Raw genomic sequence first — 144,179 nt, 5'->3', positions numbered from 1 at the left:
TCGCGTGGCCGAACTCACTTTTTGCGAGGTTCACTGTCAGGTTGGCTTCAGACAGCCATTTAAACAGTTCATCTACTGCCAGAATGTGCTCCTCCCACATGTCACTCCAGAACACTAAATCATCAATATACGCTTGTGTTCTTTAACCCTTTTATCACTGAATTAATCATCCTTTGGAAGGTCCCTGGGGCATTCTTCATGCCAAAAGGTAAAACATTTTACTCATATAACCCAGATGGAGTGACAAATGCTGAGATTTCTCTAGCCCGGTCGGTTAAAGGAACGCACCAGTACCCTTTTAGCAAATCGATCTTTGTGATGTACTTAGCTCTCCCCACTTTATCGATGCAATCGTCTACCCTTGGGATGGGGTAAGCATCAGTTTTTGTGATGGCGTTCACTTTTCTGTAATCCGTACAGAATCATATGCTCCCATCGACTTTCGGGACAACCACACAGGGAGACGCCCATTCCGATTTGGATGGCCTAATAATATCTGTGGCTAGCATGTGTTCAATTTCTTTCTCCACTAGCTTACCCTTCTCCAAGTTCATCCTTTAGGGGTGTTGCTTAATTGGCTGGCCTGAGGTGACAACAACATCATGTACCGTCCCTTTGCATCGCCTTGGGACATCCAGACACACATCGGCATGCCAGTTAATTAGCTTTATCAGTGGCTTGCTCTGTTTGGGGGTTAAGTGAGAGACCTTATCAGCAAAGTTCGCCAAAACAATAGAGTTCTCCAATCTGGTCGGCACCATACTTACCTTTTCAAGATGGGTTTTCCCCTTATCATTTGGCACCCCAGCCTCATTAATTTTCGTGATAACACCGAGTAGGTCTGCTTTCTTATCGTGGTAAGCTGTTAACATATTAATAGGCTCTAACTGTATCCGCTCATGTCTAAAATACTCAATAATGTTCTTCCTCATGTGCGGCCAGTAAAACTCTTTCATAATTCTATCGACTGTTTTCCTCACCCCGAAATGTCCACTGAGGGGTATCTTGTGGACCAGGTTAAAAATCTCATCCCTATAAATTTTCAACACTACCACCTGGTGTACCACCCACCACTCCTCATCTGCAAGCACGGTACTTGGTCTCCACTTCCTCATCAGTACTCACTCCTTCAAATAATAGCCCAATGGTTCCCTTTTTATTTCTGCTTCGGAGAGAGCTGTCTCCGTCAAAACCATCAGCTCCTCGTCTCGTTCCTGTGCCTGTATAAATTCTTTCCTCGCTAATGATAAATCTACCTCAACTCCCTCACTTCCTTCTGCTCCACTATGCTCCTTCTTCTCACTTTCTAACCCCTCCTGGTACAAGGCTGGCAAAAACGTCTCAGCTAAATCTACATTCGCTTCGGCAGCCTTTCTGGACATGCGTCGAGTCACTGCGCAAACGGGATAAACCTGCGAGTCCATGGGTGGGTCCTCAATCCTGGCAGGTTTGCTTGTCAGTTTTACTTTTGGGTACACATCTCCGCCTGCAAGGCCATTGTCAGTCATTGATCTTAAGGAGGGCGTTAGACTTTAGTTCAGAGACGGAGACTGGGGTCTTCCATCGGTAATTCGGGCCTCACCCCTATCATGACCGGTCCGGAGACCAGATCCGCACTGGAACTGGGTTGAACCCCTCCTTCACTGACACCAATCTGGCCGAAATAAACTTCTCACGCCCTTCCTGAACTCTATCAGACCTCTTCTCCCCTAGCGGTTTGTTTGCCGGCTCAATACAGCCAGTCAGAGTGGTCGTTTTTTCTTTCCCCGTCTCCTTCTTTGGGGCAAAACACCTGGACGCAATGTGACCGGCTTTCCCACAATTATAGCATACGACCCCAGGAGACTTCCTACTAAACTGCTTCCTGTCTTCCTTATCCTTCTCACTAGTCCCTGGCTTACTTTCTGGCTTTTCCAGCAGACTTTCTCCACCCTCTCGACTACCCTTCTGGTAGCTCTTACTCGGGGTAAACTTTGTGTGTTAACGCGTACTCAGCCACTAACTTAGCAGTCGCGGCTAAGGTTTCTGCCTCTTTCTCATCTAGATAGGGCCTCATACCTTCAGGGACACAACCTTTAAACTGCTCAATCAGTATTAGCTGTTGCAGTTTGTCATAATTCCCAGTGACTCCTTTCGAGGCGCACCAACGCTCACAATACATCTGCATCTCACGGGCAAACTCTAAATACGTGCGGCCCCACTGCTTCCTCACATTCCGGAACCTTTGCCGGTATGCCTCCGGGACCAACTCATAAATCCTGAGTATAGCCTCTTTCACCATATCATACCTCTGGGCATCTTCTGCGGACAATGCCGAGTAAGCTTGCTGAGCCTTCCCCTTAAGTACGCTCTGAAGCAAAACAGCCCACTTATCCCTCGGCCAGTCCTGATTTGCAGCGACTTTTTCAAAATGCAGAAAGTACGGATCAACATCGGCCTCCTTAAATGGGGGAACCAACCTAAACTCCTGGGTCGCCCTGAACCGTCCACCTTGGTTCAGCATGTGGCCCCTCTCTAGCGTCATCCTTAACTTCTCCAGCTCAAACTCTCTTTCCTTCTCTCTCTCTTCTCGTTCTAACTGCCTTACTCTCTCCTCCCATTCTAACTGCTTCTCTTCTTGTTCTAATTGCTTGACTGGGAACTTGTGCTCGAGTCTCAATTTTTCCATCTGCAGCTGCACTGCTTCTCCACCAGGTTTGCTCATAGGCACCACCTCCAGCTCCCCGTGGGGAAACACAACTTTAGATACATAATGCTCAATGACAGCTCTGTGCATCACCGCTCTCCTCATTGTCGGCTTCCCCTTAAAACAATTCAAACGTTTTGCAACAGTCGCCAATTCTGATTTCCTGGCATCCTCCAATGCCTCCAAGATTGGCGCCTTTAGAAATTCCTCAATCTCCATTTCTGCTGTTTGCCCTTTCTTTCTTTCAGGAATTTTAACCCAATCAATTTACCCAGTCCCAAATTTGGTGTTCAAAATCCCGGACGAGATCCCTACTTATGTTACGTACCCCGTAACTGGGTTGCCAAACCAGCAGAAATGGAAGGCTCGTTGGAGTCTGGATTACTAGGAACTAATAACGATTTATTAAAGAAATAAGTAATACAGTACACTAATCGCAAGGATATAAATGTAACAGGTTAGCAATGATAATACACACATATACACAGAACCAGGGTAATAGGAATCAACCAAGATCTATCGCAGTCTAGAGGTAAAATGATCAGTCTTAAGTGAAGCAGAGTTCAGTTCAGTTTAGTGCAGTTCACAGTAATCGCTGTTGTCGTACCGTTGGAGAGAGAGAGAGAGAGAGAGAGAGAGAGAGAGAGAGAGTGAGAGATGCAATTTAATTCAGGCAGACCTTTTGGATGTCTTCGCAGTTGGTTTCGGGCAGACCCTTTGATGTCTCCTATCCCGCTGTGGTCACCGACTGTGACCCCTCCGTTCCGGATATGATCGTTCTTCCGCTGTGAACCCGGCACCCAGCCAAGGGCAGACACACACCCCAGGTTCCCACCGATCATACCTTTACACCCTGTGAGCCTCTGGTCAGTTCTCGCGAACTGGACCTCCAAACTCCCACCACTTGTGGGGGCACACCGCTCTTCCCAGGGTCTCGTGGTGTCACGTGCCTTAGCAAACCTGCTCCTTTTATCCCCCTTCTGGGGTATCATCTGTCCATCAAACTTCAAACAGTTCAGGTTCAAAGCAACCGGTCTGTCAATAGCTGAATTGTGTTCCTTTCCCGTTAATCCCTCTCTTTTCCCTTATTAGCATTTTGAATGTTTCTCCATTGTCTTTCATATCTCTTTCATTAGCATCATCAGTCCGGTACCTCTGCTGGGCGTCACACATGCACACATGACAGCTTCAAAGACCAACATAGTCCGAGATGTCTGTGTACAGCCTGCCAGGTGTTGCCACGCTTCTAACACCAACAATGCAAGCCCACAACTCACTAACCCTAACCTGTATGTCTTTGGAACCAGAGAACCCAGAAGAAACGCACATGGTCACAGGAAGAACATACAAACACCTTATGGGAGTTTGAACTCTAGTCTTTTAGCTGGTGTTGTAAGGTGTTTCCACTATCTGCTACACTACCCTGACATTCTTAGTTTGGACTAAAGAATGCACAGGAATATATTAACAAATAACAGTACAAGTAACATTGTCACCATGTTGCTTAAACCACAAAAATCTGTGCTATGCAAAAAGGAAGAGGAAATGGGATTTTAAAAATTGAAATTAAAAACCAAGAAAGGATCACTCTCAATACTGCATTCATACTATAGACGGACAATGAAAGGGAGGTGGATTTGATTGAGCACAGGAGTTAAGACATTATGTTACAGCTGTACAAGAGGTTGGTAAATGCACATTTGGAGTATGCCATGCAGTTCTGGTTACCTTGCTATAGGAAGGATGTTATTAAACTGAAGAGGGTGCAAACAGGATTTACGACCATGTTACTGGGACTGCACAGTTTGTGTTATAAGGTGAGGTGGGATAGGCTGATCTTTCTCCCCTGGAGTAGAGTAGACGGAGGGTTGAACTTAATGAGGTTCATATAACCATGAGGGGCATAAATAAAGTGAATTTTAAAAGTAATTTTCCCCAGAGTGAGGGAGAGAGAACCAAGCAGGCATGGGTTTAAAGCGAGAAAGTGAGAGGGGAGGAATTTTAAATGGAGTGGAAAGGCAATTTCTTCTTGCGGGCAGGGTAGGGTGTGGGGGTAGGGGGTAGATGTGTGAAACATGCTGCCCGAGGAGTGGTTAAAGTGAGTACAAATATTGCTTTAAGAAGGCCATTGGACAATTTTTTTAAGAGGTACAGCATGGAACAGGCCCTCAAGGTCCAACGAGAGGCACCGCCCAGCAACCCACCCATTTAACCCTAGTCTAATCACAGGACACCTACAAGAGAAAATCTGCAGGTGCTGGAGATCCAAAGCAACACTCACAAAATGCTGGAGGAACTCAGCAGGACAATTTACAATGATTAGTGAACCTAGTAGCCAGTTTGTCTTTGGACTGTGGGAGAAACCTGCAGCACCCGGGGGAAACCCACACGGTTCACGGGAAGAATGACCAAACTCCTCAGAGATGTTGCTGGAATTGAACTCTGATCTCCAGAACACCCTGAGCTGAGACAGCATCACACTAACTGCTACACTACCGTGGCATGAATAGGAAAGACTTAGAAGGATATCGACCAAACGGAATGAAGCAGCACCGACAAATTGGACTGAGGGATCTGTTTCTGTGTTGTGTAACTCGATATCTCTAATTAGGTAAGCAAGCAGAGAGCTTGAGAAATTTCTGCAATTTAAATCAAAGAAAATAAGATATTGTCTAAGTACATAAAGTGTACAGAGATTATTTTTAAAAATGTAGCACTAATTTAGGAAGGAGTTTTGTCATGTAAGTCTACACTTTACAGAAGGAGAATACGTTTCAAATTCTGTAAAATATATAGCAAAATTCTACCTCTCCAAAACATCCTGGTGACATTCCCCACCACCATCACAGAGAGCATCCTCTCATCAGCCATTACTGTCTGGTTTGGTACAGCATCCTCTCACAAAATACAAAAACCACGGTGAACAGTCCGGTCAGCAGAAAAGTGATCAGCTGCAGTCTACTGTCAGTACAGGACTTACGTTACAGACACGACCCATTCTGCAAATTACCTTTTCCAGAAGCTCCCTTCTGGAAAGCACAATAGGGCTGCTGAAACAAAAAACTTCACGCCATCTTAAAGGTTTCTTCCCCCGGGCATTTGATCTGATCAACCATTCCAGTTGCCCCTCCCTCATCCCCTCTATCTATTACCCCATCACTGCACTGTAAACCACTTTATATGATGTTGTTTACATTGTAAATACATACAGCTATTGATATATTTATGCACATTTTATTCCATATCCATCCTTTAGCCTCTATTTTATATAAATTCTTTATTCTATATAATTGTTGAATGGTGTTGTTTTCTGTTGTGTGTCATGCCAAAATACTACAACAAATTCCTAATGCATGCAAATATATATGACAGATAAAGTTGATCCTTGATCCTTGATGTATACACTATTTCATAAGAAATTCGCAGTTAATGAGGGAGTTGCAAGTAGTTTAGCATTTTTGAAAGGAGATAAAATCAGAAGGTGTCTGTTCTGTTTTGTAACTTCAAAACATTAAACTAATTCAAAGGAAGACACGGGAGTCCGAAATATAAGTCTAACGTCGGGTTTACTTTAAGTGCGATGTGCACGTGGTTGTGTGACGATGTATGCAATTTGTGTATTTTTACACATAACTCGTAATTAATTAAACAGCTCATAATCAATTAATCAAAGCTTAATCAACCAAGGTTACTCAAATATTAAATAGACAACAGTGTGGATGATGTATATTTTAGAGTTTAAAGAAACAAGAAAAGATGTTGCAGAGGCTGTAGTCACCATTTCGCTCATGTCTTTGGTGGCAGACAAACACCAGAGGATTAAGGCCTGTAATTGTTGGACCGTCCTTTGAAGAGAGGAAGGGATAAAACCAACAAAGCCCAAATGATAGGCCAAATATTTAACCTTCTTATAGTGCGAGAATCATTGAAACTATTTGCAGGAACACAATAAACTTTTATTAAGAAACTGATTGGTCAGCATGGACTTGCTCAGGGGTGGTTGTGTCTGACTAACAATTAATTTTTTTTGACGGGGTAACACAGATGTTTAATGAGGGAAGCGCATATAATATCCTCTGTGCATATTTTTGCAAAGTTTTTAAAAATGCCTCACCTGTGAGTAAAGTGAAAGGTCCTGGGATCCTTGGAAAGGTATAAAATTGGATCCAAAATGGGCTCAGTGGCTGGACACAAAGTCTGATGGCTGTGCTGGAGACCGGAAGACAACTACTGACAGGGATTCGGAAACCTTGGTTCCCTTGCTCAATGTAAAGTGCATATTGGATTTTGATCTAAATGCAGGGGGCATGGTAAAGAAGGACAAGTTTTTGGGAAAAAAAGATCAACTACATACAGTGGCATGCAAAAGTTTGGGCACCCTGCATGGCAGTACTTAGTAATACCCCCCTTTGCAAGTATCAGAGCTTGTAAACGCTTTTTGTAGCCAGCTAAGAGTCTTTCAATTCTCGTTTGGGGGATTTCCGCCCATTCTTCCTTGCAAAATGCTTCTAGTTCTGTGAGATTCTTGTGCCGTCTTGCATGCACTGCTCTTTTGAGGTCTATTCAGAATCAGAATCAGAATCCTTTATTATCGCCAAGTATGTGGACACATACAGGGAATTTGATGCCGATTTCCCTGAGCTCTCGCTGTACAGAATCAAAAAGCAAACAAAACAATAGTGCAAATAACCGTGAACTATGTACAATGAGGTACACCTGTGTATGTACAGGTGGACTTGGTTTATAATAGACGAAAATTCAAGTGTTCATAAGACTGACGGCATATGGAAAGAAACTGTTCTTGTACCTATTTGTCCTGGCGTACAGTGATCTAAAGCGCCTACCAGAAGGAAGGAGTTGGAACAGGTGATGTCCAGGGTGTGATGGGTCTACAATGATGCTGCTTGCTCGCTTCCTGACTCTAGATGTATATAAGTCCTGGATCGAGGGCAGCTTCACACCAATAATCCTTTCTGCAGCCCTGACGGTTCTTTGGAGTCTATTCTTGTCTTGTTTGGTAGTTGATCCAAACCAGACAGTGATGGACAAAGAGAGAACAGACTGGATTATTCCTGAATAGAATTGAATCCGCAGCTCCTGAGGCAGGTTGTACTTCCTTAGTTGACATAGGAAATACAACCTCTGCTGAGCCTCTGCTGAATTCACAGATTCTCGATGATGTTTATCATCTAAAAAATTCTATTCAAAAGGTTCAAAGGAACATCTAAACAAGCCTGATGCATTTTGGAAACATGTCCTGTGGACTGATGAAGTCAAAATAGAACTTAGTGGCTGCAATGAGGAAAAGTATGTTTGGAGAAAAAAGGGTGCAGAATTTCATGAAAAGAACCGCTCTCCAACTGTTAAGCACGGGGGTGGATCGATCATGCTTTGGGCTTGTGTTGCAGCCAGTGGCAGGGGGAACATTTACTGGTAAGGGAAGAATGAATTCAATTAAATACCAGCAAATTCTGGAAGTAAACATCACACCGTCTGTAAAAAAGCCGAAGATGAAAAGAGGATGGCTTCTACAACAGGATAATGATCCTAAACACACCTCAAAATCCACAATGGACTACCTCAAGAGGTGCAAGCTGAAGGTTTTGCCATGGCCCTCACAGTCCCCCAACCTAAACATCATCGAAAATCTGTGGATAGACCTCAAAAGAGCAGTGCATGCAAGACGGCCCAAGAATCTCACAGAACTAGAAGCCTTTTGCAAGGAAGAATGGTTGAAAATCCCCCAAACAAGAATTGAAAGACTCTTAGATGGCTACAGAAAGCGTTTACAAGCTGTGATACTTGCCAAAGGGGGTGTTACTAAGTACTGACCATACAGGGTGCCCAAACTTTTGCTTCTGGCCCCTTTCCTTTTTTGTTATTTTGAAACTGTAAAAGATGGAAATAAAAAAGTTTTCTTGCTTAAAATATTAAAGAAATGTGTCATCTTTAACTTTCTGCCTTTTGGAAATCAGTTCATCTTTTACTCACTTAGCTATTCACAGTAACAGAAACTTTGACCGGGGTGCCCAAACCTTCTGCATGCCACTGCAATAGTGGGGAGGAATAGGAACAGGAAACACTGAAGCATTTCAACTGTAGTTAAATTGTATTGCTGCTTTTGAGTTTAAAAAGTATAAAAATATCACAACAAACAGACATTCTCTTGGAAATCCCCTAATGGAATTTCCTCAAACATATGGTACATTAAGTTTTATTATCTTAAGAACCAAGATATAATGTAATATCTACCAGTGCCTTGCTTACTCCAATATGTTGTGTATGACAAATGGTTCCAACAGATTCTGCATTTACAATGGCATCATTACAGTGAAACTGACAGGCGTCCCTGCATCTATAGACACCTTTGCAGGGGCAATGTAGCTCACATGGATGGTCCAAAAGATTTGTTTGCAAGTCAAGCAAAATTGGATCCAATTAGATTAGCTGTATTTGTCACATTGAAACATATAGCTTGTGTCAAGACCAACACAGTCCAAGGACATGCTGTGGGCAGCCTGCAAATGTCACCACGTTTCCGACGCCAATGTAGCATGCCCACAACTCACTAACACGAACCCGTACATCTTTTTCGGAATATGGGAAGAAACCCACATGGTCACGAGAGAACATACAAAGTCCTTACAGACAGTGGTGGGTATCGAACCTGGATTACTGGGACAGATTCTAACTGCCACAGTAGCTTATCTAGTCTCCTCTGATCAGGGATATTCTCTCTCTCCTACCCATATTTTAGGAATTTTCTGTGGTGTGTTGGTCAGGTTGAGATGAGCAGCAAAAAATAATTATAAAGAATAATGTAATATATAAAAGTAGGTTAGCTCGCCTCCATTCCAGCACAGTTTGAAGTTCAATTCCAGTGACATATGTAAGGAGGTTGTTGGTTCTGCTGTAATGACCTGGGTTTCCTTCCATTGTCCAAAGGCATACTGTTTTGACAATTATTTGGTCATTGTAAATTGTCCTGTACTTAGGCTAGGGTTAAATGGATGGGTTGCTGCACAGTGTAGCTAATTGGGCCAAAAGGGCCCATTCGAGTCATAGGAAACTCCAGCTCTGAACAAGCCCTTCAGCCCATCTAGTCCAGCCAAACCATCTAACCTGCCTAGTCCCATTGACCTGCCTACCCAGACCACGTTCTGTGCTGTATCTCCAAATAAATAAATAGGTCAGAGGTTAAAATACGGATATGGAATAAAATGTGCATAAATACATAAATACCAGCATGAATTTACAATATAAACAGCATTATAAAAGTGGTTGAATGTGCCCACAGTATTGTGCAGTGACTGAGGTAATAGATAGACAGTATAGTGGTTAAACCAAACCTTACCACTGATAGACAGAGCCAGGGTGATCGACACCGTGTGATGTGCTTCCAAATAACAAATTTCCAAATCAAAAAAGGATGGTTCAATCCTTTATTACGAAATCAGCAAAGACAAACGATCCTGTAGTGATAAAAAGCTAACAAAACTGAAGTAGTGATATAATGGTCTAAATTGTAGTCTAATAGCTATATTGGAGTTTGAGTAGCATAAGTAAGCGTTCTATTAGCATTCTAATTAGTGATCTAGTTAGCATTCCAATAACGTCTCGATTAGTGGTCAACAAAAAATATCATTTCCCCAACTCACTCCCCCATCTAGACTGACTAAGGGTGAATGCGTAACTATGCCCATTTGCTTCTGCCATGCCACAACTCTCGTGACAGATTACCATAATAATTGCACCACAAAATACAATACAGACGGAAAACAAATACAAATAGCGGGGGTGGGGGAGGCTAACTAGAATAGTTGATCAGATTAACTACCTGGGGGATGAAACTTTTACGATGGCGTGAAGGTTTTGTTTTAATAGTCCTCTAGCATTTTCTGAAGACTAACCTGTTTTCTCTCTTTCCCAGCTCTGATGTAAGGTCTCAACCCTGAAACATACACTCAGTGGCCACTTTGTTACATACCTCTTGTTCTGAATAAAATGGGCATTGAATGTATGTTTGTGAGTCTTCTGCTGCTGTAACCCATCCACTTCAAGGGTTCGAGATGTTGTGCATTCAGAGATGCTCTTCTGCACAACACTTGTGTAACAGGTGGTTATTTGAGTTACTGTTGTCTTCCTGTCAGCTTGAACCAGTCTGGCCATTCTCGTCTGAACTGTCCCATTAAGAAAGCATTTTTGCCCACAGAACTGGTGTACACCGGATGTTCAAAGTTCATCATGAATTTATTATTGAAGTACACATATGTCACCATATACAACCCTGAGATTCATTTTTACAGGCATACAGAGTAAATCCAAGAAACATAGTAGAATAAATGAAAAGCTGCACCCAATTGGATGGACAAACAAAATGGACTCTTAGCTCCATCCCTCCCCCTCCTGCCTTCTCCTATCATTCTGGATCTCCCCCTCCCCCTCCCACTTTCAAATCTCTTACTATCTCTTCTTTCAGTTAGTCCTGACGAAGGGTCTCGGCCCGAAACGTCGACTGTACCTCTTCCTAGAGATGCTGCCTGGCCTGCTGTATTCACCAGCAACTTTTATGTGTGTTGCTTGAATTTCCAGCATCTGCAGATTTCCTCGTATTTGTGAGACAAACAATGTTGTTTGTTTTACACATTATTCTCTGTAAATTCTAGAAGATCCCAAGAGATCAGCAGTTTCTGAGATACCCCATCTAGCACCAACAATCATTTCACAGTCACTTAGGTCATATTTCTTCCCCATTCTGATCTGTGGACTGAACAACAACTGAACCTGTTGACCATATCTGCATGCTTTTATGAGAACATTTGCTGCCACATGATTGGCTGATGAGATATCTATGTTATGAGAAGATGTATGGGTGTACCTGATAAAGTGGCTGCTGAGTGTAAACTCTGCTCTCTCTCGTCTCCTCAGATGCTCAGAAAAAAAATCCCAGCATTTTTTACTTCAGATTTCCAACACCTGCAAATTTTTCATGAAGCATGGAGGAAAGCTGGCAGATCACGGGAAGATACATGGATGGTCCAGTCAGTTGGCAGAAAAGTGGCAAATGGAGCTAAATCCAAAGATGTGTAAGGTGGTGCATTTTGTGGTAGAACGAGGCCATACAGCAGACAGTCTGCAGTAGGAACTCAGCAAGTCGAGAAAGGAAGGAAATGTACTGTCAAGAGATTCAGGAGTTTCAGGAGTTTCAAGATTGTTTAATGTAATTTCCATTACACAAGTGTAACAGACAATGAAACAACTGTTATTCTGCATCCGATGCAGCACAAAAAAACACTACAAGGTAAAGAGCACAATAATAATAGAGGGTGGAGGTGTTGATCAGCCTTACCGCTTGTGGAAAGTAACTGTTTTTGAGTCCAGTGGTCCTGGAGTGGGTGTTACGTAGCCTTCTCCCTGATGGGAGTGGGACAAGCAGTCCATGAGAAGGGTGGGTGGGACCTTCCATGATGTTACTGATGTTGATACTTCAGGTCGAGACCCTGCATCAGGACATTGGGTTCCGATCCAATGTTTTAATCCAAACCTTTGTCAATTCTTTTCCAGTCCTCTACCCAGAGATGCTGCTCGAGCAGCTGAGGTCCTCAAATGGACCGCTTGTTGCTCTGAATTCCAGCAGCTGTGGTCTCTTGTGTCTCCAAGGGAAGATGCAGTGAGTGAGAGGGTGGTGAGGAGTGTGTGGGATTCTTCTCTGAGGATCGTCACCTTGTCGTGGTGGAGAGGCTAGAGGGGATCCGGGAGAACTCTGTGTGTGTGTGCACAGATCCATAAAGGTGAAAGATTCCCTGTACATGTAGATCGAAACATACAGTGAAATGTGATGTTTGCGCAGGTTGGGGTGGGGGAAGAGGAAAGTGGCTTTTTCGCTGTTTGTGTTGATCTGTTGTATTGTGGGCATGCAATGGTGGCACTGAAATATATGTCGAGATGTGTGGGCTGCCCCCAGCACGTCCTTAGATTAACAGAAATTATGTATTTTACATTTCTGTATGTTTCGATGCACATGTGCCTAATAAATAAATACATCTGAAATGAATCTGAAACCTCTGTCTGAGGGACACACACAAAATCCTGGAGGAACTCAGCAGGCCAGGCAACATCTATGGAAAAGAATACAGTTGACATTTCGGGCCCAGACCCTTCATCAGGACTGGAGAAAAAAAGGTGAGGAGTTAGAGTTAGTAGGTGGGGGGAGGGGAGAGAGAACCACAAGGTGGTAGATGAAACCAGGAGGGGGAGGGACGAAGTTGGGAAGTCAATTGGTGAAAGGGCTATAAGGCTGGAGAAGGGGGAATTTGATAGGAGAGGACAGAAGGCCATGGAAGAATGAAAAAGGGGGAGGAACACCAGAGAGAGGTGATGGTCAGGCAAGGTGAGAGGGGGAAAAGGGAATGGGGAATGGTGGAGGAAGGGCATTACCAGAAATTTGAGAAAGCATTGTCTATGCCATCAGGCTGGAGCCTACCCAGACAGAATATAAGGTGTTGTTCCTACAACCTGAGTGTGGCCTCATCACGACTGTAGAGGAGGCCATGGATGGACATGTCAGAATGGGAATGGGAAGTGGCATTAAAAGGATGGCTCCTGGGAGATCCCATTTTTTCTGGCGGACGGAGCATAGGAGTTATGCAAAGCAGTCCCCAATCTACATAGGGTAGACTATTTGTCTGAGGGAGACTACTTTCATCAAGAGATTGCTTGGTATCCTGAAAGCACGTACTGCCAGAGGGAGTGATAGAAGCAGAATTAATGGCATCATTTAATTGGCATCTGGACAAGGACTTGAAATGCCTAGGTGTTGAAGGCTGGAGGAGGCTGAATAAATATTGAATTTAGAAGCAAGAGGCTTTATAAGATATTAGTCAGATCACACTTGGAGTATTGTGAGCAGTTTTGGGCCCTTTTCTAAGACAGCTTGCGCTGGCTTTGGAGAGGGTCCAGAGGATGTTCACAAGAATGATCCTGGGAAAGAAAGGGTTAATGTATGAGCAACACACATCAAAGTTGCTGGTGAACGCAGCAGGCCAGGCAGCATCTCTAGGAAGAGGTACAGTCGACGTTTCGGGCCGAGACCCTTCATCAGGACTAACTGAAGGAAGAGTGTTACGTACCCCGTAACTGGGCTGCCAAACCAGCAGAAATGGATCACTCAGTCGGAGTCTGGATTACTAGAACTAAGAAAGTTTTATTAAAGAAAGAAGCAACACAGTAATCGAAAGGATAATAAATGCAACAGTTCAGCAATGATAAACACACATGTGCACAGAATTAAGATAACAGGATCAATCAAGCTCTATCGTTGTCTAGGGGTAAATGACCAATTTCAAAGTGACGCAAAGTTCAGTCCAATTTCGTTCAGTTCGCAGTAATTGTTGCCGTGGCGATGGACAATGTGGGGGGAAGGAGAGAGAGAACAAGAACGAATGATCATTCAAAACGGCTTCCACACACAGACCTGCGATATTGCTCACAAGCAGCTTTCGGGCGAGTCCTTTGTGATGTCACCTGGGGTCACCGACTGTGACCCCTCCTCCAGATGCGGTCGATCCTCTGCAGTGAACCCGGCACCCAAACGAGGGTGGACACACAGCGGATTCCCGCTGATCGTACCTTTCCACCCTGTGCATCTATGGCTTGGTCTGCCACCAGCCTTCCAAACGACTCCCGCCGACTTGCGGGGGGGCACCACTTCCAGGGTCTCGTTACCTCGTGGTGTCGTGTGTCTTGCCTTAGTGAACCTGTCCCTTTTTATCCCCCTGCTGGGGTATCGCCTGTCCATCACACTTCAAACAGTTCAGAGTTCAAAGGGGGAGCCGCTCTAGTCAGCTCTCTCTCCCGTCCCTTCATTACACATCTCCAGATCGCCTGTCCATCACACTTCAAACAGTTCAGGGTTCAAAGGGGGAGCCGATCTTGACAACACCCAGACTGATGGCTCCTTCATTAACATCTCCAAATGCTGTTTCATTGTGTTCCTTATCTCTCCCTCCCCTGAGGACAGGTGACAGACCAACTGCTGATGCCACTGGTGCTAGCCCAGGCCAGCAAACATCTTAATTTATGTGTATTCTCGTCACACTTCCCCCCTTTAAGGACTTTTACCGGGGTAAAAATTACAAACATGAGTACATTATTTGATACACACAAATATACATCTTTATCAGCTATTTGGCTAATACAGAGAATTTGAAGTTGTCGACACCTGACAGACAGTCAGCCATCACATTTTCTGTTCCTTTTATATGTGTTATTGATAATCCCTTAGACCAGGCTCCAATTTAGCAAACTTCACAGTGGCCAAAAACACTGATGAATTGCGATCAATGTAACCTCTCATTGGGTTTCGTCCCGGACCACAATAACAAGGGTCGTCGCATTCCGACTTAGCTTTCTCTCGCAAGGGCTTAGTAGGAGGGGGAGGGGTAGTGACCGCAGAGTTATTGCAAAACTTCCTACAGTATCCCACCACCTCCAAGAGCCTTCTGAGGGCCCTCTTGTCTGTCGGGGTTGGGAGGTCAGCGATAGCCTGCACTGTAGCTTGCATCGCTGCCAGCTGCCCCTGTGTCACCACAATTCCCAGTTAAGTGACCTTCGTGTGTCTGAACTCATTTTTTTCAAGGTTCACCATCAAGCTGGCTTCAGACAGCTGTATTAAATTGCCAATACACACCTCTGTGTTCGTCAGCCCTTTAGTCACTGAATTACTCATTCTATATAGATGTTGCTCACTAGGCTGACCTATTGTAACATACACCACCCAACGTCCCAGTTCTTTGCATCGCCTTGGGACAATCAAACGGGTGCGAGTCGTTTAATTATTTCTCCTAAAGAGTCGCTTTGTTCGGGGATTAAGGGAGAGACCTTATCAGCGGACCTCGCCAAAACAATAGCCTTCTCCCATCTGGTCGATACCATACTCATCTTTTCAAAATGGTTTTTTTCTCTTATCAGGGGGCCCCTAGCTTCATTGATTTCCGTGCTAACCCCGACTAGGTTTATTAGCATATCAAAAGCCTGTGACCGTCTCAGTTCGCGTTGGTCATAATCAATAACATCCTTCCCCCTGGGCAGCCGGTATACCTCTTTCATGATTCCACCAACTGTTCCCTCCAGTACTGCAAAATGTCCACTGGGGGGTACCTTGTGGTCCAGGTTAAAAACCTCATCCCCACAACTCTTTTGCACCACCCCCCATTCCTCATCTGCGGGCATGGCACTTGGTCTCCCTTGCTTCCTTAGCACTTCCTCCTCCACACAATAGCCTACTAGTTCCCTTGTCAAGTCTGTGTCAGAGAGAGCTGTCTCTGCCAAAACCATCAGCCCCTCGTCTCGCTCCTGCGTCTGCACAAATTCTTTCCTGGCTACTGCTAAGTCTGTCTCAACTCCCTCACTACCTCTTGTCTCACTACACTCCTTCTTTTCATTTTCTACCCCCTTCTCGTACAAGGCTGGCAGAAACGTCTCAGCTAAATTTACTACCGCAGCCCCAGGATGAACCTGTGAGTCCATGGGCGGGGCCTCACTGCTGGCAGGCTGACCTGTCAATCTCACGGCTGGGAACACGATTCCCCCGGCGACGTCATTACCGAGCAAGACTTCCACGCCTTTCATCGGTAATTCGGACCTCACCCCGATCGTGACTAGTCCAGAGACCAGGTTGCTTTGTAAGTGTATCTGGTGCAAAGGGACTGTCTCTGTCCCTTCTCCAATACCTTTGACCTTGACTTCCCCAGTCTGGGTCTCTGAGCTAAACTCTAATACACTATTCAGTATTAGTGACTGACACGCTCCCGTGTCTCTCCAGATCCGCACTGGAACTGGTTTTAACCCCTCCTTCACTGACACCAATCCGGCCGAGATAAACTTCTCGCGCCCTTCCTGAACTTTGACAGACCTGTCCTTCCCTAACGGTTCGTTTACCAGCTCGATACAGCCAGTCAAAATCGCTGTTTTCCCTTTTCCTGTCTTCTTCTTTGGGGCAAAGCACCTGGACACAAAGTGTCCGACTTTCCCGCAATTATAACAGACGACCCCAGGAGACTTCCTACCAGACTGCTCCTGGTCTACCTTATCCTTCTCACTAGTCCCCAGCTTACTTTCTGACTTTTCCGGCAGACTCTCCCCGCTGTCCTGACTACCCTTCTGGTAGCCTTTACTCGGGGCAAACTTCATTTTATGCATCAACGCATACTCATCTGCTAACTTAGCAGTTGCGGCTAACGTGGCTTCTCTTTCTCAGCTAGGTTGGGTCTCATACCCTCAGGGACACAACCTTTAAACTGCTCAATCAGGATCAGCTGCAGCAGTCTGTCATAATCCCCCTCTACCCCCTTCGAGGCGCACCAACGCTCACAATATGTCTGCATCTCACGGGCAAACTCTAAATACGTGTGGTCCCACTGCTTCCTCGCATTCCGGAACCTCTGCCGGTATGCCTCTGGGACCAATTCATAAATCCTGAGGATGGCCTCTTTCACCACCTCATACCTCTGGGCATCTTCCGTGGACAAAGCGTTGTAAGCTTGTTGGGCTTTCCCTTTCAGTACACTCTGAAGCAAAACAACCCACTTATCCCTCAGCCAGTCCTGACTTATAGCCACTTTTTCGAAATAGAGAAAGTACCGATCCACATCGGTATCGTCAAATGGGGGAACCAGCCTAACCTCCTGGGTCCCCCTGAACCCCTCACCTTGGTTCGGCATGGGCCCCTGCGCTGCCGCCATCTTTAACTTCTCCAGCTCAAATTCCCTTTCCCTCTGCCTCTCTCTCTCTTCTCGCTCCCACTGTCTCTCTCTCTCCCGTCTTTCTAACTCTTTCTCCTCTCGCTCCAACTGTCGTACCCGGAACTCGTGCTCGAGTCTCAGTTTTTCAAGCTGCACCTGTACCGCGTCTCCAGCAGGTTTTTCAAAAGACACCACCCCCAGCTCGCCTTGGGGAAACACACCTTTAGATACATAGTGCTCTACGATAGCTCTGTGTATCTCCTCTCTCCTCATTGTCAACTTCCCCTTAGCAAGATTCAACTGTTTGACCACAGCTACCAATTCCGATTTCCTGGCATCCTCTAATGCCTCCAAGGTCGGCGCCTTTATAAATTCCTCAGCCATTTCTGCTGTTTGTCTTTTCTTTCTTTCGGGAATTTTGACCCAATCAATTTACTCCGTTCCAAATTTAGCGTTCAAAATCGCGGTCAAGAACCCCACTTATGTTACGTACCCCGTAACTGGGTTGCCAAACCAGCAGAAATGGATCACTCAGTTGGAGTCTGGATTACTAGAACTAAGAAAGTTTTATTAAAGAAAGAAGCAACACAGTAATCGAAAGGATAATAAATGCAACAGTTCAGCAATGATAAACACACGTGCACAGAATTAAGATAACAGGATCAATCAAGCTCTATCGTTGTCTAGGGGTAAATGACCAATTTCAAAGTTCAGTCCAATTTAGTTCAGTTCGCAGTAATCGTTGCCGTGGCGATGGACAATGTGGGGGGAAGGAGAGAGAGAACAAGAACGAATGATCATTCAAAACGGCTTCCACTCACAGACCTGGGATATTGCTCACAAGCAGCTTTCGGGCGAGTCCTTTGTGATGTCACCTGAGGTCACTGACTGTGACCCCTCCTCCAGATGCGGTCGATCCTCTGCAGTGAACCTGGCACCCAAGCAAGGGTGGACACACACTGGGTTCCCGCTGATCATACCTTTCCACCCTGTGCGTCTATGGCTTAGTTCTGCCACCAGCCTTCCAAACGACTCCCGCCAACTTGCGGGGGGGCACCACTTCCAGGGTCTCGTTACCTCGTGGTGTCGCGTGTCTTGCCTTAGCGAACCTGTCCCTTTTTATCCCCCTGCTGGGGTATTGCCTGTCCATCACACTTCAAACAGTTCAGGGTTCAAAGGGGGAGCCGATCTTGACAATACCCAGACTGATGGCTCCTTCATTAACATCTCCAAATGCTGCCTCATTGTGTTCCTTATCTCTCCCTCCCCTGAGGACAGGTGACAGACCAACTGCTGATGCCACTGGTGCTAGCCCAGGCCAGCAAACATCTTAATTTATGTGTATTCTCGTCACAAGAGTTAGTAAGAGAATTGAAAGTGGGAGGGGGAGGGGGAGATCCAAAATGATAGGAGAAGACAGGAGGGGGAGGGATGGAGCCAAGAGCTGGACAGTTGATTGGCAAAAGAGATATGAGAGGATCATGGGACAGGAGGTCCGGGGAGAAAGACAAGTGGGGGGGAACCAGAGGATGGGCAAGGGGTATAGTCAGAGGGACAGAGGGAGAAAAAAGAGAGTGAGAGAAAGAACCTCCCCCTCGTACTCCATCCATTATTTATTTTTATACACATATTTTTTCTCTCACTCTCCTTTTTCTCCCTCTGTCATTCTGACTATACCCCTTGCCCATCCTCTGGTTCCCCCCCACCCCTTGTCTTTCTCCCTGGGCCTCCTGTCCCATGATCCTCTCATATCCCCTTTGCCAATCAACTGTCCAGCTCTTGGCTCCATCCCTCCCCCTCCTGTCTTCTCCTATCATTTTGGATCTCCCCCTCCCCCTCCCACTTTCAAATCTCTCACTAGCTCTTCTTTCAGTTAGTCCTGACCAAGGGTCTCAGCCTGAAACATCGACTGTACCTCTTCCTAGAGATGCTGCCTGGCCTGCTGCATTCACCAGCAACTTTGATGTGTGTTGCTTGAATTTCCAGCATCTGCAGAATTCCTGTTGTTTGTGGTTAATGTCTGAGGAGTGTTTAATGGCCCTGGGCCTGTACTTGCTGGAGTTTAGAAGAATGAAGGGGGGTGTCATTAGAAATGCATGGAATATTGAAAGGTCTGGATAGAGTAGATGTGGAGAGTCTAGGAGCAGAGGGCACAGCGTCAGAATAGAAGGATATCCCATTAAAACAGAGTTGAGGAGGAATTTCTTTAGCCAGGTGATCATGAATCTGTGGAATTCATTGTCATGGATAGCTGTGGAGGCCAAGTCATTGGGTATATTTAAAGCAGAGGATAATACGTTCTCAATTAATAAGGGCATCAAAGATTACGGGAAAAAAGCAGGAGAATGGGGTTGAGAGGGATAATAAATCAGACGTGATGGAATGGAGGAGCAGACTTAATGGGCTGAATGGCCGAATTCAGCTCCCTTACCTTATGGTTAAATATAGATTGTCACTGATTTTCATGATGATCAGCATTGTTCTGTTGCTGGAGGTACATCCTTCTGTTAAATGAATGAAACTTTCAGGGTGTTAAACTGAGATTCCATCTGGATTCACAGCTAAAAAAGAGCAATGGGGAAACTGTCCTTGGTGTTTCTTACCACATTACTTTAAGAGCTTATTCAGTTATCATCTCATTTCTATGTTGGTTGTTTGCTGTGTGCGATTAGCATGTGGTATTTCCTAGATCCAATAATGTTGGCACTTTAAAAGCACCACCTGTAATATGTTGTTCAGACACCCCAGAGAAGCCCAGCTAATGCACTACTAAAATGACAGTCTCTTTCAGAATCAGGTTTAATATCACTGGCAGATGTTGTGAAGTTTGCTTTTGGCAGCAGTACAATGCAATACAAACCACCCTGACTAAAGAAATTTCTCCGCAGCTCTGTTTTAGATGGACACCTGTCTATTGTGAGGTTGTTCCCTTTTGTCCTGAACACCTCCACCATGGGAAACATCTGTTCCACATTTACCAATACTAGGTCTTTCAACATTCGCAAGGTTTCAATAAGATTCCCCCCTGATAAAATCCAGCGAGTACATACCCAGAGCTATAAAACGTTCCTTGTATGATAACCCTTTCATTCCTGGAATCATCCTTGTGAACCTCCTCTGAGCACTCTCCAATCTTCTCTTAGACGAAGAGCCAAAACTGTTCACGATACTCAAGGTGAAGCCTCACCAGTGCCTTATAAAGCCTCAGCATCACATCCCTGCTCTTGCATTCTAGACCTCTTGAAATAAATGCTAACATTGCTTTGCCTTCCTCACCAGTGACTCAACCTGGAGGTTAACCTTTAGGGTGTTTTGTACAAGAACTCCCAAGTCCCTTTGCATTTCAGATTCTTTGATTTCTCCCCATTTAAAAAATTGTCTGCACATTTATTTTTGATACCAAAGTGCATACCATGCATTTTCTAACATTGTATTTCATTTGCCATTCTTGCCCATTCTCCTAATCTGTCTAGTCCTTTTGTTTCCTCAACACTACCTGCCCCTCCACCAATCTTCGTATCATCTGCAAACTTGGCAACACGGCCATTCACTCCATCATCTAAATCATTGATATACGGCATAAAAAGAAGCTGTCCCAGCTCCGACCCCTACGGAACACCACCGCTTACTGGCAGCTAACCAGAAAAGGATCCCTTTAATCCCACTGGCTGGGACATTGAGGAACAGGTATGTAATCACATGATGGAATGTGTAAAAATACTAGGCTTGTTGTCATGGGGGATTTCCATTTCCTGAATAGAAACTGACACCTTCTTAGTGTACGCAGCAGACCAGGCAGCATCTCTAGGAAGAGGTACAGTCGACGTTTCAGGCCGAGACCCTTCGTCAGTCCTGACGAAGGGTCTCGGCCTGAAACGTCGACTGTACCTCTTCCTAGAGATGCTGCCTGGCCTGCTGCGTTCACCAGCAACTTTTATGTGTGTTGCTTGAATTTCCAGCATCCGCAGAATTCCTGTTGTTTACCTTCTTAGTGTAAGGGGTTTCAATGGGGCAGTATTTGTTCAGTGTATACAGGAAAGTTTCTTAAATCAATATGTGGATGCTCCATTGAGAAAGCGGCTGCACTGGAAATGTTGTTGGGTAGTGAGCCTGGCCAAGTGACTGAGCTTTCACTAGCTGAAAAGTTATGGAACAGTGACCACAACTCCTTATCTTTCAGGATAACTATAGATAAAGATAGGTTTGGTCCTTTTGGAATAATTTTAAAGTTGGAGTGGGGCAAATTAGGACAATAACGAGGACATTAGGCAAGAACGGAGAAGTGCCAATTGGGAACACCATTCTTCTGGCAGGTTCACATCAGACATAAGGAGGGTGTTGAAAGATCAATTACACAGAGTACAGGGAAGGTACAGTATGTTCCTGTTAGAAGGAAGGGTAAGGATAGAAAGATAAAGAAAAGGTGGATGTCCAGAGAGGTGATGAGAGGAAAAGTATGTAAAGCTTTGGATCAAACAAAGCACACAGGGTTTGTAAAGAAACCAGAAAAGAACCAGGGAAAGGAATTAGGAAAGCGGGGTGGGGGGGCGGGGTTCTATGACATGGGAAAGCCAGGAGGGGCCAAGAAATGGGAAAGTGAGGGGGATCTATGAAATGAGAAAGCCAAGGGGGGGAAGGGTCTATGAAATGAGAAGGCCAGGAGGGGGCGTCTATGAAATGAGAGAACCGTGGGGTTTATGAAATGGGAAAGCCGGGGGAGGGGGGTGCCATGAAATGAGAAGGACAGGAGGGGCCATGAAATGGGAAAGCCGGGGGGGGGGGAGGTTACTTGGCAAGTAAGATTAAGGTGAATCCCAAGGCATTCTATACAAACATCAAGAGCAAAAGATAACTAGAGAGATGGTGGGACCACTCAAGGATAAAGGGGAGAATATCTGCTTTGATGCAGAGAATGTGAGTGAGATACTTAACTAGTATGGTGCTTCAGTATTTGCCAATTAAATGGAGGAACAGGAGATCAGTGTTGAGTGTATAAATATGTTAGGGTGTTTAGTGGTCAATGAGGAGCAAGTGTTAGGGGTCCTAACGAATGTAAGGTGGATAAGACCCCAGGGCTTGATGGACTTACCCCAAGTTATTGAAGGAGGCAAGAGAAGAGATTGCTGGGCCCTTACTAGCCATAGGCCTTCATCAATCATGGGATTGAGTTTAGGAGCCGAGAGGTAATGTTGCAGTTATATAGGACCCTGGTTAGACCCCACTTGGAGTACTGTGCTCAGTTCTGGTCACCTCCCCACAGGAAGGATGTGGAAACCATAGAAAGGGTGCAGAGGAGATTTACAAGGATGTTGTCTGGATTGGGGAGCATGCCTTATGAGAATAGGTTGAGTGAACTCGGCCTTTTCTCCTTGGAGTGTTGGAGGATGAGAGGTGACCTGATATAGGTGTATAAGATGATGAGAGGCATTGATCGTGTGGATGGTCAGAGGCTTTTTCCCAGGGCTGAAATGGCTAACACAAGAGGGCCCAGTTTTAAGGTGCTTGGAGGTAGGTACAGAGGAGATGTCAGGGAAGTTTTTTATGCAGAGTGTGGTGAGTACATGGAATGGGCTGCCAGCGATGGTGAGGCGGATACGATAGGGTCTTTTAAGAGACTCCTGGATAGGTACATGGAGCTTAGAAAAACAGAGGGCTATGGATAACCCTCAGTAATTTCTAAGGTAAGGACATGTTCGGCACAGCTTTGTGGGCCGAAGGGCCTGTATTGTGCTGTAGGTTTTCTATGTTTCTATAATAATAAAAACTATAAATTATGGTAAGTATATATTAAAAAAAAATAAATTAAAAAAGTATAGCAAAGGGAAAGCCAGGAACACTGAGGTAGTGTTCGTGGGTTCATTTCCCATTCAGAAATATGATGTTGGAAGGAAGAGGCTGTGTCTGAATCGTTGAGCGTATCTTCAGGCTTTTGTACCTCCTCCTTGATGGTAGCAATGGTAAGAAGGCATATCCTGGGTGTTGGGGCCCTTTATGATGGATGCTGTGTTTTTGAGGGCTTGCGTTTAGAAAGTGCCCTGGATGCTGAGCTGGCTAGTACCCATGATGGAGCAAGCTGAGCTGCCAACATTCTGCAGCTTTCTCCAGTCCTGTGCAGTGGCCTCTCTATACCAGACAGTGATGCAACCGGTTACAATGCCCTCAACAGTACATCTGTCAAAATCTGCGAGTGCTTTTGGTGGCATACCAAATCTCCTCAAAATTGTGATGAAACAAGGCCGCAGTCGTGCCTTCTATGTAATTGCACCAATATGTAGTGCCCAGGATGGACCTTCAGAAATGTTGACACCCGGGAACTTGAAACTGCTCACACTTTCCACTGGTGACCATGCTAACATCCTTCAAGATGTGTATGAGCCTTTAGTTTAATCATTTCAGTTTTGGTAGCTGTTTCCTTGGCCACAGAGACTAAGTTCTGGAATTCCCTTTCTAAATCTTGCTGTTTATGTTTTGTTTTCTTCTACAACGCACACAAATGGTGACAAATCAGCATATAGGAGGGAGATTGAGAATCTGGCTGAGTGGTGCCATAACACCAACCTCTCACTCAATGCCAGCAAGACCAAGGAGCCGATTATTGACTTCAGGAGGAGGAAACCAGAGGTCCTTAGGCCAGTTCTCATTGGATCAGAGGTGGACAGGGTTAGCAACATGAAATTCCTCCGTGTTATCATTGCAGAGAATGAGTCCTGGGCCCAGCCCATAAGTGCAATTATGGAGAAAGCATGTCAGTGCCTCTACTTCCTTAGGAGCTTACGAAGATTCTATAACTTTGATCAACGTCTATAGCTGTGAGTTGGAGACTATACTGACTGGCTGGAACAGAAGCACCAATGCTCTTGAATGGAAAATCCCACAAAAGTAGTGGATATGGCCCAGTCTATCATGGGTAAAGCCCTCCCAATCATTGAGCACAGCTGCACAGAGCACTGTTGCAGGAAAGCAGCATCCATCATCAGGGATTCCCACCACCCAAGTCATGCTCGTTTCTTACTGCTGCCTTCAGGAAGGAGGTACAGGAGCCTCAGGATTCACACCACCAGGTTCAGAAACCTCAATCATCAGGATCTCGAACCAGAGGGAATAACTTCATTTAACTTCACTTGCCCCATCATTGAAATGTTCCCACAATGGGCTCACTTTCTAAGACACTTAATCTCATGTTCTCGATATTAATTGCTTATCTATCTATCTATCTATTTATTTATTTATTATTTCTTTCTTTCTTTTTGTATTTGCACAGTTCGTTGTCTTTTGCACATTGGTTGAACACCCAAGTGGTCTTTCATTAATTCTATTATGGCTGTTAGTGTATTACGGATTTATTGAATACGTCTGCAGGAAAATGACTCTCAGGGTGGTATATGGAGACATGTATGTACTTTGATAATAAATTTACTTTGGACTTTGAAAGTGCTGGAGAAACTCTGCAGGTCAGGCTGCATCTAAAGAGGAGATTTTGGTCTAAGATCCTTCATCAAGACTGGTAAGTAAGGGGAAGATACCACAATAAAGAGGCGGAGGGGTGGGGGAGTACAATGTGGCAGGTGATAGGTGGGATCAGCTGACTGTTTATTTCCCTCCACAGAAGCTGCCTGATTTACTGAGTTCCTCCAGCATTTAGTGTGTCCTGTTGAACATTTCCAGCATCAGCAGAATCTCTTGTGTTTATTGTTTTTTTTAAGATGTTCCTTAAACCTGTCTTTTTGACAATAGTATTATCTACATGCCTTACATAAAACATAAGAAATAGAAGCAGGAGTAGGCCATCTGGCTCATTGAGTCTGTTCTGCCATTCAATAAGATCATGGCTGATCTGGCCATGGACTCATCTCCACCTACCTGACTTTTCCCCATAACCTTTAATTCCCCTACGATGCAAAAATCTATCCAACCTTGTCTTAAATATTTTTACTGAGGTAGCTTCCACCGCTTCATTGGGCAGAGAATTCCACAGATTCACCACCCTCTGGGAAAAGCAGTTCCTCCTCATCTCCATCCTAAATCCACTCCCCAAATCTTGAGGCTATATCCCCTGGTTCTAGTCCCACCTACCAGTGGAAACAATTTTTCTGCTTCTATCTTATCTATCCCTTTCATACTTTTATATGTTTCTATAAGATCTCTTATTCTTCTGAATTCCAGTGAGTACAGTCCCAGGTGACTCAATCTCTCCTCATAGTCTAACCCCCTCATCTCTGGAATCAACCTGGTGAACCTTCTCTGCACTGTCTCCAAAGCCAGTATATCCTTCCTCAAGTTACGAGACCTGAACTGCACACGGTACTCCAGGTGCGGCCTCACCAGTACCCCTGTACAGATGCAGCATAACCTCCCTGTTCGTGTTTGCGTTAATATCCCATCTACCTTCTTGACAGCCTGCTGCACCTGCAAACTAACCTTTTGTGATTCATGCACAAGCACAACCAACTCCCTCGGCACAGCAGCATGCTGTATTTAAATAGTAATCTGCTTTTTCACTTTTTCTTCTAAAGTGGATGACCTCATATTCATCAACATTGTACTCCATCTGCCAGACCCTTGCCCACTCACTTCACCTATCTATATCTCTCTGCAGACTCTCCACATCTTCTGCACACTCAATTTAGTATAATCAGCAAACTTAGATACACTACACTCAGTCCCTCTTCCAGATCGTTAACGTATACCGTAAGCTGTTGCTAGCCCCTGCGGCACACCGCTCACCACTGATTGCCAACCAGAGTAGCACCCATGTATCCCAACTCTCTGCTTTCTTTTAGTTAACCAATTCTCTATCCATGCTAATACATCACCCAACTCTCTGCCTCTTTATGGATAAGTCTTTCATGTGGCACCTTAAATAATGACCATCTGTTCCCCTCTATCCACTCATTATATTCTCAAAGTTGTTCAAACAAGACCTGCCTTTGCTGAATCCCTGCTGTGTCTGTCTGATGGATCCATTTCTTTCCAGATGCCTCACTATTTCTTCTTTAATGATAGCTTCAAGCATTTTCCCAACTACAGATGTTAAACTAACTGACCTGTGGTTACCTGCCTTTTGCCTACATCCATATTTGAACAGTGGCGTGACATTCACTGGCTTCTAACTCACCAGGACTTGCCCAGAGTCCGGAGAATTTTGGTAAATCATCACCAAAGCCTCTACTATAACTTCTACCATTTGTTTCTATATCCTGGGATGAATTCCATCAGGACCAGGGGACTTGTCTATCTTCAGACCCACACATTTGCTCAGCACCACCTCTTTAGTGATATTTATTGTATCGAGGTCCTCACCTCCTACCGCATCCATAACATCTCTCTTTGGCATGTTAGATGTGTCCTCCACTGTGAAGACTGACAAAAAGTAGTCATTCAAAGCCTCTGCCATTTCCTCATTACCCAACATCAATTCCTCCTTCTCATTCTCCAAGGGACCTACATTCACTTGAAGAACCCATTTCCGCTTTATATAATTATAAAAACTCTTACTATCTGTTTTTATATTTTCTGTTAGTTTATTTTCATAATCTAGCTTCCTTTTTTATTGCTTGCTTAGTGGTACTTTGTTGATTTTTAAAATTTTCCCAATCTTCCAGTTTCCCACTACTCTTGGCGACTTTGTACACATGAGCTTTTAGTTTGATGCCTTCCTTTATGTCCTTAGTTATCCAAGGCTGGCTCTCCCCATCCTTACTGCCTTTGCTTTTAACTGGAATATACTTTTTTTGAGCACCATGAAAAATCTCTTTGAAAATCTTCCACTGTTCCTCATCTGTCCCATCATATAGCCTGTGTTCCCTGTCTACACTAACCAAATCCTCCCTCATCTCATTGTAGTCTCCATTGTTAAGGCATAATACACTGGTTTCAGATCGTAGTATTGCTCCCTCCATTTGTATGAGAAATTCAATCTTACTGTGATCACTCTTTCCAAGAGGATCCCTAACTACAACATCACTAATTTTACCTGTCTCATTGTTCAGGACCTAAGATAGCATGTTCCCTTATAGGCTCAGTAACGTGCTGTTCAGGAAAGCCATCACGGATGCATTCTATGAAGTCCTCCTCAAGACTGCCTTGGCCAACTTGATTCACCCAATCTATGTGCAAGTTAAATTCCCCCATGATAACTGCTGTTCCATTCTTACATGCCTCAGATATTTCCCTGTTTATTGCCCGTGTCACTGTAGTGTTATTAGTCGGTGGCTGATAGACAACTCCCACCAGTGATTTTTTTCCCTTTACTATTCCTATTCTCTACCCACATGGATTCAACATTCTGCTCCTTAGATCTTATATTGTCTCTCACGATCACCCTGATCTCGTCATTAATTAAGAGCGCTACCCCGCCTCCCTTACTTTCTTGCCTATCCTTCTGTATTACTTGATATCCTTGGATATTTAATTCCCAATCCTCTCCACCCTGCATCCAGGTCTCTGTAATGGCCACTAAATCATACCACTTTGTACTGATTTGAGTCACAAGTTCACTGACCTTGTTTCGAATAGTACAGGCATTCTAATAAAGTGCCCTTGCACTCATTATGCCTTTAAAATCTAGTAATCTTTGTCTCTTTTGCACTTGACTTTTCTGCACCCCACCCTTACTTTTCTCTTTTTTAATCTTTTGTTTTTTCTTTATCTTTATCCACATTTTTCTCTTTTACTTTTTCCATACTTCTCCAATCTGTTGAACCCACCCCCCCACTATTTAGTTTAAAGCCCTATCCACAGCCCTAGTTATGCAATTCGCCAGGATCCAGGTCCCATCACAGTTCAGGTGGAGCCTGTCCCAATGGAATAGCTCCCTTCTTCCCCAATACTGGTGTCAATTTCCCATGAATTCAAACCCATTTCTCCCATACCACTCCATGCATTTAACTCTGTAAATATTCTTGACCCTTTGCCAATTTGCATGTGGTTCAGGTTTGTGTTCGTCCATTGTCAACGTCGATGAGGACCTCGACACCATTATGATGGTGTCGAGACTAGCGCATGATTTGGATTTAAGTGAGGGAGAGTTGCGCAGCGTAAGCCTCACTCTCTCTTCCCAATTTCCATCTGGATCCAGCGGCAAGACAGAGTCGAGACGGCTGGAGATGGGACTAGGCGCAGTGGATGACCAGGGCGTCTTCTGTGTCTTGTCCTGGTCTACATGTTCCACGACGCTTGCAGAGACCACCTTTGTGACCATTGGTCTTGTCCGCTCAATCCGCTGGAGTCTGTCTTCACATGCTGGGATAGACAACTCCCTATTTCACCGAGGGTTTGAGACCCGTCGGCTACCCTCACCTGGTTTAGCCGGCTTGTCGAAGCCGTTGCCCGGGGTGTGGCTGCTGTCGCATGCAAACAGCTGCGGGGAGACACAGGTGAGAGCTGAGTGCCAGGTGGGGACCAAAGGTGGACTAACTGCCTTGAAAAGGACGCGACATGTTCCTTCACCGGAGGTGCTACCTCTCCCTGACACCCCATACACCCCAATTTGCCAATTTGCATGTGGTTCAGGTAGTAATCCAGAGATTACCACCTTTTTAGTTCTGCTTTTTAATTTAGTCCCCAGCTGTCCAAGTTCCTTCAGCAGAACCTCTTTCCTCATTCTACCTATGTTGTTGAACCATGACAAGCGGCTCTTTCCCCTCCCACTGCAAATTCTTCTGAAGTCAAAGAATTGTTACAATACAAGATGGGGCCATTCTATTATTGTGTCAATGGCAGCTCGAGGTAACCATTGGTCAGTTTTTACTGAAATCATTTCGCAAATCTGTGCAATCTTTCTCAGTTTGATACGTCAACATTATTGTCATTATGTGCCTTGTCGTATGATGTGAGTGATGATAGTCTTTCTATCACCATGATTGTTCTTGGAAAATTTTTCTGAGAAATCATTTGCCATTGTCTCCTTCTGGGCAGTGTCTTTACAAGACCAATGACCCCTGCCATTATCAATATTCCTAACAGATTGTCTGCCTGGCATCAGTGGTCACATAACCAGGACTTGTGATATGCACCAGTTGCTCATATGACCACCCACCACCTGTTCCCGTGGCTTCACGTGACCCTGACTGGGAGGGCTAAATAGGTGCTACACCTTGTCCAAGGGTGACCTGTATGGCAGCAAAGGGAAGGAGCACGTTATATCTCCTTTGGTAGAGACATATCTCCATGCCACCACCCGAAAGTTTGATTATTGCTTTGTAATTCATTCTACTTCCATTATCCTTACAGTAAGTTCCGAATCTTAACAATGATGCAAGATGGCATTGTCAGGACAGGTGTGTTGAAGATGACCTAGAGTACAGCAGAGAATATTCCTGCTCCTTGTATTAATTCCCCAACCGCAGCCCAGGTTATTATTAATAAGCGCAATTACAAAGAAGTTACGACAGCGGCTAGTAGGAATTTGAGGAGACTTGGTACGTCACCAGTGACTTTCGTAACTTTCTACAGATGTACTCTGGAGAGCATTCTAACTGGTTGCATCGCTGTCTGGTACGGACAGGCCACGGCATGGGATTTGAAGAAGCTGCAGAAAGTTGTGAACTCTTCTAGCTCCACCATGGGCACTACCCCCCAACCTCCCAAGCATTCAGGACACCTTCAAAAGGTGATGACTCAAAAAGGCAGCATCCATCATTCGGACATCCAACACCCAGGATATGCCCTCTTCTCATTGTTACCATCAAGGAGAAGGTACAGGAGCCTGAAGACCCACATTCAACGTTTCAGGAGCAGTGTTTTCCTCTCTGCCATCAGATTTCGAATGGACAATGAACCCATAATCCTCACTATTGTTTTTTTCTCTCTTTTTGTACGATTTATTTTTAATATACTCTTATTGTAATATATAGTTTATTGCAATGTGCTGCTCTCGCAAAACAACACATTGTACGACGTTTGCCAGTGATATTCAGATTTAGCGTTTATTCACTCCTGAAATATAGAAGAGCAACTACACTATTACATCCCCGCATGCGTTATAACATTTAGGTTTGGCACATGCGCAGCAGTAGTCTGAACTGCCGAGGAAAGATGATGCAATGGTAGTGGATCCCGCATGATGGCTGTCGCCTACATGACGTAATTTGGCTGGCAAAGCAGTTAACCAATAGAAACGGAAGAGTCGGTAAAACTGGCCAATGGTGGAGCATGACGGGGCAAGAGGGTGGGGCGAAGAGGTTGGCTGTTGGGCTGCGGGTGTTGCACTCCTTCTCTAGTGGTGACAGGACTCGGGCAGCGAACGGGAGGCTTTTTAAACCAGAGGCGCCGTCATGTCTGGAGATGAGGTAGGGTCTGATGTGGCGGCGCTGCCGGGAGGTATGGATGGATAGGGAGAGGGCTACTAGCTCCTTGCGCTGAGCGGGTGTGTGAGGCGGGCCTGAGGCCTACCCGGGCCGCGTGCCGCCCGACACCACGCCCGGTGTGTGTGGCCCGGACGATGGGTGATGGTACCGTGACAGAGGCCCAGGAAAGTGGTTAGCCCAATGGAGAGCTTTCCTCGTGGACTGGGATTTGGAGGTGCCTCTATGTAGCGGGAGAATCCTGCGGGGAGGTGCCTCCGTGGTGAGGGAGGGCCCCTTTGAGGACGTTGGGGTTTATCTGCGGAGAGTGGGAGGTGCCCCTGGGTAGTAGGAGCATTCTGTGGGTAGGTGCCCCTGGTGAGGATGTTGGGGGAGAGGGAGAACCCTACGGGGAGATGCCCCTGGAAGTGGGGGATCTTTGTGGGGAGGTGCTCCCGCGGTGAGAGAGGGCTTTGGGTGGTAGGGAGCCCCGCCAGGAAGTGCCCCCATGATAAGGGGGGGGGTCTGGTGAGCTTGTTGTGGGGGGTAAGATCTGGGGGAGGAGCCTCAGGGAGCTGCCCTGGGTAGTGAGAAACCCTGTTGGGAGTGAGAGGGGGAGGTGCTCCTGGGTAGTGGGGGACCCAACATGGAGCTGCTACTAGTGTGGCTTTAGAGGGATGATCTGGGGGAGGAGCATCAAGTTGGAGGGGTGGTCCTTTGGGTAGTGTGTCTCAATGCCAGGTTTGGATTTCAGATCACTTCACTCTGTTCCCTCTCCTCCACTATCACCTCTTGCAACTTCTCCCTCACTACCTTTCCTTCTGCCTGCCTACCGCCTGCCATTTTTCTCAGTGTGAACCCATGAATACTAACTCACTTTTGTTTTGCTCTCCTTGCACTATTTTATTTTTATGTATATACTAATTGTAATTTATTGTTTTATTATGTATTGTTATGTTATGCTACTGCAAAACACCAAATTTCATGGCACGTGCCAGTAATAGTAAATCTTGATTCTGATTCCTGCCTCTGCTTGCCATCTCCTTTCTACTCTCCAGTCTTGGTTCCCCAAAACCCTTCCCACACTGCCAACCGAATCTTTCATTCTGGTTGTTCTCATACCTCTCTGTTCTGGACCCTTGTTACTTCAGCTATTTGACTTGGGTTCTGGAGATTTTTTTCCCCATTATTCGTTTTGGGCGGTGTGGGTTTTGTTGGCAAATTCCAGTGTGTGTTGCCATTTTCAATTGACCTTCAGCTAGTTAACTATCACCTTCAGTCCTTGGAGTTGGAGTTGGCACACAGTGTCCTTACTAGCACCAAGCTTCCCTGGCGATGTAAATGGGGAAAAGACTAGTGAAATTGACATTACCAACACAAATGAGAGGATTTACATCAGGGAAGGAAGTGCCATCAGAGACAAATACTTTGAATTCATAGAAGATACAAGCTACAAGATACATGCAAATAAATACTAAAAATAAAACTACAATGAAGTAATGAACCTGAAAACTGATTTTTCAATCAAAATGGATCAAAAATTTCCGAACTGACAGCACAGCACAGGCCTTTTGGCAAACAATATTGCTTCATTTAGCACTGGAGTTGTCAATCTTTTAATCGTTGTGGACCCCTTTGGCAGTCTGGTGAAGTCTACAGACCCCTTCTCAGAACATGTATTTAAGTATTATCAAATAAAATACATAAAATTACAAAAGAAACCAGTTATATTGAAATACAGTTATCAAAATATAAAGAAAACAAATTTCTGATACAGTAACATATGTGCTTTATTAACACAAATCACAAGACTATACATTTAAAATGTAGGCAAGTTAAAATTTAATTTTTAAGAGTCTTGGTGTGAAGACTGCTGTTGTTTAGCTTGAATTGGAACATTAAATTGTAGGCTGGTCTTTGGCAAAGCAACATGCATGTCATGTTGGATGTCCAATCGCAGGGCTGCCCGATAGTTGGCCAGCTCGTCACACAAGTGTCTGCATCCAGGAAGAGTGCAATCACATTTGATCTAGTAGCAGGCCTAATTGCATAATTTCGAAATAGGGATCATACACATCTCAAATTCACCTTTTGAGATACCTGTAACAACTGTAATGTGATGTGAAAATATCTGTGATTTAAATTAGTGACAAAGTCACAGTTACTGCTAATACTACTGTGGTTTGTTGCCTACATTCATAATTGAAGAAAATGCTAAATTTCAGTTGGAAGTTAGTGAAAATAAAGGTGTAAATTTTTTTCCCATCCAAGTTCATGGACCCCTGAGATCCCAAGTTAAGAACCCCTGCTGTAGCATGTCTATTCTCCTGAAATCTTTTTGATTCTTTATCATACACACATTCCTACTTGGCTTTGCATCATAGTCTTGCAGAAACAGATTCTTTCATTTCACTATGCCTAAGCCAACTCTCAATAACTCATTTATAGCAATCTTATTTACTCATGTTTGGTCTATGACTTAGTGATATTTTTTGGTGAGAGAATCTGTCTTCTGCATTGCCTCAGGCAGTGCATTCCAGTTTACAACCTGGATAGAAAACAAACACATTGATTCAGATTTATTTTTCACATGTACATCAAAACATACAGTGAGACGTGAGTGGCGCCACACACTCTGGTGCCAGCTTAGCATGTCCACCATATTCCATGGAACAATGCCAGCAGCAGGACCAACATAACAAAACAAGATAGTAACAGTAAAAGAAGCCATTTCCCATGCAGGTGCCTGCACCGGCCTCCTACCCCAGGGCCAGCTGCCTCTGGGTCTCCATTCATTCTTCCTGAGTTTCTTCCTCTTTGCCCTCACCTTATGTCCTCTGGTTTTAGACACGTCTGATTTGGGGAAAAGTTCCCACTTTCTATCTGTCCCCCTCAATTTTATTTACTGCATTCGGTATACACCTTTGTCTTCCTTTCCTAATGAAGAATAGACTGGCTTTTGAGGAAATGAAGAATCAGCAGAGGGACACGAGACTGCAGATACTGGAATCTGCTGGAGGAACTCAGCTTACCCAGTAGCGTTATCACTCTTTCAGGTCAAGGCCTACGTCAGGGCTTGATACAGGTTTTCGATCTAAAACGTCATTGATTCCATCAGCTTCTGCTGTGTGGTATCATGTGGGTGATCATGGTCTTCTGTTTATCCTTGATCTGCTTATTTTCTCTATCCACCACCATGATTGTTCTTGGCAAATTTTTCTGCAGAAGTTGTTTCCCATTGTCATCTTCTGAGCGGTGTCTTTACAAGATGGGTGACCCCAACCTTTATCAGTACTCTTCAGAGATTGTCTACCTGGCGCCAGTGGTCACATAAACAAGGATTTGTGATATGCACCAGCTGTTTGTATGACCATTCACCACCTGCTCCGGTGGTTTCAAGTGACCCTGATCAGGAGGGCTAAGCAGGCACTACAGGTTGTCCAGGGTTGAGCTGAAGGCTAGTGGAGGGAAGGAGCAACTTCTGTACAAAAGGATGTGTAAAGTGCACATATGCTGCTCATAGTCATAGTCATACTTTATTGATCCCTGGGGAAATTGGTTTTCATTACAGTTGCACTGTAAATGATAAATAGTAATATAACCATAAATAGTAATATGTAAATTATGCCAGTAAATTATGAAATAAGTCCAGGACCAGCCTATCGGCTCAGGGTGTCTGACCCTCCAAGGGAGGAGTTGTAAAGTTTGATGGCCACAGACTTCCTCTGTGTTGCATCTCGGTGGACTGAGTCTCTGGCTGAATGTACTCCTGTGCCCAACCAGTACATTATGTAGTGAATGGGAGACATTGTCCAAGATGGCATGCAACTTGGACAGCATCCTCTTTTCACACACCACCGTCAGAGAGTCCAGTTCCATCCCCACAACATCACTGGCCTTACGATGAGTTTGTTGATTCTGTTGGTGTCTGCTGCCCCAGCACACAACAGCAAACATGATAGCACTGGCCACCACAGGCTCGTAGAACATCCTCAGCATCGTCCAGCAGATGTTAAAGGACCTCAGTCTCCTCAGAAAGTAGAGACGGCTCTGACCCTTGTTGACAACCTTAGTGTTCTTTGACCAGTCCAGTTTATTGTCAATTCGTATCCCCAGGTATTTGTAATCCTCCACCATGTCCACACTGACCCCCTGGATGGAAACAGGGTTCACTGGTACTTTAGCTCTCCTCAGGTCTACCACCAGCTCCTTAGTCTTTTTCACATTAAGCTGCAGATAATTCTGCTCACACCATGTGACAAAGTTTCCTACCGTAGCCCTGTACTCAGCCTCATCTCCCTTGCTGATGCATCCAACTATGGCAGAGTCATCCGAAAACTTCTGAAGATGACAAGACTATGTGCAGTAGTTGAAGTCCGAGGTGTAAATGGTGAAGAGAAAGGGAGACAAGACAGTCCTCTGTGGAGCCCCAGTGCTGCTGATCACTCTGTCGGACACACAGTGTTGCAAGCACACATACTGTGGTCTGCCAGTCAGGTAATCAAGAATCCATGACACCAGGGAAGCATCCATCTGCATCGCTGTCAGCTTCTCCCCCAGCACAGCAGGGCGGATGGTGTTGAACGCACTGGAGAAGTCAAAAAACATGACCCTCACAGTGCTCGCTGGCTTGTCCAGATGGGCGTAGACACGGTTCAGCAGGTAGACGATGGCATCCTCAACTCCTAGTCGGGGCTGGTAGGCGAACTGGAGGGGATCTAAGTGTGGCCTGACCATAGGCCGGAGCAACTCCAGAACATGTCTCTCCAGGGTCTTCATGATGTGGGAGGTCAATGCCACCGGTCTGTAGTCATTGAGGCCGCTGGGGCGTGGTGTCCTTGGCACAGGGACGAAGCAGGACGTCTTCCACAGTACAGGAACCCTCTGGAGCCTCAGGCTCAGGTTGAAGACATGGCGAAGTATTCCACATAGCTGAGGGGCACAGGCTTTGAGCACCCTGGTACTGACACCATCCGGTCCTGCAGCCTTGCTTGGGTTGAGATGTTTCAGCTGTCTTCTCACCTGTTCAGCTGTGAAGCCCACCGTGGTGGTTTCATGTGGGGAAGGGGTATAGTCATGAGAGCAGGGTGGGGGACTGTGAGGAGGGGTAGGGGAGAGTGGAATATGTATTGGTTGGGGGCCAACAACAGATGGCTCGTGGGGGATGGGCAGGAGCCACAATGTCAGATCTGTTAAAGAACAGGTTAGGTTCGTTGGCCCTGTCCACACTGCCTTCAGCTCCTCTGTTGCTCAGCTCGATCTGCTGAGTGACTTCATAAGATGGTGTGAGGATGAACTCATTGATGGAGCAGGCTTGAGCAGCTGAATGGCTTGCTCCTTTTCCAATGGTATTAAGGTCACTGATGAAGCAACTAAGAATTTTTTTAGTGTGTGGCTCCAGACAGTCAGCCATTCTTGTCTGGCGCGCGGTGTCAGAATTGGTCTCCTTTCGGATTAACCGGGTCACGATATGAACATTCCTGACTCGACCCTTTTTTATATTCTTGCTGGTCCACTTAGTTAGGCTGCTTGATGTTACGCTTGGTCAAATGTTGCCTTGACATAAGGCAGATTGAGCTTCATAATAGAGACACTAAATATTTTGCAGCATCTCAAGTTTTGCTCAGATCAGACCTCATTTTTAAGGCCACCCACCAGGCCTGGACGCTCAGGCATCAGGCCTCTCACTTAGGACTTTGCCTCAGGAGTCTGTGGTCGTGGGTCTGACCTTTGAGCCTCGACTTCTGGAGTTGCACAGAGCTCTGACCCTAGTCACCTGGGCTGTGATTCCTTCAGGTCTCCATTTTGGTCTTCGGCCTTCAGGCTTCTACCTCTGGACTTCAACCTTACTGAGCTAGGACTGGCCCCAGTTTAATTGTAGCTCAAATGGTGTTGCTTCACCTTGTGCTGATGAATGTCTACAGTACCTTGTGGATACTTTGTTCTGATCGATGTTTGTCCCATTTAGCACAACGTTGGTGCCACAGAACTTGAACTTTTGCTGTGCTGTGATGGAGAGACATCCATCACCAAAGGGTAGATTGGTGAGAGCAAGGTTGAGTAGTTTCAATTCTATAACTTTTCAGGATCTGGAGATCATGTCCTAGGCCTGTTTCTCCTGCCTGCATGTCTGTTTTCTGTTGTAACTAAGATGCACGATGGGTAGTTTATGACATTTCAATTAATACCCAAATATGAAAATATTTGCTCTTAACTAACCAAGATCCCTCAGGATATTGGCTCCAAGAACAACATATCAACTGCCATTTAAATGATCCCTTTAACAAATCAATTGCTGCACTTATTTTCTCCTAAAGAGGTGAAATCAAAGGGCATCAAAGGTTATGGTGAGAAGGCGGGGGAGTGGGATTAAATGGGAGAATGGATCAACTCATGATAAAATGGTGGAGCAGACTCGATGGGCTGAATAGCTGACTTCTGCTCCTTTGTCTTATGGTCTTATGGAAATACAGACCTTTTCTGCATCCTTTTCTTGTTTCCTGGAGTACACCTCGTGATGATCATGTACTGTATCAAACATGAACAGTGACTGCAAAATCCATTTGTCGTGCATTTTCTGTCAGTCTCAATCTCTGAACAATGTTCCCTACTTTTATCACACCATTGTTTCCCTTAATAAAGTTTGAATGGTGTCAAGCACTGTTCCTTACTGGAGATCCTTTGTGGTTCAGAAATGATGTTGATTTTTAAAATTTTTTTTAATTGAGATACAGTGCGGAACAGGCTCTTCTGGTCCTTCAAGCTGCACTGTCCAGCAACCTCCTATTTAATCCTGGACTAATCATGGGGCCAATTAGCCCATCAACCAGTACATCTTTGGACTGTGAAAGGAAACCTGAACACCCAGAGGAAGCCAATGTAGTCACAGGGAGAACTTACAAATTCCTTACAGACGGCAGCAGGAATTGAACCCAGGTTGCCTATGCTATAAAGCGTCGGGCTAAACACTATGCTACCATCCCATCCCATCGTTAAATGATCTGTCTAATATCATTCTTGATTTTAGACAGATTAAAAGTGGAATTAAATCGTATATTTATAAAAGTCTTTAATTTGATGGTTGCAAAATATGCGGAATTAATGACAAGTATCACCAATCACTTTTGATTGATTTGTTACAGTTTCCTTTCTCCCAAGTTTTAAATAATACTTGAGGAAAGGTACTAAGCTTTAGTTCAAACGTCGTTAATCTCAATTTGTAGCACGCTTAATTATTTCTTGAGTGAATAATAGAGGAAATATTTTTAAACATGCTAACGTTTGTTCTGAAGCTTTGTTTGATCTGCTGTCTTGTACAGATGATTTTCGATCCCACTATGACCAAGAAGAAGAAGAAAAAGAAGAAGCCTTTCATGTTGGAAGAAGATGGCATGGAACAGCAAACGGAGGAGGCGCCGGCAACGGAATCCAGGGAGTCCATGATATCTGAGAACTTGGAGGAGAAAGTTCCAGAGGCAGATGATGAGGACAGTAAGAAGAAAGGTAGTTCAATATCTTTAACTTGGTATCTGTTGCATATGTGTGGAGCAGAATGACAGTGGGGTAGTAGGATTAAATGCTTTTAGTGAGCCAAGTTGGCCATGGTACATGCTGAGCAACTGACAGAGCAGTAGTGATGAGCTGGGCCTGCTGAGATAAAAAACATGCACTTAAAGGTGTACAAAAAGTCTGGCAGATGGAATACAATGTTGGTACACGTGTCCCCCGCTTTCTGAATGTTCTCTTTACGACATTTCGCTTTTACGAAAGACCTACATTAGTACCTGTTTTCGTTAACTGAAAGAAGATTTTCACTTTTACGAAAAAGGGCGCTCACTTTAAACTTGTGTTTACCTCGAGAAAGACTACCATGACCATGAAGCCTTGCACGGGCAGGTGTGTGCCCATGCATGTACATGCCGATTTTTTTTCGACAAATCGATTTTGGCTCAAACTTACCGATTCTGTTAAGTGAAACCACACTGTACATACATTATTTCTACTTTATATAGGTGATAAAGTTTAAGGGAATGGGGGATTCTCAGATCCCTGTAAACAATGAATTAAGTACTGGCTACGTCTGTGACTGCAGTGTGTTTGAATAATGTCTCACAGCTGCTTTCTTTGGAGCAAGGTAAGGGCTTAAGTTCGCCCAGATCCACATAAGATCTCTCTGGGCTTTTCACACCTTTTGATTTTGACAAAAAGCCGTACCTGATGGAAATTAGACAGAACATTCCTTTTTATTTAAAGCATAAATTAGACGGATGTTCTTATCTTTGTAATTAAGTTGTGGCTCCAGCAAACCAGGTGGGACGTTCTTTTCTTTAATTAAGGTGGCTGGAGTGTCTCACAAATTGATTGTACTTTTGTATCAATAGTCCATTGACTTGACCGGAATAGTTATCAAACTGATTGTTCTTTGTATCCATAGTCCACTGACTTGGCCGGAATGGTTATCAAATTGATTGTTCTTTTCTATCATTGGCCTTATAACTTCTGACAATTCTGACATCGGGCAGTGAACTTGTAGAACCGCCGGGGAGATGAGAAAGGGTCTCTCCCTGATGTCGGGTCCAAGTTCACTTGCCAGCTGAGCTCGAAGAAATAAACGGGTGAAAAGATAAGTAACGATCTTTTTGTGCTGTTGTTACTTGATCCAGCAAAGTTACGTTTACATAGGCTGTGTATTTATCATATCATTCCTGCTTTTACTATATGTTAGTGTTATTTTAGGTTTTATGTGCTATTTGGTATGATTTAGTAGGTTTTTTTTGGGCCTGGGAACACTCAAAAAAAATTTCCCATATAAATTAATGGTAATTACTTCTTCGCTTTACTCCATTTCCGCTTACGAACCGTTTCATAGGAATGCTCTACATTCGGATAGCAGGGGAAACCTGTAATTGCAACGTCATCCAATTTGGAAGGAAACTGGAAGAGCAGATTATTGTTTAAGTAGTGAATTGCAGCATGCTGCTGTGCCAAGGGAGTTGGTTGTGCTTGTGCATGAATCACAAAAGGTTGGTTTGCAGGTGCAGCAGGCTGTCAAGAAGGGAAATGGAGTGTTGGTCTTCATTGCTAGAGGGATTGAATTTAAGAGCAAGAGGTTATGCTACAACTGTACAGGATACTTGGTAAGATCATACCTGGAGCACTGTGTGCAGTTCTGGTCTCCTTACTTGAGGAAAGATATACAGGATTTGGAGGCGGTGCAGAGAAGGTTCACCAGGTTGATTCCAGAGATGAGGGGTTTAGACAATGACGAAAGATTGAGTCGTCTGGGATTGTACTTGCTGGAATTGACAAGAATGAGAGGAGACTTGTAGAAACATATAGAAGCAGGAAAGTTGTTTCCAGTGGAAGGTGAGATTAGAACTAGGGGACATGGCCTTAAGATTCAGGGGAGTAGATTTAGAATGGAGATGAGGGACTGCTTTTCCCAGAGAGTGATGAATCCATGGAATTCTCTGCCCAATGAAGCAGTGGAGGCTACCACAATAAATCAACGTGCTTCAAGGCCGCCACCATCGTCCCTGTGCCGAAGAAGTCTTCAGTGTCCTGTCTCAACGACTACTGTCCCGTTGGTCTCACATCCATCATCTTGAAATGTTTTGAGAGGCTCGTCATGAGGCACATCAAGGCCCTGCTGCCTCCCTCACTTGACCCCCTGCAGTTCGCGTATCGTCCCAACCGCTCAACAGACGATGCCATCGCCACCACCCTCCACCTGGCCCCTCACCCACCTGGACAAAAAAGACACATACTTTCATAGACTTCAGTTCAGCATTCAACACAATCATTCCTCAGCACCTGATTGGAAAGCTGAAACTGGTGGGCTTGAACACCTCCCTCTGCAACTGGATCCTAGACTTCCTGACTGGGAGACCTCAGTCAGTCTGGATTGGAAGCAGCAACTCCCAACACCATCACACTGAGCACGGGGGTGGGGGGCCCCCCAGGGCTGTGTGCTCAGTCCACTGCTGTTCACTCTGCTGACCCACGACTGCAGCAATACACAGCTCGAATCACATCATCAAGTTTGCCGATGACACAACCGTGATGGGTCTCATCAGCAAGAACGATGAGTCAACATACAAAGAGGAGGTGCAGCGGCTAACGGACTGGTGCAGAGCCAACAACCTGTCTCTAAATATGAACAAAACAAAAGAGATGGTTGTTGACTTCAGGAGAGCACGGAGATACCACTCTCCGCTGAACATTGACGGCTTCTCTGTTGAGATAGTTAACAGCACCAAATTTCTTGGTGTTCACCTGGCAGAGAATCTCACCTGGTCCCTCAACACCAGCTCCATAGCCAAGAAAGGCCAGCAGCATCTCTACTTTCTGTGAAGGCTGAGAAAAGTCCATCTCCCACCCCCCATCCTCACCACATTCTACAGAGGTTGTATCGAGAGCATCCTGAGCAGCTGCATCACTGCCTGGTTTGGGAATTGCACCGTCTTGGATCGCAAGACCCTACAGCGGATAGTGAGGTCAGTTGAGAAGATCATCGGGGCCTCTCTTCCCGCCATTACAGACATTTACACCACACGCTGCACCCGCAAAGCTAACGGTATTGTGAAGGACCCCACGCACCCTCACACAAACTCTTCTCCCTTCTGCCATCTGGCAAAAGGTACAGAAGCATTCGGGCTGTCACGACCAGACTATGCAACAGTTTCCCCCAAGCCATCAGACTCCTCAATACTCAGAGTCTAGACTGACATTTACATCGTTTCTTATTATATTGTAATTTGTCCTCTACTGTGCCTATCGTCTTGTTTATTAATTATTGTACTGCCCTGCACTGTTTGTGCACTTCACGTATTCCTGTGTAGGTCTGTAGTCTAGTGCAGTTTTTATGTTGTTTTACGTAGTCTAGTGCAGCCTTGTGCTGTCTCACTTGGTCTAGTGTAGTTTTGTGTTGTTTCATGTAGCACCATGGTCCTGGAGGAACGTTGTTTCGTTTTTACTGTGTACTGTACCAGCAGCTTATGGTCGAAGTGACAATAAAAAGTGACTTGACTTGACTAAGTGTATTTAAGGCAAGGTTGCATGGTAGGGAAATAAGGGTTATGGGGAAAAAAGGCAGGTAGGTGGAGATGAATTCATGGTCAAATCAGCCATGATCTTATTGAATGACAGAGCAGGCTCGACGGGTTAGATGGCATACTCCTCCTATTTCTTGCGTTCAAAAAGAGAGAGAGCCTTCTGTAGAGGTCCAATCGATTCACCACATTATTAATCGTCCACATACGCACTTACTATATTCTCATAATCAATAGGAAATGGTTCAGTATTCAAACCTATTTTTAAAAATTGGAATTAATTTGGGAAATTTGAACAACTAATTGTTTATTGGTGCAGGATATTATTTTGAATACTTGGTATATATTTTGGTTTTAATGTTGCTTTATGACACCTCTGGAGCTATTATAAAGCTTTGGCAAAGTCTTGAAGGGAATGTGAGGCTTTTGAAGGGTGCAATAACTTTTGATGCAATGGAATTTGTAAAGTGGTACACCATCCTAACACCATCTAGGCAAAGCAGCCCACTGGATTTAGCTCCCTGTTGACCACACAATAAACATGCAGTCCTCCTGCTGCACTGCGAATATGCAAAATGCACTGAAAAACCTTTTTTCAGGAGGACTGCATGTTTATTGTGTGGTCAACAGGGAGCTAATCTAGGGAGGGGAATAAATAGTTGTTTTGGGCCAAGAGCCTTCATAATGACTGGAAAGGAAGGAGGAAGATGCTAGAATAGACAATAGGTTCAGGAGTAGGCCATTCAGCCCTTCGAGCCAGCATCACCATTCACTGTGATCATGGCTGATCATCCATAATCAGTACCCTTTTCCTGACTTCTCCCTATACCCCTTGACTCCACTATCTTTAAGAGCTCTGTCTTTCTTGAAAGAATCCAGAGAATTGGCCTCCACTGCCTTCTGAGGCAGAGCATTCCACAGAACCACAACCCTCTGTGTGAAAAAGTTTTTCCTCAACTCCGTTCTAAATGGTCTACCCCTTAGTCTTAAACTGTGGCCTCTGGTTCTGGACTCCCCCAACATCGGGAACATGTTTCCTGCCTGGAGTGTGTCCAATCCCTTAATAATCTTATATGTTTCAATCAGATCCCCCCTCATCCTTCTAAATTCCAGTGTATACAAGCACAGTCGCTCCAATCTTTCAACACATGACAGTCCCGCCATCCTGGGAATTAACCATGTGAACCTACGCTGCACTCCCTCAATAGCTAGAATGTCCTTCCTCAAATTTGGAGACCAAAACTGTACACAATACTCCAGGTGTGGTCTCACCAGGGCCCTGTATAACTGCAGAAGGACCTCTTTGCTCTTATACTCAACTCCCCTTGTTATGAAGGCCAACATGCCATTAGCTTTCTTCACTGCCTGCTGTACCTGCATGCTTACTTTCAGTGACTGATGAACAAGGACACCTAGATCTCGTTGTACTTGCCCTTTTCCTAATTTGACACCATTCAAATAGTAATCTGCCTTCCTGTTCTTGCTACCAAAGAGGATAACCTCACATTTATCCACATTAAACTGCATCTGCCTACTCACCCAACCTGTCCAAGTCACCCTGCATTCTCAAAACATCCTCCTCACATTTCACACTGCCACCCAGCTGTGTCATCTGCAAATTTGCTAATGTTTCTTTTAATCCCTTCATCTAAATCATTAATATATATTGTAGATAGCTGCAGTCCCAGCACCGAGCCTTGTGGTTACCCACTAGTCACTGCCTGCCATTCTGAAAGGACCCATTAATCCCTACTCTTTGTTTCCTGTCTGCCAACCAATTTTCTAGAATAACAAGATGGGTGGATGGTGAGAAGTACAAGCTGGCAGATGATAAGTGAGACCAGGTGAGGGAGGGGCTGTGAAATAAAAAGCTGGGAAATGATAGGTGGAAGAGGTAAATGGCTGAAGAAGAAGGAATCTGATACGAGAGGAGAGTGGAGCATGGAAGAAAGGGAAGGAGGAGGAGAACCAGAGGGAGGTGATGGGCAGGTGAGATGAGAAGCAGTAGGAGGGGAGGCAGAATGGGAAATGGAAAAAGCGAGAAGATGGAGGGGGGAAGAAATTACTGCAACTTAGAGAAATCGTGATTCATACCACCAGGTTGCAGGCTACCCATCCTGAGTGTGCCCTCTTTGGAGCTGTAGAGAAGGCCATGGACAGACATGTCATAATGGGAAGTCGAATTGAAATGGGTAGCCAACGGCAAGATCCTACCTTTTGTGGTAGATGTTGTGAAGGTACATTGGGATCCTGGCCCTTGTAGATTCCCTCCATGTAAGGGGTCCCCAACCTTTTTTTGCACCGCCGACCAGTTTAATATTGATGATATTCTTGCGGACTGGCCGATGGTGGGGGTGGGGGGAGGGGGGCGCATTCAAGTTCAACAATGCGTGACAGGGAATGAAGAAAGGTGCAGCTGACTCATGTCATTTCATATCGCCAAATCATATCGCTTCCGCATGGCCTGGTAGCACATGCTCGCGGCCCAGTGGTTGGGGACCACTGCTCCATGTCACACACCATCTTGGCCTTGGAGCACATCACTGCCCTTTCATCGTCACTGGGTTTAAGTCCTCAAGTATCCTCCCTTAGCATTGTAGGTGTACCTTCACCAGAAGGTGAACTCACCACCTACCCTCAACAATAAGTGTCAGCCTTGCAAAGCCCAAATTCCAGAAAAAGAATAAATAAAATATCAAAATAGAAGTTACACTGCAGCATTATCTTCTCAGTGCCAGTTTTTGCTTTAAATGAAATGTGTGGTTAATCCAATTTACCAGCTCTTGCCCATGGGAAAATTAAGTTCACTAACATCAGGTGCTAATGGTTGTTGCTTCTTTTTGTCATTGAATTCTCGACAAATTCCAGCAACTCCCCAGCGCTCCATTACTTTTGCCCACAACCTTAAATTTGGTGTCTCCGGTTATTTACAAATACTGAAAGTATTGGCAGTTGAAGACTTCCATCTGCTGATATTTCACCCTCAGTGGGATAAACTGTCAGTCAATCAAATCATTCAATGCCAATCTGAGTTCGTCTTGGTGTGGTTTGTTCAGGGACTTGGTTTTGAAAAACAGTTGTGTTTTTTTTTCAGTTAGAACCTGCTGTCCTAGAGATTAACAGTTAACATTTAGTATCACCTTTATTTCTCAAATGTACACTGAGACGTTAAAACGAAATGAAATGTGTTCTTTTCGTCAACAACTGACACAGTCCAAATCCAGTGGTGGGGGCAGCCGACAAGTGTTCATATGTTCCTGGAACCAGCGTAGTATGCCCACAACTTGCCATTCCTAACCTGTATGTCTTTGGAATGTGGGAGGAAACAGGAGCACCCGGAGGAAGCCCACGTAGTGACGAGGAGAATGTACAAGCTCCTTATAGTTCACAGTGGGAATTGTGGCCTGATCGCTGACGCTGTAAAGCATTGCGCTGATTACTGTGCTACCTAAAACTCCATACAGAGCCACTTGAATTGACTATTACTTACATCCTTCATATACATGAGGAGTACAATTCTTTGTTGCGTCTCTGACTAATGTGCAATATATAGTGATTTATAATTGTACAACCGGATAGTCAGTCTAAAATAGAAATACAGTTGCGTCAGTGTGTATTAAGCAGTCTGATGTCCTGGTGGAAGAAGCTGTCCCAGAGCCTGTTGGTCCTGGCTTCTATGCTGCGGTACCGTTTCCCGGATGGTAGCAGCTGGAACAATTTGTGCTTGGGGTGATTCAGGTCTTTTTTACACACATGTTTTTGTAAATGTCCTGAATAGTGGGAAGTTCACATCTACAGATGTGCTGGGCCGTCCACACCACTCTCTGCTGAGTCCTGCGATTGAGGGAAGTACAGTTCCCATACCAGGCAGTGATGCAGCCAGTCAGGATCCTCTCAATTGTGCCCCTATAGAAAGTTCTTAGGATTTGGGGGCTTATACCAAACTTGTGCCTTTTTCACCACACAGCTGGTATGTACAGACCATGTGATAGCCTTGATGATGTTTATGTCAAGAAACTTAAAGCTGTTCACCTTCTCAGCCACAGATCATTGATGTCAATAGGGGCTAGCCTGTCTCCATTTCTCCTGAAATCCACAACCAGCTCCTTTGTTTTTGTAACATTGAGGCAGAGGTTGTTTTCTTGTCATAACTCTGTCATGGTGATGAATTCTTCTCTGTAGGCTGCCTCATTATTATTTGAGATTAGGCCAGTCAGTGTAGTGTCATCAGCAAATTTAATTAGCAGATTGGAGTTGTGGGTGGCGGCACAATCATGGGTATACAGAGGGTAAAGGAGGGGGCTTAGTAGACAGCCTTGAGGGGCAGAGGTGAGGGAGACTACTTTTACCACCTACTGGCGATCTGACAAGAAGTCCAGGATCCAGCCACACAAGGCGGGGAGAAGGTCGAGATCTATGAGCTTCTTGTTGAGCCTGGAGGGAATTATTGTGTTGAATGCTGAAGTGTAATCCAAGAACAGCATTCTCACATAATCATCCTCCTTCTCCAGATGTGTAAGAACAGTGTGTAGAGCTGTGGCTGTTGCATCATCTGTTGATGGTTGTGTTGGTAGGTGAATTGTAGGAGCCCTTTAAAAGACTGAGTGCGGGAAGTTTGGTGTTGCAGATGAGCAGCTTGCCTTCTGATATTTTTTTTCCTGCCAGTCCAAGAAGGGAAGCACATGGAGCTTTCAGTAGTTCTGTCTGACAGAAGTGCTGCAAGGATTGTTATGCAGACCAGATAAATGTGGTATCAGACCAGATGTGGCTGAAGAATTGGAGCAGGTGTCAGGGATTCAGATTTGTAGATAATTGGGGCCTCTTCTGGGGCAGGTGGGACTTGAACATAAGCGACAGGTTGTACTTGAATCCAAGGGGAAGCAATATTCTTGCGGGCAATTTTACTAAATCTGTTGCGAGTGGTTTAATCTAATATGGCAGGGGGAGAGGAACCAGGATGATAGAGCTGAGGATGAACCAGCAGGTTTACAAGTGGATGATGGATGTAACATGAATTTAAGAAAGCACAAGCCAATGATTGGGTACAAATGCAGACAGAGTAAAGAGATAAATTGTACCACAGAGGCAAAATTCAAAAGGGCAAAGAATAAAGCACTGAAAGTGCTGTGTTTAAATGTGTGTAGCATTCGGAATAAGGTAGATGAACTCGTGCAATTAGAGATTGGTTGATATGACTGGCATCTCTAAGTTGTGGCTGAAAGAAGGCCATAGTTGGGAGCTTAAGATCAAAGGCTATACTTTGTATCGAAAAGAAAGGCAGGAAGGCATGGGCAGTGGTGTGGCTCTGTTGGTAAGAGATGGGATTGCATGTTTTGAAAGAGTGATGTAGGGTCAGAGAATGTTGAATCTTTGTGGGTGGAGTGAAGAAACTGAAAGAAAAAAAACCATTAATGGAAATACATAGGCCTCCAAATAGCAGCCAAGATGTGGGGTTGAGTTTGCAAAGGGAGCTCGAAAAGGCATGTAATAAGAGTAATGATATAATTGTAATGGGAAATTTCAATATGCAGGGGGATTGGGAAAAACAGGTTGGTGTTGGATTGCAAGAGAGGGAATTTGTTGAATGCCTACAAGATGGCTTTTTAGAGCAGCTTTTGCTTAACCTTACTTGGGGAAAAGTCATCTTAGATTGGGTGTTGTGTAATAACCCAAATCTTACTAGGGAGCTTAATGTAGGAGGCAGTGATCATAATATAATTGAATTTGTACTGCAGGTTGAGAGGGAGAAGCATAAGTCACATGTATCAGTATTAGAATGGAATTAAGGGAATTACAGCGGCCCGAGAAAGGAGCTTTCAAAGGTAGATTGGAGGAGGATACTGACGTGGATGATGGCGGAGCAGAGATGGAAGAAGTTTCTGGGAATAGTTCTTAAGGTGCAGGATAGATATGTTCCATAGAAGTTCTCAAATAGCAGGGGTAGGCAACCATGGCTGACAAGGGAAACTAAGGAGCCAAGAAAGGAAATAAGAGCCAAGGAAAGGGCGTAAAAGATAGCAAATGTGAGTGGGAAGTTGGATGATTTTAAAATCCAATGAAAGGCAACTAAAAAAGCTATAAGAAGGGAAACGATGAAATATGAAGGCAAACTAGCCAATAGAGCAGTATACTAACAATTTTATCAGTTATATAAAGAGTAAAAGGGAGGTGAGAGTTGATATTGGACCACCGGAAAATGATGCTGGTGAGGTAATTGGTTGGGGGGGGGTGGGGGAGAAATGGCAGATGAACTTAATGGGTATTTTGCATCAGTCTTCACTGTGGAAGACACTAGCAGTGTGCCAGAGGTCCCTGAGTGTGAGGGAGCAGGAGTGAGTGCCATTGCAAAGGAACATGCTAGGCAAACTCAAAGGTCTTGAGGTGGATAGGTCACCTGGATCAGATGAACTACATCCCAGAGTCCTGAGAGAGGTTACTGAAGAGATAACATGCGTTGGTCATGATCTTTCAAGAATCACTTGATTCTGGCATGGTCCTGGAGGACTGGAAGGTTGCAAATGTCACTCCACTCTAAAAAGGGGGGAAGGCAAAAGAAAGGAAATTATAAGCCAGTTAGCCTAACCTCAGCAGTTGAGGAAGTGTTGGAATCACCTATAAGCCAGAGGTTGTGGAGGATGAGGTTTCGGAGTGACTGGAAACAAATGATAAGTCAAAGTCAGTGTGGTTTCTTTGAAGGGAAATCTAGCCTGTAACAAGCAGAGTGGACATAGGAGAGGCAGTGGATGTCATTTCCTTACATTTTCAGAAGGTGTTCGATAAGGTGCTGTAAACGTAACTTTGCTGGATCAAATAATGACAGCACAAAAAGATCGTTACTTATCTTTTCACCCGTTTATTTCTTCGAGCTCAGCTGGTGAGTGAACTTGGACCTGACATCAGGGAGAGAACCTTTCTTATCTCCCCGACGGTTCTACAAGTTCACCGCCCGATGTCAGAATTGTCAGAGGTTATAAGGCCACTGATACAAAAGAACAATCAATTTGATAACCATTCCGGCCAAGTCAGTGGACTATGGATACAACGTTTTAGAACAAAGGTAAAGAGGAATTTTCTTAGCCAGAGTGGTAAAGTATAAAAGAGAGGTGATAGTTGATATAGGACCACTGGAAAATGATGCTGGTGAGGTAGTAATGGGGGACAGTGAAATGGCAGATGAACTTTTAATAAGTACTTTGCATCAGTCTTCACTGTGGAAGACACTAGCAGTGTGCCAGAGGTCCATGAGTGTCAGGGAGCAGGAGTGAGTGCCATTGTTATTACAAAGAAAAAAATGTGATGCAAACTCAAACGTCTTGAGGTGGATAAGTTATGTGGATCAGATAGACTACATCCCAGAGTCTTGAAAGAGGTTTCTGAAGAGATGGCAGATGCATTGGTCATGATCTTTCAAGAATCACTTTATTCTGGCAAGGTCCCAGAGGACTGGAAAATTGAAAATGTCACTCCACTCTTTAAGAAGGGAGGAAGGCAAAAGAAGGGAAACTATAGGCCAATTAGAGTAACCTCAGTGTTTGGGAAAGTGTTGAAGTCCATTATTATGACAAGGTTTTGGGGTACTTGGAGACTAATGATAAAATAAGTCAAAGTCAGTATGGTTTCTGTGAAGGGAAATCTTGCCTGACAAATCTGTTCGAGTTCTTCAAGGAAGTAACAAGCAGGGTGGACTTCGGAGAGGCACCTGTATTTTCAGAAGGCGTTTGATAAGGTGCTACACATGAGGCTGTTCAACAAGATAAAATCCTATGGCGTTAGAAGAAAGATACTGGCATGGATAGAGGAATGGCTGACAGGAGGCAGCAAGAGGAATAACCGGGGCTTTTTCTGGTTGGCTGCCATTGACTAGTGCTGTTCCTCAGGGTTCAGTATTACTTTTCACATTGTTTGTCAGTGATTTAGATAATGGAGTTGATGGCTTTGTGGCAATGTTTGCAGATAATATGAAGATAGGTGAAGGGGTAGGTAATGCTGAGGAAGCAATGCGATTGCAGCAGGTCTTAGACAAAAGAAGAATGGGCAAAAAAGTCACAAGACTCTCAGAAGGTTGATTTGTAGGTTGAGACTGTGGTAAAGAAGGGAAATGCAATGTTGGCATTCATTTCAAGGGGAATAGAATATAAAAGCAAGGAGATAATGCTGAGCCTTTATAAGACACTAGTCAGGCTGTACTTGGAGTATTGTCAACAGTTTGGGGCCCCTTATTTCAGAAATGATGTGTTGTCATTGGAGAGAGTCCAGAGAAGGTCACAATGGTGATTTCAGGCATGAAGGGGTTAACATATGAGGAGCGTTCGACAGCTTTGGGCCTGTACTCGCTGGAATTTAGAAGAATGTGGGGATCTCATTGAAACCTACCGAACATTAAAAGGACTAGATAAGGCTGATGTGAAGAGGATGTTTCCTCTGGTGGAGGTATCCAGCACTAGAGGGTACAACCTCAAAATTGAGGGGCGACCTTTTAGAACAGAGGTAAAGAGGAATTTTTTTGACAGAATGTAGTGAATTTATGGAATGCTCTGCTGCAGACTGTGGTGGAGGCCAAGTCCATGGATGTATTTAAGACGGAAGTTGATCATTTCCTGATCGGTCAGGGTATGTATGCGGTTGAGCGGGAGCTGGGATCAATCAAGATGGAATGGTGGAACAGGCTCGATGGGTTGAATGGCCTAATCTGTTCCTATCTCTTAAGGTCTTGTAGTCTTTGGTGACACACTGGGTTTTCACAAGCTCCTATTGAAGTAAAGTCTCTGGCGTGCCTTCTTCGTGCTTCTATCAATGGTGAAAATTTGTATGTTCAATATTTCTAAATTAAGTATCGACTATAATGAAAATCACTGATACACTTGTGTACTGCCTTTCTCACAAAACATCCGAAGTGTTTGTTAATAAAAGGCTGATTGATTTAGCTCGAAGGGAATATTAATAGCCTATTGTCTATCTAGAATATATCAACTCTATATCACTCCATCTCATTCAATATTTCTATAATGCCTGTTTAGAACCTATAGTGCCCATCATCTCTGGTGCACCTCCCCTTCCCTCCCTTCCATAGTCTTCTGTCCTTTCCTATCAGATTCCCCCTCCTCCATCCCTTTATCTCTTACACCAACAATTTACCAGCTCTTTACTTCACCCCTCCCCCACCCCCACCTCCTGGTTTTATCTATCACCTACTACCTTGTATTTCGCTCTCCTCTCCCTCACTTTCTTACTCTGACTTCTCACCTTTTTTTTCTCCAGTTCTGATGAAGGGTCTCGGCCTGAAACATTTACTGTTTACTCTTTTCCTTGGATGCTGCCTGACCTGCTAAGTTCCTCCGGCATTTTGTATGTATTGCGTGTATTTCAAAGTTTATTATGAAAGTATATATACTCTATACAACCTTGAGATTCATCTTCTTGAAGCCACAAAACTAAGAAACACAATATAAACCAAGAAAAATCACTGTCAACAAAGTCCGACCCAGACGGAATGGGTAGCCTCCAACCTGATGGCCTGAACATCGACTTCTCTAACTTCCGCTAAGACCCCACCTCCCCCACGTACCCCATCTGTTACTTATTTTTATGCACACATTCTTTCTCTCACTCTCCTTTTTCTCCCTCTGTCCCTCTGAATATACCTCTTGCCCATCCTCTGGGTCCCCCCCCCCCCCCCGTCTTTCTTCCCAGACCTCCTGTCCCATGATCCTCTCGTATCCCCTTTTGCCTATCACCTGTCCAGCTCTTGGCTCCATCCCTCCCCCTCCTGTCTTCTCCTATCATTTTGGATCTCCCCCTCCCCCTCCAACTTTCAAATCCCTTACTCACTTTTCCTTCAGTTAGTCCTGACGAAGGGTCTCGGCCTGAAACGTCGACTGTACCTCTTCCTAGAGATGCTGCCTGGCCTGCTGCGTTCACCAGCAACTTTGATGTGTGTTGCTTGAATTTCCAGCATCTTCAGTATTCCCGTTGTTTGAGCCTAATTCTCTGTTGGTGTAGTGATAGCCTCTGGGGCTTTAACAGACAATACTCATTTTAACAGAGTAGGAATGCTGAACTTTGATTTATGATGACAAAGACTTGTTGCCATGTTGTACAGTGAAAGAGGTTGCCGGTTTGTTTTAATGCTCAACCAGCATGTGAGGCTGTCATAATGGTGTAAGTACTTGTTGCTACCCAGAGTCTTTATAATTATGTTCAATAATCATTCACACACAGCTTGAATTTCTGTTCAGTAATTTTGACAGGTATGTATCACACATCTGTTTTTAAAAAAATTTACATTTTTGGCCTTTGTGCATAGCTGTAAACTGCAGCTTCGATGTACTGAATGTGGCTAGAGGTTCCTTTTTGTTGGCTTTTGGAAAACTTTTCCACACTTAATACACAAAATTATAGTTACATTTGAGTTAGGACTCCTGCTGTTCGCAGTGAATCAAGTGGGGGAAATGATGTTCGTGCTAGATACAGGTGAAGGTTTCAGTACTGGATTGTAATCTCAGAATGCAGTGCCATAAATCCGAATCTGGTTCAATATCACTGGCAAATGTGAAATTTGTTAACTTTACTGCAGCGGTACAATGAAATCATCATCATCAGGTGCCATGCCCAGTTTGAGCTTTGACTGCCATGGCCCACACACTCCTGTTTCGGGTCAAGTGGATCAATTCATTGGTATTCATTTCCAGTTCTCTGGCTGCCGTCTCCATCATCATTTGTCTTTGTCTTCCTCTTGCTTTCTTCTCTTCAGTCTTTCCCATAATTACCCTGCATTCTAACTCTTTCCTAATCACATGTCCAGTGAAGTTACTTTACCTTTTCATGATCTCATACATTATTTCTCTTTTTGTGTTTGCTCTGTTCATGACATCCTCGTTAGATATTCGTTTCATCCATGATATTCTTTGCATCCTCCTCAAAAACCACATCTCTGCTGCTTCAATTCATTTCCTCATGTTACTAGATATTGTCCAACATTCTGAGCCATAACTGAATAAATGTAACATTTCAGTACTCTGAGGTGGGTTGTCATGCCTAGTTTAGTATTGGTCAGTATACTCTTCATTATGTGGGCACGTGACCAAGTGGTTAAGGCATTGAACTAGTGACCTGAAGGTCATGAGTTCGAGCCCCAGACGAGGCCGCGTGTTGTGTCCTTGAGCAAGGCACTTAACCACACAATGCTCTGCAACGACACTGGTGCCAAGCTGTATCGGTCCTTGCCCTTCCCTTGGACAACATTGATGTCGTGGAGGGGGGAGACTTGCAGCATGGGCGACTGCCTGTCTTCCATACAACCTTGCCCAGGTGTGCGCCCTGGAGAGTGAAGACTTTGCAGGCGCAGATCCATGGTCTCACAAGACTAACGGATGCCTTACTCTTCATTCTCATAAAAGTGTCTTTTGCCATCCCTATTCTTCTTTTGATGTCCATGTCACACCTGCCATCTGATGTCACCCAGCTTCCTAAGTAGCAAAAGTTCTGTACTTGTTTTTTGTCTTTCCTGTTTATTCTCAGCATGCGGATAGGATTCTCCTTCTTTTTGGATATCACCATACATTCTGCCTTTTTGCAATTGATAGACCCATTTTTGCACTTTCTTCAACAACTGTATCAATTAAGTTTTGTAGTTCTTCCTCCTTACTTGCAATTAACAGTGTTATTTGCATATCTGAAATTATTCATGTTTTCACCACCAACTTTGATTCCCAAGATGTCTCTTATTTTTTGTAATATTGTTTCACTGTACACATTAAATAAATCAGGGGAGAAAACACACCCTTGTCTAACGCCTCTCTTGATTTTCATAAATTGACTCACTTCTCCATCTATTCTTACAGCGGCAGTTTGTTCCCAGTACAGATTCCTGATTAGGCGGAGGTCTTTTGAATCTAGATCTAGAGTTTTCTGTAATATTTCAAATAACTTATTGTGCTTCACTTTATCAAATGCTTTTATGTAGTCAATAAAACAAACAAACAAATCTTTTTGCACTTGAATACCTCGTTCTGAAAGTATCCTTAACATCAATATTGCGTTTCTTGTTCCTTTGTCGTTCACAAAACCACATTGTTCTTTACCTATTTCAGCTTGTATCATACTTTTAGCTCTTGTCATCAAAATTCTTACAAGTATCTTGGTGATATGACTCATTAAACTTATGGTCCTATGTAATTCACATTCTATTGCTCCACGTTTCTTAGGAAGAGTGATAAATACTGATTTTTTTTCATCTCTTCTGGTATTATTCCAGTCTCATAAATGTCATTGATTAAATCAGTAAGTTTTTCAATTCCATAATCTTCAAGGGTGATAATTTGTTCTATTACTAATTCATCAGGACCTGCTGCCTTTCCTTTCTTCATCTTATTTATTGCGTTACGAACTTCAGATTTTAAAATACTTGGACCTTCAATGTTTTTCTTAATTTCTGGTTTTTCGCCTCGATTGTCCTCAAACAATTCCTGAATATACTCAGTCCATCTGTTTATAATCTCATCTTTTTCCATGATAATGGTACCGTCCTTTGCTTTCAAACATCCACCTGAAGAACAGATGTGCTTTTTACCAGTGATATTCTTGATTTGTTGATGTAACCTTTTTGGATCAGTAGTAGGGATTCTTTCTATTTGCTCACATTCCTGGTGTAACCATTCTTTTTTGGCTTTTTGACATAAGCTTTTAACTTTTTTGTCTAAGGACTTGTATTCTATCGGATTTGCTTTCTTCCGTCTCCTTTCTTCCATTAGATTTTTGATTTCATCTGTCATCCATTTATTCTTTGTGCTTTTTTCTTTTTTAGGAATCACTAACTTTGCTGATTCTACCAAGGCACCTTTTAGAGAGTTAAATTTCATTTCTACATGATTGCTATCATTTTCAACAGATTCTGTTTCTAGACTTTGAAATCTATTCCTTATTTCAATTGTAAATTTTTGTTGTAAGTTTTCTTCTTTAATTAATTACAAGTGGTCAAGGGATTGTTCAGGTTTTTGCTTCTTCAGTTTTTTTAAGTTTTACTTTTACATGACATTTATGGTCACTATTACAGTCTGCACCTGGATATGTTTTGCATTGAGTCACTGAGTTTCTAAAGCCTTGGTTTATAGTAATAAAGTCAATTTGATTTCTAGTGTTATCACCTGGACTTTTCCAGGTCCACAAGTGTCTTGGATGGTTTTTAAAGTAGGTATTCATAATGACTTGATTATTCATCTTGTACCATTCTACCCATTTCTCACCTTTTTCGTTTCTTTCCCCTAGTCCAAATTTTCCTATGATATTTCCATCAGCACCTTGTCCTACTTTAGCATTTAGATCTCCTATGACAATAACAATATCTTGAGATTTGCATCCATTCTTTGCTTGTTCAAACTCATCATAGAACAAATGAGGATATAGATAAATTCTATCTGTTGGTGCATATACCTGTATAATTGCTAAATCAAATGGTTGTCCTCTGAATCTAACAAGGAGCACTCTTTCTGTTGTTGCCCAATGTCCTAAAACACTTTTTGCCATGTTTTCATCCATAAGAATTCCTACGCCATTAGTACGGGATGTTCCACAAGAATAAATTGGTGTTTTATTTCTATTCTAACATGTTCCAGCACCTATCCAATGAACTTCGCTAATTCCAATGAACTTCGCTAATTCCCAAGATGTTGATCTTTAGTCTTTCCATTTCATTTATCACATTGTCCAATCTTCCTGCTTGATACTGAGTTCTTACATTCCAAGTGGCAATAATTTTCTTTTGTGTTGTGAATTTTATGAGCAGTAGCTTTATGACGGTTGGGGATCCCCTGCTGACCAGAATCAACCCTACTGAGTGAAGCATCTTCAGAATTGTCTTGAAGATCCTCTTGACGCTGTTGTTGTGTGATACATTTTGTGAGTTCGACCATGGCTTACTTAGCAAATAGATTTTAGGAAACCTAGTATCTAGCAATGGTGGTTTGCTATTGCCTACCGTTGGGCGAACTAAAGAAATCACCATTTCTCTTCCCAAATGTTCATCCACCTGTACTATAGCTGTTGACATTTGAGGTCCTAGCTCATCCGCCTTCTCTGTCATAAGTTCAGTTACTGAACCTGCCGGATCTGCCGTTGGTCTTCGCTCGTATTCTGAGCAGGAACCCTTGCAGGTGCTGCCGTTCCGGGTCAGAGCAGCCCTGGGAACAATGAATGACTAAGGAGTAACTCCACTTTCCCCAAAGCTCTGAAAGTCCCCAATCAGAGCCTCATCACCGGTTGCAGTTTAGAGTCATACCCAGGACATGAAATACATGATAATTATACAGAAAAAACTGTGTTACATTAAGTATATATGTATTAAATAGTTAAGTTAAAAACAAAGTGTTCATGGGTTCAATGTCCATTCAGAAATTGGATGGCAGAGGGGAAGAAGTTGTTCTTGAATCTATGTGCCTTCAGGCTTTTGTACCTCCTTTCTGATGATAACAGTGTAAAGGGGGCATGTCTGGGCGGTGGGGCTCCTTGATGAACACTGCCATCCTAAGGCACTGCTCCTTAGTACCCATGATGGAGCTGACTAATTTTACAAGTTTCGATCTTGTGCAGTAACCCCCCTCCCCCCCCAATACCAGGTGTCGAATGCTGTCCATGGTAAATTGACTGTTGGCTACTCTATGGATTGTGCAGTTGTCCACAGGGTTTTCATGATTGCCAGGCCTTTCTTCCACATAGATACTGCTGCTGCCCAGGCTGGGTTCGAACTCAGGACCATCTGCCTTGAAGTCCAGTGCTGATGCCACTACACCATCAATGGTCTGGTAACATGTAACTTCAAGCCACTGTAGGATATTCTAAAGTAATATACTCATTGGGTTCAATGATGGTTCATGGAGCAGGAATTATACTATTCAGTTCAAATGCCCTACAATTGATGAGTCAAATATAGGCCAATTGAACTGAATGGTCTGATTCCAACTCTGAAATTTGAGATTAATTTATTAGTGATAAGATAAAAATGTTAAACGGGCTGTGGGAGCTATTGGTCAGAAATTTGAGGATATTAAAATAAGATTGATTACTGATTTAATTGGTTTGGTGCTTCATTGTGGGCTGAAGGTCCTGTACCTGTGCTGTACTGTTCAAAGATTCAAAGTACATTTATTATCAAAGTATGTATGCAATATACAACTGGGAGGGACCTGCTGAAGGGTTTCGGCCCAAAATATCTATTGTACTCTTCCTAGATGCTGCCTGGCCTGCTGAGTTCCTCCAGCATTTTGTGTGTGATGCAATAAACAAAGAAAACCATGGAACCTGTTCAAAGAAAAACATCAAACTCCCCGCCCCCCATGAGCGAAAAAACACATCGTGTAAACAGCAAAAGAAAAAGAGTGAGAAACACAGAATATGAAACACAAAATATCAAGAATGTCCAGGCATATTCAGCTCAGTTAATTCTAGACCTGTTTCATTCATTATCTGCAGGCTGCCCTGATCAAAATCACCCCAAATAGCAACAAAAGAATGACCAGAAACACATCATAACGTGAACTATGGAGTCCAATCCACAAACCGTGTTCATTAAACTTGTCCAAGACCCAGGACTCCTACGTAATCCTCTGACAGGCTTGGGAGTGACCATTTGAACGCAGGGACTTCTGTCTGTGAGCAATAAGCGAGTGCGGGAGAGAGTGTGTCTCACACAGACATCTTCCTCTGGTAGCAGTGAGCAAGAGGCTGGTAGGTGGCGCTGAACACCCGCTCGCCTTCCACTCTCGCCTTGATGACTTCAATCCGCTTCAACACTTTAATCAGTGAAATCGAGGAATAAAGTCAATCGTGAGCTCGCACCCTGTCTCCAGGCTTCTGGGACTCGAGGCTGCGTACTTAGCTCTAAACCTCACTGAACACCCTCGGAGAGGTCTGTTACTCAAACAGACCACCAAAATATAGATCACAGGCTCCAACAGTAGCAGAATTACAGTTGTAAAAGAAGTAGTTTTGTGAACCGTGGGGTGTCACCCTTGGTTGCATTGTTTGCTGGCTATTTTCTTTATAAGATTAGTTCTTGAATGGTTGGCTTTCACGGAAGTATGATTGTGTATATTTACACATTCATTTGCAACAGCTTTTTGGAGTATAAATTATCACGTGGGTAGCTGCGGGATTTCTTCTGTGTGTTATCATATGTGTTTGCGTTAACTTTCCAAAATGTATTTGATGTGCATGAGCAACTAAGGATATTTTTGCTTAATTGTAGATACAACAGATGATTTAGATGATCTGGATTTCTTCAATCAAAAGAAGAAAAAGAAGAAGCCCAAGAAAGCTTTTGATATTGATGATGGTATTAAGGTTAGTAATACAGGTCCAGAAGGTCCTTTACATCGACTTCTGGCTTGGAATACTCTCTTAACTTGCCTAGTGAATGTGAACATTGGACCTATAGAGAAAGGGCAGCACTGTGCAGGCAAGTACTGCGTCGATTGTCAGCCCAGTGCCATCTTAGCTCAACGGTGATGGCTTTTGTCTATGCATTTCTTGTACAATTTCAGATGAACTACAGATTTGAACTTCCCCAGTCTGTACTCATTTAATTTGATGTTTTCATTTTACTGTTATTTTTATTTCCCAAGTATCCCAGAGAACAGGTAATACAAATGAAATGGGTGCTGCAGTAGTGTAGCAATTAGCATGATGCTTTTACAGCTCAGAGTTTGGAGTTCAATTCTGGTATCTTCTGTAAAGAGTTTGTATATATTTTTGGGTTTCCACCAGGTGCACTAGTTTCTTCCCACGGACTTGCCAGTTAGTGGATTAATTAGTCCTATGATTAGCCTAGGATTAGTAAGTGGAAAGGGCCTGTTCTGCAATGCATCTCTAAATAAATAAAATTAAGAAATGCAACTTTGTTAATCTGAAATAGAAATGTAAACAAGACACCTACCTTTTTTCCCAAAGTGGGTCCCAAAGAGTCCCATTAACTCAAGCACACTCAAGCTTCCTTCATTGTGATGTGCTACTTCACTTGTCAGATATTTATAAAGGCCATTAGTTATGACTGTTTCATTTAATGAATTTTAAGTAATTAAAGTAATTAAAATGAGGTGTGTATGTTGATGGTTCTTGTGCAGAATATATGATGGGGAGAATAAAGTTTGTATTAGGGTGAATCTCGACAGAAATGCCTTGGTCTGTTTCTAGAGGGACAGGAATTCAACAGGGAATGGGTACAGATACTTCAGAACAGGTTTAAAGTACTCTTTAGACCTAAGTAATTTGGCCTACTTTTGAGTTGTAAAATGGGAATTTTTCACAAAGTATAATCAACAGATGGAGTAGGCTTTGGAATGTGGTAATGAAGACAATACACAAATCATTTCAAAAGCAATAGACTGCTATATTTAAGACTGAGATTATTTGGATGGATGTGAGCTGAATTGAAAGCACATGTTCATCTTCGTATGTCTTAAAGTCATAAAGGCATATTTTTCAAAATAAGAGATCACCCTTTATTGTGGTGATGAGCAATAGCTACTCTGAGGGTCAGGAATCCCTGGAATTCTCTGTTCCAGAGAGCTGTGGAGGCTGAGTTGCTGAATATGTTTGAGGCTGTGGTTTTTCAAAGTAAATTTATTACCATATACTACCCTGAGATTATTTTTCTTGTGGACATTCACAGTAGAATAAAGCAATACAATTGGTATCAGTCATAAATGACAAACAAAGACGGACAAAACAACAAATGTGCGAAAGGCAAACTGAGCAAATACAAAAAAAGTAAAATAAATAATACCAAGAACGTGAGTTGTAAAACCCTTGAAAGTGAGTCTCTAGATTCTGGAGTCAGTTCAGTGTTAAGGTGAGTGAAGCTGTTCAAACTGGTCAAGGAGCCTGACAGTTGAAAGATAATAATTGTTATTGAACTTGGTGGTGTGGGTCTAGTAAGGATGCTCTCTACTGTAGATCTATAGATGTTTGGTGGTATGCCACCAGGCAGGATATTTCCCACTGTGCATCTTTAGAAGTTTGTCAGAGTTGTAGATGATGTGCTGAACCTGCGTAAACAAAGAAAGTAGAGGTGCTGCTGTGCTGCCTTTGAAATTAGTTGCAGGACAGATCCTCTGAAATGACAATGCCACGGAATTTAAAGTTACTGCCCCTCTCTGCATCCCACCCCCTAATGAGGACTGGCTGATGGACCTCTGGACCTCCGGTTTCTTCAGCTCTTTTCGGCCCCGTATGGAAATAGAGAGTTATGGAAACAGGCAGGACAGAACGTATGGCTTACAATTTATACAGCAAATGATGTCGATGCTTTATATATTCCGTTGAATAGGAATATAGAAGGTATGATTAATAAGTTTGATGACACAAAAGTTGGCAGTATTATGCATAGTGTTGGATCCAGATGAATTTGATCTGAGGCTCTTCAAAAATGTGTTGCTTATGATCATTTATTAAACATTGCAAGAGAGAGAGTGGGAAGTAGGAAAGAATCAATGTGGTCTGGTCCTTTTATACGAGGCTGTGAATTCTATTGAATTTTCATTGATAAAAGTTAACCAATAAGATGGCCCCTAATCAAGAAATGCAATACCCATCTCTAAAACTAAAACTAAGTTGTTTCCAGAAAGTGGCAACTACAACCATTAAAAAACATGCTGAACAAATACGTGTATATAGGTAGTTATTACAACTAAGCTCAATAAAGTTAAATTCTTGAGGTGTTCTGTTGGTCAAAGTTGACCATGGGTATCTGTCTATGTGATATGCAAGCCTGGGCAGTACGATATGGAGAGCAAGCTGTTGCCCATATAACAGGCTCCCCCTTTCCACCCAGCTGATGAATCCAAAGGAACGACAGATCTGATACAATTTGGCACCACTGGCGTTGCAGGAGTTCAACTCAATGTAGGACCGCCTTAGGAGCTCGAGCTTTGGATTTTTCCACAAGATTTACTCCTGAAGCCTTCACCTTGAGGGGGTATAGTCACAAGGCAGTGGAAATTTGAGATCAATTTACCTACTCCAACTACGATGAGCTGCCAACTGTGTCTGACAAGCTCCAACTGCCCGAAGAAAGTTAAATAATACAGTCCAATCCAAAGTTAGCAAGGAAGATTTAGAACAATGGAATATTGGCAGTTGAAGTGTTATGCTGACAAGGATGCATTTTGGGAAGTCGGCTCAATGTGGGATGAATCCAGTTGAAGGTGGGGTGCAAAGGAATGTTGATAAACGATGAGACCTTTTGAGGTCCCTGAAAGCAGCAACACTAGGTGGTAAAGGCAGCATATAGCATGCTTGCATTCATAGGTTGGGACATGGAATAGTTAGGATGTTATGTTGCAGTTTTGCAAAACAGTGATTAGACAAAGCAATCAGACTATTGTGTGCACTTCTGGTCAGCCTTACTGTAGGAAGGATGTGATTATGTTGGAAAGAGTGCAGAGGAAATTAGCACGGATGTTGCATTGGTTGGCGGACTTGTTGGCTATTCACTCAACACTGGAGCACTTGGACAGCAAGGGTGCATACTTTGGTATGTTCTTTATCGTCTATAGCTCTGCATTCAATTTCATCACTCCTAATCAGTAATCTTACAGACCTTGCCCTCAATACCTCCTTGTGCAATTGGATTCTCGATTTCCTTATTTGGAAACACCAGTCATTTTGGATTGGCAATAACATCTCCAAAATCTTCATCAGTACAAGTGCACCACAATGCTGATGACTGTAAGCACAGCTTCAATGCCATATAGTCTGTGAGCCAGTAGGATTGGTCGGTACCATCTTAGGGGAATAATGCTCATAGCGGGTTTTGGCAAGGTGTACACCTCTAGAGTTAGAAAATATGTGATGGCATTGCACCAGTGGTAGCTTTATTACTTCAAATAAGTAATCACTTTTTGTATATTTTCCATATCAACATCAGTACAGCAGAAACCGTTACCCCATCCCCCCAAAAGGTAAAAAAACCTCATTTGGAGAGATTTCTGGAGTTTTATCAGTGTCATGATATTTTCCATATTACTGAATCAAATCAAAACAATCTTAAGCTTTTGTCATAGCATGCAGAATTACAGTACAATAATTCAAATGTGGGGCTCCACATGGCCGTAACCTAGGCCCCATTTGCTTGTACAATGAATATATTTAATTGAAGTCTGCTTTCCATACTTTGTTTTCCATACTCTTATAACCTATTAACAATCATAATAATTTTCCAGGTCTTCCACATCTTCATCTGAACTTTCCACATGGATGCCTGGTTCTCAGTCTGCCAGTCTAAACATGTCAGTACACCTGAGGCCATTTGTAACACAAATACATCTTGGGAGTGAACATTTTTTTGGACAGTTACGGGCCAGTAGATCCAGGACGGCATCGGGTGCTGGCTGGCCTTCCATCCAGTGCACCACCAACTGTTCAGCTTCCTCTTCTCTCTCCATCTTACATCCTCTGCCAACAGGGCTTGGCACTTGTGGGTCCTTCTCCAAACACTTTCTCCATATACCAGCCTAGTAGTTGGCTTGCTGTGCATGTTTTGTTAAGCAGTCCTTGTATGGTGGGAGTAGATGACTTTCGATTTCACCTTTTTTCACACAGAAAAGGTGATACCTGAGCTCATTGACCTTGGTGGTCGATGCTTTTGGGGCATACAGGAGACATGTAAATGCCTCCAGTTTGTCCATCAGTTCTGGGGAGAGGTCCCATCCTGACCCAACACTAAGAATGTGTCCTGAGTTTCCCTGTTGCTGGTCAGAAGTTTTAGGGGACTTGTCTTCCCTTTGCCTGCAAAAGCACTTAGTGTCACATCCTGTATATGCGTGCAACCCAATGAGAGTCCTGCACACCTTTACGCCAACAGTGGCAGCAACCTTCCTGATGTCTACAAGCCTTGTATGGGTTCTGCTGGACAGTGAGGAAGGTTTTCAAAGCTTGCAGAGGTATTTGGACCAGCTGGAAAAATGGGCTAAAAAGTGGCAGATGGAGTTTAATACACACAAGTGCGAGGTATTGCACTTTGGAAGGACAAACCAAGGTAGAACATACAGGGTAAATGGTAAGGCACTGAGGAGTGCAGTAGAACAGAGGGATCTGGGAATACAGATACAAAATTCCCTAAAAGTGGTGTCACAGGTAGATAGGGTCGTAAAGAAAGCGTTTGGTACATTGTCCTTTATTAATCAAAGTATTGAGTATAAGAGCTAGAATGTTACGATGAAGTTGTACAAGGTATTGGTGAGGCTGAATCTGGAGTACTGTGTTCAGTTTTGGTCACCAAATTACAGAAAGGATATTAATAGGGTTGAAAGAGTGCAAAGAAGGTTTACAAGGATGTTGCTGGGACTTGAAAAACTCAGTTACAGAGAAAGGTTGCATAGGTTAGGACTTTATTCCCTGGAGCGTAGAAGAATGAGGGGAGATTTGATAGAAGTATATAAAATTATGATAGGTATAGATAGAGTGAATGCAAGCAGGCTTTTTCCACTGAGGCAAGGGGAGAAAAAAACCAGAGGACATGGGTTAAGGGTGAGGGGGGAAAAGTTTAAAGGGAACATTAGCGGGGGGCTTCTTCACACAGAGAGTGGTGGGAGTATGGAATGAGCTGCCAGACGAGGGGTTAAGTGCGGGTTCTTTTTTAACATTTAAGAATAAATTGGACAGGTACATGGATGGGAGGTGTATGGAGGGATATGGTCCGTGTGCAGGTCAGTGGGACTAGGCAGAAAATGGTTGGGCATAGCCAAGAAGGGCCAAAAGGCCTGTTTCTGTGCTGTAGTTTTTCTATGGTTTCTATGGCAGTTGCTAACATAGAAAAGTTGTTTTGATCCCTGTTGGTGTCCTCTATAATGGTGTGAGGTGCTTAATTTATGGGAGATTTGGCTTTTATTTCCAGGACTTGAAGATTGAAAATGAGCTACCTGAGCAAGGGGAAGATGATGATGATGCTTTTGACATCAGCATGATGAAAAAGAAGAAACCAAAACCTGTAACCTTTGAGGATGAGAAAGTCAATGAAAGGACAGATGGCTGTGAGTACAACCTACTGTTATTGGTTTTCCCCACCCTCTCCAATCCCCTACATGTCATGGGTATCAAGTAAAACATAAGAAGATTGGATTGTGGTGGGTGAACAGAGCCCTGTTGGGAAAAGTGGGAGGGTGGGATAGGGCGGGGTGAAAACAACGGGAAATGTAATACAGGTTAGTGTTGAAAACACTTTGGTCAAAAGTTCAAAGTTAATTTTATTATCAAAATACATATGTCACCATATACAACCCTGAGATTCATTTTCTTATGGGCATACTCAGCAAATCTATTGAATAGTAACTGTAACAGGATCATTGAAAGATCAACCAGAGTGCAGAAGATTACAAACTGTGTAAATGCAAATATAAATAAATAGCAATAAATAATGATGACATGAAATAACAAGATAGTGTCCTTAAAGTGAGATGATTGGTTGTGGAAGCATTTCAGTGATGGGGCTAGTGAGTGTAGTTATCCCCTTTTATTCGAGAGCCTGATGGTTGAGGGGTATTAACTGTTCTTGAACCTGGTGGTGCAAGTCCTCAGGCTCTTGTATCTTCTACCTGATGGCAGCAATGAGAAGAGAGTAGTCTGACCACAGAAAGAACTTGCTAATCATCTGAATAGAGCAACTGATCTTTTTAAAAATGGTAGGACAGTAGGAATTTTTCAAGAGCTGAAGTTTTCAAGAACCGTCTGCAAGTCAGCAGTCAGAAACACTATTGGCTGAGATCACCAAAGTTGTACTAACTGTAGATTAGTACAGATCTTAATCAACTTGAGGTCTTAGTTAGAATTAGTTTGGTAGCACTTCTTCAAGGGTAGTCATCTTGCTGCGGTGGGAAGGCTTGTGAATTCCTGAGATCCCAACAGCCATGTTGTGCTGGTGGTGTCACCTGTGGTGGTAAGGTCGGTGGGGTGGGGGTGGGGGGGTCCAGACAAATGGCAATATAGCCAAGACCTCAGCCATGGAGCTGACGGAAGATGATGACACATCTCAGTGGCTGAGGAAGGCTGTCGCAGTCTTGCATTCCATGAACTGGACCCTAACCATGATCTGTCAAGGACCGTGGTGGGGCAGCCTTCCCACATTAAACAAAGTCTCACACAAGTGTTTTCTATTAATAGAATGCACTCTAATGTCACAGACTAAGTCCCGTAGTGATCAGCAGGTGGCAAAGGAGGCAGGACTGAGAGGTTTGGAAGCCCACACTGCACCAGGATATATGGATCCTAGGTCAGCCTCTACCACCACTTGAAGACCCACCAATAAACAATCCATTAGGAAAACATCATACTCGACTTGAGTGATTGCACTACTACAGGTAGTTAACACAAATCTGCACTATGGATTCAAAACATGTTTCAACCATTAGTTAAACTTGGTGCACTGTTATTGTCATTGTAAACTGTGCATGTGTAACATTGCTGTCACTGGTGTGGGTTTCTCCCGATGACAAGATTACCTGGAATCTCTGCACACTCAAATTTTTGCTTGCAATCAATTATTTTTGACATCAAAGTATTGAAGTACCTCTAAATTGTTTATACTTGGGATAATATAAGTCTCCCCGTATTTATACTATGTAATCTTGGTAATCAAAGTCACTGAATAAGCTCTCATTTGCAAATGTTTCTTTACTTTTCCAAGATTTAAACCCTCAAGGTTATCCAAGGAGATCTCAAAAGATTGACAAACCTAATGCTTTTTAACAAAGTAAAAGTATAGAACTAAAATACGCAAACTAATTTTCGAATGTTGACGTGTAGTGCGGATTTTAAATTGTTGCTTGATAATTTAATTTGCTGGAATTCTCAACATACTTTTCATATAAGCAGTAGATTTCTTTGAAGCCAAGAGTCCATATGTAGTTTGAAGAGCCCAGGCCACTTATGATAAGACAAGAATTTATTGCATTAAGTATTGAGAATCTAATGAATCATTCCATATGCCTGGGTTTCCTTCCCTTTCTTTCCCCAAGAAAGAGCTTTCGAAGGCATCAATTTACAGACATGGGTACTTGTCCGCATGGCCTTTTTTTGCCAGATTACTTGGTCACAGTCTTCCTACATCTGTGCGTGTGTATGAAATGGCAATGTTGTGCAGAGGTGGACCATTCAAGTCAACTAGTCTAGCATGTTTATGCCCACACAAGACTCCTGCTGTGACTGAACAGAGTCACTGGAGACAACTGAAGCTGATGGATATAGAAGTCTTTATTCAGCAAAACAAGCAGCAGACATCATACAGGAATCACTCTTGAAAGAAGAGGCCTCCCTGACCCAATATTGCATGACATTTTTATATGATAAAGGCCAAAGGTAACAGCAGGACAAATCCCATAGTTACAAAGTATCCACACAGTGCTTTGATTTTTCAAACACCTCCATTTTCACACCAACATTCCAGACACGCAAAGTGAATGCTTATCCGCACTGACTCTAGCTGCATTCATACATGTGCAGGTGTCTCGGGTCAATGGGTGTTTCCTGGTTTCCAATCAACCCCAGTCTGCAGCTACAGGAAGACCATTGTTCAGAGCTGCATTTTAAATTCAATCTGCAATCTGCTAGTTGCTGTTGAAATTGGTATTTGTGATACACTATTGCTCCAGAATACACCCTAGCATCCTCCAGCATCATCTGGCAATTAATTACCAGAAATAAGCCCTGGTGCTTCAGTTTTCTCTCTTAAGCTGGAGGTGTTGAGGCTAACAAACAATCTGCTGTTACCTGCATGCTAATTAGCTGGTACAGCACTGAATGAACTTAGATTTCAATGAAACCTGACATTTAACATATTTTCCTTGAAGTTCACTTGATGCTATTCTTTCTTGAGTCAAATTATGAGGGGTATAGACAGGGTAAATGCAAGCAGGCTTTTTCCATTGAGATTGGGTGAGACTAGAACTAGAGGTCATAGGTTAATGATAAAAACTGAAATGTTTAAGGGGAACATGAGGGGGATCTTCAAGGATGGTGAGGGTGTGGAATGAACTGCCAGCAGAACTGGTGGATGCGGGTTTGATTTCAACATGTAAGAAGTTTGGCTAAGTATATGGATGGGAGGGATATGTAGGGCTGTGGACTGGGTGTAGGTTGATGAGATTAATAGTACAACATAAACTAGATGGGCTAAAAACCTGTTTCTCTATTTATACTTAATGTTATACTTAGACAGTATTGCCCACATTTGAGGAGAAAGTTTTACTGAAAGCCTCTCCACCTTTCTTTCCCTGTTGTTTTGGAGGTTAACATCTTCCTCAAGCTTGTGATTTATTTCTACAGTAATGGACGACGATGAAAACAAAAGGGATGATGGTATTACTTTCTCCTCTTCGAGTGGCCCAGCTTGGGCAGGATCAGAACGAGACTACACTTATGATGAGGTAAAAGTGCCTACTAGTTATATTTTATTTATTTATTTAGAGATGCAGCATGGAACAGGTCCCATCAGCCTAACAATTGCGTCATTCGGCAACCCAGTTACTTAATCCTAGCCTAATTACAGGACAATTTACAATGACCAACTAATCTACTAACTGGTATGAATTAGATTGTGGGAGAAAACCAAAGTACCTGGAAGAAACCCACACAGTTCATGGGAAAAAGCTACAAACTCCTTACAGATGGCGTCAGAATCGATCTACAAAGTCCAGAACAGCCCGAACTGTGACAGTGTCGTTGTGAAGTATAGTGTGTTAGTGTGATAGTGTGTTACAGCAGTGTTGACCTGTACTTCATTATCTTTCCATTGTCCACTTCTCGTGGAATGAAGGTGAAGAAACACAATTTCTTCAGGGTGAAAGAGTGGAGACTTTTATTCTTTAGTTTATTTCCATCCTTTTTAAAATACATTCAAGGAATGTATTAAACTAACCTTCCATTGCCCTTTGAGAAAGGAATTTTTAAAGATTCGTAAACATCAGAGAAAATAGACATCTCATTTGTCTTTAAGTGTAATCCCTAGTTCCAGATTTTCCCTCAATGAAACACTTTCATTATATCCAAGAAACTGCAGATGCTGGAATGCGAAGCTGTAAGCAATGTACTGGTTATACTGGCAATTTCCCTCCTTTGTCAGTTTCTATGCAGTGCTTCAACTTGGATAGCTGTAGTTTCCTTCCTCCCTCACGGATATTGCTCAATCCACTGAGTTCATCCAGCAGGTTGTTTACTGCTCTTTTGTGTCCAGCATGTTGCTTCAATCTCCTTCTAAATTCCAATGCATTCAAGTTGTTGTTCTCCTCATGGAGCATCTCAGCCCAAATGTCAACTATTTATTCCCCTCCGTAGGATGCTTTCTTGGCTTGTTGAGTTCCTCCAGACTTGGGGGGGGGGGGGGTGTGTGTGTGTGTGTGTCTGTCTGTCTGTCTGTCTGTCTGTCTCAAGATCTCCCACACCTCTTTATGATTTGCTCATTCAGTGTTTTCCCTTTAGTTTGTCTCCCAATTCTGCTGTTACTCTTGGGTGGCACATTAGCATAACAGTTAGCACAATGCTGTAACAGTGCCAGCAACCTGGGTTCAATTGCAGCCACTGTCTGTAAGGAGTTTGTATGTTCTCCTCTGACTGAGTGGGTTTTGTTTGGTTGCTCTGGTGTCCTTCCACATTCCAAAAATGTACCAGTTAGTTGGTCACAGGAGTGTAATTGGGCAGTGTCGGCTCTATTACCCTGCTGTATCTCTAAAAGGTAATATTTTTGTCTGAATTGCTTTCAATGCATTGCTGTCTATTCATGAATACTTTATGCAATTCTACACACGGGGTTTTAGTTATGCTGTGTATAGCTGAATCAGTGGATAACTACCATTTGCAGTTATGATTTATTTTAATTGTTCTGGTAACCATTCCTTTAACTGGACCTTGTTGACCTTGTTGTCTTGCTCAATTCTTTATTATGAAAAACCTATGTCTTCAATGTTCATATTATTGGGATGTTTACCAGACCATCCATGCAGTGTTATCATGGCACAGTACCATAGCAGTTAGCATAATGCTGTACTGCACCATCTGTGAGATCTCCATCAATGTAAGGAGTTTATACGTTCTCCCTAAAATTACATGTGTTTCATCCAGGTGCTCCAGTTTCCTCCCACATTCCAAAGATAATTGAGTTGGTGTTAGTGAGTTTTGGGCATCTAGTTTGGGAAGCATGGTGACAACTGTGGGCCACCTCCAGCACATCCTTGGACTGTATTCATTGCTGACACAAATGACACATTTCACTGAATGTTTCGATGTACTTGTGACAAATAAAGCTAAACTTTTCATTTAGATTAGATTATACAAAGCTAGTTCATCTATTTTGGTGGGTGGGGTGGGCATGTACTTGCGTGCTTTTCTCATTAGTATGGAATGAATTTGTTACAGTATAACCTCAGGTTGTCAAAGTGGGAACCAAGAAGATAGCATTTGCGAATTTTATTGATATCTGCAAACTCTTAAGTTCTCAGCACTACTTGGTTGTAGATTTCCATAGAAACTACAGCACAGAAACAGGCCTTTTGGCCCTTCTTGGCTGTGCTGAACCATTTTCTGCCTAGTCCCACTGACCTGCAGACGGACCATATCCCTCCATACACCTCCCATCCATCCCATTTCCAGTCCCCTTTTCATCTCAGCTGAAAGGCTGACTTAAATCAGTTAAGTTTAAGTGTCAAATCCACTGCACTTTCTAATCTTCTGGCTATTTATGACTGTTAACAGCAAGAAGCATGGTTTGTTTTGAGTCTTAACAACATTTCCAACTGAAATGAAATGTTGCCCTTTTTTTTTGCCAACTAGCACAAATTGTGCCATAATTTATACTCATCACAAAAGCTTTGTCTGCTTGTCTATGAGCATAATTTGAGATGAGTGTTCAAGGGCTGCAGTTCTTGCACCTCCCAGTCAACCTTGAGAAAGTGGTGGTGGGCTGCCATTTTAAACTGCCACAGTTTTGAAGGGACTACCATGGTGTTAGGAATTCCGGGTTGCTTGAAGGCTACAGTGCAGGTTCTTGATAACTTTCTGACTTAGAGAGTTAACTTAGAAGTGAACTTCCAGCAATGTTGAACCCTCTTACCGGCTCCCATTTGCCTTCTGGGCTGCAGTTGGGTTATGGAGGTGTCAGTCTTTTGCTTCTCTCCCTTAGAAATCAAGTGTATCTGCGACATTTGTCACATTTGCAATTAGAATTTCACTGTTCACAGGCTTCCAGTCAGAAAGACAACCCTCTAGTGCTACTCTCTGGCTTCTCCAGTGAAGCTTTTGATGCTACCTGCAAATGCAGTAAGCAATGTTCACTCAGAGCTACGTGGCCAAGCAGTGGCTGAAATGCTCCTGTGCACATTGTCTTTGTTACCGCACAGCTGGAGTTTTCGTTTATGTAATGTTAATATAATTGTGAAATATATTGTAATTAATTAGGTGTTAATAAATATAATCCATAAATTTTCATACCACAGCCTTTACTTTGAAGCATTTTAGAGCTTCAACGTGTTTACGTTGTTGGTATTTGAAGTTGTAGCACTTTTACAAATTGTAACAATAAACACAGAATAGAAGTTGGCAGCTGATTGATAATAAACTGTCAACCTGCTAAAGGCTGATGCCATCTAGTCAAAACATTTTAGAAACATAGAAAACTTACAAAATTGTGCCCACAAAATTGTGCCGAATATGTCCCTACCTTAGAAATTACTAGGGTTACCCATGGCCCTCTATTTTTCTCAGCTGTATATACCTATCCAAAAGTCTCTTAAAAGACCCTATTGTATCGGCCTCCACCACCATTGCTGGCAGCCCATTCCACACACTCATCACTCTCTGCATAAAAAAAACTTACCCCTGACATCTCCTCTGTACTTGCACCCAAGCACCTTTAACCTGTGCCCTCTTGTGGCAGCCATTTCAGCCCTGGGAAAAAGCCTCTTGACTAGCCACATGATCAATGCCTCTCGTCATCTTATATACCTCTATCAGGTCACCTCTCATCCTCTGTCGCTCCAAGGAGAAAGGGCCAAGTTCACTCAACCTGTTTTCATAAGGCATGCTCCCCAATCTAGGCAACATCCTTGTAAATCTCCTCTGCACCCTTTCTATGGTTTCCACATCCTTCCTGTAGTGGGGTGACCAGAACTGAGCACAGTACCCCAAGTGTGGTCTGACCAGGGTCCTATATAGCTGCAACATTACCTCTCGGCTCCTAAACTCAATTCCACGATTGATGAAGGCCAATGCACCTTGTGCCTTCTTAACCACGGAGTCAACCTGCTCAGCTGCTTTGAGCGTCCTATGGACTCGGACCCCAAGATCCCTCTGATCCTCCACACTGCCAAGAGTCTTACCATTGATACTATATTCTGCCATCATATTTGACCTACCAAAATGAACATCTTCACACTTATCTGGGTTGAACTCCATCTGCCACTCCTCAGCCCAGTTTTGCATCCTATCAATGTCCCGCTGTAACCCCTGACAGCCCTCCACACTATCCACAACACCTCCAACCTTTGTGTCATCAGCAAATTTACTAACCCATCCCTCCACTTCCTCATCCAGGTCATTTATAAAAATCATGAAGAGTAAGGGTCCCAGAACAGATCCCTGAGGCACACCACTGGTCATCGACCTCCATGCAGAATATGACCCGTCTACAACCACTCTTAGCCTCCTTTTACTTTTCCCATTGTGCCTGTTGGCTGTTTTGGCTGCCTGACAATTTATTTATGTTGTAGGTTGTATTTGTTACAAAAAAATTTAGTGTCATGTTTTTAGTTGTGATTCTCCAGGATAGCCACTTGCGTGTGCACAAACTCTCGCTTTGTCCTAGCCATTTAATTTGCAAATGTAAAACAGCTTAGAAGTACTAATCTTTCCCAAACATTCAGCTTGCTTTTAGCTTATAGTTGGCTAGGTTTAACCCGGCTAGCAGTGCATCTTTAGTCAAAAGAGAGTCTGGATGTTATTTTGGAAGAAACTTTTCCCATGTGCACTCCATAATTTTGTTATTCTGTCTTACATCCATAAATAATATAACTGAAACCAGATTGAGTAGTTTATTGAAGAATTTGTCGTATCTGTGTCTTCACAGCAGGAACGCACTGTAGCTGAAGCAGTTTATACTTGACGTAGTAATTGAATTGAAATAAATGTTAACTTCATTTGGACAGTTTTTGACATTTTAGTTGACTCTAATCTGATGCAAAATGTGTACACATATGAAATGACATCTGTGTACATGTTCTGTCATATTCAGCTGCTAATTCTATCAAAAAAGATTGGCAATATTTGTCACATGTACATTGAAAGATAGTGAAATGCGTTGTTTGTGTCAGATCAAATCAGCAAGGATTGTGCTAGGCAGCCTATAAATGTTACTATGTTTCTGAAGCCAATACAGTGTGCCACAGCTCACTCACACGAATCATATATTTTTACCTAACGCAACCTCCAATAGCTCCATTTTCAAGGAGTTTCTATTGTAGGATGGATTTGTACTTTAATTACTTGCCATTGGAGGAATTATAATGTTGCTGCTATAATTGAGTACTGCCTGGGTTCTTGCATAAGTGTTATGACTGGACTTTTTATATTTTGATCATGAATTCCTGAGTGATGAATATAAAGTGGGGTTAGAATCATGGCATGTCTATGTTCTGGAAACATAGAAAAACTACAGCACAATATCGGCCCTTCGGCCCACAATGCTGTGCCGAACATGTATGGCCCATCTATTCCCCATCTGTTAACCCTTCAACTAGTGCTGCTAGCTATCTGGGATCACTCTGCAAACTCCCCAAGAACTGCAAGAAGGCAAGGAGGTAGTATTTGTAATTGTTATTCTTTGGACATGCTCTTTTATTTTCTAAAAATAAATTGGGGAGAAGTTTGTTTGCCTGGTCGCAGGGCATTTGGAGTCAATGATGGCATTCTGCCTGGCCAAGCTTGTGTCAAGTCTAGCTCACCAGCTCTGTAGTACCAGGGGAGATGGATCCATAAAATAAGGTGTGATTTGACTGCTCCAAGGACAAGTTTAAAGTTGGAGAGAGGACTTCACAGAGGCAGATAGATGTGCACTTTAGTAGAATGAATAAAGACATTTTCTAAACAGGGAGCAAATTCAGAAATCCAAGGTTCAAAGGGACTTGGGGGACCATGGAGATTCCCTAAAGGTTAACTTGCAGGTTGAGCCGGAAGTAAGAAAACCAAATGCAATGTTAGCATTTATTGCAAGAGGACTGGAATGTAAAAGCAAGGATTTATTCCTGTGGCTTTATAATGTGCATTTGGAATATTGTGAACAGTTTAGGCCTCCTTATCTGAGAAAGGATGTACTGACATTGGAGAGGGTTCAGAGGAGGTTCACAGAATGATCCCAGAAATGAAAGGATTAATATATGAGGGACATTTGGTGGCTCTGGGCCTGTACTTGCATGAGTTTAGAGGATGGGGGAATCTCATTGAAACCTGTTAAATATTGAAAGGCCTAAACAGAATGGACACAGAGAGAGACTTTCCCAATAGTGTGCAAGTCTGGGACCAGAGCACACAGCTTCAGAATAGAATTATGTGCCTTTAGCGACAAATTTCTTTAGCCAGAGGGTGGTGAATTGGTGGCTGAGGAGGCGAAGTCATTGGGTGTACTTAAAGCCAAGATTTTAATAGGTTCTTGCTTAACAAGATTGTGAGGAGAATGAGCTTTGGGGGTGGATACGGAGCAGACCCAGTTGGCTGAATGGCCTTATTCCACTCCTATGTCTTATTGTCTTTATTGATATAATTGTTAGGCATGTGTCTTATAAATCTTCAGACAGTGTTATATTTCTGTCCTGTTGCATGTGCAGCTTGCATGTAAATATATGTATATACGACAGCATTCATTTTCTTGTACAGTGTGTTTTATAGGTTTGCTTTTTTATTTATATTTGTGTTTTTTTGCAAAGTGTTCTTGCAGTGTGTTAGTTCCAGAGTAACAATCAATTTGTTCTCCTTTGCATTTGTATACTGAAGAGTAAATATAAGTAATCTTGAATATTTCCTGCTCAGGACAGAAGTATTTATATGCCTTTTTTTTTCTTTAGTTGCTGACCCGTGTATTTAATATAATGCGAGAAAAAAATCCTGATATGGTGGCTGGGGAGAAGAGAAAGTTTGTTATGAAACCACCTCAGGTGGTCAGAGTGGGAACTAAGAAGACGTCATTTGTGAATTTCACTGATATCTGCAAACTGTAAGTTCTCAGCGTTACTTGGTCATAGATTTCCAGTCCCTTTTTCATCTTAGCTGAAAGGCTGACTTTAATTGGCCAAGTTAATTTAAATTTGATGGGAATGGTGAACAGATCACGAAGATCTGTTTGTTAAGTAGAAAGTTACTGCTTAAACTTCTCTCCTGTTTTGATATTCTCTTGATAAAACAACCAGATCATAGAGATTTATTGTTGTCTTTTGTATGTTTTCAAGAGGACATGGCAGAATAACAGTGCCGCATAGTACCCCAGTGGAGTGCTGCAGGGATCAGTTGTTCGTTATCTATATCAATGACCTTGATAATGTGGTAAACTGGATCAGCTAATTGTGGTTGACACCAAGATTGGGGGTGTAGTGAACAGCAAGAAAGACTCTCATGGATTGGACCAGCTGGAAAAATGGGCTGAAAAGATGGCAGATGGAATTTAATGCAGCCGTGTAAGGTGTTGCACTTTGGAGGACAAACCACGATAGGACTTGCACGATGAGCAGTAGGGTATTGAGGAGTGCGGTAGAACAGAGGGATCTGTGAATACAGATCTATAATTCCTTGAAAGTAGTGTCACAGAATCATAAAGAGAGCTTTCGGCACGTTAGCCGTCATAAATCAAAGTATTGATTACAGCAGTTGGAAGGTTATGTTCAAGTTGTTTAAGGCGTTGATGAGGCCTAATTTGGAGTGCTGTGTGCAGTCTGGTCACCTAGTCTACAGAAAAGATATCACTAAGATTGAAAAGAGGGCAGAGGAGTTTTACAATGTTGTTTCTGGGAATTGGAAGACCTGAGTTACAGGGAAAGGTTGAATAGATTTGGACTTTATTTCCTGGGGAGTATGAGAATGAGATTAGAGACATTCAAAATTGAGGTATATAGATGGGGTAATGTAAACAGGCTTTTTCCACTGAGGTTGGGTGAGACTACAACTGGAGATCATGGGTTAAGTGTGAAAGAGGAACATGAGAGGGAGCTTCTTCACTTAGAGGATCGCGAAAGTGAAACGAGCTGCCAGCAGAAGTGCTAGATATGGGGTTAATTTCGACATTTAAGAGAAAATTGGATAAACATGAATGGGAGGGGTATGGAGGGCAATGGTTCAGATGTAGGTTGATTGGACTGGGCAGATCAACAGTTTGGCAGAGTCTAGATGGACTGAAGGGTCTTTTTCTGTGCTGTAGTGTTCTGTGACTCGAATCCTTTTTCATTTAAACACTTCACCATCTTCAGGCTGCTGCATTTTTTTCAACTATATTACTTTCAATGAAAATAGATAAAGATAATATCCATTTGACATTTGCCATTTTCCCCCTTCTATTGTAAATATGTTAACCAAAAGCTCAAATGGGGAATTCAAAAGAAACTGCTTAATGTTGATAGTTGTGAAAATGGTCCTGGCTGGTATACAGAGGAGAAGGGAATAGAGAATTATGCTGACAAGTTAGATGGGTTATAATTCCATACTCACTGTGAAGTATCATCTTCCACTTAACATAAGCTTATAAGTATTGTCTCCTGTCTGTTTTGATTTCACTGGAAAATGTTTTGCTTCTATTTTCTCTTTGTCCCGTTACTGAAATGATAACAGTCTTAACAGAGGTTTTGAGCTGATTGGGGGAGGGGGCGGTGAGCAAGTATGAGATAATCTGGAAAAGACCAAGAAGCCATAATTGTCCTCCATAAGTCTTTCTGGACACCCATGTGCCATGTCACACTTATTGCTCAATTAACTATATGTGTGTTTATTATCTAAAGTTCAACTTATCTAAAGTTGAAAGGCTGGCAATTAATTTTTTTTGAAGTTATGAGTGCTATGTGATTTTTGAGGTTCTGATTGGATTCTGAAGCACTTGGTAAAGATCAATTTCAGGTGAAACTCACCTTGTACTTGGAGGTCCATTTGTCGAAATCCATGATTCACAAGTTGTGTTACTATACAAGCACAATGTTATAATTACTTAAGCACTACATGTTATAGCCTGAAGGTCAAATCCATCATGGCAACATGAAGGATGGGTTTATGATGTTTGGATAAAAGTGAAACCCCTTTTCACTGGGCATCTCTAGAGATGTGGCTCGTTAGCCCTTCACTAACAGCCACCGGACTCAGAAGTAAGAAACACTCTTTTCTCAGACTCCATATGTCTAGGGTAGATATGACTTGTGTCTCGCCAAATCTGTGAGGTTGGGATGTCTCGCCTACACAAACCCTGCTTTGTGTGAATACTGTGTAACTTGCTGCTCCCATGCAATTACCTGGCGGCAAGAAATAACAGATCATACGCTGCATACAATTGCATCTTATCCTCGTTATATGCGAGGGATACGTTCCTCGAAGTTGACGCATAATGTGAATAATAATTTAAATAGAGAAAATAGGGATGCGTTCCAGAGGGTTTCCTAAATATGTTTTATTTGTAACTTATTCACATTTTTATACCAATATGACACACAAGCAGTACTACAAGACAACATTTGTATTATATTTAATCAATTTAAGGTAATAATCAATGTAATAAATCATAGAAAGTTAACATCCTGTGGTGCACAGCACTCACTAACAATGGCAGGTGTCTTCGTTCCGGGAGATGAGTGGTTGTTGTGGTGTCTGGCAGCTTTACATGGATAAGGTGGATGGTTGTAGTCATCAGGATAATATTAAGCACAGCAAGGGGTGAGGGAAGACCCACAGAACTCTTAGAACTGTCAGCACAGAAGATTACAGCTATTTGCATAAAGTGGTGAGGGTTGTTTGCTTGGCAGCATTTTGTTTTTCAGCTTATAGGGAAGAAGGGTTGACGGCAGGGAACGACTGAAATGCTGACTCCGTTCTAAACTTAGGTCCATGTCCATCATCGTTTGTGCCAAGTGTTCTGACTTTCACCGTTCTCTCACCGTTGGTAAAATCCCGGGATTTTCAAAATCGTCTGTTGCTTGCAGCATCTGAGAGCTAGTTCGTGGTTAAAAAAAAATACGTACTCCTTGAACGTGGATTACACCTTGAATCAGCGATGTTGTGTTGGGCGGCAGGAAACGCAGTTACGTTAGGATGAATGTTGTCCAGATGTTTAGGATGGGCTGGCGCATTGTCAAGCAACAAAAGAACTTTAAAGGCAAGATTCTGTTCCTGGCAATAGCGTTCCAAGCTGTGTTACCTTCAGCTGATGCCGCGCTGTTTATAATTTCCAACTTTTTTTCAAGTGTTAAAGCGGTTCTCTGCCGCTCAGCTGACGGCCCAAGACATGACATCAGACGCTTAGGAGGCATAATTAAATATTTCAAGCACAAAATCTCTGCACCGTAGGTAAAACCAACAAAAGTTTAAGATCGCGCATCCATACCTTGCCAAAACCAATGCAAGACTGGCAGGAGCGAGACCGTGAGGCGCGCGCACCTGACTTGTATTGGCGGGAAAGCGGTGCTTTTCATCCCAACAGTGAGACTGTGAGACGTGCGCAGGTGACTTGTATTGGTGGGAAGGCAGTGCTCCTCGCATAACTGTGAGTTTTGGGCGCATATAACAAGACATTGGTAGAAATAGGTTCCTCGCATAACTGTGAATCCGCAATAGTCTGAAGACTCATATAACGAGGATAGGGTGTATAAAGAAAGGGGGAAAAAACACAAGGGCCCATCATAATTAAAATAGTTTGGAGCACAAATCTTCCAAAAGCTGTTGTGTCCAATGTACTGACGGCACCAACAGCTATTCACCTATTCCCAGTAGAACTCCCCCTCTTGAGCTCTATCGAATTTCTCTCTTTCAATCTCCTGCCAAAAAAGACTTTAATCCACCTCAGTGTCCGTCACAAAACCTCTCCCCAGTGTTATCTTGAACCTTCTCCCAGGTCCCCCATCCTGATTGGATGATACAACACACCTAAGCATCCCTTATCTTTGACGGTAACCCAAACAGTACCAGCAGAATGCATTGCTTCTACAGTAAACCATTACATGAAATATCCTACAATATTAGCAGTAAAATCTTTACCAGGGCATTACAAAAGCATAAAATGCAGTTTGTTCTTCTCGTGTTCCCAAGGTCATTCTTTTGTCTTTTTTTCTGAAATTTTGAACTTTGAACATTGCTTTCAAGACTAACTTCATCTATAGCTTTATCTACAAGTTGGATGATGATACCACTGTAGTAGTGCACATCTCAAATAACAATAAGTCAGAGTACAGGCGCGTGATAGAAGATGGCGAGTTTAGTGAGTGACACTGTGTCATGACAACAAATTTTCCCACAATGTCAACAAAAGAGCTGGTCATTGACTTCAGAAATGGGGGTTAGAGCAGTGCACATATATACATCAGTAGTATTAAGGTTGAGAGCTTCAAGTTTGTAGGTGTGAATATCACCAATAGTCCAATTATGTTGATGTCACAGCCAAGAAAGCTCAGTAACACCTCTACATTCTCAGGATGCTAAAGAAATTAGGCATGTCCCTGTTGGCTTACCAATTTTTATTGATGCATCATAGAAAGCATTCTGTCTGGATACATAATGACTTGGTATAGCAACTGCTCCACCTGTGATCGCAAGAAATTGCAGGGAGTTGGGAACACAGCTCAACACATCACAGAAACCAGTCTCCCTTCTATAGACTTTGTCTACACTTCTTGATGCCTCAGTAAAGCAGGCAGCGTAATCAAAGACCCTGTTGTTGCGTGAATGAAATCACAGGAGACAGTTACTGGTGGGTAGAAAGCAGCTTCTTTATTTGACAAAACAAGGTACAGCAGGATTCATATGGAGATGCTTTCGGTGGAAATGTCTGCTGGCCCAATATTTATTTTCTGACCGCAAAGGACAATCCATATTTACAAAGTATGAAGCTGCATACAAACTTCACACCTTCTGATTCACATCCATCCCACAGATGCCAGCAGGTCTGTGGACTGGGATTCACAGCTTCTGGGAATGCATTGTTCCAAATTAAATCCACAATACATTTTCAAGGAACAAAAGACTGGTAGCCGGAGCCATTTGCTAAATGGAAATGACCTCAACCCAAAAATCACTCTAACAGACTCCATCCATTCTGGACATTCTCTCTTCATTCTTCTCCTATCGGACAGAAGGTACAAAAGTCTGAAAGCACCAGGCTTAAGGATAGCTTCTACCCCACTGTTATCAGACGATTGAATAGACTCTTGTCCTCACAATCTAGCTTGTTATGATTTTGCATTTAGTTTATTGCACTGTGCTTTCTTGTTCATATGGATCAGATCATTACACAGTGCATTGAGCTCAAATAAGGTCAACGGTAATGATGCAGAACGAAGTTTAGCTTTTACACTTTATTCTGCATTATTTTACCTTATTCTAGCTCAATACTCTGTAATGAACTGATCTCAGTAAACAATATGCAAGACAAGCTTTTCACTGTATTGGTGGAGCAGACTCGATGGGCTGAATGGCCTAATTCTACTCCCATGTTTTATGGTCTTTTATAGTATCTTTGTACATGTGACAATAATATATCTATTCTGATACCAATGCTAAGTGGTCCTTTATCAGTATTGTTGAGCCCTCTTCTTTAACACTTGAAGCTTGTTGATTGAAGGTATGGTCCTATACTGGTGCTCAGAGGGAAGTTGTTAACACTCAAATCACGAGGCTCTGGAAGGTGTGATTCTTGAAGTTGATGATATTGTAGGAAGTGGATCATTGTTTTTCAGCAGAATCATTGCATTCTTTCTCCTTGGCTTAATAGCTTTGTGGCTAGTTCTAGCATCTCTGTTCTGGCTGATGTACCAAGTTACAGAGTATTTAATCCGGGACTTTAAAGTTCAAAGTAAATGTGTTATCAAAGTTCATGTGTGTCACCACATACAATACTGTGCAAAAGTCTCAGGCGTATGCATATAACTAGGGTGCCTAAGACTTCTTGCACAGTACTGTATATTGGTTAAATTAGGATAGTGGTTGGGAAATAGAAATAAAGGTACTTAGCTTTGTATTAGTTCAGTAGGATTCAGAGTTATTTGGTAACTGGAAAGACATAATAAACAGTACAACATAATGTCTTAGGCATCCTAGCTCTATATATCTGCCTTGGACTTTTGCACCTTTTTTCTTGCTGGCATTCACAGGAAAATAAATAGAATTTATGAAAAACTATACAGAAACAATGGCTGAAAAACAGCCAGTATGTGAAAAAAGACAAATCATGCAAATAAAAAATGAATAAATAATACTGAGGACATGAGTTGTAGAGTCCTTGAAGTGAGTCTGTAGGTTGTGGAATTAGTTCAGAGTTGAGGTGAGTGAAATTAGCCACTTGAATATCCTTGAAGTTCCTGAACTTGGTGGTGTGGAACCTATGACTCCTGTACCTCCTGCCTGATGGTAATAGTGAGAGGAGAGCATGACCTGGATGATGGGGGGGGGGGGGGGGTCTTTGATGCTGATGGATGCTGCCTTGTGTCAGTGCTCCTTGTAGATGTGCTCAATTGTGGTGAAGGCTTTGGCTGTGATGGAATGGACTGCATTCACCACTTTCTGTAGACTATTCTGTTCTGTGCATTGATACTTCCTGACCAGGCACAATACACTCCAGTTACCATATCAGATCAATTCTTCCAGCCATCTTCAAAGGAATCATTTAGTAGCAGGCTCTTCTCGTCCCTGCCCAGTCTACACGTGCCTTTACATTTTTTCTTTGTTGGCGTAAGGGGTGCTGAGTTTTTTTCCCCTGCTCGCACTAGCTTCAAATTCAAAGCAATAAAAGATGATTGAAGCAACACACACAAAAGTTACTGGTGAATGCAGCTGGCCAGGCAGCATCTGTAAGAAGAGGTACAGTCGACGTTTCGGGCCGGGACCCTTCAGTCCTGACGAAGGAAGGGTCCCGGCCCGAAACGTCGACTGTACCTTTTCCTAGAGGTGCTGCCTGGCCTGTTGCGTTCACCAGCAACTTTTATGTGTGTTGCTTGGAATTCCAGCATCTGCAGAATTCCTCGTGTTTGCGTTTTTAAAGATGATTGAAGGAGAGTTTTGCCCAGAAATGTCCTGTATGCTGCCAATATAGGAAGTGAAAACTTCTGACAATTTTTTATGGTAATAATTCGATGAAGCATGCCCCATAAACTGCTGCCAACCAGCTGGAGCTCCGGTTAATGCATCTGGAATCTACATTGGATTTCTGCCTCAGACAAATAAAGCAAGTGCTACCAGCACTGAAAATTAAAGGGACATGTTTTATTTTGTCTGCCTCATTACAAATCTTAATACTCCTATTAGTTTGTCAATATTGGGGTTGTGTAGCATTACTAAAATCTCCCCACTATTGCTATGCAGGTGAAGCAAGCTTTTCTGCTTAAAACTCTCAAGGGACTGAAAACATTGCAGTTGCATAACCAGAGCAACACTGGAGGAGCTCACCGTGTCAGGCGGCATCTATGGAGGGTAAATAAACAATCAACGTTCCATCAGGGGACCCTTCAATACGATGAAAAGGAAGGGGGAAAGCACTCTCCTCACCTGATCGTCCCCTCCCTCTGGTGTGCTGCCTCCTTCCTTTTCTCTCATGTCCACTGTCCTCTTCTATCAAATTCTTTTTTTCTCAACCCTTTACCTCTTCCACCTCTCCCTCCCAGCTTCTCACCTATCACATGCCAACTTGTATTCTTTCCCCTCCCCCCACCTTATTCTGGCTTCTTCCTCCTCTTTTTGTCCAGTCCTGATGTAGATGTCCTTGGTCCGAAATGTCAACTATATATTCCCCTCTGTAGATATTGCCTGACCTGAGTTCCTTCGCATTTTGTGTGTTGCTTTGGATTCCTGGCATCTCTTTTTCTTATGAATTACAATGGAAAGACTGGGAAATATTTAACTACTATGTCATATCTTTTAAATTTTCCAAGGCATTTTACTGAAAGAAGAAAAATTGTAGGCTGACTCTTCCTACCATGGGAGGAAGCAGCATTGAACATAATTGTAAATTCAGCAGTTCCAGTCAAAGCTAAGAGCTTGCCTAGTGTATCCAGAAATCCAGGTAATTGGCAACTAATCTATGAACGCATCTATAAGGGAACAAAATTGTCTGTGTCAATTGCAATTTGGAAATCAAGAAAAACTGGAGATGCTGAATATATGAAATAAGAGCAGAAAATACAGGCGATACTCAGCAGATCAAGCAGTGTTTTTTTAATAGGGCAGGGCGCACCTCCAAACTCATCTCATTGATTGGAACACCTGACTCCAAATTGCTTTTGTAGAAGGCATTACCCCAGAGGTTCAAATATTTTTATAAAGCTAGATTGTGATGTTTAATTGGTGTATTCAGTATTGATGAGAAGTACAATTGTTTGAGTGTTATTAATTTAGGCAGATTGTGTTTGTCTATTATTGTGACTTAAAGATTAGACCACATTTTGAGTAGTTAATGCAGAAAACCAGGTAATTGCAAAGGGTTCACAAACTTTTTCTCGCAACTGTATGCCAGAATCTGGGATTGTGTGCAGAGCTCTCTTTTGAAGGATGAAAATTGAAGAAAGGCAATATGATCTGCCTGGCCAGAGTGTGTAACAGATTTCACTTCACACAAAATGTGGGTTACTATCTTATTGCTGTGTGTGGAAGCCTGTTATTCAGAGATTGGCTGATTTGTTAAAATAGTGACTTTGACTTCAAAATGCGATAATCAGTTCGAAAGATTGAGATACCCAGTAGTTATAAAATATCTTGTAATTAGGCAAGATGGCACCAGTAAACCATGTAACCAATGGCGATGTCATGCAGGCAGTTCACAAAACTACTTCATTTCTTCTTTCAAGTATAATTCTACTAAGCTGTGTGCAATTAGAACCTGTGAGTTACATTTCGATGTGTTTTGGGAACTGATTGCGTGATTTGACGCTCTGCTGACTCTGAGGGAGTTCGATGAGGTTTGGAGCAGAGTGTGCATCTTGGAGACAAGACATGAACCCGTCATCGACTCTATTATTTCTCTCCAATTGACGTGTTCAGCAAGGTTGAAGTCGTGGAGGACGGGCGGGTGTTTGGCGCGTGTGCCTGCGTGTGACTGGTCTTTCTCTCCGTCTCGCTAGCTGCTGTGGGAGAAAAGTGCAGGAGGCTTTGGTTCTTTGTGCGAGGATTGATTAGCGTGGCTGTGGACTCATTTTGTGGGATGTTGAGGTTCATGGTGCATGCATTTCTGGATTCTGATTGCTCATTTATTTTACTACTTTTGAACAATTTGATCGATTCAGACTGGAATGCTTTGGTGAAGAATGGCTCTGCATGCAGCCTGCTAGCAGTGTGGTGCTGAACTAAATTAAATGGAATACTATTGGTTTGATGTGTGATATTCTGTGTGTTGTTCGCTTGCTTTTCAGTTTATACTCTTTGTTCTTTTTGCACATTGGGTGTTTGATATTTTCTTGAATAGGTGCCATGGTGTCTTTTCATGGCTACCTGTAGGAGGACAAATCTCAGAGTTGTATTCTGTATACATAATTTGATAATACAGGCAGCCTCTGGGTTATGAACGAGTTCTGTTCCTGAGTCCATCTTTAAGTCGGATTTGCACGTCAGTCGGAACAGGCAATCTGGTATTAGTGCATGCGTTTGTTTCTACGCACCATTGTATTTAACTCGAATTTTCAATATAATAGGCTTTGTGGCAGGCCATTCGTAAGTATGAGTTGTTCGTAAGTCGGATGTTTGTAACTCAGGGACTGCCTGTAAATGTACTTTGAATCTTTGAATACACAGATAAGAGATTCTGCAGATGCTGGAAATCCAGAGTAGCGCGCACAAAATGCTGGAGAAACTCAGCAGGTCCAGCAACATTATGGAGAGGGATCAGAATCAGAATCCTTTATTATCGCCAAGTATGTGGACACATACAGGGAATTTGATGCCGATTTCCCTGAGCTCTCGCTGTACAGAATCAAGCAAACAAAACAATAGTGCAAATAACTGTGAACTATATACAATGAGGTACACCTGTGTATGTACAGGTGGACTTGGTTTATAATAGACTAAAATTCAAGTGTTCATAAGACTGATGGCATATGGAAAGAAACAGTTCTTGTACCTATTTGTCCTGGCATACAGTGATCTAAAGCGCCTACCAGAAGGAAGGAGTTGGAACAGGTGATGTCCAGGGTGTGATGGGTCTACAATGATGCTGCTTGCTCGCTTCCTGACTCTGGATGTATATAAGTCCTGGATCGAGGGCAGCTTCACACCAATAATCCTTTCTGCAGCCCTGACGGTTCTTTGGAGTCTATTCTTATCTTGTTTGGTAGCTGATCCAAACCAGACAGTGATGGACGAACAGAGAACAGACTGGATTATTCCTGAATAGAATTGAATCAGCAGCTCCTGAGGCAGGTTCTACTTCCTTAGTTGACATAGGAAATACAAACTCTGCTGAGCCTTTTTGATAAGAGTGTCCACGATGGGTGTCCACTTCTGGTCCTGGGAGATTGTGACACCCAGAAACCTGAAGGCCTCCACAGCAGACACAATACTGTTGAGTATAGTGAGTGGGGGGCTCCTCCTGAAGTCCACTGTCATCTCCACAGTCTTGAGCGTATTTAGCTCCAGATTGTTCTGACCACACCAGAGGGCCAGCCGTTCCACCACCCGTCTGTATGCAGACTCATCATCGTCTCGGATAAGGCCAATAACAGTTGTGGTGTCTGCAAACTTCAGGAGTTTAACAGATGGATCCTGTGAGGTACAGTCATTAGTGTAAAGGGAGAAGAGCAGTGGGGAGAGCACACATCCCTGGGGAGCACTGGTACTGATTGTCCGGGTGCTAGAAATGATGCTCCCCAGCCTCACTTGCTGCACCCTGTCAGTCAGGAAGCTTGTGATCCACTGACAGATGGCAAGGGAGACAGTGAGCTGGGTGAGTTTGGACTGGAGGATTTCTGGGACGATGGTGTTGAACGCCAAGCTGAAGTCAACTGACAGGACCCTCGCAGAAGTTCCTGGGTTGTCGAGGTGTTGTAGTATGTAATGCAGTCCCATGTTGACTGCATCATCCACTGACCTATTTGCCCGATAAGCAAACTGCAGGGGGTCCAGCAGGGGGCCTGTGATGTCCTTCAGGTGAGCCAACACTCGTCTGTCAAAGGACTTCATGACCACAGATGTCAAGGCAACGGGCCTGTAGTCATTTAGTCCCTTGATAGTGGGTTTCTTAGGGACTGGAATGATAATGGAGCGCTTGAAGCAATGAGGGACTTCACACAGCTCGAGTGATCTGTTGAAGATCCGTGTGTAGATGGGGGCCAGCTGATCAGTGCAGGTCTTCAGGCAGGAGGGCGACATGCCATCTGGGCCTGGTACTTTCCTAGTCTTCTGCCTCCGGAACAGCTGACTCACCTCCCTCTCACAGATCCTGAGTGCAGGTACAAGAGGGTTGAAGTGAAGGCGGGTAGGGGGAGCAGTTTTTGTAATGTGGGGTGAGAAAGCGGATATTGAGATGTCGGGATGATGGGGGTTGCAGATAGGTCTGTGTTTTGGCTGGGGGGAATGAAGGTGTCGAATCTACAATAAAACTTGTTCAGATCGTCAGCCAGTTGATGGTTCTCCACAACCTGGGGGAATGGTGTCTTGTAGTTGGTGATCTCTTGGAGCCCCTTCCACACTGACACTGGGTTGTTGTCTGAAAACCTGTTTTGCAGTTTTCCAATGTAGCGCTTCTTCGCTGCCTTATTCTCCCTTGTCAGTGTGTTCCTGGCTCACTTGTACAGAATCCTGTCCCCTCTTCTGTACGCCTCCTCCTTTTCCCGACGAAGCTGCCTGAGTTGTGATGTGAACCAGGGCATGTTGTTGTTGAATGTGCAGAAGGTTTTTGTTGGGATGCACATGTCTTCACAAAACTGATGTATGAGGTCACGATGTCAGACAGATCATGAAGATTTGTAGCTGCAGCCTCAAAGACACTCCAATCCGTGCAGTTGGAACAGGCCTGAAGTTCCAGCTTTGACTTGTTGGTCCATCTCCTGACTGTCCTGACACCGGGCTTAACCGATCTTAGTTTCTGCCTGTATATCGGGAGAAGGTGAACCAGGCAGTGGTCGGAGAGTCCCAATGCCGCCCGTGTAACGGAGCGATACGTATCCTTTATTGTCGTGTAGCAGTGGTCTAGTATGTTAGTGTCCCTGGTGGGACCCTTAATATGTTGTCTAAATTTTGGTAATTGGCAGCCAAGATTTGCTCCGTTAAAATCACCAGGAACAATGAGCAAGAAGACTGGATGTTTGTTCTCCACATCAGTTATCTGGTCAGCCAGGTGTTGTAGCGCCTCCCTGACGCAGGCCTGAGGTGGAATGTAGGCGCCGACCAGAATAAATGAGGAGAACTTCCGCGGTGAATAAAATGGTCTACAGTTTATAAGAATTGTCTCTAGATGTGGACTGCATGGTTTTCCTAACACCGTGACCTCCGTGCACCAAACTTCATTTATGTAGAAACAGATTCCACCTCCTCTCCCTTTCCCTGAGAGTCCCGCATCTCGGTCCGCTCGGAAGAGTTGGAATCCCGGAAGTTGTAGCGAGTTGCCTGGGATGTTGTCACCCAGCCAAGTTTCAGTAAAGCACAAAGCGGCGGATCTGGAAAAGTGGCCGCGAGTTTTATTGAGTTGCAGCAGTTCGTTCATCTTGTTGAGAAGAGAACGGACATTTGCCAGGTGAGTCGACAGGAGTGGAGATCGAGATCCCCGCCGTCTCAGTTTAACGAGTGCGCCGGCTCGCTTCCCTCTACGGCGTCTCGCGCACAGACCAGTCAGAGCTGCTGCAGCACCTCGAACCAACACCTCCGTAAAACTATCCATAAACGGTGGAGAACAGTTGGTGGCAGATTCACTAATCTTTAGAAGTTCCTCTCGGCTGTATGTAATCAGAGGGGAATCGCAGGAGACAGGGCAAATCAGAAAAAACAGCTACAGTACCAGAGAGTGCAGTACCGTGGCAGCCATCCGCAGCGCCATCTGAAACACCTACTCAGGACTGGAGAAGAAGAGGGAAGAAGCCAGATGCTGGTGATTTTCCTCAAGTCCCGATGAAGTGCCTCAACCCGAAATTATGGTGGTTTATTCCTCTCCATAAGTTCTGGCTGACCTGCTGAGTTCCTACAGCATTTTGTGTGTGTTACTCTGGATTTCCAGTATCTGCAGAATCTCTTATAAATCTGTTACAATACTTCGTTAGTAACAATATCAAAAATGTCTTATGATCAAGATTATTTTTTATCATTTAAAAGAACAGAAAATGAAATAATTGAAAACAATTAGTTCCCAGATATTACTGGAAGTTAAGCCAGAGGTAAACCTTTTAAGAACTATTATAAAATATAAAACAGCTGTAATCACAGGGAACTTTAAGCCTGAACGGTTATTTAATTCAGAGTTTTGTGTTTCTATCTCTCCAAGGTATCATCAGCTGTTTTTGTTTAAGTATGACACTGGTAATAGGGTTGATTAAATGATAAATGCAGAAACATTAATAGCAAAACAATTTTTTTCAATTCTCTTGTTATTTTCTTGAAGTATTACACAAGAGCATAAGAAATAGCTCGAGTAGGCCATCTGGTCTGTCAAGCCTGCTCCGAATCAGGTTTATTACCTCGTGAAATTTGTTTCTTTTTAGTAGAAGCAGTACACGGTGAAGGTTGCTGTTTTGTGTTGGCAGTATAGTGCAATATAGTGCAATATAGTGCTATGTTACAATACAAAATATAAATAGTGTAAAAAGAGAACAAAATAATGAAGTAGTAGTGTTCATGGGTTCATGGACCATTCGGAAATCTGATGGTGGAGGATGGGGTGGTTTGTGCCTGTGATGGATCTGGCTGAGTCTACAACTCTCTGCAATCTCTTGCGATCCTATGCATTGGAGCCTGCTTACCAGACTGTGATACAACCTGTCAGGATGCTCTCCAACATACATCTGCAGAAATTTGCAAGAGTGACGGTATACCAATTCTCATCAAACTTGTAGTAGAATAGTACAGCACAGTACAGGCCCTTCGGCTCACAATGTTGTGCCGACCCTCAAACCCTGCCTCCCATATAAGCCCCCACCTTAAATTCCTCCATATACCTGTCTAGTAGTCTCTTAAACTTCATTAGTGTATCTGCCTCCACCACTGACTCAGGCGGTGCATTCCACGCACCAACCACTCTCTGAGTTAAAAACCTTCTTCTAATATCCCCCTTGAATTTCCCATCCCTTATCTTAAAGCCATGTCCTCTTGTACTGAGCAGTGGTGCCCTGGGGAAGAGGCGCTGGCTATCCACTCTTTCTATTCCTCTTATTATCTTGTACACCTCTATCATGTCTCCTCTCATCCTCCTCCTCTCCAAAGAGTAAAGGCCTAGCTCCCTTAATCTCTGATCATCATCCATACTCTCTAAACCAGGCAGCATCCTGGTAAATCTCCTCTGTACCCTTTCCAATGCTTCCACATCCTTCCTATAGTGAGGCGACCAGAACTGGACACAGTACTCAAAGTGTGGCCTAACCAGAGTTTTATAGAGCTGCATCATGACTCTTAAACTCTATCCCTCGACTTATGAAAGCTAACACCCAATAAGCTTTCTTAACTACCCTATCCACCCGTGAGGCAACTTTCAGGGATCTATGGATATGTACCCCAGATCCCTCTACTCCTCCACACTACCAAGTATCCTGCCATTTACTTTGTACTCTGCCTTGGAGTTTGTCCTTCCAAAGTGTACCACCTCACACTTCTCTGGGTTGAACTCCGTCTGCCACTTCTCAGCCCACGTCTGCATCCTATCAATGTCTCTCTGCAATCTTTGACAATCCTCTACACTATCCACAACACCACCAACCTTTGTGTCGTCTGCAAACTTGCCAACCCACCCTTCTACCTCCACATCCAGGTCATTAATAAAAATGAAATAGAGCTGCTGGTGTGCCTTCTTTATAGTATTGGGCCTGTGATAAATTCTTAGAAATATTGACACCTAGGAACTTGAAGCTGTTTATCTTTTTTTACTATTGAGGCTTTGGTGAGTGTGTGCTCTTCAGACTTTAAACAAAAGCAAACTATGGAATAATTATGATGTTGCATATCAATATTGTTACATGCTTCTCTTTTTTTATAGGTCCTGTTAACTGTTACTTAAACCCCATTGCCCCTACTGGGCATAGGCCACCGGCAGTAGTTCTGCAGACTCCTCTGTCCTGTGCCAGTCTTTCACGTCTCCAGGTGTAGCCCATCTACTCGGTGTATCCTTCCTCTCCCAAGGATGAGGTCTTTGGAGTTTCTGTTGGTTTTTTTTTGTAGCTCTGGTTTTTAACAGGATGGGGGTTGCTAGTCCCATGCTCAACCTTCTTCCCCTCAGAGTCAGAATCAGGTTTATTATCACCGGCATGTGTCGTGAAATTTGTTAACTTAGCAGCAGCAGTTCAATGCAATACATAATTTAGAAGGTAATACAGTGATGGAGCCTCACAGCTAGGGTTGGAACCATCCATGGCAGAGTTCCTCTTATCTGAATTTTGCAATAATTTTTGGGGGAGCACAATTGTTCCTTGTCACTTTGCCGCAGAAATGTTACCCACTTACCAAAGATAATGTTTTATTACCTTAGTGTTTAAAATTAACTTGTTTTAGTGTAGAAATAAGATTTGCAACTAACATCGCAATTTTCCCCCTTCTGTTTCTAGGTTACATCGTCAACCTAAACATCTCCTGGCATTTTTATTGGCTGAGTTGGGTACAAGGTAAGAGTGTATCTTAATAAATGTGTAATTGATTAATTAACTGGAGGAAAGGTACAAATCTTAATGAGCTCTCTCTGTTATTGGAAGCTTGACCAAAATATTGAAACTCTAGCCCTTTGAGTCTGCAATACACTCCAGGCTATTTTTACTGAAAATGTTGACTGAATTCAGAGATTTTAATCAGCTTGAAGGAATGATCGAAGCTAATGACTGATCCCTTTGTTGTTCAAGTTTGTTGTCATTCAACTGCACACATGTATACAGCCAAACAAAACAACATTCCTCCGGACCAAGGTGCACAGCACAATACATACAGTTCACACACTTCAACACAAAGTAATATTACCACAAATAATAAAATAATCAAATGTATTCCAGATGATTGACATTTAGCATAAGGTGCATTTTTGACACAATTTAAAATTAAACAGTTTAATGGTATTTGTACTTAATAAACGATGAGACCCAGGTTGCAGGGAGTTTGGTAGTCTCACAGCCAGGAGAGAAGTAGCTGTTTCCCATTCTTACAGTCCTTGTCCTAATGCCACAGTACCTCCTGCCTAATGGTTGGGGATCAAAGAGATTATCAGACGGTTGAGAGGGATCCCTGACAATGCTAAGGGCCCTATAAAATACCTCTGGGTGGGGGAAAGACCCTGTCCTTCAGTTAACAACAATTAGTGTGTCTCAGCATTCTGCTCTGTCCCATTACCTCCTCCAATGGTGCCCTTTTAAGCTCGCCGCTTCTCTGATGAAAATAAAACCAGCTGCAGTGCACAGAACAGTTAGGGGTAGTATGTGTTTTGTGTTTGTGGTCATTCAATGAAATCGTCCATTTGTATCTGTAATAACTCTTATCCACAATTTGCTAACTTTTTGGTAAGTTATTTAGTGGAAAGGTTAAAGATTCATTATCATCATTATGCGCCTTGTTGTGTGACGTGGGCGATCATGGTCTTTGACCATGGTTATTCTTGGCAAGTTTTTCTACAGAAATTTTTTGCCATTTCCTCCTTCTGGACTGTGTTTTTACAAGACGGGTGACACCAGTTATTATCAATATTCTTCAAAGATTGTCTGCCTGGCATCAGTGGTCGCATAACCAGGACTTGTGATGTGCACCAGCTTCTCATCATCCTGATCAGAGGGGAAAGGCTAAGCAGCTGCTACACCTCACCCAAGGGAGACATGCAGGCTAGTGAGAAAAAGAGCACCTCACACCTCCTCTTCTTTCCACCCTGCCACCCAGTTAGATTCTATTCTGTGTCCTCTAGTCTTAGACTCTCCCACCACAGGAAACATCCTTTTCACAACCACTCTATCAGGATCTTCCACCATTCGATAGATTTCAATGAGGTCACCCCTCATTCTTCTGAATTCTAGTGAATACAGGCCCAGAGTCAGTAGACGCTCTTCTTATGACAAGCTATTTAATCCTTAAACCGTTTTCGTGAATCTCCTTTTAATGCTCTCCAGTTTCAGCTCTACCTTTCTAAGATAAGGGGCCCAAACTTGCCCTCAGTATTCCATCTGAGGCCTCACCAGTGCTTTATAAAGTTTCAACAGTACATCCTTCTTTTTATATCAAGTGCTCTTGAAATTAATGCTAACATTGCCTTTGCCTTCCTCATCCTGTAAATTAACCTTTAGGGAGTCCTGCACAAGGACACTCAGGTTCCTTTGTGTCTCAGTTTTTTTGGAATTTTCTCTCCATTTAGCAAATAGTCAACCCTTTCAGTTCTTCTACCAAAGTGCATGACTGTATGCTTCCCGACACTGTATTCCAGTTGCCATTTATTTGCCCATTCTCCTAATCAGTCTGTCCTTCTGGAGCCTTTCTACTTCCTCAGAACTACCTGCCCCTCCATCAATCTTCAGATCGTCTGCAAACTTTGCAACAAAACCATCAATTCTATCATTCCAAATCATTGACATCTAACATAAAAAGAATAACACAAGCCCTGTGGAACACCACTAGTGACTGTCGGAAAAGGGTCCCTTTATTACCACTCTTTGCCTCCTGCCAATTAGCCACTGCTTTCTCCATGCTAGAATCTCTCCTGTAATACCATGGGCTTGAGGCTTGTTAAGCAGCTTTATGTGGCATCTTGTCAAAGGCCTCTGAAAATCTAAGTACACAACATCAAACAATTCTCCTTTGTCTGTGCTGCTTGTTACTACTTCAAAGAAATACAACAGCTTTGCTAGTTTACTACATTTGGTGTGCAGGATGTGTGACCCTGGCAACTGGAACTTCTACCATACTGCTAGTTAAAGAGTGTTACAAGGTTTCTTAGTTCAAAAACAGTATCAGTTGATTGTAATGATAGGCCAGACACATCTTACAACTTTCAAAATGTTAGTGGAACTGAACTGCTCCAATAGCTATGCTGGCTTGTATTTGTGTTTAAAGATGTAAATGGTACACAACACACCAGACAGTCTGAGGAGACAACTGAACTGTCAACAGTTGTTCCCTCTGTTTGTACCTTTTTTCTAAAAGGAGGAATACAAGCTGACTAGTGATGATTGAGACCAGGTGAAGGTGGGTGGGTGTGGGAGGAGGGATAAAGTCCATCTTGTGACTTGATCATTAGCCATAAAGTTCTAAAATCCAAAAGTGTAGCTTTGAATTTACTCAGTCTAGCTGTTAGTTTTATTTTCTTGGTTCCCCAGTGCTTTAGATGTAAACCTCCCTTTGACATTCTCGTTTTATGCCCAGAATCGTAATTGCCTTCCATTTGTCTGCCACTGTTTCTCCCTGGCACGCTCATCAATCTATCATGCTTAGCACTGGGGTGACATCTCTCGGCTGTGACTCTTCTTATTACCTTATTTCCTTCTCTGTTATGGATACTACTGCACAACACTCCAATGGCTCTGGATCAATTCCCGCCGCTGTCTCTAAGTTATGTTCTTCTGTGACTGTGTGTGTTTCCTCCGAGTGCTCCGGGAGTTTTCTCCCACATTTCAATGACTTATGGGTTAGTCTTAGTAAGTTGTGGGCATGCTATGTTGGGACTGCAAGCATGGTGACACTTGTGGGCTGGCCCCAAGCACATTTTTGGACTGTGTTGGTCATTGATACAAATTGCAAGTTTCACTTTTCTGTTTCGTTTTACATCTGACAAAGCTTAATTTTTAAGAACCTAATCTTTAAGGAGAACACAGATTCTGTTACTGTGTGTGAGATTTCAGGACAGTACATTGCATCCCTGATGCCAGGGTCAACACTATTTCTGGTTCTAGAAGTTTCTCAAGGGAAGGGCAGCACTGTTCTCTGTGGCACACTGCAGATCACAGGCCTCCATTTTATAACATAGAAATCTATAGCACATTACAGGCCCTTTGGCCCAGTGTTGTGTTGAAAATGTAACCTACTCTAGAAACTGCTAGAAATACTGTATCGTCTACTGTTTTTCTAAGCTCCATGTACCTATCTAAAAGTCCCTTAAAAGACCCTATTGTAAAACCACCCTCCATGATCCATCTAACTCTTTCAATCATTCAACTCTGTATCTATTTGGCTAGCTTATCCTGGATGCCATATGTCTGACCCTCAGGAGCAGTCAACCTGTTCCTAGCTACCTCCCAGAATCCATTGAGCTGAGGTTCAAACTGTTTCAAGCCTGCAGAGTACCAGTAAACATCTGCTCATTGCCCATGCTAGCCTTTGATACAAACCATTGCGTTTCACCCTGACAGCACCATAAACAAGCCAAAAAAGGCTTACAAATCTTGCCAAAAAGCTGCTTTTAAATATCATCAGGATAAACAAAAAACTGAGGTGGAATGTCTCTGGAGCACATGAAAGGAATTAATGTGATGAACTGTAATCAATTGTCCGTGTATTTACCATTATCTATGAGAACTTTGTGGATTTTGTAATTCTCTAAAATGTATGCAGATGGTAGTTTCCAGCTAGAGCATTGAAAGCAGAATTGCGTGACTGATTTCTTTAATATAAACAAGTAAATTTAATCAGTTGCAGTGTACTAGGCCAAATGCTGGCAGCAAGTATTGCAAGTTCTGATGTCCAAAGTGGGGAGAGAGGTTTTGTTGATCATACTGTGAACCTCGTGTCAGTGCTTTAGAGGCACAGAAGCCCATTGAAACCAATTGAAGGAGCTTGCTACCTGCCCCTATCTGTAGAAGAACCTGGAGTCCCCACACTGACTTCGTCATTCCTCAGAACCCACAGAACCAGAGTGGAAGCCCATTATCCCTGATCCTGAGGGACAATGACCACCACTGTGGTGTAGCAGTAAGTGTGACACTGTTATAGCTCTGGGCGTCGGAGTTCAATTCTGATGTCCTCTTTAAGGAGTTTGTAAGTCCTTCCATTGGGCGCGTGGGTTTCCTCCAAGTCCTCTGCTTTACTCCCACATTCCAAAGATGTGTACCTGTTGGTAAGTTAATTGGTCATTGTAAATTGTCCTGTGATTGGCCTAGGGTTAAATAGCTGGTTTTCTGGGCAGTGCGATTTGTAGAGCTGAAAGGACCTGTTTCGCACGATATTTCTGTAAATAATCTGGAAGAGCTTGCTGCTTCACTGGGCGAACTAATCTCAGTGTTTTTAAATACTATTGCATTAATGCAAGTTTACTGTATTTGGTGTACAGGATGTGTTGTCCATACATTGGAGAAAACTCTTTGATAAACATTGTATTTGCACACTTTGCTGTTTGCAGATAAGTTGTTTCTCAGTCTTTGTGTGTAGGTTTTCATTGCTTCTATTGTATTTCTACTATGAATGCTCACAAGAAAATTATACTCAGAGTGGTATCTGGTGACATATACGTACTTTGATAGATTTTCTTTGAGGACCTGCATTGTGTCCCCAAGGGTGACTTTGGCCTTCTTGCAACGTGTCACCTCAGTTCCCCACCACAGCCCCACCCTCGCCTATATTCAGCCTACCTTGCTCCAGTAATTCCCTGCATGTGTTTTTCCATCTTTGTCCTTAGAAGTCCTTGAAATTTCAGGGGATCATTCCAATTTGCTTTTCTCCTACCAAAATCCATGGCAGTATCTGTTTTTTCTAACCTGTCTTCAGCTACTGATTTTGCAAGTAATTGCTGGAGGAACTCACCAGGTCAGCAGCTATGTTTCATTAGGAGTTTGAGGAGACTTGATATGTCACCAAAGACACTGAAAAATTTCTACAGATGTACCGTGGAGAGCAATCAATGCATCACCATTTAGTATTGAGGGGTCACTGAACAGGATCAGAAAAAAACTGCAGAGGGTTTATGAGAGTAAGAGTTTGGCACGGACTAGAAGGGCCGAGTTGGCCTGTTTCCATGCTGTAATTGTTACATGGTTGTAAACTCAGCCAGCTCCATTATAGACGCTAGCCTCCCCAGCGTCAAAGGAATTTTCAAAAGGCGATGCCTCAAAAAGGCTGCATTCATCATTAAGGATTCCCATCATTCAAGACATGCCCTCTGCTCCTTGCTACTTTCAAACAGGAGGTACAGGAGCCTTGAAGAGTCAATGGTTTAGGAACAGCTGCTTCTTCAGTGCCATCAGGTTTCTGAATGGACAATGAACAGGTACACTTTTTCCCCCCCTTTTGCTCTCTTTTTGCACTACTTATTTAATTTAAATACTTATTTATGTTATATATTGCACTGTACTGCTGTTGCAAAACAACATTTGACAACATATACCAGTGATATTAAACCTGATTCGAGGTACCTATTGATTGTAACTTGAGCTATTCTTTTTCTTTTAATAGTGGATCCATTGATGGCAATAACCAGCTCGTAATCAAAGGAAGGTTTCAGCAAAAACAAATAGAAAATGTGTTGAGGAGATACATCAGTGAGTATAGCAAATGAGCATTATTATGTGGTTATGCAAATCCATGTTACCTTGTGGAGCATCACCATCATGAATTTCTTAAAAAGACACAAGGCCATAGGACATAGAAGTAGAATTCGGCCCATCAAGTCTGCTCCGCCATCTTGTTTTCTCTCTGTAACCTTTGACACCCTTACTAATCAAGAACCTATCAACCTCTTTCTTAAACATACCCAGTGGCGTTGCCTACACAGCTGCCGGTGGCAATGAATTTCTGGCTAAAGAAATTCCTTCTCATTTCTGTTCTAAAGGGACATTCTTGTATTCTGATGCTGTCCCCTTTGGTTTTCGATTCCTCCACTATAGGAAACATCTTGTAGATCAGGGGTTCCCAACCTTTTTTATACCACGGAGTCTAACAATTAATGGAGGGGGTCTGTAGACCCCATGTTCGGAGCATTGTAGATGTTTGTTACAGACTGCAGGAGCTTGGATCTGGAGTAACAGAGAAGGTGCTGGAGGAACTCTGTAGGTCAGGCAGCATCTGTGGAGGAAAGGGGCAGTTGATATCTTGGGCTGAGACCATTCACTTGAGCTTCATGGAACACCAGTAATAATGAAGGGTCTCGATCCAAAACATCAACGGTCGATTTCCTTCAGTGGTCTGGCCCAATGAGTTATTTCAGTGCCTTCTGGGTGGCTACCTTGTACCTCAGAAACACAAAAGATTCTGCAGAAGCTGGAAATCTAGAGCAACATACACAAAATGTTGGAGGAACTCAGCAGGTCAGACAAGACAACATCTGTGGAAATTAATAAACAGTTGATGTTTCGTGTTGAGACCCTTCTCCAGGACTGAAAAGGAGGGGGAAAGATGCCAGAGTTTTAAAAAAAAGAAAGGGGGTGGGGAGTGGGGAGAGGGAGACTGAAGACAATCTAGAAGGTGATAGGTGAAGCCAGGTGGGTGGGAAGGGTAAAAGGCTGGAGAAGAAGGAATCCAATAGGAGAGGAGAATGGACCATAGAAGAACAGGAAGAAGAGCCCAAACAAGCGAAAACCTGCAGGTGCTGGAAATCAAAGTAATACACACTGGAGGAGCTCTGCAGGCCAGGCAGCATCAGTGGAAAAGAATAAACAGCTAATGCTTCAGGCTGAGACCCTTCATCAGGACGGGGAAAAAGAGATTAGAAGTCAGAGTAAAAAGGTTGTGGGGGCGGGGGGGGGGAGGAGAAGAAGAAGCACAAGGTAGTAGGTGATAGGTGAAACCGGAAGAGAGGAAGGAGTGAAGTATGGAGCTGGGATGTTGATTGGTGAAAGTGATAAAGGGCTGGAGAAGGGGAAATCTGATGGGAGAGACCAGAAGACCATGGAAGAAAGGGAAGGGGTAAGAGTACCAGACGGAGATGATGGGCAGGTAAGGAGATGAGGTGAGAGAGGGAAATGTGAATTGTGAAGGAGAAGGGTAGGGGGCAGTTACCAGAAGTTTGAGAAATGGATGCTACCCAAAAGGAATATAAGGTGTTGCCCCTCCAACCTGAGTGTGGCCTCATCGAATCAGTAGAGAAAGTCATGGATTGGTGTGCCATCAATCACCTATGTCGGGTCTCACCGATGTACAGGAGACCACACTGGGAGCACCTGATACAGTAGATGACACCAACAGACTCATAGGTGAAGTGTCGCCTCGCCTGGAAGGACTGTTTGGGGCCCTGAATGATAGTGAGGAGTCTGATGGGGTGGTATGTGATGATAAGAGGAACCCTATCCCTGATGGGGTGGCAGGAGGATGGGTGAAGGCAGATGAGCACGAAATGGAAGGGATATGTGTGAGAGCAGCGCTGATGGTGGAGGAAGGAGAGCACCTTTCTTTGAAGAAGGAGGACATCTTATTAGTTCTGGAATGAAAAGCATCATCCTGAGAGCAGATGCGGCAGAGACAGGGGAATTAAGAGAAGGGGACGACATTTTTACAAGTAACGGTGTGGAAAGTGGTATAGTCTAGGTAGCTGTGAGAATCAGTGGGTATATAAAAGATATTAATAGATAAACTGTCTCTAGAGATAGAGAAAAGCGAGTGAGGTGTCAGAAATGAAACAGGTAAACTTGAGGGCAGGGTGGAATTTGGAGGGAAAGTTGATGAAGGGTGCAGAAAGCAGTGCCAATGCAGTTGTCAAAGCAGTGTAGGGAAAAGTTGGGGAGTGATACCAGTGTAGGCTTGGAACATAGACTGTTCTGTGTAGCCAACCAAAAGGCAGGCTAGCTGAGACCCATGTGAATGCCCATGGCTACACCTTTTGTTTGAAGGAAGAGGAAGGAGCCAAAGGTGGAATTGATTGAGAGGACCAGTTTGGCCAGATGGAGGGGAACTGATGAGCCTGGTGTCCAGAAAAAAAGCAGAGAGCTTTGAGTCTTCCTGACGGGGCACAGAGGTGGACATCCATAGTGAAGATGAGAGGACCGAGCCACAGATCCTGAACTTATTGAAAAGATCAAGAATGTGTGAAGTGTCACAGATGTGGGTAGGAAGGGACTGAACCGGGAAGATGAAACAGAGCCAAGGTATACAGATATAAGATCAGTGGGGCAAGAACAAGGAGAAACAATGGGTCTACCTGGACAGTCAGGTTTATGGATCTTGGGGAAGATGTAAAACCGGGAGGTGCGGGATGAGGGAACTATGAGGTTGGTGGCAGAGGATGGGAGATCCCCAGAGCTAATAAGGTTAGTGATGGTGTGAGAGACAATGGCTTGGTACGCCTTAGTGGGGTCCTGTTGGAGGGATATGTAAGAGGAGGTGTCTGACAGTTGTTGCTGGGTCTCAGCAAGGTAGAGATCGGTTCACTGGACTACTATACAGCAAACCCTTATCTGCGGGTTTGATGGTGATGTTAGGATTAGTGTGGAGAGCAATGCGATTGGAGGGAGTGTGGTTAGAATTGGAGAGAGGAGTTATAAAGTCAAGATGGTTGATGTCTCATCGGCAGTAATGAAAAGATCCAGAGCAAGCAGAAGAGCAGAGTGGGATGTCCAGGAAGAGGAGGAGAGTTAGAGATGGCAGAAGGAGTCATCAGCGCATTCTGGAGAGTCCTTGCCAAAGAAGTAGGCTTGGAGACAGCTGAAGAATAGCTCAGCATCATGGTGGGCGTGAAACTCACTGAGGTGTGGGTGCAGGGGGACAAAGGTGGGGCCCTTACTGAGGACAGAATATCCTGCCTTAGAGAGGGGAAGGTCAGAGAGAATTGTGAAGACGCAGCATGGATGAGAGGGAGGAAAGAGGGTTGGGAATGTTTGAGGAGAGGGGAGAGTTGGGGTGTTCAGGGAAGGTGGGGCGAGAGGAAGATGGAGTCTCCGAGGACCCAAGAGCTGGCATTGGGACCTGAGTGGTGGTGGGCGAAAAGAAGACTGGGGTTCTAGCCGCAGCACGTAAATACCTAGCCCGGAGGTGCTGTCGGTCAAGGTCCAAGCTGGAATTAGAGTCGGGATTTGTGCAAAAGGCACTTTGGTTTCTGAGATCGTTGGAACCTGTATCGATGGCGATGGAGTCCGGGTTCTGAATCTGCTTGGGATTGTTAGAACCGTTGAGGTTGGCAGCAGGGATCGTGATCCGGGGACATCCGTGGCTGCCGGCATTGGAGATGGCAGGTCCTACAGTCTTGCTGGATGTGAGGAAGGGGAAGAACTGGCAATTGAAAGCGTGAATCCGATGGAGGATAAAGTATCAGACCGGTCCATTGCAGGGGGCAGAGAGATAATCCCAGAGTTGTGGAAGCGACTGGGATAAGGTCCCCAGGTATCTTCTCATGGCGGAAAGCGTGGTGTGTAGAATGTGGCAGGAGAAGCAGTTGATTGAATGCATGTTCTGGGGGTCTTCAGAGGGTTCAAATCAAGGATCTTGAAAACTGATCTGGAAACTATGTGGCGCAAGATAGCCACCTGAAGATGGAGGTGTGCCAGGGAGATGTGGAAGGCAGGCGAGGAGAAGGAAGAGGGGGAAATTCTTCAGAAGGAGAAGTGGATGCTCATGCTATCAGTTTGGAGGCTCCCTAGACCAGAATATGAGATGTTGCCCCTCCAACCTGAGAAGAGTCTCATCAGGGTGAGAGAGGGGTCCGTGGACCAACATGTTGTTGGAATGGTAATGAAGTTACCACTAGATGGTTGGCCACAGGAAAATTCCGCATTTTGCATATGGACAAGTGGTGCTCAACAAAACAGTTCCCCAATTTGTTGGGTCTCACCAATATAGAGAAGGCCACATTGGGAGCACCGGATACAATAGATGACCAACAGGTTCTCAGATAGTATTGCCTCACCTGGAAAAGCAGATGCCTTTTTCTCCAGACTTTTCCCTTTCCCACCCACCAGATCTCCCTTTCTAGCTTGTTGTTCTTCCCCTTTCCCCCTACCTTTCCAGTCCTGATGAAGGGTCTCAGTCCGAAATGTTCACTGTTTATTCATTTCCATAGATGCTGCCTGACATGTTGAGTTGCTCCAGCATTTTGTGTATTACTTCTACCTCATGACTATTTTCCTGTGTGCTCCATCCCTTTGCATCTGCTCATATGATTTAAGCTGCTGAGATTCTCAGTTTTTTTTTGTACCCGACTCTATTACCTGCTGTCTCTCAAGTCTTCCTACGTCCCCGATACACTAGAAGTCCAGAAATCTATTAATCTAGTTTTCAGTGAACACAATAACTGACTCCCCACTACCCTCCAGAATTCCAAAAAGCCAGAACTCTTGAGTGAAGAAATATCTCCTGCTCTCAGACCTAAACTGCATATTCCTTGATCTAAAGCTGTTCCTCCAGTCTCATCTGGGGAGAATTCTTTCCAGCTGATTTTAATTGTCCTGTTTGCCCCCACATATATTCTGAAATATAACTGAACTTTAAAATTATTTTTTTAAAATGTACAGCAGATAAAGGATTAACATTGATTTGGATTTTCTGTGTGAGCTCTTCGACATGATTGACCTGTATTTTTGTTTCCTTCACACCCACACCCTGATTCACAGAGGAGTATGTTACCTGCCATACCTGCCGGTCGCCGGATACCATCTTGCAGAAGGACACACGTCTGTATTTCTTGCAGTGTGAAACCTGTCACTCACGTTGCTCTGTGGCCAGCATCAAAACCGGCTTCCAGGCCGTCACCGGGAAACGAGCACAGCTCCGTGCCAAAGCACACTAGCCTAAACCCTAACCACGGGAGAAGATGGGAACTGAGGATCGTTGTCACAGGACTGTTTTACCAAACAATGGGGTGGGTTTTAAGTGCATCAGAACCTTAAGAATTGCAGACAGCTCTGCAGAAGCGAGCGAGAGTGGCGAGCAGTAGGCTTCCCAAGTTCCAGAGCTGATTGTGACGTATCCTGTTCCACTGCTCTGCTTCTGACCTGTCCAGTCGCCGGTATCAACAACAAAGGCGGTTTCCCTTTAGCCCATCAACGTTCACCAGGTTGCGGAATTTCTTGGAAGCTTGGGAATGATCCACTGAATGTTGATTCTTAGAGTCCATAGCTCCTTGTTGAACATACCTCACCTTAGTGTTTGGCTGTCCCACTGCCTGACTTTCAAACAGAGCAGTGGGGTAGGACAGAAGGGTTGGGGTTGTGGGAGGCAGTGCGGTGCTGCCTAAATTGTGCTAAGTGAGTTTTGGAAATTTATTAAAACAAATTCCCTGCAAAACTGTTGACTTTTTCTTTATGATGACATCTTTATAAACCATAACCTTTTCAAATACCAGGGTGAGGTTTGTGTTCTGGAAGCTAATCGTTGCTGATTTTTGCAGCAGTTCTGAGGGAGTAGTTGGGAAAGGTATGTGGCAGCCTCGGGACTGTAGACCAGTGGGTGAAAGTGCGCCAGTAAGATGTAATAAAAGTAGTGATTAACACAGTCATGCTGCTCTCTTCTGATAATGTTTGCACTAACAGTTTGGTGTGTAGTTAGAGAGCACATGATAAACTGCCCTATGCTCACACTCAGTATATGTTTCACTTGAGAGGAAAAGAAACTACAGGTGCTGGAAATATGATAAAAAAAATCTTAAACTGGAATTACTTGTGGAGCATACAGAAACAGGCCTTTCAGCCTATCTGGTTCGTGCTGAACTGTTATTCTGCTTAGTCCAATCAACCTGCACCTGGACCATAGCCCTCCTTACCTCTCCCATCAATACTAATCCAAACTTCTCTTAAATTTTGCATTCGAACCAGCATCCTCCACTTTCACAGTTAGTTCATTCTGCACTTGCACCACCCTCTGAAGAAGTTCCCCTTAAGGTTCCTCTTAAATATTTCACCTTTCACCCTTAACCTATGACCTGTAGCCGTATCCAACCTCGCTGTAAAATAGTATAGTCGTCGTTTTGGACAGGGGCCTTTCACCGGGACTGGAAAGGGTGAGGAAGATGCCAGAATAAAAAGACGGAGAGGGGAAGGAGGACAAGCTAGAAGGCTGAAGATTTGGAAGGCAGCAGAGATCACAGAGGAGAACCTACTCAACCTTGCCTTATGATTCAGTTCCTCAAGTTCCAACAACTTGTAAATTTTCGCTGTACTCTCAATCTTAATGACGTCTTTCCTGTAGGTAGGTGACCAGAATTTCACACAATGCTCTAAATTCAGTCTCCCTGATGTCAGAGTCAGCATTTTTTTCAGATTTAATTTTTTAGTTGATGGCCTATCATCAGATCTGCTGCAAAATCATTGAGTATAAATATTAGCAGTTTCTCTCTGCAAAGTGGCTGCACAACTTGCAAGGTATTTCCAGCATTTTCTGTTTCTATTTCATATTTCCCCTGGAATAAACGAGCAGGTCTCAGAAATCAGTACAACTTTGTAAAAGTCCTTACTTTGCAGAACTTGGATCTTACTTTTCAACGTGGCAGAACGGCTCCCTGTTTGTGAACACATTTTGTCTTTCCCCTTTTTAAAATCCAGTGTTTTTTTTGTTTGAAGAAAGATTTTTATAATGTTTGTGCTTTCTGGTCTAGTAAAAATCTTCACTTGAACATTATTGGGCTCCATGAAACCTGATCTCAACATCGGGTCTCCTTGTGTTATTTTTATGTGCAAAGAAATTTGTGCTCATTCACTTGCATATTTGCTTCAGAGCTCCTGTCCGCTCACTGGGTGGAGCTTGGGTTTATCTTGCAGCTGAAAATGCGTGTTGTAAGGGTTATAGAGTTGTAGAGTACTACAGCACAGAAACATGCCCTACGGCCCATCTAATGCATGCAGAAATAGTGGGCTGTCTCGTCCCATTGACCTGCATATCCCTTCCATTCATGTACCTATACAAATTTCTCTTAAATGTTGAAATGGAACCCATATCCAACCACAGAAATAGACCCATCGGCCCATCTAGTGCATGCCAAACTATTGGGCTGCCTAGTTCCATCAACCTGTACTCAACTATACTCCTCCCATTCATGTACCTATTCACATTTCCCTGTTGAAGTTGAACCTGCACCCACAACTTGCACTGGCAGTTTATTCCCCACCCACCACGTTCTGAGTGAAGAAGTTCCTCATGTTCCCTTTAAGTACTTCACCTTTCACTCAACCCATGACCTTTAGTTCTAGTTTCACTGAAAAAGTGCAAAAAGTCTGTTTGTGTTTACACTATCTGTGGCTTATGCAGGGTACTGAGAAAATGCCAACTTCAAGAAAACACGTGAACAATGTTATATAGCTTACAGTTCAGAGACTACTGACTTACCAAACTCAGTCATTTTGTAGAAGGTGGTGATTTATCTGGAGCTAAGTTGAGTGAATTTGGGCCATCTTCAAGTGTGTGTGTGGATTTGTGTTAATGCTCTATAATTGCCATCATTGCGAACTCAAACTTTACAGTTTGCCAGCAGATGGAAAGAAGAGCAAGGAGAATAGAATTCCAATAAAGCTCCTTTGGTGTGAATTACATCAGCCAAGGGTAATATAATTTCCTCTGTGTAAATTTGATATCTATCACATTTACATTCCGGCCGGTTACTAATGTAGATTTTGTCTCCGAACACTTTGATATAAGCACAGAAGTAATGTACTTCTTTCTTTTAATTGAGCTCTTTGGTTTTTCCTTCAAGAAGTAACAACCAAATGACCTTGTAGGTGCTGTGTAATTATTTTTCTTTGTCAGGACAATGGACTGCAAGTGAGATTGTTATGAACAAGCTGTCTTTAATCCCAATGTTATGTAATGCAAGTGAAGAGGAACTTCCTTGGAGAAAGGTGGAAGATGTTTGAGTGACTTCTAATACAGACCAGTGTATCATGTATTCTTTTAAGTTGTGCAAGTCCAGAGACACAGGCTAGCTTCCTTCCTCAACCCCTCTTCATCCATTACATGTGGATCTACATCTTGATCCAATTTAAATTGTCTGGACTGAAAGAGGGGAAACAGCTAGAATTAAAGACCATGAGACCCATGAGTATAATTAGGCCATTTGGCCCATTGAGGTTACTTCACCATTCCATTATGTTTTGTGATCCTTCTCAACCCCATTCACTTAACTTCTCCCTGTAACTTTTGACGTTCTGATTAATCAAGAACACATTAACCTCTGCCTTAAATACACCCAATGACTTGGTCTATGGTGAAGAATTCCACAGGTTCACCATTCCATGGCTAAATAAATTCCTCATCTCTATTCTGATGCTGTGCCCTCTGTTCCTAGACTCCCCTACTACAGAAAACATTCTCTCCACATCCACTGTATCCAGACCTTTTAATGTTTAATAGGTTTCAATGAGACCCCCCCCCCCCACCATTGTAAATTTCAGCTAGTTCAGACCCAGAGCCATATGTTAACCTTTTCATCCCTGGGATTATTCTCATGAACATCTCCAATGCTTCACACATCAAAGTTGCTTGAATTTCCAGCATCTGCAGAATTCCTTGTGTTTGCATCTCCAATGCTTTCTTAGCTAAGGGGACAAAAACTGCTTACAGTACTCCAGTATGGTCTGACCAATGCCCTATAAAGCCTCAGCATTATATCCTTACTTCTGTATTATATTCCTCTTGAATGCTAACATTGCATTTGCCATCCTTACCAGCTGCAAGTTGGACTTCAGGGAATCCTGTATGAGGACTCCCAAGTCCGAAGATTATGTGAGTGTAAATAAGCCATCTCTAATAATTCTCAATAGTAAAAAGCTTTATTGGAATATTGCACAGCTCAGTGGTCTTCCACATGCTTCTCATTGATCAGTAAACTAAATGTGGTTTAATAAACTAGTAGTGAAGCACAGAATAACTTTCAGCACCCAGCCATTCACCAGACAGCACTGTGTGTGTCCCTCAAGAATACATTCATAGCTGTTACAGTCGATTCTTTGTTAATTTAGTGCTCTCTGGTGAGTAAAATGCTTTTCCATTAAGGGGATGGTTGGGGCCATCTAGACCAGGGGTTCCAAACATGGACCCCTCAGTTAATGGTAGGGGTCCATGGCATAAAAAAAGCTGTGAATCCCTGATCTAGATAGAATGCGTCACTGCATGTTGAGGGGTAAAACTAGGAAGCATCGATATAAGGAAATCACTGCCAAATCAAAGGAATTCAGGAGAAACACCTTTTACTGGGAATTGGGATCTTTCCTCCACAGGAAGTGACTGAGGTGAAAAAATACTTCCTTTTATGGAGAACCAGCGAAGTTGTGGATGATGAAAGGATGGGGATGAATATTAGGAAGAATAGTGGGGGGGGGGGTCTAAGCTCGAGAACATATATTGACATAGACCAATTGGCCAGGATTGTTCTATACTGTGTTCTATACTGTCTCCTATGTAGAGATGGAGCTGAGAGTCTGTGTGAAATTGGGATTGATGCCAAATATCTCATGTTTTAACCATAGAGCATGGTAACAGTCCCTTCATCCCATTTAGTCCATGCTGACTTGCCCAGTGAGTGAGTTAGTGTCATCTTCCTGTGTTTGGCCCATCACCCTCTAAGCTTCTCCAGATACTTAGCTAGTTGGCTTTTAAATGTTGCTAATGTACCTGCCTCCATCTCTTTCCAGCTTGTTCTAAATACACACCACCCTTTGCGTGAAGAAGCTCATGTTCTCTCGCTTATGTTTTTTAGCACCCTGTATTGGGGGTGGGGGGATACTATGTGCTTTGATCCTATCCATGCATTTCATGATATGCACCAACTGTTCATACGACCGTCCACCACCTGCTCCCATAGCTTCATGTGACCCTGATCAGGGGGGCTAAGCAGGCGCTACATCTTGCCCAAGGGTGACTGGTAGGCTAACGGAGGGAAGGAGCACCTTACACCTCCTTTGATCCAGACATATCTCCACCCCAGAATCCACTTTTTCCCATAATAGAGTGTAGGGTGACTGAAATTGTACATGATATTCCAAGTGGGGCTTCAGTCTTGTATAACTGCATCATAACTTCCCAACTCCTGCACTCAGTTCCCTGTCTAACGAAAGGCCAGCATGCCCAACTTCATCTTCACCACCCTATCTACCTGCAAGGCTGCTTTCATTCCGAAACAGAATTAGGTACGTAAATATTATCACTGACTACTCAGTAACTGGAGACTGCTGCACAAAGCTAGATAAAGCAATCCTACAGATTCAACATGGCAAAAATCTCTCGTGGTTCAATAGAAGTTAGTTCCAGGAGAGGGAGGGGAGCAACTCATTCAGAGCTGGAAGAACTCTAACCCTTAAGAGCTGGAACAGCGAAGTTTCCAAGAAAAGCAGCAACTAAATCAGTACAGAAACCATTTAGCAGCTGAAATCAATTACTGGGATATTGGCGATATCAGAATTACTGGATTTTGTATAGTTTATTTTTGAAGGGAAATTTGGTCAATTTTCAGTGGCCAATTAACCAGAGAGCACTCGTCCTCTGTTCCTCTGTCTTCTTGTGATTGATTATCCAGCTTAAACACCTCTCTCACACTCAGCTTCCCATCTCCCTGCAGCAGCCCATCCGCATTCTCACTGCTCCTCGACTAGAGAGGGTTCTCATGGTTATTGGATTCATGAGTGATGTTTTTCTGGTTCTCTTTGCTTTTGTACTGTACATTTATTCTGTCACACTGCTTGGTAATTTGAAAGATCTTCCCATGGATGTTGGCACAGTGGAAGGTTTATATTATACATAGAACAGAACAGGCCTTTTGGCCCACAATGATGTGCAGACCCTTTAAACCAATCCTAGATCAATATAACCCTTCCCTCTCACATAGCCCTCCACTTTTTCATCCAAGAGTACCTTAAATGTCCCTAATGTATCTGCCTCTACCACTGCCCCTGGCAGTACATTCCACACACCCACCACTCTTTGTGTGAAGAACTTATCTACAACATCTCTATACTTGCCTCCAATCACCTTAAAATGATGCCCACTTGCGTTAGCAATTTCCACTGTGGAAAAGTCTTTGTCCACTCTATCTATGCTTCTTATCATCTTGTACGTCTGTATCAAGTCACCTCTCTCATTCTCCTTTGCTCCAAAGAGAAAAGCCCCAGCTTGCTCAACCTGTCCTCATAAAACATGCTCTCTAAAACAGTTCAAGTTGAATTTCTTTCTTAAATGCAAAATAATCTGCAGATGCTGGGGTCAAAGCAACAGTCACAACACGCTGGAGGAACTCAGCAGAGTGACCCTGTCGTGACAAAGGGTTCCAGCTGGAAATGTTGACTGATCTTTTTCACGGATGCTGCCCGACCTGCTGAGTTCCTCCAGCGTGTTGTGAGTGTTGCTTTGAATTTCTTTCTTGGACCTTTTGCTGCTCCAACTAATAGGTTTATAGTTCTTAAGAGTCATAGAGCACTACTGCACAGAAACAAGCTCTTTGGCCTATCTAGGCTGCCTACTCCCATTGACTGGCACCTGGATCATAGGCCCACATACCCCTCCCATCCATGTATTTTTCCAAACTTCTCTTAAATGTTGAAATCGAACCCACATTCACCAAATTGCCACTTTTTGTGGGTAACTCTTTCCACATTCTCACCACTCTGAGTGAAGAAGGTGCCTCTCATGTTCAAGGTGTTCTGGAGATCAGAATTCAATTCTGGTGCTGTCTGTGAAGAGTTTGTACATTCCTCCCATGACCACGTGGATTTCTTCCAGGTGCTCTGGTTTCCTCCCACAGTCCAAAGACATACCAGTCAGAAGGTTAGTTGGTCATTGCAAATTGTCCTGTAATTAGGCTAGGGTTAAATTGGGTTTCTGGGCAGCGCAGCTGTTTGGGCTGGATGGGTCTGTATCTCTAAATAAATACATAAATAAACTTCAAGCTCAGTCTGTTTGCTGCAACGTTGCAGAGAGGAAGGACTTAAAGGGAGACTCGCTGCTTCGAGCTGACTCCCAATTTGTCCCAGCTGGCTTTGAAATGCCTCCAGGTGAACATCTCTTTGAATAGTTCTGTTTATCAATTGTCAAACTACTTGAACTGAGGAGGCAAAAACAGGATAATTGTTTAACTTAGTGAGAAAGAGTACAGAGAAAAGTTACAAGGATGTTGTCAGGACTTGAGGACCTGAGTTAGAGAGAAAGATCAAATAGGTTGGGACTTTATTCCCTGGAATGTAGAAGACTGGGAGGGGGAGATTTGATGGTTATACAAAATTATGAGGGGTATAGATAAGGTAAATGCAAGCAAACTTTTCCTCTGAGGTTGGATGAGACTAAAACTAGAGGTCATGGGATACAGATGAAAGGTGAAATAACTATTCCTGAATTACAAGGTTCAGGAACATTCAGCACCTCTCAACCATTAGGCTCTTGAACCAGTGGTGATAATTTCACTCAAATTCACTTACCCTATCATTGAAATATTCCCTCAACCTACGGACTCACTTTCAAGGCCCCTTCATCTCATGTTCTCTATTTATTATTTATTTATTTAATATTATTGTTGTTTATTTTTTCTTATATTTGCACATTGATTGTTTGTCCATCCTGTTGGGTACTGTCTTTCTTTCATTAATTCTATTATGGTTCTAGGATTTACTGAATATGCCCACAAGCAGACAAATCTCGGGGTTGTATGTGGTGACATGTATATACTTAGATAATAAATTTACTTTGACCTTTGATTTAAGGTTAACCTGAAAGGAACTTCTTCCCTCAGAGTGGTGAGAATGTGGAATGAGCTGCCAGTGGAAATGGGGGATGCAGGTTCAATTGCAACATTTAAGAGAAATTTAGATGGGTACGTGGATGGGAGGAGTATCGAGGGCTATGGTCCAGGCATGGGTCAGCATAGAGTAGGTGGGCTGAAATGCATTTTTCTGTGTTGCAGTCCTGTATGAATCTATGAGAACTAACTGATCAGATAGTGAAACTTTGGTTGACAATCCAATTGACTAAGTGGTAGCTAGAGGTGATGGTGAAAGCAGAGCATGAGGGCATTTAAGAGGCTCTTAGACAGATATATGAAGGTGCAGAGTGTGAAGGGATTATGGACATCATGTAGGCAGAAGAGATTAGTTTAGTTAGGTACTTAGTTAGGCACAACATCGTGGACCCTGTTCTGCTGTACAGTTCAATGTTTTGTGACATGAGGGGAGGGGTGGGATTGTTTCAGGGGATGCTCTGTAGCCAACTGGTGGAGATTAATGGTAGCCCAGGGGAATGTGAAGGTTTTCAACTCAGCTTCCCCTAAAATATTTCACCCTTCGCGCTTAACCTATGACCACTAGTTCCAGTCTCACTCGACCTCAGTGGAAAAGCCTGTTTGCATATACCCTATCTGTACCCTTCATGATCTTGTATGTCAGGCTGCTCCTTTCCTGGTCACTGTTAGTAGCATTTTATTAATACATAATACGAAGGGAATAATTTTAAAGTAATTGGAAAGACAATATCAGGGGACGTTAGGGGTAAATTGTTTTACAGAAAAAAAAGGATGGATGTACTGCTGGGTGCAGATACTTTATGCAGATAAGCACATGCATGAAAGAAAAATTAGGGGCCACGTGGGAGGGAAGGTTTACATTGATCCTAGAATAGGTTAAAGGGTGAGACAACACTGTGGGCCAAATAGCCTGCATTGTGCTCTATGTACAGCAATGTCATTACATTCTCTCCACAATTCCCTCACCCATCCACCCCCCAGGCCACGTACTATATTTTAAGTTCTACATCCAGGTTTATTTATAGTCCCATACAACGCACAGTTTGAATATGGGTTCTCAGTTTAAGGGTCCAGACTTCTAAACTCTAACCTGGTAACCACGACCTGCTGAGATTGGGAACCTAAGAGGTTGTAGGCAATGAGCCTGGGGTCAGACCTGAACACACAGAACACAGAACAGTACAGCATAGTACAGGCCCTTCAGCCCACAGTGTTGTGCTAACCCTTTAACATACCCTAAGATCAATCTAACTGCTCCCTCACACACAGTTTCATTTTTCTTTCACCCATGTGCCTATCTGAATGTCTCTTAAAAGTCCCCAATGTACCTGCCTCTACCACCACCCCCGGCAGTGTGTTCCATGGACCCACCACTCTGTAAATAAATAAATAAATCTATCCCTGATATTCCCCCAAACACGAGGAAATCTGCAGATGCTGGAATTTCAAGCAACACACATAAAAGTTGCTGGTGAATGCAGCAGGCCAGGCAGCATCTCTAGGAAGAGGTACAGTCGACGTTTCGGGCCAGGACCCTTCATCAGGACTAACTGAAAGAAGAACTAGTAAGAGATTTGAAAGTGGGACGGGGAGGGGGAGATCTGAAATGATAGGAGAAGACAGGAGGGGGAGGGATGGAGCCAAGAGCGGGACAGTTGATTGGCAACCTGATGGCGTGAATGTTGACTTCTCAAACTTCTGTTAATGCCCCACCTCCCCCTCGTACCCCATCCGTTATTTATTTATATACACACATTCTTTTTCTCTCTCTCCTTTTTCTCCCTCTGTCCCTCTCACTATACCCCTTGCCCATCCTCTGGGTTTCCCCCCGCCCCCCCCCCCCTTTTCCTTCTCCCTGGGCCTCCTGTCCCATGATCCTCTCATATCCCTTTTGCCAATCAACTGTCCCGCTCTTGGCTCCATCCCTCCCCCTCCTGTCTTCTCCTATCATTTTGGATCTCCCCCTCCCCCTCCCACTTTCAAATCTCTTACTAGCTCTTCTTTCAGTTAGTCCTGACGAAGGGTCTCGGCCTGAAACGTCGACTGTACCTCTTCCTAGAGATGCTGCCTGGCCTGGTACATTCATCAGCAACTTTGATGTGTGTTGTTAACATTATGCCCCTTGTTTTATCTATTTCTGCCCTGTGAAAGGTCTCCCTGGCTGTCCCCTCGATCTATACCTCATCATCTTGGTACACCTCTATCTAGTCACCTCTCATCCTCCTTCACTCCAGAGAGAAAAGCCCCAGCTCACGCAACCTATCCTCATAAAGACATGCTGCTTAATCCAGTCAGCAACATGGTAAACCTCTTGTTCTTAGACCTTTTGCTGTTCCAACTCACAAGCTTACAGTTCTTAAAGTCATAGAGCACTACAATATCAGAGCAAGCCCCTTGGCTCATCTCGTCTATGCTGAAATATTATTGCACCTTGATCCATCAACCTGCGCCCGGACCATAGCTCTCCATGTACTTATCCAAATTTCTCTTCAATGTTGAAATCAAACTTCTGCCTGCAACTGGTTTCACACTCCCAGTTGCCCAAATACCCATGGACAGGAATTTTCTATGGCCATCCTAGCCTGACTCTGACAAAAAGAGAAGTAGTTGAAAGGCTGTTTTATTTCACTCTGAACATATCATTTGGGTTTGTAATATTATCAAGACTGATGGAGATTGACAACTGCACTTGTACACGTCAAAGGAATTAAATTAATGAATGACATCAGTCATGGATCCCAGAGATTTGTCATGGCAACTGGCCAACAGTTTGCTCCGTGTGTGTGTGTGTGTGTGTGTGTGTGTGTGTGGTGTTCTCTGCAGTTGCTCCTGAGGCGCGCACGGTCTTTAAAATCATCTCTGCAGTGACACAGGAATGCCCAGTGCTTTATAGATGTCCTCCTGGTCTGGCTCAGCTGAACGAGCAGTGGCCCATGGCGGCCATCCAGTTAATTAACCTTGTGGTCCTCAGTCAGTTTCAAGCGCTCTCACCATCACATGGTGCCTGCTGGGAACCACTGGTTTGGATTCTGTAAAACAAATAAAGCCAATTGATGTCGGAAGCAATCTGTCTAAATCTACTAACTATTCACTGAACACTGTGAGAGGTGGACTCAATGGGAAGGTCTTTATGTAATTATCCAGGAAAAGTACAACATAAATAATGTTTTACACTCACTGCTCCTATTTCTCCTGACATCTCTGTACCTATTTCCAAGCACCTTAAAACTGTGCCCTCTCATGTTAGCCATTTCAGCCCTGGGAAAAAAGTCTCTGACTATCTACACGATCAATGCCTCTCATCATTTTATACACCTCTATCAGGTCACCTGTCATCCTCCGTCTCTCCAAGGGGAAAAGGCCAAGTTCACTCAACCTATTCTCATAAGGCATGCTCCCCAATCCAGGCAACATCCTTGTAAATCTCCTCTGCACTCTTTCTATGGTTTCCACATCCTTCCTGTAGTGACGTGACCAGAACAGAGCACAATACTCCAAGTGGGGTCTGACCGGGGTCCTATATAGCTGCAACATTACCTCTCGGCTCCTAAACTCAATCTCACGATTGATGAAGGCCAATGCACTATATGCTTTCTTAACCACAGAGTCAACCTGCGCAGCAGCTTTGAGTGTCCTATGGACTCAGACCCCAAGATCCCTCTGATCCTCTACACTGCCAAGAGTCTTACCATTAATACTATATTCTGCCATCATATTTGACTCACCAAAATGAACCACCTCACACTTACCTGGGTTGAACTCCATCTGCCACTTCTCAGCCCAGTTTTGCATCCTATCAATGTCCCGCTGTAACCTCTGACAGTCCTCCACACTATCCACAACACCCCCAACCTTTGTGTCATCAGCAAATTTACTAACCCATCCCTCCACTTCTTTATCCAGGTCATTTATAAAAATCACGAAGAGCAGGGGTCCCAGAACAGATCCCTGAGGCACACCACTGGTAACTGACCTCTATGCAGAATATGACCCATCTACAACCACTCTTTGCCTTCTGTGGGCAAGCCAGTTCTGGATCCACAAAGCAATGTCCCCTTGCATCCCATGCCTCCTTACTTTCTCAATAAGCCTTGCATGAGATATCTTGTCAATTATGATTATATGATTAGCCTTTATTCAGAACTTTGCATACTAAATTGGTAATTGCATCCTCAAACTTCCCCTAGGACAGTAATGCAATAGTTGAACATGACTGGTCCTATTTCCATAATTTGTACAGTATATATATACACACAGTTGAAGTCAGAAATTTACGTACACCTTAGCCAAATACTATACATTTAAACTCAGTTTTTCTCAATTCCTGACATTTAATCCGAGAAAACATTCCCTGTCTTGGGTCAGTTAGGATCACTACTTTATTTTAAGAATGTGAAATGTCAGAATAATAGTAGAGAGAATGATTTCTTTCAGCTTTTATTTCTTTCATCACTTTCCCAGTGGGTCAGAAGTTTACATACACTTTGTTAGTATTTGGTAGCATTGCCTTTAAATTGTTTAACTTGCGTCAAATGTTTAGGTAGCCTTCCACAAGCTTCTTACAGTAAGTTGCTGGAATTTTGTTCCATTTCTCCAGACAGAACTGGTGTAACTGAGTCAGGTTTGTAGGCCTCCTTGCTCGCACACGATTTTTCAGTTCTGCCCACAAATTTTCGATCGGATTGAGGTCAGGGCTTTGTGATGGCCACTCCAATACCTTGACTTTGTTGTCCTTAAGCAATTTTGCCACAACTTTGGAGGTATGCTTGGGGTCATTGTCCATCTGGAAGACCCATTTGCGACCGAGCTTTGACTTCCTGGCTGATGCCTTGAGATGTTGCTTCAATATATCCACTTAATTTTCCTTCCTCATGATGCCATCTATTTTGTGAAGTGCACCAGTCCCTCCTGCAGCAAAGCACCCCCACAACATGATGCTGCCATCCAATGCTTCACAGTTGGGATGGTGTTCTTCAGCTTGCAAGCCTCACCCTTTTTCCTCCAAACATAACAATGGTCATTATGGCCGAACAGTTCAAGTTTTGTTTAATCAGACCAGAGGACATTTCTCCAAGAAGTAAGATCTTTGTCCCCATGTGCACTTGCAAACTGTAGTCTGGCTTTTTTATGGCTGTTTTGGAGCAGTGGCTTCTTCCTTGCTGAGCAGTCTTTCAGGTTATGTCGACATAGGACTCGTTTTACTGTGGATATAGATACTTGTCTACCTGTTTCCTCCAGCATCTTCACAAGGTCCTTTGCTGTTGTTCTGGGATTGATTTGTACTTTTCGCGCCAAAGTACGTTCATCTCTAGGAGACAGAATGTGTTTCCTTCCTGACTGGTATGATGGCTGCGTGGTCCCATGCTGTTTACACTTGCATACTATTGTTTGTACAGATGAATGTGGTACCTTCAGACGTTTGGAACTTGCTCCCAAAGATGAACCAGACTTGACATCATTTTCTGACCTCAATTCGACAGAAAATTTGTGGGCAGAACTGAAAAATCGTGTGCGAGTAAGGAGGCCTACAAACCTGACTCAGTTACGCCAGTTCTGTCTGGAGGAATGGAACAAAATTCTAGCAACTTACTATAAGAAGCTTGTGGAAGGCTACCCAAAATGTTTGACCCAAGTTAAACAATTTAAAGGCAATGCTACCAAATACCAACAAAGTGTATGTAAACTTCTGACCCATTGGGAAAGTGATGAAAGAAATAAAAGCTGAAATAAATCATTCTCTCTACTATTCCGACATTTCACATTCTTAAAATAGTAATCCTAACTGACCTAAGACAGGGAATGTTTTCTCGGATTAAATGTCAGGAATTGTGAAAAACTGAGTTTAAATGTACAGTATTTGGCTAAGGTGTATGTAAACTTCTGACTTCAACTGTGTGTGTATGTACGTATATAACCTCTCTCGTCAAATTTCTCCTTCTTCAGATCTTTACCTTCCCCACCAATCAGAATCAGGTTTATTATCACCGGCATGTGTTGTGAAATTTGTTAACTTAGCAGCAGCAGTTCAATACAATACATGGCAATATAAAAGAAAAACAAATAAATAAATTACAGTAAGTATATATGTATATGAATAGGTTAAAAATTGTGCAAAAACAGAAATAATATATATCAAAAAAAGTGAGGTATCTTCATGGGTTCAATGTCCATTTAGAAATCAGATGGCAGAGGGGAAGAAACGGTTCCTGAATTGCTGATTGTGTGCCTTGAGGCTTCTGTTCCTCTTACCTGATGGTATCAATGAGAAGAGGGCATGCCCTGGGTGAAGGGATCCTTAATAATGGACGTCATCTTTCAGAGGCACTACTCCTTGAAGATGTCTTGGGTACTACAAAGGTTCGTACCCAAGATGGAGCTGACTAATTGTACAACTTTCTGTAGTTTCTTTTGGTTCTGTGAAGTAGTTCCTCTCCAGTGATACCAGACAGTGATGCAACCTGCCAGAATGCTCTCCAGGGTAACAACTCTATTTTCATCTTTAATATCTCTATTTTTCCCTTTCAGGGTTCTTTTGACGACTCTGACCTGGAGTTGCACACTGATTACGGTTCTTTGTGGCAAGAGTTCGGTCTGAGAGTCTGGTTCCAATTCGGAAGTGTGGGATCTTGGGGCTCTGGAGACAGGTAGGTCGAGGGTCGATGTCATGACAGGAGACCCGTGTGTTGTCGGGGGAGTCGGGATATCTGCCATGTGCCTGGAGACCCGGGATCTTTGCGATCTGCAGGCACAGAGCTCAAAACAAAGTGACATGGCTGACTTTTAACACCGTAAACCAGCCAGTTGTTTGTTATGTCTCCCCGCTCGCTGGGAAAATGGAAACGCCTCTTTCTTACTTATTAGGGAGAGAGAGAGTCTGTGGTTTGCCAAATACTGGGTGAAACGCTAATTCTTTGGGGTAACTGCAAGTCTGTGTCTTTGCTGTTGCTTTGCTCACGCTTGAGTGTTCGGTGGCAGTGCCGATGCTGGTGGGGGGAGGGGGGATTGTTGCTTGCTGCTGCTTACATGCGGGAGGGGGAAGTTGTGGGAGGTACATTGGGGTTCTAACATTTAACTGTTCACGCTTTGGGGCACTCCTCTGTTTTCATGGATGTTTGTGAAGAAAAAGCATTTCAGAATGTATATTGTATACACTTCTCTGACATTGAATTGGACCTTTGAACATCTATAGAAGTGTTCGTGTGTTTTAGGTGACATACCAAATTCCTAATGAAATATAGCTGCATCAATATGTTGGGACCAGGTTAGATAGGAACTTGAAGCTGCTCACTCTCTCCACTTCCGATCCCTCTATGAGGAATGGTATGTGTTCCTTCATCCTACACTTTCTGAAATCCACAATCAGCTGTTTGGTCTTACTGACATTGAGTGCCAGGTTGTTGCTGTGACACCATATAGTTAGCTGGTATAGCTCGCTCCTGTACACCCTTTCATCACCATCTGAGATTCTGCCAACAATGGTTGTATCATCAGCAAATTTATATATGGTATTTGAGCTATGCCTAGCCAGACAGTCATGTGTATAGAGAGAGAGTAGAGCAGTGGGCTAAGCACACACCCCTGAGGTGCACCAGTGTTGATTGTCAGGATTAGGAAGTCAAGGATCCAATTGCATGAAATTAAAGAAAAATCAGATACCTTTTATTCTAACGTTGCTTCTGCATCTTCTCTGTGATTGGTGTCCTGCGAAGAGAGAGAAGGGAAAGAGTTCAGTGTTTCATTCTGGGCATGACAAGGGAGCACAAACAGTGTGAGCCATGAGGGCAGAGATCAGGAAACTCTTTGCATCTTGAATTGACTTCCAGAAAAGTTATGAGTTTAAAACTACTGGACTTCACCTTCCTGGATTCTAAACCTTGGCATCTTGAATTAAATCCTTGTACAGGATTCCCTTAAAGTTAACCTCCAGGTTGAGTCAGTGGTGAAGAAGGCAAATGCAATGTTGGCATTCATTTCTAAAGGAATAGAGTATAGGAGCAGGGATGTGATGTTGAGGCTCTATAAGGTGCTGGTGAGACCTCACTTGGAGTACTGTGGGCAGTTTTGGTCTCCTTATTTAAGAAGGGATGTGCTGACGTTGGAGAGGGTACAGAGAAGATTCACTAGAATGATTCCGGGAATGAGAGGGTTAACATATGAGGAACGTTTGTCCGCTCTTGGACTGTATTCCTTGGAGTTTAGAAGAATGAGGGGAGACCTCATAGAAAATTTCGAATGTTAAAAGGCATGGACAGAGTGGATGTGGCAAAGTTGTTTCCCATGATGGGGGAGTCTAGTACGAGAGGGCATGACTTCAGGATTGAAGGACGCCCTTTCAGAACAGAAATGTGAAAAAATTTCTTTAGTCAGAGGGTGGTGAATCTATGGAATTTGTTGCCACGGGCAGCAGTGGAGGCCAAGTCGTTGGATGTTTTTAAGGCAGAGATTGATAGGTACCTGAGTAGCCAGGGCATCAAAGGTTATGGTGAGAAGGTGGGGCAGTGGAACTAAATGGGATAAAATGGATCAGCTCATGATAAAATGGCGGAGCAAACTCGATGGGCTGAATGGCCTACTTCTGCTCCTTTGTCTTATGGTCTAAATTTACCATTACTGGCATTTATTGTTTTACTTTGGGGCAAACTTACAGAGCAAGACATAAAAATGAAATGTATTCAAAGACTTGGCCTTCACAGCTGTCTGTGGCAATGAATTGCGCAGGTTCACCACTCTCAGGCTGAAAAAATTCCTTCTAAACTCTCTTCTAAAAGGATGTACTTCTCTTTGATGTTGTTCCCTCTGGTCCTAGACTCCCCCACTACAGGAAACATCCATTTTATCCAAGCTTTTCAATATTCAGTAGGTTTCGCAGAACATATCACATAAAACAGTGCAGCACAGTACAGGCCCTTCAGCTGGCCCTTTGACATACTCGAAGATCAATCTTCCCTCCTATATAGTCCTCTGTTTTTCATTCATCCGTGCTTCAATGAGATCTCCCCTCATTCTTCTAACCTCCTGTGAGTATAAACCCAGAGAGAGCAAGCACTCCTTGTACTTTAACCCTTTCATTTCCAGGATAATTCTTGTGAACCCTCTCCAGACCCTCTCCAATGTCAGGACCCTCTTCCTTAGAAATGAGGCCCAAAACTGCTCTCAATATTCCAAAAGTGGTTTGAGGAATGCCTTATAAACCCTCAGTATGTATATATTTAGGGTGCCTAAGACTTTTGCACAGTACTGTACTCGTCAACGTGGAGTGGAGGGCGAGTTTGTAAATCTGGCGGGAGCAAAGCAATGTTGGGAATGGTGAAGGTGGAGTGCCACAGGAAAGGTGTGGGTTAGGTGGTAGAGAAGGAGTGCCAGGGGTGGGGGTGTTGGCACGAGTATAGATTCACCCAGCTCTGAGACGCCAGGCAAGGTAATTTGATTCCAAAGAATTGGTTTATTGATCACAACTGAATGTCTCTCTGGAATTCCCACTCCCTGCCCTCCCTCTGACCACAATGGACCTGTGATCCACAGCAGAATCGGATTTCTCTTCACTCACTTGTCATGATTTTTTTTGTGCCAGGAGCACAGCGCAATACATAAAATTACTAGAAAACTGTGCAGAAGTCAGCCACCCTACCCATATTTATGTGCCAAAGGCTTTTGCACAGTTCTGTATATTTGTTGATTCCCCAACCCTGGGAAAAATACTGCACATTCACCCTGTGCCTGCCTGCCTGCCACAATTTTATATGCCTCTAAAAAATCATCACTCATTCTCCAACCCTTCAGTGAAATATGTTCCGATCAGCTCAACATCCCTTCATAACTTCAGACCCAACAACATCTTTTTAAATCTCTGTACTCTCAAAGTCCAAAGTAAATTTGTTATCAAAGTACATACATGTCACCGTATACAACCCTGAGGTTCATTTTCTTGCGGGCATTCTCCTGTTTAATGGCATCTTTCCCAATTCAGGGTGATCAAAAATTTAATGCAATGTTTCAAATATGGAGTTTGTCTCCACAATTACTGTGTAATGTTGGCGTACTGACGCAGGACATTGCCCAGTAAATCACCTCCATAAAGTTGACTCTGGACCATGATGGTCTGCTTCCTGCAGTTTATTCTGCCCCTCAGAGAGAGTAGGGAGCCCCCAAGCAAGGGCTGCTAATAACTCTCAACCTACTTCTGTCTGCACCTTCTAGGCAACAGTTCCATGTCTGCCTTACCTTTGACAGTTGTCCAGCAGCAACAGGTCTCAGCATAACGTGCTGAACCTAATAAACAAGTTGCTTTTAATCTATAGTTTGGATGCCTGTTTGCTCTTGGAACAAGTGACTGTATCTGAGATAAATTTACAACAGCCAGCCACTCCCTCCTCCTCCCCTACAGTCTTGTCCTAGACATCCGTTTCTTACTAAATGTACAGGAAGCCCTGTGTCTTTCACCCATTCTTGATCAATATAATTTCAATGCAAAGAGTCTCGTTAAAAGAATTCAGCATCAGGCAGAATGATTTCTTGGGGCAAAGTATGACTAATGACTGACTGAAAAGTATGTGTGAGTACAAGATCAAACAACGACTGCAGAGGTCAGGTCTGAGCAAAATAACGGGTTCTTAAGATTTAATTGAGCCCATGAGTGTGATGATAAAACCATCAGATATGGAAGTATAATTGGGAAATTTGGCCCATTGAGTCTGCTCTGCCATTCCATCTTGGCTGATTTATTATCTTCCTCAACCCCATTCTCCTGCCTGCTCCCGTAACCATTGACACCCTGACTAATCAAGAACCTATCAACCTCTGCTTTACATATACCCAATGACTTGGCCTCCACAGCTGCCTGTGACAATGAATTCCATAGATTCACCACCCTCAGGTTAAAAAAATTCCTCCTCATCTCTGTTCTAAATGGATGTCCCTCTATTCTGAGGCCATGCCCTCTGGTCCTAGCCTCTCCCAGGACCTGAGACATCCTCCCCACATTCACTCTATCAAGGCCTATTCAATGTTTCAATGAGGTCACCCCCCATTCTTCTGAATTCTAGTGAATACAGGTCCAGAGCCATCAAACGCTCTTCATATGACAAGCCATTCAATCATGGAATTATTTTCGTGAACCTCCTTTGAACCTCCTCCAGTTTCAGCACACATAAGTACTTCGATGATAAATTTGGGGTGGCGAGGTGGAGATGTGTCTCTACCAAAGGAGGTGTAAGGTGTTCCTTCCCTCCACTAGTCTGAAGGTCACCCTTGGGCGAGGTGTTGCACCTGCTAGCCTCCCCCCCTTCTGATCAGGGTCACATGAAGCCATGGGAGCAAGTGGTGGATATCACAAGTCCTGGTTATGTGACCACTGGCACCAGGCAGACAATCTCTGAAGAGTATTGATAATGGCTGGGGTCAACCATCTTGTAAAGGCACTGCACAGAAGGAGGCAATGGCAAACCCCTGCTGTAGAAAAATTGCCAAGAACAATCACGGTCACGGAAAGATCATGATCACCTACGTCATATGACTCGACATATAATGGTGATGTCACGCAACATGCAATATAACAAACAAACGATAATAAATTTACGTTGAAATTTGGCCTCACCAATATCTTATACAACTTCAACATAATATCCCAGCTCCTGTACTCAGTACTCTGATTTTTGAAGGCCAATGTGCTAAACGCTCTCTTTATCCCCTCCTCCTCTCAGTTTTTTTCATTCTTAACATGAGCTCAATTTTGGTTGAAACCTTTCTTGGCACAATCCTCCTCCTGTATAATAAGAGGGATCATATACAGTATGTCATCAGGAAAGATTCAACAAGGTTCTGGGGCTTATGGAAGATGTTGACCTATGCCAGTCAACCATAAATTATTGTTTACGTTTGGTTCAATCAAAGAGCAGAAAGGAAAACAACTGGTATCTACTAACCCATGGCCTCTGGTTCTAGTCTCACCCAACACCAACGGAAAAAGCAGACATGCTGTTAAGTGGTTTGGTATGGACTGGATGAGACAAAGGGCATCTTCCTGTGCTGTACTTTTCAATCACTCTGTCTACACCCCTCCATAGCTCTCGGTGGTTGGTGGGTCGCTGGCTCAGAGAAGAAGCCCATACCGACTGAAGGAGGCCATAAAGGCACAGAACATCCATTCGTTCCTGACTTCAAAATGCACAGCGTAGCAAAGGCAGGTGTTGTCAGTTTACAGAGCTAAGTCCCACTGCTGTTAACAGCATGGCCCTATATTACCAAGGCAAACATACAAAGTGTTGGAGGATCTCAGAAGGTCAGGAAGAATCTACGGAAGTGAATAAACATTTGACACTTTGGGCCGGGACTCTTTATTAAGTCTGAAAAAACAAGATGAGAAGTCCGAGCAAGAAGGTGTAGGGAGGAAGCAGCACAAGTACGTTTCCGGAATGTACGGCTGAAATTGAGTTTGGAAGTCTTTGGATAACCCGGGGCTGTGGAATTCACTAACAGTGTAAAGTCTATTTAAAATTTTTAAACTGGATCAAGAACTAACAATTCTGTCGAGATTTAAAAGTCAGTTTTTAAAATATGACTCAGAATAAGGATTCAAAACTTGTATAATGTCACTAGCTCACTTCTAAAAAAGCCAAATTATTTTTCAATAACAAATACAGTTTCTGACTAATAATATTTTACTTAAGCATTACTTGGCTGAGAATTATGTAGTAGAGAATCGAATTTGTTCTGCTCAGTGTGTGGTGGATCTTTAGCGTCCTCTGGTGGTTATATTGGGTATTGATTGCTGTGGTTGATTATTATCATGTACTGTACCGAGGTACAGTGTCAAAGTGGAGTTTATTGTCATACACACACATATGCACAGGTGTAATGATCCACTTACTTTAGCAGCATCACTGGCACCTTGCATCATATAAGCTGCATTCATAAGTACAAACATTAATTTTACAGGAATGAATGCAAATAGAACAAAAATAAACGAAGTCCATTTTAATGAAGTGGCCATAATGTTGCTAACCATTGTTCCCTCTAAGCTGCGCGGATGTGCGGCCACCCAGTAACTGAAGTGCTCCCATGTAGCTGGAACTTTATTTTATTTCATGTGGAATTCATTGCCACAAGCAGCTCTTTCGGTATATATAAGGCAGGGGTTGATAGATTCTTGATTAGTCAGGTCATGAAGGGATACAGGGAGAAAGCAGGAGATTAGGACTGAGAGGGAAAATGGATCAGCCGTGATGAAATGGCAGAGCAGACTCAATGGACCAAATGGCCTAATTTTGCTCCTATATCTTATGGTCTTGATGTACTAAGAGATTGTTTAAATTGTGGAATCTAACAATAAAGTATTCAAAAACAGCTCCTAACTGAAGCACAATTTACATTTAAAAGAGCAGTTGAAATAGCTGTATCCATGGAAACCACAGACAGAGATGCAATTGAGTTGGGGTCAGCAATGATAGTGAGTGTGAACAAAATGGTGACATCTAAACAGAATCCAGATTGGCGGAAATTGAGTTACTGTTGTGGCAGGGGCTCACATGCACCAGATCAATGCAGATTTAAAGGCCAAACTTATAGAAAATGCAACAAAGTAGGACACATACAAAGAGCGTGTCAGGCAGACAAAAACAAATGGTCCACACAGAGAAGAGAAAAAGGTAAGAAGTCAAGTTGTAGTTTCAAAGAGAGCACGATCTGCATGCTGCTGCTGAAAAACCTGATAATGGTGAGAGTGACTGAACTGTGTAGCCTTGAAATTTACAATGTGAAAACTAACAATAGACAAGCAATATGGCAGAAGAGAAAGACAAATTAATTAAAATGGAATTGGACACTTGCTTGGCTGTTTCAGTCATTCCAGAAAATGAGTTTAAATGGCATTTCAAAGATACTGAAATGAAACCTGCAGATATCCAATGAAGAACTTAAACTGGAGAAAGGATGACTCCTGTGGGAATGACGTTAGTAACAGTGAAATACAACAACCAACAAGCCACATTGAGCTTGTATGTGGTAAAAACAGGAGGGTCGGCATTGTGGGGCTGTGATTGGCTGAGACAACTACAACTTGATTGAAGATCCATTCACCATTTGCCCACCACATCCCCCTGCAATAGAGTCAACTGAAAGTGAATTTAGCAAGGTACTGGGTGATGCCACATCTGTCTCCCTGCTGTACATCATGAACTGTTGCCCATCGGAGGGCAAACTGGTGTTGGTGCCAAGCTCTGTGCCTCTGGTTGTAAGGCATATTGGACCAAGGAAGGACCATGCTGCCCAGAGGAATCATGAAAGTGACGAAAGCGGTGGTCTGACTACAACAGATTTTGTAGGCAACATATCTGAGAAAGCTTCCGATATGTTAATCAGGCAGTTACTTGTGAAATGTGACTTAGTTTTAAGCTAGAAGAGAGTTCAAGGAGCTCCAGAAAAGTTGCAACCATTTGGCTTTTGAGAGTATAAAGAACCAGAACCTACTCTGTGTGCATTCAGGTTATTGCTCGACCTTCAAGATGGAGACAAAAAGCTGCTTATAAAAGTAGATGTAAAGACCCGTCAAAGGGTCTTGGCCTGAAATGTCGACTGTACTTTTTTCCATATATGCTGCCTGGCCTGCTGAGTTCCTCCAGCATTTTGTGTGTGTTGCTTAGATTTCCAACATCTGCAGATTTTCTCTTGTTTGCAAAGACCAAAGCCCATCTGGATGAATGGAAGGCCAAAATGAAAGGAGTCAATGGAGATACGAAAACAGAGGATTCATCAGATGATGTTGTGGATGAGGAAACCAAGAGGAGAAATCAGATCGTAAAGGATTAATAAGAGAATACTCCAGTGAAAACTAAATGCACCTTCCCAAGGTCACTATGAGAGCACAAACTAGAAGAAGAAAAAGGAAGGAGAGGAAAGGTGTCCAGAGCTGTCAGAACCATTCGCTGCAGTCTCAGAGTCAACCATCATGGAGGAGGCCCCGGAACCTGAGATCGTCTCACAGCCACAAGTCTCACCTGCCAAGCAGAGTGACCTCCGCAATGCGAAGAGGGCATGTGGTTGAGGCAGGTACATTAACAATTTTAAGGAACACTTGGACAGATACATGGATAGGAAAGGTTTAGAGGAATATGGGATAAACGCTGACAGGTGGGATTACTTTAGATGGGTAATGTGGTTGGCATGGATGAGATGGACCAAAGGGCCTGTTTTTGGTGCTGGATCACTCAATGAGTAATGGCTAGAATATCATGCATCCAGGCACAGCTTTACATTCACATTTACACTCACACGTATAAGGAATTTGCTGTGGTATTTTGGTCACGGCAAGTCATGCAAAAGAAAACAACATTCAACAATTATAAAGAATAAAGTATTAAATAAAAATAAACTTAGAGATTAAAGTACAGATATGGAATAAAATGTGTATAAATACATAAATACCAGCATGTATTTATAATTATGGTTTGAAGTATTTACAGTACATTGCAGTGATGGGGGTAATAGATAGAGTAGGTGGGGTGGGGGCTAACTAGATCAGGTTAACTGTCTGGGGAGAGAAACTTTTAAGATGGTGTGAAGTTTTTATTTTAATAACTCTCCAGCACTTTCCAGAAGAAAGCTTTTGGAAGAGGCAGTTTGCAGTGTGGGTAGTGTCTGCAATGATTTTAGATAAAAAGCTCCTTTCTGGAAAGCAGCCAATGGCAACCAGTGTGAATGCGATTACTGAAAGGTCTGAAGGTAGATAAGTCACCTGGACCAGATGGTGTACACCCCAGAAATCGGAGAGAGGCAGTTGAAGAGAGCGTGAAGGCATTAGTAATGATCTTTCAAGAATCACTCGAGTCTGGAATGGTTCAGAAGACTGAACAATTGCAAATGACAATCTTCAAGAAAGATGAGAGGCAGAAGAAAGGAAACTGTCGATTCAGATGTTGGAGTTGATTATTAATGATGAGGTCTCAGGGTACTTGGAGGCACATGATAAAATAGGCCATAGTCAGCACAGTTTCCTCCAGGAAGAATCTTGCCTGACAAATCTGTTAGAATTCTTGAAGAAATTACAATCAGGATAGACAAAGGAGAATCGGTTGATGTTGTGTACTTGGATTTTAGCAAGGTCTTTGACAAGATGCCACACATGAAGCTGCTTAACAAGCTATGAGCCCATGGTATTCCAGGAAAGATTCTAGCATAGATAAAGCAGTGGCTGACTGGCAGGAAGCAAAGAGTGGGAATAAAGAGAGCCTTTTCTGACCGGCTGCCAGTGACTAGTGATGTTCCACAGGGCTCTGTGTTGGGACTGATTCTTTTTACATTACACATCAGTGATTTGGATGATGGAATTGATGGCTTTGTTGCAAAGCTTGCAGACAATATGAAGATAGCTGGAGAGGCAGTTAGCTTTGAGGAAGTAGAGAAGCTACAGAAGGACTTAGCTTAGGAGAATGGGCAAAGAAATGGCAGATAAAGTGTCGAGAAGTGTATGGTCATGCACTTTGGTAGAAGGAATGAAAGAGATGACTTTTCTGAATGGAGGGAAAAAACTGAGGTATAAAGGGACTTGGGAGATCTTGTGTAGGATTGCCTGAAGGTTAATTTTCAGGTTGAACCTGTGCTGAGGAAGGCAAATGCAATGTTAGCATTCATTTTGAGAGGACTAGAATATAAATGCAAGGATGTTATGTTGAACTTTATAAAGCCCTGGTGAGGCCTCACTTGGAGTATTGTGAACAGTTTTGGGCCCCTTATCTTAGAAAGGATGTGCTGAATCTGGAGAGGGTTCAAAGGGGATTCACAAAAATGATTCCAGGATTGAATGGCTTGTCATGTGAAGAGTGTTTTATGGCTCTGTATCCACTGGAATTCAGAAGAGTGAGTAGTGACCTTGTTGAAACCAATCGAATGGTGAAAGGCCTTGATAGAGTGGATGTGGAGAGGATGTTTCCTATGGTGGGAGAGTCTAGGACCAGAGGACACAGCCTCAGAATAGTAGGGTGTCCTTTTAGAACGGAGATGAAGAAGATTTTCTTTAGCCCGAGGGTGGCAAATTTGTGGAATTTGTTACCACAAGCAGCCACGGAGACATCTTTTTGTACATTTAAGGTAGAGTTTGACCAATTCTTGATTGGTCAGGACTTGGACGGATATGGGGAGAAGGCAGGAGATTGGGGCTGAGAGGAAAATTAGATCAGCCATGATGAAATGGCAGAGCAGACTCGATGGGCCAAATGGCCTAATTCTGCTCTTGTATCTTCTGACCCAATCAGATTAACAGTGTGAAGAATCAGAGTGAACCCAATCACCATCCAGTGACCCATTTCTCCTTCAATGCCTCCCATCTTGTTGGACTCACCAATTCATCGTCGCAGTCGTTGTCTCCAGCCGCGTCACCCTGTTCCAGATCAGTAGCTTCGGTCTCGTCCACCTCAAATGGCTCCTCTGTGAGAGTTTCGGCAGTTTCTGAAGCAGAATCTCCATGAGACAACTCAGTCCTGCCCTCGTCAGCCTTCTTCCTTGTCTCTGGAGAATGGTGTGAATTCAGACAAAGAGTGTTTCCATGGAGTGAACTTTCCTCCCATAATCGATGGTCAGTGTGAGCTGTGACCATCCCTGTCTGAATATACAGTCAGTGTGAGCTGTGACCATCCCTGTCTGAATATACAGTCTACCCATCTGAATATACAGTCAGTGTGAGCTGTGACCATCCCTGCTTTAAACTGCAGTCAACGCAAACTGTGAAAAAGCTGAACTGCTCAGCACAAAATGCTGGAGGAACTCAGCAGTTCAAGCAGCATCTATGGAGGGGAATAAACAGTTGATGTTTTGGCCCATGACCCTTCATCAACTCCCAATGAAGGGTCTCAGCCTGAAATGTTGAACACAAGAGATTCTGCAGATGCTGGAAACCCAGCCTCAGAAACTGAAAAGGCTGGAGGAACTCAGCATCTATGGAGAGGAATAATTGTCGGTATTTCACGCTGAGACCTTTCATCTAGTTCTGCTGAAGGCCTGGGTCCAAAACATTAACAAACTAGCTCCATTAAAAAAAGAGATTATTTTTTTCTTCGGCGTTTTGATCAAGGTACGACTGCGCAGGCATGTGGACGTCAGTGAGTTAGACTGGCGGGAAGAGTTTAAAAGGAGGACAGCTTTACAGAGCAGGCATCGGAGGAGCGGGTGGTGGAGCAGAGGGAGTCAGAGTAGGAGGGCTTTAGCTCAACAGGGCTTCAGCGATAACGGGTCGAGGTGAGGTAAGATACTTGTGAGGAATAGTTCTGTACTGGGTGTTGGATATGGGATGTGCGGGAGACTCCTGCCCTGCCGGACGGCTAGGTTCATTGAGCTGCAGTTCCTTAGGGACCGGGCTAAGGAACTGCAGCTGCAGCTCGATGACCTTCGTCTGGTCGGGGAAAGTGAGCAGGTGATAGAGAGGATCTATACGCAAGGAGTCACACCGGGGCCTCCGGAGACAGGTAAGTGGGTAACAGTCAGGAGAGGGAAGGGCAAAAATCCGATGCTAGAGAGCACCCCTGTGGCTGTCCCCCTTAACAATAAGTACTCCTGTTTGAGTACTGCTGGGGGGGACGGCCTACCTGGGGGAAGCAACAGCGGCTGCAGAGAAAGGAAGAGGATGCAGCAGTAATAGGGCACTCTATAGTTAGGGGGTCAGACAGGTAATTCTGTGGATGCAGGAGAGAAACACAGATGGTATTTTGCCTCCCAGGTGCCAGGGTCCGGGATGTTTCTGATCGCGTCCACGATATCCTGAAGTGGGAAGGCGAACAGCCAGAGGTCGTGGTACATATTGCTACCAATGACATAGGTAGGAAAAGGGAGGAGGTCCTGAAAGCAGACTACAGGGAGTTAGGAAGGAAGTTGAGAAGCAGGACCTCAAAGGTAGTCTCTCGGGATTACTGCCTGTGTCACGTGACAATGAGTATAGGAATAGAGTGAAGTGGAGGATAAATGTATGGCCGAGGGATTGGAGCAGGGGGCAGGGATTCAGATTTCTGGATCATTGGGACCTCTTTCGGGGCAGGAGTGACCTGTACAAAAAGGATGGGTTGCACTTGAGTCTGAGGGGGACCAATATCCCGTCAGGGAGGTTTGCTAAGCCTTTTGGGGAGAGTTTAAACTAGAATCGCTGGGGGTGGGAACCGAACTGAGGAGTCGGTTGGCTCACAAATCGAGAAAGCTTGTGGACAGTGTGAGAGGGAGGATAGGCAGGTGACAGAGAATGGATACGCTCAGACTGATGGTTTGAGATGTGTCTATTTTAATGTAAGAAGTATTATGAACAAAGCGGATGAGATTAGAGCATGGATCAGTACTTGGATCTATGATGTTGTGGCCATTACAGAGTCTTGGGTGACTCAGGGGCAGGCATGGTTACTTCGAAGGCCAGGCTTTAGATGTTTCAGAAAGGACAGGGAGGGAGGCAAAAGAGGTGGGGGTGTGGCACTGTTGATCAGAGATAGTGTCACGGCTGCAGAGAAGGAGGAAGTCATGGAGGGATTGTTCTATTGAGTCTCTGTGGGTGGAAGTTAGGAACAGGAAGGGGTCAATAACTCTACTGGGTGTTTTTTTATAGATCAGCCAATAGTAGCAGGGACATTGAGGAGCAGATAGGAAGACAGATTCTGGCAAGATGAAGTAATAACAGTGTTGTTGTGGTGGGAGATTTTAATTTCCCCAATACTATAAGACCATAAGACCAAAAGATTTAGGAGCAGAAGTAGGCCATTTGACCCATCGAGTCTGCTTGACCATTCAATCATGGGCTGATCGACTTCATCCAGTCATCCCCACTCCCCTGCCTTCACCCCATACCCTTTGATGCCCTGGCTAATCAAGAACCTATCTATCTCTGCCTTAAATACACCAAATGACTCGGCCTCCACAGCCGCTCGTGACAACAAATTCCACAGATTTACCACCCTCTGACTAAAGTAATTTCTCCGCATCTCTGTTCTAAAAGGACATCCTTCAATCCTGAAGTCATGCCCTCTTGTTCTAGAATCCCCTGCCATGGGAAATAACTTTGTCATATCTAATCTGTTCAGGCCTTTTAACATTTGGAATGTTTCTATGAGATCCCCCCTCATTCTCCTGAACTCCAGGGAATACAGCCCAAGAGCTGCCAGATGTTCCTCATACGGTAACCCTTTCATTCCTGGAATCATTCTCGTGAATCTTCTCTGAACCCTCTCCAATGTCGGTATATCCTTTCTAAAATAAGGAGCCCAAAACTGCACACAATACTCCAAGATTTGTTTCACGAGTGATGTATAGAACCTCAACATCACATCCTGGCTCTTATATTCTATAGCTCTAGAAATGAATGGCAACATTGCGTTTGCCTTCTTCACCAATGACTCAACCTGCAGGTTAACCTTTATGGTATCTTGCACATGGACTCCCAAGTCTCTGTCCCAATATTGATTGGCATCTCCCTAGAGCGAGGGGTTTAGATAGGATGGAGTTTGTAAGGTGTGTTCAAGAAGGTTTCCTGACACAATATGTAGATAAGCCTACAAGAGGAGAGGCTGTACTTGATCTGGTATTGGGAAATGAACCTGGTCTGGTGTCAGGTCTTTCAGTGGGAGAACATTTTGGAGGTAGTGATCACAATTCTATCTCCTTTACCATAGCATTGGAGAGGGATAGGAACAGATAAGTTAGGAAAGTGTTTAATATGAGTAGGGGGAAATACGAAGCTATCAGTCAAGAATTTGGAAGCATAAATTGGGAACAGATGTTCTCAGAGAAATGTACGGCAGAAATGTGGCAAATATTCAGGGTATATTTGAGTGGTGTTCTGCATAGGTACGTTTCAATGAGACAGGGAAAGGATGGTAGGGTACAGGAACTATAGTAACAAAGGCTGTTGAAAATCTAGTCAAAAAAAAAGAAAAGCTTATGAAAGGTTCAAAAAACTAGGTAATGATAGAGATCTAGAAAGTTATAAGGCTAGCAGGAAGGAGCTTAAGAATTAAATTAGGAGAGCCAGAAAGGGGTCATGAGAAGGCTTGGTGAGCAGGATTAAGGAAAACCCCAAGGCATTCTACAAGTATATGAAGAGCAAGAGGATAAGATGTGAGAGAATAGGACCAATCAAGTGTGACAGTGGAAAAGTGTGTATGGAACCGGAGGTAATAGCAGAGGCACTTAATGAATAGTTTGCTTCAGTATTCACTACAGAAAAAGATCTTGGCCGTTGTAGGGATGACTTACAGTGCACTGAAAAGCTTGAGCATATAGACATTCAGAAAGAGGATGTGCTGGAACTTTTGGAAAGCATCAAGTTGGATAAGTTGCCGGGACCGGATGAGATGTACCCCAGGCTACTGTGGGAGCGAGGGAGGAGATTGCTGAGCCTCTGGTGATGATCTTAGCGGAGGATGAGAGGTGACCTGATAGAGGTGTATAAGATGATGAAAGGCATTGATCGTGTGGATAGTCAGAGGCTTTTTTCCAGGGCTGAAATGGCTAGCACGAGAGGGCACAGTTTTAAGGTGCTTGGAAGTAGGTACCGAGGGGATGTCAAGGGTAAGTTTTTTACGCAGAGAGTGGTGAGTGTGTGGAATGGGCTGCTGGTGATGGTGGTGGAGGCAGATACAATAGGGTCTTTTAAGAGACTCCTGGATAGGTACATGGAGCTTAGAAAAATAGAGGACTATGGGTAACCCTAGGTAGTTTCTAAGGTAAGGACACGTTCGACACAGCTTTGTGGGCCGAAGGGCCTGTATTGTGCTGTAGGTTTTCTATGTTTCTATGTTTATTTTCCCAAACGTGAGGGATTTTGCAAATGCTGTAAAGCAGAGTAAAACACACAAAATGCTGGAGGAACTTAAAGGTCGGGCATCTATAGAGGGAGAAACAGGGCTAATCTTAGTCAACAATCATTCATCAGAACTTGGAAAACTGGCAATGAAAATAAAATGTTTAGTAATGCAAATAAGGTAGGAGGGGCCAGGAAGAACTGAGGGGATGGTCTGCATGCTGGGTGGAAGTGGATTCCATCTTGGAGGTTGGAGGCCATTGAGGGGTTTAGCAGGTAACAGAAGGTCAGCATGGAGCAGTGAGGGTGGAAGAAAATTGATGATCAGAAACCACCAGTGGAATACACTTGTAAAGGCAATGATATGATCTGTTCTGCGCACAGCATATTGCAATGACCTAGAATGTCACTAACTATCTTGGGCCTCTGATTGTAGCTCCCGTCATTACTCCCACACTGACCCTTCTGTCCTCGGCCTCCTGCACCGCCTGGGTAAGACCATAACCCAAACCAGCATCAAACACTAGAACACGAGGAAATCTGCAGATGCTGGAAATTCAAGCAACACACACAATGCTGGTAGAATGCAGCAGGCCAGGCAGCATCTATAGGAAGAGGTACAGTCAACATTTCGGGCCAAGACCCTTCATCTGACGATGCTGCCTGGCCTGCTGTGTTCCACCAGCGTTTTGTGTGTGTTGATCAAACTCTCGAGTACAGTCCAGGCTCTTCAGTTGACGATGCTGTGCCAACCTTATAACCCAAGATCAAGCTAATCCTCCCCCCCGCCTACATAGTCTCTATTTTCCATCTGCCTATCTTAAATGCCCCTAATCCATCTGCCCCTACCACCACCCCTGGGAGAGTGTTCCATATCCCACCACTTTCCGTGTAAAAAACCTCCCTCTGACATCTCCCCTATACTTTCAATCATGTGCCCTTGTATTAACCATTTCCGCCCTGGGAAAAAGTCTCTAGCTGTCCACTCTATCTTTGCTTCTTATCATCTTGTACACCTCTAATTCTCCTTTACTCCAGAGAGAAAATCCCTAGCTCACTCAGCCTATCTTCAGGAGACATGCTCTCCAATCCAGGCGGCATCCTGGTAAATCTCCTCCACACAGCTTCCACACCCTTCCTATAATGAGACGGCCAGAACTGAACACAATACTACAAGTTAACCAGATGAATAACTATTTGTACTCTGCTTGGACAGCACTGCTTTAGCTCTGGAAGTGGCAGACCTGAATCTGTTCTGCTCCAGGACCAGGAGACCAGGAGTGTTGCCACAAGAAGCCGGCTACAGGCATCCAGGAACTCAGCAGCAGGAAAAACAAGAGAACAGCATCCATCATCAAGGACCACACCATCGAGGCCATGCTATTTTCTCATTACTACCATCAGGCAGGAGGTACAGGATCCATAGGTTCCAAACCACTAGGCTGAGGAACAGTTAGTACCCTAGAACCATCAAGCTCCTGAACCAGTGTGGATAACTTCACTCACCTCAACACTGAACTGATTCCACAACCTATGAACTAACTCACTTTCAAGGACCCTACAACTCATGTGCTCAGGATTACTTATTTATTTTGTTTTTGCAGTTTGTCTTTGCACATTGGCTGTTTGTCAGTCTGTCGTTCTTCAGTGATTCTATCGTACTTCTTCGTCCTTCTGTGAATGCCCGCAAGACAATAACTCTCTGGGTAGTATGTGGTGACATATATATGTACTTTGATAACAAATTTACTTTGAACTTAGAAGTCACGGGGCAAAGGGCAGGAGTGCGGAATCATTCACCCACCTGTATGACCCACTTTCTCCTTTGCAATCTCCTCCAGCCGCCCAAGAAGAGAGTCAATGTTGGATTTAATCTGCATCAGCTCAAGTTTAATCCGTTGCAGCTCATTGGATTTTACTGCTGAGAGAGAGAGAGAGAGAGAGAGAGAGAGAGAGAAAGAGAGAGAGAGATTGGGACAGATGTGACTAACGTCTCACCAGGAGGTGATGACCGACAGGAACCAACTGAGTCTGGGTTCAATTCCTGCCACTGTCTGTAAGAGTTTGTACGTTCTCCCCATGGCCACATGGGTTTCCTCCAGGTGCTCCAACTTCCTTCCAAAGTCCGAAGACGCGCTGGTCAGGGTCAGTGAGCTATGTTGGAGACCGAAGCCTTGTGACACTTACAGTCTGCCCCAGCACATCCATGGAATGTGTTGGTCGTCGACACAAACAGCGGATTTCACTGTATGTTTCGATTTGACAACTAAAACTGATTTTTACTTTTTCAAATGGCACACAAAGAGTCAAATAGAGAAATTCATTAATCTCTGCTATTCTTGCTGGAATTCCAGACTTCTCTGGTGTAAATTGTCAAAATCTTCTAGCTCTGCAAGATCTTCTTGTTATAAAAAACCCCTCGAAATGTTATCTATCGCTGTACTCTTTAACAAAAACATTGACCCTATATTTAAGCTGTGACGGCTGATTAACAGTAGATCACGTTAAGACAAAGTTTGTGTATCGGGATTACCATTCTAACAGATATTTGGGGACAGAATGGTAGCTTATCGGTTAGCCTAATGCTATTACAGCACCTGAGACCCGGGTTCAATTCCTGCCACTGTCTGTAAGGACTTTGTACGTTCTCCTCATGACTGTGTGGGTTTCCTCTGGGTGTTCTGGTTTCCTCCCACAGTCCAAAGACATAGAAGTCAGGGATAGTGAGTTGTGGGCATGCTATGTTGGTACTGGAAGCGTGGTGACACGTGCAGGCTGCCTCACTAATCCTCACTAATTTGATTTGACACAAAACAATGTATTTCATTGCATGCTTTGATGTATGGTATGGTGGAAAATTCTAGAGGAACTCAGCAGGTCAGAGAGCATCAATGGAGAGGAATAAATAGTCGATATTTTGTGCAGAAGCCAGAACAAAAAGTGGGTGAAGGGAAGGAATACGAGCTGGAAGGTGATAGGTGAGACCAGGTGAGAGGGAAGTTGGGTGGGTGGGGATGAAATGAGAGACAAGTTCCTCGGAAGGACAAGTGGCTGTGTTAGCAAGTCTGGGTAAGTGAGCGCATAGTCGGAGAGTTGGATAGCAGCAGCGATCGTAGAGGGGGACAGTGAGGATGGTCTCACTGAGCTCCTGACGAAAAGAAGATTTAATCTTCTTCAGGGTAGGCATCCCTCGAAGAGACTTTGCAGAGAAGCAGCATATCTTAAACACAAGAGATTCTGTTGATAATGGAAACCCAGAGAAACACACACAAAATTCTACCGTGGCTTATGTATCATACAATTTACACTAATTTCAATTTGTTTATTTTTGTTTACTGTGTTGTGTATCATTTATGTTGTTGCACACAGATGATTTATTAGTTTACATTTCAGACCCTAGGAAATCTATCCCTTCTATGTTATCCGTATTTACTGAATTTAGTACTTTATCTGGATATAAGTTAAATTTAGATAAAAGTTAATTATTTCCTATTAATAACTATTCAGATCAATATGATCTAATACTTTTTAATATTGCTAAAAATTATTTTACCTATCTTGGTATTAAAATTACTAAAAATTTTAAAGATTTATATAAATATAATTTTCTTCCTTTAATTGAATATACACAACAAACGCTTTCCAGACAGTCGCCTATGACGTTTTCGTTAATTGGTCGAATAAATGCTATAAAAATGACAATTTTACTGAAATTCTTATACACGTTTCAAGCCGTTCCAAACTTTGTCCTGAAAATGTTTTTTGATAGAATAGATTCTATGATCTTATCGTATATCTGGAATAATGAAAGCTCTAGATTGAGTAAACCTTTACTGCAAAAATTAAAAAAAGATGGTGGCTTGGCTTTACCAAACTTTAGACTCTATTACTGGGCAACTAATATTTGTTATATTACTTTTTGGATTCACTGTATAGATATGTGGGACTGTCCTTCATGGTTGACTTGGAGGAGAACTCGGTAAAGGGGTTCTCTTTGGCTTCTTTACTGGGAGCTCCTCCTCCCTTTTTGTTTTCTAAGATTGGTAGACAAGATCTTAGTCCCATTGTTAGACATACATTAAAAATTTGGTTTCAGTTTCACAGATCTTTTGACTTAAATGACTTTGTTCTTTCTAGTAATATCCATTTTAATTTTTTTTAACTGTATCCTCAAAACTGACTGCCCAGTCCCCGTTTTTTGTTTTAGGTTAGCTTAGTGTTTTTTTTTCCATGAACTGTTAAGAGGGGAGGTTCTCTCTTCTCTTTATATTAGCTTAATACTATACATGGTTTTGACAGTGTATACTCCTTTCTCTGTTTGTATTATTATTGAATTATGTATTTGAGATAACCTCTCCTCCAGTTTGTAATTCCCTTATTCTTTTAAATCAATAAAAAGATTGAAAGTGTATCATTTACGTTAATTTAAGTTAATATAATTGATGTTTGTGTTGCACTATGACTGCTAAAAGATATTTTCATGGCTTTTATACCCTGGGTGTGACTGCCTATGAAATAAATGGGCAGATTATTATTTAAATGAGGAGAGAATTCAAAGTTCTGAGATGCAACGGGACTTGGGAGTCCTCGTACAGGATACCCTTAAGGCTAACTCCCAGGTTGAGTCGGTGGTTAAGAAGGCAAATGCAATGTTGGCATTCATTTCTAGAGGAATAGAGTATAGGAGCAGGGATGTGATGTTGAGGCTCTGTAAGGTGCTGGTGAGACCTCACTTGGAGTACTGTGGGCAGTTTTGGTCTCCTTATTTAAGAAAGGATGTGCTGATGTTGGAGAGGGTACAGAGAAGATTCACTAGAATGATTCCAGGAATGAAAGGGTTAACATATGAGGAATGTTTGTCCGCTCTTGGACTGTATTCCTTAAAGCTTAGAAGAATGAGGGGGGGCCTCATAGAAACATTTTGAATGTTAAAAGGCATGGACAGAGTGGATGTGGCAAAGTTGTTTCCCATGATGGGGGAGTCTAGTACGAGAGGGCATGACTTAAGGATTGAAGGGCACCCATTCAGAACAGAGATGTGAAGTAATTTTTTTAGCCAGAGGGTGGTGAATCTATGGAATTTGTTGCCACGGGCGGCAGTGGAGGCCAAGTCATTGGGTGTATTTAAGGCAGAGATTGATAGGTACCTGAGTAGCCAGGGCATCAAAGGTTATGGTGAGAAGGTGGGGGAGTGGGACTAAATGAGAGAATGGATTAGTTCATGATAAGATGGTGGAGCAGACTCAATGGGCCAAATGGCCAACTTCTGCTCCTATGTCTTATTGTCTTATGGTCTTATGTCTTAAAACAATAACGTGACTACTTCCCATTATGTCTGCTAGTGTTTATGGAAGCAATGAAGTTCTTCCATCTCCTTGCTGGTGCTCAGGGCTTCTTCCATTCTGCAGTAACTTCCGTTTGATTTTCACTACTGTCAGCCATGCAAGCCCCAAGTAGAGACTCAGAAATTCCGGAATTGAAAGTGTTATTGTTTGAGAAGCACTTGATGGCTGTGGGCCTGTACTCACTGGAACTCAGAAGAATGAGGTGGGATCTCATTGAAACCTATCGAAAGTTGAAAGGCCCCAATAAAGTGGATGTGGAGAGGATGTTTCTTATGGTGTGGGAGTCTTGGACCAGAGGGCACAGCCTCAGAATAGAGGGATGTCCATTTAGAACAGATGAGGAAGAGTTTCTTTAGCCAGAGGGTGGTGAATCTGTGGAATTCATTACCACAGACGGCTATCGAGGCCAAGTCATCGGGTATATTTAAAGTAGAGGTTGATGGGTTCTTGATTAGACAGGGCGTGAAGGGATACGGGGAGAAGGCAGGAGATTGGGGCTGAGAGGGAAATGGATCAGCCACGATGAAATGGCGGAGCAGACTCGATGGGCCAAATGGCCTAATTCTAGTCCTATATCTTATGCTCTTAATACCATTGCACACAGATGTAGAAGGATACTTCATTGCTGTTTCTGTCACAGTTTTGTTTGACCAGTCAGGGTTGTTGGCCCTAAACTGAGCCCCCGAACTCGGAGGACTGAAGGACCACTCTTAGTCTGGCCTCTACCCTTTGACCTGTTTGGAATGGGTGACCCTACCAAGTGCCAAAGCACAAAGCCCTGACTCCAGCCAACACAGCTCAGCTGGTTATTGAGGCACGCAAGCCTCCAAACCACGACAAGGTTGCAGTCCTCTTGGAGGGCCCCAACAATAAACCTGAACCTTTCCTGCATTGATATGTCCTGTGCTGTAATTTAGACAGAACTCACGTTTTAATTTTGTGGTGTTTTTCGCCCCGCTCGTGGAACGTGACATTAGCTTCAGGGGGATCCCAGACTTCCCCCGGCGCAACACGGGGACAATCACACGGGGCCGCTTCACCGGAACGGCCCTGGGGACCAGCGAGGGCCGACTTGAGAACTCATGCATCCTGTGGTGGGGGGAGAGACAGACAGAGAGAGAGAGAGAGAGAGAGAGAGAGAGAGAGAGAGGGAGAGAGAGCAACGGAGGATCAGCCCTGGTGTGCACATGGTGGCAGGCCCGAGACAATGCCGCAAGGGAGGGAGAGGTGGTGGTTGGGGAATGGATGGTGGGGTTGTGGCCAGGCAGGTGGGATGGGTGGGACCTGAAGCGACAGAGAAACTGCAGGAACACCTGGACAGTCAGATGAAGACGATCCCTTTGGCCTGCACGTGTCTTCGCTCTCCATATATTGAGCGCCTGAGAGCCCCTGAAGCACTCCTATCATATCTAAGCCACCTCAAGAGCCATGAAGTAATGTTGCAGCTGTACAACACTCCAGTTAGATCACACTTGGAGTATTGTGCTGAGTTCTGGCCACCTCATTCTAGGGAGGACATGGAGGCTTTAGAGAGGATGCAGAGGAGACCATGTCTTATGAAGACAGGTGAGTGAGCTAGGGCTTTTCTCTTTGGACCGAAGGAAGATAAGTGGTGACTTGATAGAGGTGTACAAGCTAATAAGAGACATCGATCGAGAGGACAGCCTGAGATTTCTTCCCAGGGTGGAAATGGCTATTATGAGGGGACATAATTTTACGGTGATTGGGGGGGGATGTCAGAGGTAAGTTTTATTTTTACACACAGAGTAGTGGGTGCGTGGGATGTCCTGCCGGGGTGGTGATGGAGATACATTAGGGGCATTTAAGAAACTGTTAGATAGGCACCCGGGAGAAGGAGGAGGACTTTGTCTCTGCAGTCTGACCCATTGATCCACAACCCCATTTAATTACATTAGTATCCACCGGAATCCACAGCTTTACGTGGAAAACAGAACATTGTGGAGCACACTCAGTGGTCTGAATGGCCTAATTCTGCTCCTGTGTCTTATGGAAGTTACCCTCGTGGGTGGGGAATAGGGGAGAGGCAGAAAGAGTGCTGAACAAGGAGTTGTAAATACAGAAACAGCTGTAGAGGGTTTTAATTCAGCCGGCTCAGTCATGGGCACCACCCTTCCCACCATCGAGGACATCTTCAAAAGGCACAACAGTGCATTTTACAGCCTTCAAAGTATTAGTTTTGAAGTGTGACCAGTGCTATAACATGTGCAGCTGATACATACACAACAAGATCCCATGAACTACAAAACGACAGCATCTCTACTTTCTTGGAAGATAGTGTAGATTCAGCACGTCACCAAAACAAGTTTCTCCAGATGAACGGTGGAGAGTATTCTGACTGGTTGCATCACAGCCTGGTGTCAAAACCCTAATTGCTTGGAATGGAAATGTCTATGGAAAGTGGTGGGCACAGCCCAGTCCATCATAGGAAAAGCGCTCCTCACCACTGAGCACATCTACATGGAGTGCTACCACACGAAAGCAGCATCCATCATCAAGGACCCCAACCATCCAGGCCATGATCTACCATCGGGCAGGAGCTACAGGAGCCTCAGGTTCCAGGTTCCTGAGCTTCAGGTACAGTTATTACTCTAGAACCATCAGACTCCTGAACCAGAGTGAAAAACTTCATTCACCGATTTTATGAACTGCAGACTCACTTCCAAGGACACTACCACTCATGTTCTCAGTATTATTTTATTTGCACAATTTGTCGTCTTTTGGACATTATTTGGTTGTCTATCTTTGTTTACGTATAGTTTTGTTTTATAGATTCAACTTCATTTCTTTGCTTTTCCTGCAAATGTTTGCAAGAAAATTAATCTCAAGGTAGGATATGGTAATGTGTAAGTACTTCGCGTGGCCAAGTGGTTAAGGCGTTGGTCTAGTGATCTGAAGGTTACTAGTTCGAGCCTCAGCTGAGGCAGCGTGTTGTGTCCTTGAGCAAGGCACTTAACCACACAGTGCTCTGCAATGACACCGGTGCCAAGCTGTATCGGCCCTAATGCCCTTCCCTTAGACAACATCGGTGGCATACAGAGAGGAGACTTGCAGCATGGGCAACTTCCGGTCTTCCGTACAACCTTGCCCAGGCCTGTGCCCTGGAAACCTTCCAAGGCGCAAATCCATGGTCTCACAAGTCTAACAGATGACTATATATATATATATAAATATAAGTACTTACATAATAAATTTATTTAGAGCTTTGAATTTCCTATTTAAATAAAGATGTTCTTGGCCACATGCTACTCCTGCATTCCTATAATGGAACCTTCAGCCCACATTTATGAGGGTGGAATCTGAACTCAGTACCTACAGGAAAGGACCCATTATGGACCCTTTATCTAAAAAGGGTGTGCTGGCATTGGAGAGGATCCAGAGGAGGTTCACAAGAATGAAAGGGTTAATGTATGAGGTGTGCTTAATGGCTCTGTGCCTGTACATGCTGGAGTTTGGAACAATGGGGCAGAAATCTCACTGAAACCTATTGAGTATTGAAAAGCTTCATTGGAGTGGATGTGGGGAGGATGTTTCCTATAGAAGGGGAGTCCAGGACCATCCGTTAGTTTTGCGAGACCATGGATCTGTGCCTGGAAAGTCTTCACTCTCCAGGGCATAGGCTTGGGCAAGGTTGTATGGAAGACCAGCAGTTGCCCATGCTGCAAGTCTCCCCTCTCCACCACACCGATGTTGTCCAAGGGAAGGGCATTAGGACTCATACAGCTTGGCACCAGTGTTTTCACAGAGCACCGTGTGGTTAAGTGCCTTGCTCAAGGACACAACACGCTGCCTCAGCTGGGGCTTGAACTCACGACCTTCAGATTGCTAGTCGAACGCCTTAACCACTTGGCCACGTGCCCACAGAGGACACAGATAGACTGGATGTGGAGAGGATGTTTCCTATCGTGGGGGAGTCTAGGTCCAATGGGCACAGCTTCAGAATAGAAGACGTCCCTTTAGAACAGGGCTGAGGAGGAATTTTTTTAGCCAGAGGGTAGTGAATCCATGGAATTCATTGCCACGGATAGCTGTGGAGGCCAAATCATTGGGTATATTTAAAGCGGAGGTTGATAGGTTCTTGATTAGTAAGGGCTTCAAAGGTTACGAGGGGAAAGCTGGAGAATAGGGTTGAGAGGGATAATAAATCTGCCATGATGGAATGGTGGAGCAGACTTGATGGGCTGAATGGCCTAATTCTGCTCTTATGTCTTCTGGTAAGACCCAGAGCTGAGGGAGGACCCAAGCCAGAGCTGTGTGCAGCATTTGTAACGGACACACAGGATTCTTGTTGCAATCAGATCAGGAGGTCTGAATAGCGGCAGAATTAAACCTGACCTCAAACCGTACCTTTCGTAGAAATCATCCCTGAAGTAATCGTAAGCAAAGTCGTAGCTGGTGCTTAGAGGAGAAAGGAGACAACGTTAATCGCTGGAACCAAAAGTGTAAACAGATTCATAAAGTTGCACAGCACAGAAACAGGCCCTTCTGCCCATCACAGCAATGCTGACCTCCTTGTCTCTCTGCACTAATCCCACTTGCTCATGGCAGAACCATATCCTTCTCTGCCTTGTCTATTTAAGTGTTTGGTTAAGTGTCCCTTTAACATTGTGGTTGTGTCAGATTCCACCTCCTCTTCAGGCAGTGCTTTCTGGATACCAACCATTCTCGGTGTACATAGGCCATGCTGGACCGGCGGAGCAGACTTGATGGGCCAAGTGGCCTAATTCTGTTCCTGTGTCTTATGGTCTTATGGAGAGAGATCAGTGTCATTACAAACCCCAGCATGGATAGGTAGGGGCAAATGGCTGCGTTGCCAACTCAGGCCAGTTCAGGAAACAATAGTGCCCTCCCCACGGGTCACCAGAAGCGGAAACGGTCAGCGGATCGTTGGTACCTGTACAAAGTAGAACTGAGACGCTTCAGTCCCTTGGGTCTATTGGGTTTGGGTTCACCGGCCATGTTAATATCTGTGGGACAGAAACAAAGCCAGATGAGTCGTAAATTGCCTGTTGCACACAAGACTTTCCGTTTGTGGCTGGCTTTCAGCTCACCTAGTTCATTCCCTATAGGGTTACAGCAATGGACGTTGACAAGGCCTTTAATATGCATATGCTCTATTCCAGTGCTGAGCCATCACACCCAAGCAGATCACACAAACGTATCAATGAGGAGCAGGAGAAGGTCACCGGATCCGTCAAGACGTGCTGCCACTGGGGCAGGTTCACGAGAGTGAGCCCCAGAATGAAAGGGTTAATGTATGATGAGTGTTTGATGACTCTAGGCCTATATTCACTGGAGTTTAGAAAAATGAGGGAGGATCTAATTGAAACCTAAAGACCCAGATGGAGTGGACGTGGGGGAGTCTCGGACCAGAGGGCACAGGCTCAGAATATAAGGATGACCATTTAGAACAGAGATGAGGAGGAATTTATTCAGCCAGAGAATGGTGAATCTGTGGAATTCATTGCCACACGCATCTGTGGAGGCCAAGTCATCGGGTATATTTAAAGCTGAGGTTGATAGGTCCTTGATTAGTCAGAGTCCCTAAGGGGAGAAGGCAGGAGAGTGGGGTTGAGGGGGATAATAAATCAGCCATAATTGAATGGTGGAGCAGACTTGATTGGCCGAATGCCAAATTCTGCTCCATATGGTCTAAAGCAACACACACAAAATGCTGGAAGAACTTAGCAGGCTAGGCGGAGTCTATGGAAAAGAGTAAACAGTTGGTGTTTGGAGTGAGACCCTTCTTCAGGACTGGAAAGGAAGGGGAGAAATCAGACCAGATGGTCTAAGCCCACTTTGCCACTAAATAAGATCATGACTGATTTGACTGCAGACGCAGTCTCATGTTCACTCTGCCCACAGGAATCTCTCATCTCTGAATTGAAGATATTAAAGTATTCAGTACTCTGCTTCTACCACCCTGGAGCAAGAGAGTCCCAATGGTGAACTGCCCACTGGGGGAAAAAGGCTCACCGTATCCCGGGTGAAATGTATGACCCCATACAAGTTTGAAATTCCCCCCTTCCTTTCCACATTCAAAGTCAAAGTCAAAAGAATCTGAACAAATCAATCTGGATTGGAGACATAACTCTTAAGGGGATTGGGGACAAGTATATGGAGGGGCCTGAGCAGTAATTGTTTACACACAGAGTGATAGGTGCGTGTAATAGCCTGCCAGCGCTGGTGGTAGGTAGAGGCAGGTACATTTGGGGCATTTATGAGGCACGTGGATGAAAGAAAAATGGAGGGCAATGCGGGAGGGAAGGGTTAGATTGATGTTGGGGTAGGTTAAAGGGTTAGCACAACATAGTGGGCTGAAGGGCCTGGGCTATGCTCTAATGTTTTATGTTCTGTGTTCTGAATTTGAATATAAACATTGGAGAGATAATGACAAGCATTTGGAACTTGCAGAAAAAGTAATAGATGATTTCACTGGCAGAATCATTGCTGGTATCTTATCAGATCAGGAAAAGGACCCTGAGAACTGGTTTTCAAATATTCAGATGGTGGAAAAAGTAATATTACGGATTGAGAACTTAAAATAAGAGCATTAAGTTCTCCTGAATTTCAACAAACTCATTAATATGGTTAAACATTCAGCTGTGCTGACAGAGCAACTCTCATTAACAGACGTGGCCCTTGTCATAACTAATAAGGTGTAGGCGTGGCTGGGAGAAAGGGTAGGGGGAGAGGCTGCACAGGCTCGGGGAATCCAAGGCTAACACCCCAGCTCTAACAATCCCCCACCGGTCCCGGGATGTGTGGTAATTAAAGATGGGGGCACCCATTGGACTTCTCCAGACAAGGATCTCCTCACTTGGTCCATGGTGGTTAGCACGGCGATGGTACAGATCAGAATGTCAGAGTCCAGAGTTCAATTCCTGCCACTGCCTGTAAGGAGTTTGTACGCTCTCCCCATGATGTGTGGGTTTTCTTCGGGTGCTCCGGTTTCCTCCCGCAGTCCAAAGATGTCCTGGTTAGTAGGTTCATTGGTCATTGGAAGTTATCCAGTCATTAGGCCAGGGTTAAATCGATGGGTTGATGGGTGGTGCGGCTCTTTGGGCTGGAGAGGCCTGTCCCTTTCCCTATCTCCAAATAAATAAAATGGAAAATAAAACTCAAGATCAGGGAAAAGTCCGCTCTTCCTGGCCGTGTCCAGGGAATGTGGGGAGGAAAGAGGGAATTCCCATCACTTGACCTTGGAGAATTGTTGCAGTGGTTTTCATGCGAGTCCGGTATTCCATCCCCAAACCAGGAATTGCAGGTTATTCCATCTCCCAGTGGATTTGGCACGTCCCAATCGCTCAGTCAGGGTTTTACTTGCATTTTTATAGCCACCTTTCCTAACCCCAGGATGTCCCAGAGTCCACCAGGCACTTCAGTAGTGTAGTCACTAGTCACTCACATGAAGGGGATGAGTCTAACCTGTGGGCGAGTGCCAGGGGCAGGAGGAGCAGACGCGAGAGGAAGATCTCACAACTTGAAAATAGGTGATTAGATTATCAGTGGTGAATGCAACAGAACAACTTCTCCCCATTCTCCTCTCCCCCACCTCTCTTTCTTTTCACCCATTACTCTCCATCTCTCCCTCTACTCACCTCTCTCCTTCCTTCAACCATTCCCCATCTACCCTTTTTCTTCTCCCCAACTCTCCATCTTGTCATCTAACAATTCCCCTAATTCCATTCCTCCCTCCCCATCTCCATCTTTCTTCTTCTCTCCCACCCTCGACTCATCTCCACCCTCCCCCTCTCCCCTACCTACCCCTTGTCTTACCTTCCTTATATCTCTGTCTCCTTCTCTTCTCTCCACCACCCTCCCCATTCTCCATCTCTCTCTCTCTCTAATCCACATCTCTCTCCCTCAATCTCCATCTCCCTCCCTCTCCTTGCTTCTTTCTCTTCAACTCCTCTCCTCCTCTTCTCCATATCTCTCTCCTACCTTTCCCTTCTCCCTGCCTCCCCGATCTCTCTTTTCTTCATTTCTCTCCAACTCTTTCCCACCTTCTCCCATTCCACACTTCTAATTCACTTCTCCTTGTCTCTCTCTCCCTCCATTCCTCTCTCCAACTTCCTTTCTATCCTCACCTCTCCCTTTCCCTTCTCTCCCTCTCTGGACCACTCCATGTCTCACCCTGTTCTCCACACAACTCTCTCCATCTCCTCCTCAACTTGCTCTCTCCTTCTCCCAGTGCCCAACTCTCTATCTCACTTCTTCAGGTCTCTTTTTTTCCTTCCACCCTCTCCCGATTTCTCTTCTCCTCCCCACCTTTGACTTCCCTTCCCTCTACCCTCCCTCTCTGTTCTCCCCAACTCTCTCTCCTCCCCTTCATTCCCCATCTCCCTCCCTGTTCGCCACACCTCTCCCTTCCCCACCTCTCTCCCTCTTCCCCTCACACTCTGTTCTCCC

At 43.6% G+C, this 144,179-nt stretch overlaps 2 protein-coding genes across 2 annotated transcripts in view; one reads left to right on the top strand and one right to left on the bottom strand.

Annotated features, from left to right (window-relative positions):
• Window positions 1-30,600: 30,600 nt before the first annotated feature.
• Window positions 30,601-102,362, top strand: eif2s2 (eukaryotic translation initiation factor 2, subunit 2 beta). Its single transcript, XM_072244188.1, has 9 exons — window positions 30,601-30,716; window positions 38,030-38,213; window positions 57,999-58,093; window positions 63,645-63,780; window positions 67,067-67,167; window positions 73,846-73,994; window positions 89,674-89,730; window positions 95,471-95,556; window positions 100,552-102,362. The coding sequence occupies exons 1-9, from the start codon at window positions 30,702-30,704 to the stop codon at window positions 100,725-100,727; spliced, it is 999 nt and encodes a 332-aa protein (XP_072100289.1). The 5' UTR covers window positions 30,601-30,701; the 3' UTR covers window positions 100,728-102,362.
• Window positions 102,363-132,177: 29,815 nt separating this feature from the next.
• raly (RALY heterogeneous nuclear ribonucleoprotein) overlaps window positions 132,178-144,179 on the bottom strand; it is a 12,644-nt gene continuing 642 nt past the window's right edge. Inside the window, exons 2-5 of the mRNA XM_072277448.1 lie at window positions 140,629-140,734; window positions 140,115-140,165; window positions 136,678-136,838; window positions 132,178-132,322 (exon numbers count right to left, since the gene is read on the bottom strand). Coding sequence (XP_072133549.1) covers window positions 132,201-132,322; window positions 136,678-136,838; window positions 140,115-140,165; window positions 140,629-140,734 — 440 coding nt within the window. The 3' untranslated portion in view covers window positions 132,178-132,200. The remainder of the gene's footprint in view (window positions 132,323-136,677; window positions 136,839-140,114; window positions 140,166-140,628; window positions 140,735-144,179) is intronic.

The sequence above is a fragment of the Mobula birostris genome, chromosome 2 (genome assembly GCF_030028105.1).
Source record: "Mobula birostris isolate sMobBir1 chromosome 2, sMobBir1.hap1, whole genome shotgun sequence".
In the NCBI taxonomy this organism is placed as follows: Eukaryota; Metazoa; Chordata; class Chondrichthyes; order Myliobatiformes; family Myliobatidae; genus Mobula; species Mobula birostris.
Note: the sequence above shows the minus strand (reverse complement) of the source record. Positions and strands in the feature narration are given on the sequence as shown.

What these genes read in the sequence shown, in the direction of transcription:
- eif2s2 (XM_072244188.1), top strand. An exon ending in TGAGGACAGTAAGAAGAAAG is followed by an intron (nt 38,214 to 57,998) that starts GTAGTTCAATAT and finishes GCTTAATTGTAG; the next exon opens with ATACAACAGATGATTTAGAT. An exon ending in TTGGCTGAGTTGGGTACAAG is followed by an intron (nt 89,731 to 95,470) that starts GTAAGAGTGTAT and finishes TTCTTTTAATAG; the next exon opens with TGGATCCATTGATGGCAATA.